This window comes from Adiantum capillus-veneris, chromosome 13 (genome assembly GCF_014529385.1).
Source record: "Adiantum capillus-veneris isolate H3 chromosome 13, ASM1452938v2, whole genome shotgun sequence".
Lineage (NCBI taxonomy): Eukaryota > Viridiplantae > Streptophyta > Polypodiopsida > Polypodiales > Pteridaceae > Adiantum > Adiantum capillus-veneris.
In genome coordinates, this window is record NC_140943.1 from 158,121,141 (window position 1) to 158,265,319 (window position 144,179).

Here is a 144,179-nt window from a genome sequence, read left to right on the forward strand (position 1 = left end):
ACTACCTCGTTGAATTCTTCAGCGATGGATATATCATGGCTGCCCATGCACACCGCGTTACTATCATGCCGCGGGATTTTGATACTCTTCGGAGGCTGCGTTTTCGCTACGTTGGGCTGCTTCAGCTAGTGCCTATCCAGGATAGTAGAACCATGGATATTCTCAACATCCACCCTCTCCATCCTCATGCACGACAGGCAGAGCCGTCTAGGGCTGAAACAAACAGCCCTGATACGATCACGGATCGAGAGAAACGACACAGATGGGTAGGCTGAGATAGCCGTAGAGGGGCATGAGCAAGCCAGAGTGGACCCCCAGGCAGTCATGAAAGAAACAGAGACAGTTATGGAGGAGCCAGCTAGACACCAAAATGAGCAAGTCATGAGGGATCCGCAGCCAGTAAGCGCTGATGAGGGGCAAGAGCAGGCCAGGGTGGACCCTGAGGCATTTATGGAGGAACCAATATTGAGGGAAAATGATCCGGAGCCTGTGTCTGTTAGGGAGGACCTTACGGTTGTTAGGGAGGAGCTTGGGGTAGCTAGGGATCAAGCTCAAGAAAGGCAAGGGCAAGGCTCTGCATCACAAGGGTCATCCAACGAGGAGCCTTTATCAGATGAGTCAATTATTTTAGAGCAAATCAACGAAGAGAACAAAGAGGAGTTGCAAGTTCTGCTCAGCGCAACGCCTCTGCATGCATAGATACTGCTGCCTAGAAGGTCAGAGGAGGCCTGCATTTTCAACCTCGATCAACAAGACTTACTGTGCATGCGCAGTTTCACCAACTCCAACGCAACGAATGAGGTCATCAACATTGCTTTGTGGTAATTCTCATGCTCTTTAAAAGTCACGGTTGGTTCATTAAATGGGTCTCTACCGAGACATGGGTCAATACCAAGCAACACAGTGGCTTATGGAATTGGATAGTGGTACTACTCGCTCGATATTGACCCATGTCTTCGCGGCAGTCGTCAAGTTTTTCTTTATAAGTCACGCTTGATTCATTAAATGGTTCACTACCATTAAGACATGGATCAATACCAACCGAGTCATTGGCTTATGTAATTCGATAGCTACCCCACTCGCTCGATATTGACTCATGGGTTTGTGACAGTGACAGCCTGCTAAAATACCTTAAGTCTAATCTCTGCCATTGATTCATGTTAAGCACGCTGTCTCACTTCTGCCCCCTGAGGTTCAAAACAAAGTATACGTAATAGATCCGCTGATATCGCCTATGCTGCAGAACAACTCAGTTTCCTTTTTGAGTCTAATGAACTGGTTTAGCAGAGTCAACTTTGATCTAGCGCGCTTTCTGGTCACTGCATACAATCAATCGTGAGTTTTTTCTTGCCATGTAAAAACCATGTTGCATTTAGAATCTTTCTCCTCATTTTTGATGGTGTCTTTGTAGTGATCATTGGAGTCTGATGTTATTTGACATGGAAACTAAGATTGTTTACTACGTAAACTCCGGACAAAGCAGAGCGTTTCACGGTCGTGTAAAAACGTAAAGCCCATCTGGGTACATTTGGAAGTAGTGTCTCTTTGTAATGTGTTGCTGACTCAAGTGGTTATATATGTAGTGCCACGAAAAAACTTGTATGCTGTGTAGAGCATGTTTTGTTAGAGCATAATCTAGGAAATACCATCCGGCACGAACGGGTAACCGTGCCCACGCAGATTGATGACTATAGCTGTGGCTGGTGAACTTGTTTGAATGCCCTGTTGCTCCTCGGTCAAATTTTGGATGTACCGAACGTAAGTAATCGTGTTGTTTCATTGTTTGCTGCAACGTTTGTATGAAGCAACATCTTTACTTACTTTCCTATTATCACGCCTCTACAGGAACTTATAACTACACCCCCAACGATGTGCGACATTTTTCTGTAATGGCCATCCAGCATATTATAATCTCTTTAAACAGACGCACAAGAGAGGAAGGGACGAGAGCTGAGGAGTTTGAACAGGCTCGCATTAACAAAATGACGCAACGCTACAATCAAACTCAAGAAGACGTTCGAAATATGCAAGAAGCAATAAATCAATGTTATGCGGACGCCACTGAAGTAGAGGAATGGGCTACACGTCGACGGCAAGAGCAAGAACAAAGGGAAGCTTCACAGGTGCAAGATGCATGGGAAGCCATGGAAGAGGCCCATGATTTCGAGCGACGCGAAAGGATGCCCGCGACCAGCGTCCCCAGAGGCAGAAGTAGCAGCAACCGGAGCAGAGGACAGGGGAAAACCGGAGCAGAGGACAAGGGACCAGTGGCAGCAACCGGGGGAGAGGACATGGGACCAATGGCACAAACCGGGGGAGAGGACAATAGCAGGGAAAGGGAGCAATTACTTGTATAAATCTTGACAGAAACAACACAATATGTACAGTTTTGAGACAATGGAAATGTACATTTTTGAAACATTGTTTGACCACCACAAAATGTCTCTGCATTAGTCATTTTGAAGAGTATATCATGGTTTGCATGGCATCAAAGCTCTTTGCGTGCACAAGGTATGCGCACAAGAGAGGAAGGGACGAGAGCTGAGGAGTTCGAACAGGCTCGCATTAACAAAATGACGCAGCGCTACAATCAAACTCAAGAAGACGTTCGAAATATGCAAGAAACAATAAATCAATGTTATGCGGGCGCTGTTGAAGTAGAGGAATGGGCTACACGTCGACGGCAAGAGCAAGAACAAAGGGAAGCTTCACAGGTGCAAGATGCATGGGAAGCCATGGAAGAGGCCCATGATTTCGAGCGATGCGAAAGGATGCTCGCGACCAGCGTCCCCAGAGGCAGAAGTAGCAGCAACCGGAGCAGAGGACAGGGGACAACCGGAGCAGAGGACAAGGGACTAGTGGCAGCAACCGGGGGAGAGGACAGGGGACCAGTGGCACAAACCGGGGGAGAGGACAATAGCAGGGAAAGGGAGCAATTACTTGTATAAATCTTGACAGAAACAACACAATATGTACAGTTTTGAGACAATGGAAATGTACATTTTTGAAACATTGTTTGACCACCACAAAATGTCTCTGTATTAGTCATTTTGAAGAGTATATCATGGTTTGCATGGCATCAAAGCTCTTTGCGTGCACAAGGTATGCGCACAAGAGAGGAAGGGACGAGAGCTGAGGAGTTCGAACAGGCTCGCATTAACAAAATGACGCAGCGCTACAATCAAACTCAAGAAGACGTTCGAAATATGCAAGAAGCAATAAATCAATGTTATGCGGGCGCTATTGAAGTAGAGGAATGGGCTACACGTCGACGGCAAGAGCAAGAACAAAGGGAAGCTTCACAGGTGCAAGATGCATGGGAAGCCATGGAAGAGGCCCATGATTTCGAGCGACGCGAAAGGATGCCCGCGACCAGCGTTCCCAGTGGCAGAAGTAGCAACAACCGGAGCAGAGGACAGGGGACAACCGGAGCAGAGGACAAGGGACTAGTGGCAGCAACCGGGGGAGAGGACAGGGGACCAGTGGCACAAACCGGGGGAGAGGACACTAGCAGGGAAAGGGAGCAATTTACTTGTATAAATCTTGACAGAAACAACACAATATGTACAGTTTTGAGACAATGGAAATGTACATTTTTGAAACATTGTTTGACCACCACAAAATGTCTCTGCATTAGTCATTTTGAAGAGTATATCATGGTTTGCATGGCATCAAAGCTCTTTGCGTGCACAAGGTATGTGACATAGCTTCCGGTGGAAGCAATTAAGTGAAGTGTATTTGTGAGTGACTCCTTACACAATGTTGTTTTCTCCTTGCGTCTTGGAATCTGAAAAGAAGAAAAAGTTAGATTCTCTCTTAATGTATTAAAGACAATCAAAATTCATCTATTTAGTAAGCACCTTTCTATTGTTGAGACTCAATGCATACAATTTCGGCAAAAGTGAAAGTTTTTCTCACCTTTCTATTGTTGAGACTGAATGCATACAATTCTGGCAAAAGTGAAAGTTTTTCACATGTAAGATCTACCCTGAGTTGTGCAAGAGTTGTGCTTGACATTGTCTCCATCACAGTAAGTAGGCTGTCTTGAAAGTAAAGCTCCATTGATAAAGGTTTGTTCTCGATGCTATTCTTTGTATCTTGGTCGAGTGGAATAAGCTGCTCACTAAGAAGATGATATCTAATATAGTAAAACGACACTAAGAAATTTTGAGAGCTTATAATGAACTTGCAAATTATGGACTTCTTTTGCAAAATACATATTTTCCTCTGTGATTGTTTCCTATCCCAATTATCATCTAAAAAGTCCAAACATCTCTCAGACTTGTAAATGAACATTGTTGTGGTAGTTCTTATTTGCTCATCGAAGAAAAAATCTACAAACATTTCAAGAGGCATACATAGTGCGAGCCGAACTATTTTTGTGGCAATTGAATACTTGAGGGACTTTTGTATATCCTGAAACAGCTTATTCCTAAATCTTTCACTAGTTTGCGAAGCTGGCAAGGACCAATCCTTGCTGTCAAAGGATGGAAGTGACAAAGGAGATACACGACCCCAACCAATGGAAGTTCTCGGTTCCACATATGACATATCATAAAAGAAAATTCCATTATCTGCAAGTTCCTTGTGTTGTCTTCCTTAGTACATTTGCTCACCAATAAATGCATGGAAAGCATCAAAAATCCCAACTATGCTCTCAAGTGGTTTCCAATCTGTCCTATTCGATGGATAAATATCTGAAACATACCAAAGATGATATCCACCACTTAACCTTCGAATATAATCATGCACTAAGCGAGATGCTCAAAATAACTTACAGTTGGGTCGATGCCTTGGAAAACTTGGAGGAGATGTTTGCAACCTTAAATCTGCATGCTGGAAAGCATGTTGTATGAGGACCTCTTTCACCCGCTTGCTTTGTGCACACACTTTAAACTCTTTAACTGTCCCTTGAAAGCCTCCACGAAATCATTGCGTTGCCTCCTCTTCCTCCTCCTAGTTTGCAATAGAACCCAACTTTCGATAGTTATTCGAGATGGTATCTATGCTTGATCATCTGTAGTATAACTGTTTAAAATGCTAAAGAGTCAATGGTAGTGCTAGGTCTTCGAGAAGTAGTCATGGTGTGCATAAGAATACACAAAAAGGTTAGCGCAAATATGAAAAAGGAAAGAAGTTTTGAGAGGGAAGTAGAGCTACTCAAAGTCATATTTGGGTGGGAACAAAGATACTAGATAGAGTCTTCAATGAAAGTTTTGAAATTCCTCGATACAGAGTTAGTACGACTTACGGCATTTATGCCTTGAAAGCGTGAAATTGTGCAATTTGATGAACAAAAATAATATTTCCTCTCTTTTTTTTAAAAGAGCTCGACTCCAAAATGTCGATTTTCAACATAACGTTAGCCTCTTCCTCATTGGTCGAGCGCCACTCTCTCTCTAGAACTGAAAGGCCCAAAAGTGAGTCCAACTTTCTCCTAACAATCTTACCAATCTCTAATAGATGTCGAGATGCACTAAGTTCAAATCACATTCATTTTTCATTCAATTAGCCATCACATCCAAATCTCACCAATCTCTAACAGATGTATAGATGCACTAAGTTTCAATCATTCAGCAGATTAAATGTTGCAGACATTTCATCTTTCTCTACATGTCTCTAACAATACACACATGAAAGAGTACATGTTTTCAATTCAATCAAGAAAATTTTCAATTGAGTGTACACATTTCATTAAGTCATTCCGCAAAATACTGTCAACCTATGAGGTACTCTAAAATCTCAAAGATAAGTTCAACATGATTTACGTAAATTTCCCACAGAGTCCAAACTTTCGTCTTTTAGGGTTTTGGGTCCATGACCGGTGCTTCAAAAGTTCTTTCAATTGGTTGGCTCGATTTCTCTTGTCCACTCGATCATTTCTCTTCTAGTTGGGGAAGCCACATCATCACTTTGTGACAGTCAGCTCATCGCTCCATGGTGCATGTGCTTCTAAATAGAGAATTTCCCATTAATAAAGATATCCCTTTAGAGGGAAGCTGCTAGCCTATCTTATGGTCTCCATGTTGGTTGTCTTGCTCTTTATTGTAAAGCTCTAGTATTTGATAGTACATGTAAAATTAATAAATGATATAATTATCACTGAACAGGGAGGTATACCTAGACAATTTTGAGAAAATCGTGGAAAAGCGGTACCTAATGAGGTGCTCGTGTTTTTTTGAAATGAAAGACTTCCAAGAGGGAAACGCAAACAGAGAGTTGTGAGGCTTGGCGACACGCGTTGAGGACCCTTGTTGGCACGTCGTTGCTCTCTCTCTCTCTCCGCATGTACTATCTCAGTCGATTCTAGAGCAACGGTGGGCAGTGGAGGCTGGACAATTGTGCTGAGAAGCCTAGGCAAGCTTGCTCTCTCTCTCTCTCCTTCTCCTTGTTGTATCGCACGAGCGAGGTTTGCAGGCCTCCAGCTCTCTCTCTCTCTCTCTCTCTCTCTCTCTCTCTCTCGGGTTTGCAGAGCAGCCAGGGGTTGGGGATGGCTGCTCTTCAAGTGATGCCTTCTGGGCAAAGCTGCTAAGGGAAGAAGTTGTTGGAATTTGGGGCAGGTGGCGGGTCGAGAGGACTCAAACCGACCATCGACACAGGCTTCTAGATTGTTCTAACCGACCCCTTTCGCTCTCTTATGCCTTTGGACGCACTTCGGGTGCTTGGATGTAAGGAGCGCAGGGTTGTTGGACACGTAGTGCAAAGCTTGGCTCTCTCTCAGTGAGTATGTTGGAGGAGAGTAGGTGAGCAAAACGTTATTTTTGAGCTGCATTAAGGGGAATCTAGAGCGGTAAAGGGGGAGAGGGGGGGGGGGGGGGGGGGAATGAACACTCTTTTTACGTGTGCCTGTCTATTTGTGAGGCGGTGCTTTCAGTGGTGCATGGGCGGAGAGCAAGCCGAGAGGGAGTTGCAACTTGCCATGTGTGTGGGGGAACTTGCAGGAGAGGCAGAGAGGAACGCCAATGAGGCCTGCTGCGAGATGTGTGTGTGTGAGAGAGAGAGAGAGAGAGAGAGAGAGAGAGAGAGAGAGAGAGAGAACGCTTGCTATCAGGGCGATTGAGGGAGAGAGAGAGAATCTCTATATTGATTGGTGTGCTTGAGAGAATGAGAGATAGGAGGAAGGGTTGAAGGGAAGAGAACATGGCGCGCGGACAAGATGAAGTGTGCTTGAGAGAATGAGAGATAGGAGGAAGGGTTGAAGGGAAGAGAACATGGCGCACGGACAAGATGAAGAGAGAGGGAGACAAAGCTCCCTTTGTGTGAGTTCGAAGGCGCACGAGAGAGGTCGTTTGTGTGAGGACGAAAGACACAGGTGGTAATAGGTATGTGTGAAGGCGGAAGCACAGAGAGAGAGAGAGAGAGAGAGAGAGAGAGAGAGCACAGTCTAATGACCCAAAGTCTAATGCTGGGGAGTGGGGACGGTAAATGGGAGACGGGAGGGCGTAATCTCTAAGTGTATTAAGTCTAGTCTCAATCAAGTGGTCGTGCATTGAAGAAGGAGATGCAGGATGGCAACCCGCAGGGTAGGACGATGGAACTCCACTACGCCTGGAAGGTGCAGGGCACAGGACTCACGAGGGTTAAAGTGCAGGGGCATATTGCAGAGGCGCGGTCCGCGGATGGCTGTGGACACCAAACAAACCAACTTTGCTTCAAGTTCAAAGGGAATCGAGTCATACTTATTAACACATTTCCTTTAAAATAGACCGAGTGTAGTATGTTCACCCCTACGATTTTTGAAAATCATTGGAAAGGCGAGAATCTGGGTAGATGCTGGGGGCAGAGTTCAAGAAAAGAAAGTTGGTTGCATGGGAGCAGAACAACTGTAGTTGGCGCTCTCTCTCTCTCTCCATAGCAGATTTGGATGCCCCTTTGTGTGCATGTAGATTTGCCGCTGGTTATTTGTCTCTCACGGTATGTGGGATACACAAGCCGAAGGGAGGCAATGTTGCTTCTGTGGCTGCCTCAGCCTGCGCAAAGGTGGCTTCTGTAGATGCCTCAGCCTACGAGAGCAGTGTACAGCCGAAAAGGGGGGTATTGGGGAGGATCTCGCAATTATTGGGTTTTTTTAAAGTATGTACCTGTATGCATTGCGTCATCAGCTTCAAGCAACAGGAGAAGTATAGGTTCGGATCAAAGTGAACTGGACCAACTACATTGTCACTTGTCTGATACTGCACTGTCACCTCCTACTGTGCCCACTGTCAGCAGGTGTTGATTCTGCTTACCGAGTTGACCAAAGCTCAGCGACTCCATCAAATTCTGCATGCAGACTTGTCAAGCTTTGAACTCGTTCTTGTTGCTGAGATGGTTGATTTTGATTGGATAGCCACTGTCAGTTTCCAGCTACTGAGGTGTCCTTGATCCAATGGCTCTACACCTTCATTCTGCTCAGTAAAGGCTACTAAATGGAAGGCTGAGATTTGCAGCCCCCTGACCAGCAACCTTGACGGTGTAGGGAATGGCCCTGCAGTGGCCATTACTTGAAATAATGGGCAACTCCATGGTGACCGGCGGGCGGAGGCCGGGAGCCATGGTGGGAGCGTTTTTTTTTTTTCCGAGAAAAAGATCCTTCTATTAGTTAATGAAAGCTACCCGTAGGGCTACAACAAACATGATGGGGAGACTCCCCCAATGAAAGAACAACATATATACAATGAGGCTAAATCAAGGGATAGATGGAGGGAAGAGCCACACAGGTGGTCGGTAGTGCCATCTGAGCACACCCTGGACAATGGTGTAGAAAGGCCCAGGGCGCCATAGTCGAAGGAAAGCCTCGCGGCGCTCTCGCATGTCCTCTGAGAGTGTGGATCGGCTCTAGCCAAAAGCCACGAACAGTCTCTACTGGCGGCACAGAGCGGGCCTCAAAAATGCGGAAACAGCGGGTCCGCCAGATGAACGAAAGTGTCAGGCCACTGATGAGCTCCCAACACTCCTCTCTCTCATTGCACCATTCCTGTGGAGTAAGCTCTGTAGCAGGCTGGAGTGTAGGACGCCCCCCTTTATCACTATCATCCTGCTGGTGGAAGATAGCTCAAATTGAAGTGCCGGGCTCGTGAGAGTGGACCAAGCCGCTGCCCCCCAAGTGTACTGTCTAGCCATGGAGAGAGTAGGCATCAGTCGAAGAACTCGTAGCCACACCTGTTGGGCTGAGGGTCAGTCCCAAAGACAATGACGCTGACTCTCCACCAACTGGTCACAGGCTGCACATGCGATCGAGAGACCACTATGCACAAGCCAGCTCCCTACTGCTGTAGCTCTGTGTGCAACCAGCCACTGAAACAAAGTGACACGCCTCGATTGTCTGGAGTCTCACAGCCTCTGCCAAAAGGCTGCCAAGAACTCGACTACGAGGCCCTCTTGCCAATGATATGCTGCAGCGGGGCAGGCCTCTCTCTGTGCTGCAAGTATATGACGTCCAAGTCGAACAGTGTACTGAAAGAAGGGGACTCCTGGGTGGTCTGCAGAAGAGAAGGGGTCCCTCCATAGCCACTCACCAAGATCCCACTGTACTCGTGCCAATGGACAACACTCCCAAGCCCATAGCCTCCAGTGTCCAGTCTCCAGAGCTGCTGGGTCAGGGTCTATGACGCAAGTCCTCCCACAGATGTCCACAACTCGGATCCTCTGAAACAACACTCTGCTACCTGCGGGGCCTCTACTGCAACTCGCTGTAATCGTCCCCCACCCTGAAGCTCGAAGAACAGGGTTGGGATAGTCTCTGAGCAGGCCTTGATTGAAATGAGAACCTCCAGTCGTGTGAAGGCTCCCATCCACCGGGGTGCTACTGGCTCGAGAGGCGTGAGCCACTCAGCTGGAACTGACTCTTGAGATGTCCTGACACATGCTCTGCATCCCTCTCATACCTTGCAGCTGGAAACCCTGCACCTCCTCTGACAAACCTGTGAACTCTAGCCAGTCACCTAGAGAGCGCGCTGGAACTGCTGCCATGGGACCCCAGGAAACATGAGGCCGACTACCAACCAAGTGGCCTCTCTGAGTGCTAAACATGGGGTTCCAGATGAGGGGCAGACGAGGGGCTGCCGTAGGCGCTCCTCCGTGCACATTGGCTGTCGCTGCTCCAGGCCACGCCATAAGAGCTCCCAAGAACGAAGCAAACTCACAGCGAAGCGGTCCTCCAGTCTCCTGCTCAAACCAACTCGGCGCATCTCTGTAAAGATCCATATGGTCGAAGGTTGCCAAGGGGCTCCTGACTGAGGCACCCTGGCACGAAGCCTCTGCAACAAGAACTCCTTCCAGGGCTCCTCACTTGGAAGAAGTCCTCTGACTATGAACTTCCCAAGAAGGGCTCTGCTCTGCTGTGCTGGATCAATGATCCCAAGCCCTCCCTGAGAACAAGGAAGCGTGATGACCGACCAAGCCACCTTGGCTCGGGCCATCTGAGTGTCACGTCCTGACCAAAGGAAGTTCCTAATTAGCCTCTCTACCTGGCTGATACAAGAACTCGAGAAGATCTAGTAGGAAGTGATGTACCACATAGTCGCCAACCAGGTGCAGTTGCCAACAGCACCTGGTTGGCAACTACTACTCTACCAGCAAGCGAAAGTCGTGATGAGCTCCAATGTAACAGCTTTCTCTTGATGGACAGGAGAAGAGGAGCAATCTGCTGCTCAGGAGACAAGTCCAAACCAACCTGACAACCCAAGTATCGAACTGCAGTCCCGGGGGGAATCCACTTGAAACCCTCTCGTGGTATCCAATCTGGCACAAGAGTACTACCAACCGAGAAAGCCATTGTCTTTCTCCAGTTGATCAGTGCGCCCGATGCACAATAGAAGGTCTCCAAAGCCTACTCACAGCTGTGAAGATTGGCCTCCTGGCCATCTAAGTACAAGGCTGAGTCATCGGCAAACTCAACGTCCAGTAGCTCATCTCCCCGAATAGGGAGTGCTAAGCCCCGAAGACCAACCTGCTGTGACACCAAAAATCTGTTCATCGCCTCCGCATAGAACAGAAAGAGAAAGGGGGCAAGAGGACAACCCTATCTAACCGAGCGGGTGAGCATGAAGCGCTCACCTCTCCCTCCTGTCAAAAGCACCTGACTGTGAGCCTGTCTGTACAAAGCTGACACCCCTTTGATCCAAGCATCTGAGAAGCCCATCTTGCGGAGAGTGCCCTCTAGAAAGTCCCACTCAACTCGATCGTATGCCTTCTCAAAATCGAGAAGAAGAATCACAAGATCCTCACCACGGAGCCGTGCCAGGGCAGAAGCCTCCCAGTAAAGATGTTGTCAAGGATACTACGTTCCTTGACAAAACCTGTCTGAGTCCCATGTACAAGGCTCTCTAAAAGTGGCTGAATCCTCAAACTCAGAGCCTTGGCAAGAATTTTGTAGGCTGAGTTAAGGATGGTGATGGGGCGCCACTGTCGAATCTCATCCAAGGAGCCACCCTCCTTGGGAATGAGGTAGATCAGGCCCTCACTCATGCTGTCAGGCATCACTCCTGTGTGCAAAATGTACTGAAAAGCACTACAAAGATCTGGGCCAAGCAGGTCCCAGTACTCCAAGAAAAAGGTGGGAGTCAACCCATCCTCACCTGGACAGCTACCACGAGGGAGGGCCCTAAGAGCCGTGTGCAGCTCCTCAAGCTGAAGTGGCATCTCTAGCCTCTGGCGCATCTCCTCTGTCACAAGACATGGCATCTGTGCCCAAACCTGCTCCCTGCATGCATCATGCCGCTCTGACTGAGGCTCAGCCGACAGTAACTCACAGTAAAAGTCAGTAACAATTGCACGCATATCGTCGGGCTCATAAGCAACTGACCCATCGGGCCTCCTCAAGTGAATGACATTGGCATGCGAGTGCCGAGGTCCTACTGTCTCAAAAAAAGCACCAGTCACTCTGTTACCCACCTGAGTCCACTGAGATGCCTGTCGGTGAAAGGCAAACTCATGACGCCTCTCCTCTGTGCTAGCAAGCTCCCGTCGAGCCTACTGTAACTGCTACTCCAACCATGGACTGTTTGGATGTTGCTCCTGCATCCTCTGTAGTGAAGCAATGCCTCGTTTGAGACGCTACTCCGCCTCTCTCGCTGTAGCCCGGCAAGCCAAAGACTCTTGAAGAAAAAAGTGGCTAAGCTGAGCTAGGCCTGAGGTCACTCTGTCTGCAGGTGAAACCTGGCTGTCCATGCCCTCTGTCCAGAGAGCCTCTACCCTCTCTCTGAGTGCTGAGTCCAACGAGACCCTCTCTGGGATGCGAAGCATTGTGCTCCCAATCCTCTGCCCGTCTGCCACCGTGAGGATCACTGGTGCATGGTCCGAGAAGGAAGTCCCTGCCAGGATACCCACTGAACCCCCCAAGTCACTGAAGTGGTCACTGGTGTAGAAGCGATCTATCCGCGATAGATTCACTCCTCCCACTCTGCGGTCCGATCTAGAGAAGACAAGACTGTCTGAGGGCCTCACAAAACCAGAGTACTGCCATGTATCCGAGACCCTCAAAGTCATACACAACCTCTCCTGAGCAGCCAACTCGACTCCATGCACAGTAGCATGGCTGCCACCAATCCTGTCACAAGGGTCCTCCAACATGTTGAAGTCCCCTCCTATGCACCAATGATCGGCTTGCGGCAAAGACTCAACAATCTGTGACCAAAACTCTGCACGAGCACTCGCCACATTGGGCACATAGATGTTCAGGAAGCCCACAAGGCCACCCTGAACCTGCATAGTAATCCACTGAGCCCTGCCTGACATAATAATCCCTCTGCCCACAATGGCCTGCTGCAATGAGTCCGCAATAGTCATACATACCCCACCTTGGATGCCTCCAGGTCAAAAAACAGCTGACCAAAAGGTATCATATCGTCCACGCAAAATTTGACCACATCGTCGAATGCGGCTCTCACTCAGATGGTGCTCCTGAAGCATAAGGAGATCAATCTCTCCTCCCACAAGGCAACGCTGAAGCTCCTGACGCAATTGGCCCCGCTGTCGCTGAAACTGGGGCCCACCTAGTCCCTGCACGTTCCATGAGACGATCCTCATGGGGAGCGAAAGAGAACAGATGCTGCCGCGACAGCAAGACGGGCTATCTTCGAGGCAGGCTTGGATGGGGAGTAATCCGCATCCGAGCGTCCTCTAGATAGGCGTGACTGTAGTGAGTGCCTAGCCCATGCCCAAGTGGAGGGAGCCGTGCGTAAAGCAACCTCGTCTGTCCAGGAGTCCTCATGAATGTATACATAGCAAGGCAAACACTGCGTATCAACAAAGAAGTACACCACAATGTGCCTACATCTTGCTGAGTCTGGGGGTGTCACCGCAAACTTGGCCAATGGCCACATAGTCTGCAGCATATCTGTAACTCCAAGTTCTCCCATGTGGTGAGAGAACTCTAAGACCTGTGTATGGAACCATCCCACCGCTGAGTCGAGGGACCACTCTCTCTCGGCCCTATCACAGAGGGGGAAGGAGAAACCAACTGCTGAGTCCAAGGCCTTTGTCCCCCTAGCGGCGAGGAACAAAACATGGACCCTGAAGCAGGCTGCCTCATGGTTTGCTGTGGAATCGCCGAGAAAACGAGTGAACCCGTAGTCGAAGAAGTCTCAGCGGCGTTGGATGTCAATGCTCGTCAGTCCACGAGGGATAACTGCAAGGGAGGATGTCTGAATCTGCAAGGGGGCCGCAAGAAAGGCTGACCCTCTCGCTAGGCGACTCGCGGCAAAGGCGCTGCCAAGAGACCTCCTAGCCGCCGGAGAAGGACCGGTCTCCTAAGCCAACTGTGAAACTGGAGTAGGAGGGGGGGGAGAAGGAGCTGGGGAGAGAGGAGGAGAAGAGGGGCGAGATGGGGCGACAGAGGTAGAGGGGTGAGGTGGAGAGGTGACGAGAGCAGAAGGCGGGGAGGATAAGGAAGAGGAGGGGAACTCTGGGGGGGGGGGGGGGGGGAGCGGCTGTCGAGGGAGAAGTGGAGGTGGGGGCTGGTGCAGAAATCTCCTCCTGCTCAAGAGGACCAAAACGGTTCCGCGTGGGATGAAACCGGTCTGTTCAATCCAAAAAGGGCGGTAGACTTTACTTTAAACCTTGATTTAGCTTTCACCCATTATTAGTCGTCTATTTTACCTGTACTTTCAAGACACAACAAAGGGGAGAGGGATACAGGCTGCTAGATTGCACCTGTATGAGTAGACGGACACCAGATTGGCCCCTAACTTAGGCGCCCCTTTCGGTATTTCTTTATTGTTCAAAAGAGGGAATAAACGTTGTGGTTCCTACAAGCTGCCCCGCACAAACTCGGCTGAATTTCCACTGTTCCAGCCCGATTTCGGCAGCATAACTGTACTAGAACCCTTCACGGTCAGTATTCCCACGCATTGACTGACTTTCCCGACGCATACGGGCACTTTGCAAAACCTGGCGAGAATCTGCAGCACGCTGAATTCTCTGTTTTCAGCCCTGAAAATGCTCCAGATCGCCTGTACAGCGGTCCCCTTGCGTCCCCGAACCTCCTAGGGGTATTAGGGTCCGTTTAGGGCCAAAACCCTAAACCTGCAAAAATACACAGCAGGCTGTAATTCACTGTTTCGGGCTCCGTTCCGCGTGCCGGTCGCATCCCTAGCAAGTCCTCGAGCTCCCGCACCTGTAGGGCTACTTGCCCTTTGAATCGGACGAGATTTCTGGCGTGAAACCTCTCCGAATTCACCTGTACCTGCGGGGGGATTAGCCGCTAGCTAATCCAGTACCTGTGCAAGAGGCTCTTGCCTCGGCAATCGCGCATGAACCCACACAACTGTACATTGGTCAAATGAAGAGCCCACTAGAGGGGCATATCATACTGCCAAAGGGGAGAGAGAGGGCAGTGCGTAGCGTGCAGGGCATCACTCCTGGCACCGCACTGTGCATAAGAGGGAAAGCAAGCACTCCATAGCTCTTAACCTGTGACAGAGACTTGCAAAATGAGCCTCCCAACTATAAATCACGTTTTTGCCTTCTCTATAAGTAGCAAACTGGCCTCAAAGTGCCAAGTGTCACTCATTTGTGCATTTTCCCGCTTTAGACCCTCGGGTCTAAAAATATCTCACCTGCAGCCTCTGTTGACTTGGCCACAGAGTAACAAAATGATCCCCATGTCAAACTGCACGTAATGACGCGAAGACATTTTCAGGTCCCAAAATAGCAGTTCCCTAAATTTTAGGAGATGCTGCCATTATATCTTTCTAGGTCATCCGACCCTCTTTGTACACTGTGGCCACATCCAGAACTGAAATGTAGCCTCTGTAGCAAAGGATTCCACTTTGGCTAGTCAATGACCCCACTTGGCTAACCATAGTCCTTGTCCAACCTTAGTGCTCTCTTGCCCTCACGCCTGGACTCCCTCTGGACAGTTCCACACTAGCTATGCAATGCAGGGCAGTTAGATTTCCCGAGGGGTGTTTCCAAAAAGTGAAAGTAAATAGATAATAAGAAAGAAATCAACAAAAAGGATAGATAGTAGTCACACGCTGGTGACATACCCCCCTCTTGAAATCTCAAACGTCCTCGTTTGCATCTATGTCGTCCATGCTTACTGTCAACACTGATGTATTCAACACATGTCGACACATATACGACACATACATGCTCATTGTCAACCCTGGTGTATTCAACACCTCGTCGACTCATGTATTGCCTGCGTGTGAACCCTGTCCCAATGACATAGTGGTAGCTTCGCACTCTGCCATTGCTTTGAGTCACTAACTTTCCAATGACAAAATGGTAGCTGCACATTTTGCCACTGTCTTATAGTACACGTTGGATCCCGTAACACTTTCGAGCATACCCAAACCGACAGTTTAAGAATGCAGTTACACATGTACTCCTTAATAGAAGCAATCACTGTATCCTTGACAGACTGACAAGAAATACTCACTTCTATAGCACTAACCAAACTTTTGGACATTCCATAAGAGCAATTGCCAAACTGACAATCTGTACAGCTCTAACATTCATGTAACAGGTATTTCATTTGAGCTCACTTTAAATACCATGTACATCATTTGTTTCAGAAGCCATTGTCACACTGACAATCCATGTACCTTTGAAACTCAAGGGGTCAAGGTAGGTTGCAAATCGAAGGCTTCCAGGTAGAGTGATAACACAGTTGGTGACTCTGCAAGTTCACCTTCTTCCATCCACTTAGCATCCATTGGTGGATAGTTTCTGAACTTTACCAAGTAACGCCTAGCAACCTTGCCTTTCACTTTCCTTTCTTTGTGTGCCAAAATCTGTTCAGGGACCAAGATCTCGTCAAGTTCCTCGACTTCCGGCTGATCTTCAGCTGGAATAGCTTCTGGCACATCACCCACATAGGGTCTGAGAAGACTCACATGAAACGCATTGTGAATCTTCCAACTGTCAGGCAATTTCAGCCTATATGCAACATCACTGATTATGTCGCACACTTGAAAAGGCCCATAGTAACGCATGCTGAGCTTTGGAAACAGTCTTTCCTTGCGCTTCATCTTCTTTAACCTTGCCTTTTCAAACCGTAGAAGCACCCAATCACCAAGTGAATATACCACTTCACGACGGTGACGATCAGCTGCTTTCTTTTGCTTTGCCTGAGTCCTTTCTAAGGCCACTTTGACCTTCTTGTACATTTCATCCATGTCCTGAACATACTTATCTGCTTCAAATATCTTGTCCTTTGTATGCAGTATGGGAGGAACTTTCTTGCCACCTTCAACTATCTCAAAGGGTGCCTTGCCAGTTGATGAATGCACTGTATTATTGTATGCATACTCCACCAATGGCAAATACTGCTCCCACTTTCCTTTATGCTCTGACACATAGCACTTGAGCAGATCTAGGACAGTAGAATTTGCCTCTTCCGACTGCCCATCTGTTTGAGGATGAAATGACGAAGAGAATTTGAGCGTGGTGCCCATATTCTCAAACAAACCTCTCCAGAACAAACTTGTCATGCGTGGATCACGGTCGCTAACAATCGACTGTGGCATGCCATGATACTTGAAAATATTGCTCATAAACAAGCGTGCCATCTGATCTGGCTTTATCTTCTTCCTGACAGGAATAAAATGAGCCTGTTTGCTGAATCTGCAAATAATGGTCCAAATACCATCATTTCCTGTCTGCGTTCTCGGAAGATCAAAGATAAAATCCATAGCAATACTTTCCCATGGTTTATCTGGAATAGGTAGTGGTTGCAATAACCCTGGTGCCTTTTGCCTGTCAAACTTGACCTTTTGGCATATTAGGCATTCTCGCACAAAGGCATCCACATCCCTTCTCAATGTAGGCCAATAGAAGAATGTCTCAACCGCTTTCACTGTAGCATCGATACCACGATGCCCTGCATACGGTGGGACATGACTCTCTTCCATAACTTTGTGTCGCAATGGCTTTGTGACACACAATCTGCCATGCATCATCATGAACCCGTCTTTAAGAAGATAGTGTTCATGACGTTGTCCATCCATTAGTTGCTCGAAGACCCTTGCAAAATCTTCATCATTTGCATACTGTTCTCTCATATCATCAAGTTCATGATGATAAGGAATTGACACAGCTGAAATTTGTGGCTTCCTAGACAAGGCATCAGCCACAACGTTCTTCTTGCCTTCCACATGCACAATCTGAAAATGGAACATGGACAAGATATTTGCCCATCGCATATGCTTCTCAGATAACTTTGTCTGTGTCAAGAAGTATCGCAAGGTCTGATGGTCCGTTTGGACAACGAAATCTGCACCTAGCAAGTAGTGTTTCCAACTTAAGAGCGCATGAATCACAGCCAGTAATTCTTTCTCATAGACCTGCATGGTCATCTCTGGCCCTTGCAAAATTCTGCTCTCATAGGCTACTACCCTGCCATCTTGCATTAGCACAGCACCAATGCTACTACCGCAGGCATCACATTGGACCACAAATGACTTCCTAAGATCTGGCAACACAATGACTGGATCCGAAGTCATCTTTTCCTTTAAGAGATTAAAAGCTGAAATCTCTTTCTGTGTCCATCTAAAGGTGACTGCCTTCTTTTGAAGAGCATGTAAAGGTGAAGCAATCTCAGCGAAATTTCGGATAAACCTTCTGTAATAGGAGCATAGTCCGAAAAAGCTTCGGACATCATGCACCGTCTTCAAATTTGGCCATGACTTGATCGCTTCAACTTTTGCAGGATCCATTCTGACACCATCCTTTGAGACAATGTGTCCCAGAAAGTGAATCTCTTCCAGAAAAAACTCACTTTTCTTTGCATTGATGAGCAACCTATGACTGCGTAGCTCTTTGAACACAATGGCCAAGTGATGCCTATGCTCCTCTTCATTCTTTGAGTAGACTATCATGTCATCAAAGAATGTACCAACAAACTGCTGGTGTGGACGGAAAATTCTGTCCATCATCCTATTGAACGTAGCAGGAGCATTTGTGAGACCAAAGGGCATCACTAAAAATTCGTAAAGGCCAAACGTTGTTCTAAAAGCAGTCTTGTGCACATCCTCTGATCTAATGCGGATCTGATGATACCCACTCTTTAGATCTATCCTGCTAAACATAGCTGCTCCTTCTAATTTGTCCATAATATCATCAATTCTAGGTATAGGGAACCTATTCTTGATGGTATTCTTGTTCAGTGCACGGTAGTCGATGCACATACGCCATGAGCCATCCTTTTTCTGCACCAACAACACTGGAGAACAGAATGGAGATGAACTGGGCTGAATCAGCCCCTTTTCCAACAGCTCCTGTACTTGGGCCATTATCTCTTTCTGCTGAGCCGCACTAACCCTGTACGGAGGCTTATTTGGTGGGCTACAGCCTGGCACCAAATCTATCGCATGGTCCTCGGGTCTCTTTGGCGGTAATTGAGACGGTAATGAATCGGAAAAACAGTCACTATACTGTTGTAAAAACATTGACCTTTCTTTATCTAGCACAGATAAATTTGATTCATCACAATCTGACACTTCACGTGCAAAAACCAAGTACGCAGAAAGATGCTTTTTCATTACAGAAGTAATAGCAGAAGCTGATACAGTAGGAATAGACTCCCCTTTAAGCTTTACATCCAGAATGTGAGTCTTTCCCCTGCTCTGTACAGTGATCTTTTTGTTGTAGGCATCCATGATTCCCTGTACACGAAATAACCAAGGAATACCTAACAACACATCACATCCATCCAGTGGCATGATGTAAAATTCTTCAGCATCTACATAGGACTGGATATGTAGACGCAACTTTCCAATGATGGGTGTCACAGCCTCTGTATGGCCAGGACATGCCAAACCTGCCTCTGCTGTATACCCCATCTCTTCAGGTCTGATTCCCAACTTTGAAGCCAATTCTGGGGAAATAAAGTTGGCTTTGGCACCTGGATCAAAGAAGATAAGCACTGTTTGATCCCTAACCTTTCCCCATGCTCTGCAAAGCTCACTTGCATCTGAATTTGGCTTGTCGCCCACCATATCTGGCACTAGACCAGCCATGGGCTTCTTTCCTTTCTTGTCTTCCTTGTCTTCAGAATCAGCTGGCCTTTTCTTTGTAGGACAGTTGTAAGCAATGTGGCCAGGCTGCTCACATATAAAGCATTTGTTCTCTGTCCTCAGGACCTTCTTTTGCTCTTCTGACTTGCGAGGAAAACGTCTTTTCCATTTCTTTGCTGGTCCTTTTTCTGATTCAGCCGTAGCTTTGTCTTTCCCTGCGTTGGCCGACTCCTGAGTCCCTTTAGGAGCCTCATTGGGAACGTGCTTCTTGGCTGAATTTTTCTTGCCTGATCCTGCCTTGACGCCAGTGTTAAATTCACAATCTTCTCCCTTGAGCAAACCATTGCCAGTGTTTGCTACCTCGATGAGCTGCGTCAAAGTAGTGACTTTTGTCTTCGTGCAGTATTTTCTCAATCCTTTGGGTAGGCCACAACAGTATTTTTCAATCTGTTCTGTCAATGGCACAAACCTATAGGAAGTTACTGGAAGTAGAGCTTTCCAAAACTTCCGATTGTAATCATCCAGATTTCTGCAAGTGGCAGCATTAAGCTGGTGCCATTCTGTCATGACATCTGCTTCGAAATCATCAGATAACCATGCTGCTGCAAAAATCTGCTTGAAGTAAATCCATGTGGACGGAGCTTGCCCTTGAAGCAATAAAGTTGTCCACCATTGTCCCGCATTCCCTGTCAAGAAAGTGGCTGCCTTGCGGACCTTTGAAGCCTCTGTAAAGTTTCCCCCTGCATAGGCCTTGTCAAACTGCTGGAGGAATGAAAGAGCCTTCTTCCTGTCATCAAACCCTGTAAAGGTCGTGAATGACACTCCTTTGCCACCTTCTTTGTACGGAGTTGGCCTCTCCAGCGGCGTTAAATTGTCATATGGAAGTGACTGAAACATGGGAACACTATTAAGGTTCATCTGTGTTCCTTGGCCGCTATTAACTTGACCTGGAAATGCCATATTTGGCTGCTGATTTGTAATTCCAGCCATACCAAAATTTGCTTGTGGCATCCCAAATTGTCCCTGAGTGCTTTGAAACCCTGGTTGCATACCCATGACACTGTACATGGGGTTAGGCATCATCGTTTGAGCACCCGCAAACACTGTTCCTGGCGTATAAAACTGATTTCCAGATGCATGACCAGCCATGCTTTGGAATACGGATCCACCTCCAAAATAGCCAGGGTGTACTGAAGGTGGTGGGAAGACCTGTTGCATAGCCTGTAAGTTGCTTCCCTGCCCATTAGAACCAGCTATAGGCTGCTGAAAGGTGGCGGGCTGAATTGGTACAGCTTGAAAAACTGGCATCTCAGCCACCTGTTCTTGCACCTTAGGCATACGTTGTGGAGACTGCATGTTCTCCGTCAAGTGTACAGGTGTTTCCATTGACTGTGCGGTATGAATCACCTGTGCTCGAGCCTTAACAGGCTTTTGAATATGATCCAGTGACCCAACTTGCTGAGACGGAACAGGAGGTTGCAGAAAGGCTAAAAACCTCGGGTTTTGCATTACTTGTGTGAACATAGCCACAGCAGTAGCCAACTGGGTCCTGAATATATCGTCATCTGTCTGTGGTGGTCTTGAGGACTCACCCACTTCATGTGTCTGTTGACCCTGTGAAGAGGAAACCTCTTCAGTCACATCATCTGGTCTGTCAGCCATAATTACAATTCCCTGTGTCTGGTCTATGATCCCCTGTGTCTTCAAGCCCAAAACTGACCAAGGCTCACTTCTATGGGAAAAAGTGATTTAATCCCGTCGATGGAACCATGAAACCGGCCTGTTCAATCCAAAAAGGGCGGTAGACTTTACTTTAAACCTTGATTTAGCTTTCACCCATTATTAGTCGTCTATTTTACCTGTACTTTCAAGACACAACAAAGGGGAGAGGGATACAGGCTGCTAGATTGCACCTGTATGAGTAGACGGACACCAGATTGGCCCCTAACTTAGGCGCCCCTTTCGGTATTTCTTTATTGTTCAAAAGAGGGAATAAACGTTGTGGTTCCTACAAGCTGCCCCGCACAAACTCGGCTGAATTTCCACTGTTCCAGCCCGATTTCGGCAGCATAACTGTACTAGAACCCTTCACGGTCAGTATTCCCACGCATTGACTGACTTTCCCGACGCATACGGGCACTTTGCAAAACCTGGCGAGAATCTGCAGCACGCTGAATTCTCTGTTTTCAGCCCTGAAAATGCTCCAGATCGCCTGTACAGCGGTCCCCTTGCGTCCCCGAACCTCCTAGGGGTATTAGGGTCCGTTTAGGGCCAAAACCCTAAACCTGCAAAAATACACAGCAGGCTGTAATTCACTGTTTCGGGCTCCGTTCCGCGTGCCGGTCGCATCCCTAGCAAGTCCTCGAGCTCCCGCACCTGTAGGGCTACTTGCCCTTTGAATCGGACGAGATTTCTGGCGTGAAACCTCTCCGAATTCACCTGTACCTGCGGGGGGATTAGCCGCTAGCTAATCCAGTACCTGTGCAAGAGGCTCTTGCCTCGGCAATCGCGCATGAACCCACACAACTGTACATTGGTCAAATGAAGAGCCCACTAGAGGGGCATATCATACTGCCAAAGGGGAGAGAGAGGGCAGTGCGTAGCGTGCAGGGCATCACTCCTGGCACCGCACTGTGCATAAGAGGGAAAGCAAGCACTCCATAGCTCTTAACCTGTGACAGAGACTTGCAAAATGAGCCTCCCAACTATAAATCACGTTTTTGCCTTCTCTATAAGTAGCAAACTGGCCTCAAAGTGCCAAGTGTCACTCATTTGTGCATTTTCCCGCTTTAGACCCTCGGGTCTAAAAATATCTCACCTGCAGCCTCTGTTGACTTGGCCACAGAGTAACAAAATGATCCCCATGTCAAACTGCACGTAATGACGCGAAGACATTTTCAGGTCCCAAAATAGCAGTTCCCTAAATTTTAGGAGATGCTGCCATTATATCTTTCTAGGTCATCCGACCCTCTTTGTACACTGTGGCCACATCCAGAACTGAAATGTAGCCTCTGTAGCAAAGGATTCCACTTTGGCTAGTCAATGACCCCACTTGGCTAACCATAGTCCTTGTCCAACCTTAGTGCTCTCTTGCCCTCAGGCCTGGACTCCCTCTGGACAGTTCCACACTAGCTATGCAATGCAGGGCATTTAGATTTCCCGAGGGGTGTTTCCAAAAAGTGAAAGTAAATAGATAATAAGAAAGAAATCAACAAAAAGGATAGATAGTAGTCACACGCTGGTGACATGGGAACCCACTGCTGCTGAGTAGGCACTTGAGGGCCACTCTGAGTGCCAGGTTGACGCTGTGGCCCCTGGCGTCGTCGGCCACGGACCTGCTGTCACCCCTCCTCCGCTGGAGCCCCAGGCTCAGAGGGTGGCTATGCATCTGTGCGCTGTGCCGCTGGCTGTGGCTGTGGGCCAGCCCTGGCAGGCTGGGGCTGAGGCTGTGGTGCAAGTCGCCGCCTCCTCCATGGACAGGCCTTCGCTAGATGGCCCATCTGTCGGCAAATGAAGCATTGGTTCGGGAGGCCCGAGTACTCCACACTCTGTCGAAACCAACCCCCACTCACCCGAGGTAAAAGGATAACCTTCGGGAGCGTGTGGGTATCTCTGACCAAAACTCGAACTGAGGAAATGCCAGCTGCCTTGGCAGCTACTGATGCTGCCGTACGAGGTGCCTCCAAGACAGTCTTAATGGCGGAACTGATCCTGGAAAGAAGTGGTAAGTACTCCCTCCGTAAACCCGGAAAGTAGACTGAGATGGGGATGTCTGCCTCCTCTACTAGAACTCCGAAGCTGGGTCAAAACCATGTCGCCACTGTCGAAAGTGGGCACGTGATGCTCGGATGGCCAGTGGACTCATAGCTATGACCTTGGACGCCATCTCGGAGGACTCAAACTAACCCCGTCCGAGAATCAAGACATCCAAGATCTTGTCCACCTCTGCGAGAAGGTGGGCCTGGAGAAGGTCTCGCAGCTCTCCTCTGCTAGGTCGGGTGCCGAGAATCTTGCAGATGACCGCCTGCAATCACTCTACCTCTGCGGCAAGGCTCGCTTGCTCTGTAGGCGAGAGAGCAAGTCGAATGGTGGACTCAGCGGGGTCGGGCGAGGGGGCTTCTGGCGAGTCCCTCTGTGGCGAAGCTGGAGTCTCCATCTGTGTCTACTGCTGTGGCATAAGAAGGGGACGACGGGAGGGTGCTGCAATTGGGTGCGCCAAACACTGCTCCAAAGAAGTGCCGAAAGTGCCGAACTACAGGGAGTTGCCGAGGAGGAGGAACCAAACGGGCGGGCGAGCGGGCCGAGGCGGGGTTTGGGGGGGGGGGGCTGGGGCAAGCGGGCAGGCAGCGAATGGGCGCAAGGGATAGGGCGGCAGGCAGCGGCAGCTGGGGCTGAGGGTGGGCGGACGGGCAGGGACAGGGGCAGCGCGAGGGGGGGCTGAGGGCAGGCGAGGGGGTGGGAGGCAGCCAGCGGAGGATAAGGCAGCGCTTGGGGGGGGGGGAGGAGGGCACCAAGCAACGCTGGGGGGGAGGGGGGTTGCGATGGCGCAGCGAGGATAACACAGCAGCAGCGAGTGCGAGCAAATTTTCGTTACATCATGGTGGGAGCGCTTTATTTCAAGAATGGCCACTCCAAGGCCATTCCCACCAGGGGAGGGGGGCAAATTATTAATTCTTCATGCTGAGTTAGCGGACGCACACTGGCGGAGCTGATAGAAAGAAATTATTTTCTCTTGCTACTGATTAGTCAGCCCTGGAGGAGCTCTGCTGTCGCCATCGTTCATTACAGCTGCTGATCCGTCGCAAGCTGAGTAAGTGCACGTCTGCAGAGTTTTTGTGCCGTCGCCATCGCTCATTACGATTGCTGATGTGTCGCAAGCTGAGCAACTGTAAGTCTGCAGAGTTTCCATGCGCTCACTTGGCTGCAATCTGAGCTACTACAGTGGAGATTACTCCCAATAAAGTTCAGTAGATGAAGGGCCACGATTGGCCGCTCCCCTCCCCTGGACTTTGACGGAAGTCGAAGCTTACTCTCCCGGTTCGAACAACTATTTTTTGACATAAGGACAAGTTTTTCTTGCTACTCGAGAAATTGTTCTTTGCTGAGGTTTCTTTTCAATACCCAAGAATCTGGTTCCCGATGGATTCTTGCTCATTCAGCTCATTGATAAATAATGAAAAACAAAAGTAAATATCTGCTGTAATTTTTCACATGAGCCTTGGTTGGTTGAATTTTACTCTAAATTCCCTTCTCAAAACTGTTCTGATTGGGAACATGTGATCACCCCTTGTATTGGGGTGTTGTTGGAGAGTCTCCTTGCTTGCATTTGACCTCGTATACACCTTCTAGTGGATGGCATAATCTCTCACAATAGTTAGCTAAATCCGAATGGCTGAATTTCAGCTTTGTGTTGTAATGAATTCCTTAGTTCTTGCATAGGTATTCATTGGAGAGAACTCATCTGAGTGCGACAGAACATGCATGAGACCAGTTTCCCAATCCTTAAGAGAAAGACGTGTAGGATTGGTTTTTGATTTTATGGACAAGACAAAGAGGATGAGAGTACTGAGCTTTGTAGAACATGGAGCAAACTATGAGATCAGGAGGCTTTGATTTTCTTCAACAACGAAGCCAAGGGGAGTTTCATTGGAGATGGCGGTTCGACTGGGAGTGAAGGCTGAAGGGATGGGACCACAAATGGACGCAGTTTTAGCAAAACCAAGGCATAAGATTCCAGTGACACCCTTGATAGGCAATCTTGCATTGTTAAGATTATGGTGGACAAGAGGACTTCAGATTATGCCACTTGCAATGTGTGATATTTTCTTGGGGATGCCTTGGCACCACAAGAACAGTGTGATAGTGGATTCTCGGACTAGAAAGCTTGAGTTGAAGAATATGGCGGATCTAGTTTTGAATGTTAAACTGAAGGAGAGTGTGTACCTCTTGTATCTGCTTCAACCATTTCAACCATTTCTAAATCAATGAAAGCAAGTCTTTTTGCTTTATTCAATCTATGTGAGAGAGGAGTGAAGCTAAGAGTTTATCTAATTTCTCTACAACCTGAAGATCACACTATTGGGAGTTCACCTCCAAACAAACCCCCGTACAAAGTTAGCAATGCACAGGAAGAAGAAATCAACAGCTAAGTCAATGAGTTATTGAAAAACGGCTTGATTCAACTGAGTTCTTCACTTTTTTGTTCACCAGTGCTCCTTGTGCAGAAGAAAGACGGATCATGGAGGATGTGCTAGACTCTAGGGCTCTTGATAAAATCACCATCAAGAACAAGTTTCCAATACCCAAGATAGATCATATACTTGTAACCTCCTTGATAGACTTGACAAGTTACAGGGTTCTACTTGTTTCAGTAATATCGATTTGAAGAGTGAATACCATCGGATCAGTGAATCAGTAAGATTGATTTGAAGAGCGGATACCATCAAATTAGGATCCCTCTTGGAAATGTGTACAAGATTGCATTCATGTCGTCCTTCGGATTGTCTGAGCTTTTGGGGATGCTATTTGGCTTCCTAATTCTCCAATGCTCAAGAGAGTGATGGACTGGATTTTTCAGGAACAAGTTTTTAGAGCACTAAGGGAACATAGATTAGTGATCAATGGCAAGAAGAGTAAGTTCTTTATGTGAGAGACACACTTCGGGCATATTGTATCGCCCGAGAGGGATGGATCTGGCTAAGGTTAAGGCTATTCCCAATTAAAAGACAAGAAATAACCTTTCAAGGAACAGATGACAATGCAACAAAATGTGCATATTTTACAAATTACAAAAGATGGCTTGAATTAAATTGGATAATGTACAAGGACTGCTGAGGCAAAGGAAAAAATTTGCTCAGGAAAAATTTAAGATAAATTTATATACAAATTCTCAACATTGCATTCTCCGGAGTAAACCTTGATGCTTTTTGGCGAACCACACAATCCTTCTGTGATGATAATACGGTCATTTGAGGCCATGTGTGCCACAATCTTGTAGATCATCTCAACCTGCAAAAGCAAAGCACAAATAAGACCTTGTTTGTTCACATTGGGAACAGCAGAGAGACAACCATCATCTACCTGATTAGTTGCATGGCACCGTTCTGCCATCTCATCCAATGTCAAGGCCTCCACTGGATCCTGGCAGCTGAAGAAAGAATGGCATCTAATTATATTTCCACAAAAACAAAGCCCTTATGCTCTTCAACTGCCAGATAATAAAATCCATACCTAGCTTTGTTTAAAACTGCAAGTACTCTTTTCTGGAGAGCTAAAACTTCAGCTGCCGCCTTTTTACCAGCCTCCACTCCTAAAGTACGATACATGATGACAACTTTTACTTGTAAGGCCAAGTAAAGCACAACTTCTATCTGTAAATCTACACTTAAAAACCAACCTGGTTGATGGTATGGATTGATGTTTATGAGGCTTGCATATAAGCCTACAGCCCGCTCATAAAGTGCAATCATGGCACCCACCGATCGCGGTGTTACCTCCTCGATTGTTACTGTTATAGACTCCCGCTTATTAGCATATAGGGCAGATCTGGTTCCCTGCAAAAAAATGCCCTGATATCAGCTCCAGCCTCCCTCACAACATCCAAAATCCTTTAAGGAGTTTTCACCATTTCCAGCCAGTGGCCAACTTGAGGGCGCACTGCAAATATCAACAATTGTGCATGCACATCACCAAATCTTCTTTCACTTCCACTATGAGTTACTATTTCAGTAACACCTTGACAGTAACCGAGCATAGAGGCAGGTCAATTATAGGGTAATGTACTCCTGAAGATGGGGCAAGTTCAACAACCACAACAGGAACTATAGGAAGACTGCAAGCAGGTGGCCCCACAATCCACCACTGAGATTCAAAGCATTTACCACTTGACCACTTGGCAATGAGAAACTCTAGTTGTCAATATCATGTAAACATCATCTCAATGCAGTTTATAATCACTACCTGATAATCAGTACCTGAAGCATTCCAAAAAGATAATCTCCACATGTAACCCCAGGCTCTAGTTCCCAGTCATGACCAAGTGGTCTGTCGCGAAGCACCTCAATAAAGGTTGTGAAGAAGTTATGCACACCCTCTCTCAGTTGCTGAATGTAGCTGCCAAAAGAACAAAAAATTGCTAAGGCTTAAAGACCTTCAAGAAAGCATTTTACTACAACAATATTTGTAGTGGAGGACAAATGGAAAGAGAGATACGCATGCTGATCTGTGCTACCCTTGTTCCCATAAACTGCCAGTCCCTGATTTACCTGCAGAATTGCAAGGGCACTACTGACCCATTTTCCTTAGAAAGGAGATGGGAGTCCAAAATTATGAACAAAAACTTTCCTTTACTCACCAGATTACCATCAAGGTCGTACTCTTTTCCCAAAGATTCCATAACTAACTGCTGCAAGTACCGACTAAACAAAAGCAAGCTGTCCTTGTATGGTAGAACAACCATGTCCTAAACAACAGCGAAGTTGAACAATTCAAAACACTTTTAAGAACCAAAAATCATCTTTCACAAAGCCACCGCAGCCACCATCATACATCGCAAGTAATTATCGGTCTCCCGTTCGTTCAGAAATGTTTTTTGCCAACACTCAAAACTGATGTTGCTGCTAACCTTATGATCCATATCAAGTAAAAAAAGAAATCCAGAGATACTTAGCAAACAAAAAATCTACCTTAGATCCTCTCCCATCAGATGCCCAGTACCAGCACAGTGCCAGCAATGCTGCTGGATTCTGTCTAACCTGCACATAAGTGAGTCCAGAGAGCACTTGAAAGCTCAGATTCCTCATGGGACAAGCACGGAAAAACCAAAACAAGAGTAACCCAACCACTTACTGACGGATTTCGTGTAGCTTCATCCATGATCGCAGCACCTGCTAGCATTTCTTTTATATTGATTCCCTGTAAAAATCCGCACGAGCATACCTCAAACATGTCAAATCTTCTCATCCTCAACGCATGCTTTCAGATCTCTGAACAAAGCACTGCAATATGAAACCTGAAGAGCTGCAGGAAGTAGCCCAACGGCAGACATCTCAGATGTGCGTCCGCCAACCCAATCAAACATGGGAAACCTTGCTAGCCATCCTTCAATCCTTGCTGTATTGTCTAGCAGCGAGTTTTCTTGGGTGATTGCTACACCCTAAAACAGCAGAACAGACACTTAGCATCTGCAACACTTGAAAGGTATACAGAAGCAAGAAACACCGGAATATTGAGTTAAATTTCTTTATGAAATACAGACCTGCTTGGCAAAATCAAGTCCTTTTTCTCTGAAAGCTCTTTGGACCTCCAACAAACCATTTCGAGTCTCTGGAGTCCCACCACTCTGCAGATTTGACGAGTATGTAAGCATCCAAACCCAGGAAGTTGGCTGCTGAAACTTAGCAAGAGTAGAAGGCACCAACCTTTGAGATGACTACAACAAGAGTGGATGACATCTCTGGTCCGAGTTGAGCAATCTGATGATCAATGCCCGCTGGATCAGTGTTGTCAATGAACCTTATCTGTTCAGTGCAGGTAAGAGGTCAATGTGGCATTTCAAACAATTTGCAATTGTTGACGACAGAAGAGCCACAAACTTGAGATAAGTAAAAACATGAAATCACCAAGAGACCGCTTCGATCCCACTGCTGCTGCAGGTGCCATCGCCCCACCCCTCCCGCCTTCCTCATCACCCGCTCCCTACTCCCCCTCCCTCTATACGCTCGCCAGCAGCCATCCATCCCCCACTCCTCCCGCCCACTTACATGCAGCCCCACTTCACGCTTGCCCTCCCATTTGCTGACCCCGCAGCCCCCTCCTCCCGTTGGCTCTCGAGCAGTCCCCCACCCCCTCGCTCGCTCACCCGCAGACCATGAATGGGGCGCCTGTCGACAATTCTGCCGATGATGGAGGTAGTTTGATGTAGGGTGCAGCGGAAGTGAATGTTGACTTTGCTCAAGATGAGTGCTCCGAACTGTGCTCAAGGTTCCTTTTACTTAGGGAAGGGAGAGACTTCCGTTCTTTAATGAGAGAGTGCAAGTGATCACAAACAAAGTGGATAAACACTGTGAGTGAAGGTGCTGAGACTGAGGCTATGATGCAATGGGAAACTTGGTGTGATGGCGAAGACTTCTATCTGCAAGATGTTGCTCTGAAGTGCTGGCGAAACTAACTTTTTGCTGTCCTAAAAACGCTGTTTTGCTACTGTTCAAACACTGACTTGCTGCTTATAAAAACGCTGCCTTGCTGATGGTGAAACGTTGTAAAAGAAAACGCTGGTTTACCTGCTGAAAAACGCTGGTTAACCTGCTGAAAAAACACTGTTTATCATGCAGAAAAACGCTGGTTTGCTGGTCTTTGGAAACTCCGATCTGCTGGTCCTTGAACGGCTAACTTGTTGGCCCAAAACACTGGGAAACCAGGCTGAAATCGCTGATGAGGTTGGGACCGGTTCTTGCTTGAGAAGGGGAGGGAGATGCCTGCTGCAAGTGGCTTGCCTGTGCACTGCCCTCTTCTTCTGCCAGAAATGCTAGCGCTAGGATTTACTTACCTATTACCTTAGCAAAATTGACCTACCTAGTTCCCAACAAATGTCACTTAAAAATAATAAGTGAAAAATGTCAAAAATAGGGAAAATAGGTTCTGTGCATTGGAAAATGCTCCTGATGGTTTCTGATGATAATGCTGGTGATCATGCTATGTGCAACCAGAGGATATGCATTTAACCTAAGTGTCTGGACATGCACGGTCTACGAACAGACTCACAAAAGTGCCAAAACACTTCCTAAGCTAGATTGACTAGACTGAACTGAACCCTTGTCATGCTGTAGCTTGTCCACGGATACATAGGGTTGGATGTGTCACGTGACATCCCCTCCTTTTTAAAGTGAGGTACTAGTACCGAGCTGCATGGCTTCCTTGTAGTTTGCCAACAACTCTGGGTAATCTGTGAAAAACTCTTCATCTAGCCACACTGCTTCGTGGGTTCCGTGATCTTTGAACTTCAAAAAGTATTGTCTCACTTGCTTCTACCAACCATGGCGAAACCGATGCAACAACACTTGCTCCGGCTCCATGACTTCAGCTTCATCGATGATCTCCATTTCTTCTTCTTCTGAAATGTCCTTTGGTGGCGTTCCCTGAAACACTTTCAACCAAGAAACATGTAAAACGTTGTGCATTGACCATGAGTTAGGCAATTGCAATTTCATTGAAACCTCATTTATCTTTTGAATGACAGGAAATGGACCATACATTCGAAAAGACAACTTTGGACACTTCTTTCCAACTTGCTTAAGACGTTGCTTCACGATTCTTAAATACACCCACTCCCCTACCTTGATCGAAACATCCTGACGATGCTTATTAGCCTGCTGTGATAAGATTCTTGAGCCTTGCTTAGCCGAAGCTTCACACTCTCAGATATCTCATCCAATGACTGACTATCAGCATTGGCATCAGGCATTTGACTGACCGAGCGAGTCAAAAGTGACTGGAACGGACGGCCAAAAGCTGCCTTATATGGAGTTCGACCAATGGCAGAGGAAAAAGAGTCATTCAAAATAGCCTGGACCAATGGAAGATAGAGCTCCCACTGAGACTGCTGATCATGCACATATGACTTTAAAACATCAAAAGCCAACTGATTGTAAATCTCTGTCTCACCATTTGACTGTGGATGAAAAGCCAATGAAAAATTCAACTTAGTGCCAAAATTTTCAAAGAGTGCGCGCCAAAAATTGGACGTCAACTTAACATCCCTATCTGAAACAATCGATTTTGGCAAACCACAGAGGGGGTACCAATGCTTGATGAACAATCGTGCTACATCTTGTGCAGTGACTATGGCCTTACAAGGAATTAACATGCAAAACTTGTTGAAACGATCAACAATTGTCAAACATTGAGTGTTCCTTGAATGCAAACTAGGTGGAAGGTTAGTCACAAAATCCATGGAAATATCTTGAGAAGGTTCATCGGAAATAGGCAGCAGAAGTAAGAGGCTTTGTTGCTTACCCCAAGGAGCTTTTACCTTTTGACATATAGTGCATTGTGTGACATAACGAAACACATCCTTCGCATTTTAGGCCAATAAAAGAATCTTTCTATTTTTTCCAAAGTGGTGTTCATACCCCTATGCCCACCCGTGAGAGAATCATGTGCATCATGCAATATGGTTGGCCTGAGAGAGGGCAACACACATAAACGTTGACGAAAATACAATAAACCATCACGAATGAGATAGTTGCTTGGCCCTTGGGAAGCAAGAGCCTGCAACCATTCCTTACCAAACTCGGAATCCGCATATTGGTTCTTCATGCTGTCGAAAGGCACACCCTGAATAGAAACTGTGGATCTTTACTCAAGAGCCAAAATCTGTTCCTTGTGACTCAACACATCTGCAACAGGGTTAGCTTTTCCAGGCACATACTCAATCAAACCTGTGACCACCGTGCTTGGCGATCACTCCAATGTGCACTAGGCATAGACTAAAGCCACTTGAGGGTTTGATGATCTGTGCGAACTGTAAACTCTCTACCATACAAAAAATGCTTCCAATGCTTAAGAGAGTGAATGACCGGCAAAAGTTCTTTATCATAAACTGAATAGTTCTTTTCTGCACTATTGAGCTTGCGGCTAAGGAAAGCTACAGGACGACCATGATGCTGAAGCACAACGCCCATGGCGACATTGCTCGCATCCGTTTATACCTCAAAGGGGTCATCCCAAGAGGCAAGGATAAGACACGATGCTTCTGTCATCACCGGAACCTTGAGAGCTGCGAAAGCCTCAATGGCTGCTTCGGGCAAGTCTACGCGTTGACGGCGAGTCTTTATCCCTTTCAAAACATCAATCATAGGTGCGGCAATGCATGCAAAATTCTCTGTGCGAATTATATGCTCAATAAAAGAACGCACATCATATGCAGTTTTGGGCAAATCCCAATTACGTACCTGTTCCACCTTCGCGGAGTCTATCTTGACGCCTTCTGCAGAAATAATATAATCCAGATAAGTTACTTCCGTGAGAAAAAACTTAGATTTCTTAGCTGCAATGTACAACTGACACTCATCCAAACGGGTTAGTATCCTCTCGACATCCTTTTCATGTTGTTCACACGATGCAGAAAAAATGAGAATATCATCCAAAAAGATGAACACACATACACCGACCATATCGCTGAAACGGCCTACCATGAGACGATTAAATGTATCCAAAAGGCATAATAACATACTCCCATTTCCCTCGCTCGATGCGAAAAGCGGTCTTGAAGATGTCGCCTTTGAATACCCGTATCTGATGGTATCCACTTTGAGATCGACCTTGCTGAAAACCGTAGACCCATTGAGCCTATCAAGGATATACTCAATGCGAGGCATTGGAAACTTGTTCTTGACGGTCATCTAGTTCAAAGCCCTGTAATCAACACACAAACAAGACGAATCATCTTTCTTGGGAACAAACAAAATAGGAGCAGCAAAAGGACTTACACTAGGACGTATGAATCCTCTGGCCACCAACTCCGTGAGTTGTCGCTCTAATTCTTCCTTTTGTGTCTTGTTTAAACGGTAGGGAGCCTTACAGACAGGCTGTGCCCCCTCCACAAGCTCAATGCGATGGTCCTCCGGCCGCTCGGGTGGGAGGCGAGGTGGAAGATCATCCTGCAAAAGAGATGCTTAAACTTGGTAAACAAATCTGAATACTTGTCTGGAGTCTGAATGCTCTGGGAAACTGGAGCAGCATAGATGAATGCCACTTGTGCTCCTCGTCGTAACTCACGCTTTACCTACACACGAGAAATGAGAGGCAAAGAATGCAGACCCTCCTCAACACGAATGATAATGGGGGAGTCAGTCTTGGCATTTAATGTAAGAGTGTTGGCCTCCCAATCAATGAGAGGGTTATGCTCACGAAACAATCTAATGCCCAAAAGCATATCACATCCTGAAAGAGGAGACACGAGAAATTTGCTATGGAAAGCATCTTGTTGAATTGTAAACAGACACTCTTTCGTGATGAGAGAGTCCATACCGGGAGCGAAGCCAGAGACCTCGAGAGGAGATTTCTGACTAACCTCTAGGCGGGCTCTCTCAACAAGAGACACTAATCACATCATGCATACTGCCTAGGTCAAATAATATGATAAAACGCTGACCCTGTACATGACCATAACACTTCGTGAGAGACTTATCAATGTGTGTGTCAGAGACATGAGAAGATTCAGCTTGGTTCATTAAAGTGCTTGTGGTTGCTGTGGGTGCCTTTGGTTCTTTAGGTGGGACTGTCTTAGGATAAGCCTTCTTAATGTGACCCTTGACGTGACATTGATAACATCGACCTTCCTTAGCATAAATCACTTGTGCTTCAGCCGTGATGTATCCTCCTATAATTCCTTGTGTAGCTTTTTCATCTGGGGTTAGCTTAGGTTTTGCAAGTGCTTTAGCTTTACCCTTAAATTCTTATTGTGCTTCATCTCTTGTGCGAGAGCAATCGCTACCGCCTTGTTGAGATCGATTGGATAAGTACCTCCACATCAAACTTGATATACTCGTCCAATCCATAAAGGAATGCCTCCTTGCGCTTCGCATCCGATTTGCGTAATTGAGTGCCGAGCTGCAAAACACGATTAGAGAAAGACATAACTGGTATATCATTTTGCTTGAGAGCGCGCCAATCGTCCTTCAATCGTGCGAGGTACTAGGGTGGCATAAACTGCGCCTTGAGCTTGTCTTGGAAGTCGGCCCAATTGAAGGAAAGGGGCGCATCTTCGTCGGCTTCCTCTAGGTGCGCGGCCAACTGTGCCTCTTGCCATGCGTGGTACCAATTTATGGATCACCGGCAAGGTACATGGTTGCCGTCAAAACCTTGCTATTGCCTGTCTTCTTAGTTGTCGCAAAATAAGCATTAAATTGATGCAACCAAGAATGAATAACAGTAGCATCCATCTTACCACCATACGTACTGAAAGTCAACTTCTCTGTGACTGGGTTGTTGGAGTCCAAATCTCGACTAGCACCACTTGATGAACTACCAACATCTTTGGCTTGCTCGGACTTCGAGGTGAGAACTTGTCGGACCAATTCTTGCATGCATAGTTCTCTCTGTGCCTCACGATCGGCCTCCAAGGCCGCTCGTCTTTCTTCGGCCGCCTCCTTTCTTTGTGCTTTTCTTTCTTTTCGTTCCTCGGCCGCTCGTCGCGCTTCGCGGTCCAAGGTCTCCTGTCTGGTTTGGCCTTCACGCTCCATGGCAATGCGATTCGCTTCTAGTTGTGCCATCGCAACGCGATTTGCTTCTTGTTGTGCCATTGCAATGCGATTCGCTTCTTGTTGTTGTGCCATCATGTCCATCATCGACTTTGACCAAAACCTCCATAGGATTTGGTACAACCCGTAGCATAGATGGGGAAGGAGGAGGGTCAGAAAAACCTCCTTGGTGGTGAGATTCTTCTTAGCTACTGTCATGCCCATCACCTCCATGCGAAGTATCCATTCCGCTTCGGGTGATGACCATACACTGTGATCCTTGGTTCTTAAATTCACGAGGAACTTGGGTTCTTGTGGGTCTTGGGTTCTTGAGGGTCTTGAGGTTCTTGGGGGTCTTTAGGTTCTTGGGTTCTTGAGGTGCTTGAGTTCTTGAGGTTCTTCTTTCGCTTGCAATCTGTGTTAGAGAAGGATCTTCTCTTCACCCGAGTTTTGCTCTTTTCCGCGGGCGCACCCCTTGGCGGACTTGCGCTCACACCAAGGTTGCTTTTTCCCACTTGACGTTGATTGGTCGGCCGCTAAGTGCACGGTCCGCTCTCAATGAGTGAAAAAAGGTACAAGGGGAGGTTGGACAAGCCCTTCTTTCTTGGGTTTCCTGTCACTCTTCAAAAACATGATTAGGAATCGACACACCCAAGAGGACTTGGGTTACGTGCGACCGCAACAAGCAAAAACAAATTCTTGTGGTTCTTTCCTTGAGTGATATAAAACACTACCAAAGCTCTGATACCAATATAGGGTGCAGCGGGAGTGAAATGTTGACTTTGCTCAAGATGAGTGCTCCGAACTGTGCTCAAGGTTCCTTTTACTTAGGAAAGGGAGAGCCTTCCGTTCTTTAATGAGAGAGTGCAAGTGATCACAAACAAAGTGGATAAACACTGTGAGTGAAGGTGCTGAGATTGAGAGATATAGAGAGAAGAATACGACACCAGAAAGTTGTCAAACCCTCCTCCAAGGGCCCCTCTCTCGATGGCGAGAGAGGTCTACGCTATTGATTGCACAAATCTCGTACAAGATGCTAATACAAATTGTGAGGCTATGATGCAACGGGAAACTCGGTGTGATGGCGATGACTTTTATCTGCTAGATGTTGCTCTAAAGTGCTGGCGAAACTAACTTCTTGCTGTCCCAAAAACGCTGTTTTGCTACTGTTCAAACGCTGACTTGCTTCCTATAAAAACGCTGCCTTGCTGATGATGAAACGCTGGCTTCAAGTTGTAAAAGAAAACGCTGATTTACCTGCTGAAAAACGCTGGTTAACCTGCTGAAAAAACGCTGTTTATCATGCAGAAAAACGCTGGTTTGATGGTCTCTGGAAACTCCAATCTGCCGGTCCTTGAAATGCTGACTTGTTGGCCCAAAACGCTGGGAAACCAGGGCTGAAATCGCTGATGAGGTTGGGAGCGGTTCTTGCTTGAGAAGGGGAGGGAGATGCCTGCTGCAAGTGGCTTGCCTGTGCATTGTCCTATTCTTCTGCCAGAAATGCTAGCGCTAGGATTTGCTTATCTATTACCTTAGCAAAATTGCCCTACCTAGTTCCCAACAAAAGTCACTTAAAAATAATAAGTGAAAAATGTCAAAAATAGGGAAAATAGGTTCTGTGCATTGGAAAATGCTCCTATGGATTCTGATGGTAATGTTGGTGATCATGCTGTGTGCAACCAGAGGATATGCATCTAATCTAAGTGTCTGGACATGCATGGCCTGCGAACAGACTCACAAAGTGCCAGAACACTTCCTAAGCTAGATTGACTGGACTGAACCGAACACTTGTCATGCTGTAGCTTGTCCACGGACACACAGGGTTGGATGTGTCACGTGACATTTTAAGCCGATCGACCTCCACCTCAAGGATCGCTTTCTCTTCGATACAAAAAGCTGAAGGGAGGCCTCCGTGGGGCGGGCGAGTGGATTGTAGCAGAGTCCCTCTGTGGTGGAACTGAGGTCTCCATCATTTTTGTTACTACAGAGGAGTGCTCGGTCAAAAGAGGGCAAGGTGATGGTGTGGGAGGTGGGGTGAGTGCGGCGGGGTCTAACGGGTGGGGACGCACGGTTGCTAGGAGGGGCAGCCCATGGTGGGATGGAAGATTAGGTGCAAGCCTACCTCCTAGCTGAGGTTGGCAAGCTTATTATCGATGTGCAGATTCTCCGCCAAGGCTATTACCACATAGAATTTGAGCGGCCAGATATGGTGGCCAAGGTACTTTAGATGAGTCTCGTGGCTCTAAGAGCTTGGAGGGATTACTTCAGAGATGGCAACATGGTTTTGACCCTACGGTCGATCGGACTTCCGAGGAAGCCGTCACAACTAGATTATCTAGGATGACCTAGGTTGGACCTGAAGAGAGGAGCAAGAGTTGATTGAGACTGGCACCGAGGCAAAGGACCCAAATTTTACATGGCAGGCCCGTAATTCGCAGCAGAATTCGCGCAGCATTTTGAGGCAGAAATGCGGGTTGACGTGGCAGCCATACGGACTTGATGACGTGGCACTTGCGTCTTAAACAAAAAAAACAGTTGACATATGTAGCTTTTGGGTTGTTGAAAGCCCATGGGCTTTTAATCTTGCCATGGATTTTAATCTTGTAAAAGCAAGCCAAGGGCGTTCAAATATTAGCCTAGAGGGAGTTATTATCATTCAGGACTTGGCGAGTGGCTCTCCCCAGAAATTGTATTTGTGAAGCGCAGTAATAAAGAGATTTTGTAAGGGGTGCCTTGTTGAGGGGCCAGTATCTTGGAGTGGAACTCTGCCAGTCCATTCCTCAAATGTGAAGTTTTATTTCCGTTCAAGTGTGTGAAGTATTGCAGATTCTAATCTCGTTGGTATTTCAATCGGCACGTGGTGCCCTTCCGGTTATAATGGTATCAAGGAGTCAATCGTTTGCTTTACCGACAAGCAAACCAATCCTACATCAACATACAACCGGAAGCTATGGATTCGGATAAGTATTTGCATTTTCTCATCAACGAATTGCACAATTTACTTTCGAGGCATCCTTGACTCAATTTGTCGGTCTTACAAAATCTAGCAAGTGCCTGATGCTGTTTGCAAAAGAAAGTGATTATCTTTGTGGCATCTGACACAATTAGGGTGCACCCATGGCAACTTCCCTATCCTCTCCATGAGGAGATCAAGGCAATGGGTTGCACTTGGGGTCCAAACAATACACAAAAACTTTGTTGACACCATGTCCCCGGTTGCCTTGCAGTTTGACCCATAGTCTATCACAACCTACACCAAGTTTTCTACACCAACCTCAATGATAGCCTGCGGATATGCCTATATATACGGTCTCCTGCCTTCAATGCATCGACGACGCACAGAAAGTATTTCCCAAGGCACGACAACACAAGTATCTTGATGATGTGTCATCTACAAATGTCACTCCAGCAATCTGAAATGATGGTGCACCCCAACTGCTTCCATCGAGATTTTACTAACACCAATGCCCTATCAATCAAGGCTTTCTGCTCATTAAGCATCATCGTATGGATCTTCTTGTACTCTAGACGAGTCCATGACTCTGTGGGACCGCAATAGCTCTAAACATTCATTTGCACTAAAGACATTGAAGGATATATTGCACTCAATAAGACTGTGAGCTATGTCCATCTCAACCACCTTTTGTGGCTCCTTCCTCTAGACTTGGCATGCACACGTAAGAGCAAGAAAGCATTTGCTCTCAAAGGCTTCACACAAAATCAACCTTGCAGCCAATGCAGATTGCGGAAATTTGTATAGCCTGCCCTGTGGCATGTCAACATGATCTAAGGAACATTGAACACCATGTTTCAATTATTCAATCTAGCCAACTCATCTCGTCAAGAACTCTTGATGTGTCACAAACTCGTGATGTGGCATGGCCTGGGCATGGGGCAGCAGAGCACCCACACACACACACCCCAGCTGGCAGGTCCGTGAAAGGCGGCACTGACACGTGGTAGAATTCCAAGATTTACGCGCAACTGCTGACATGGCTCACTGTACGGAAACCCGTGATTTGCGGAAATCAGTGGATGTGGCTGGCTGTACTGAATTCCGCGTTTTGTGCGAGGAAAAAGCCAGCCAGCCACATCCACTGATTTCCGCAAATCACGGGTTTCCGTACAGTGAGCCATGTCAGCAGTGAGGAAGAAGCTTTTGGGAAAAGTTGCTTTATTTAAGTTGATTTTTATGAAGCTTTTGGGGTTGTGCTTTTAGCATCCCTTGTAACCTTTATAAAGATCCCAAGGGGGGGGCTCCCTCTGCAGAGTATCTGGACGCAGAGTTTGAGAGAGAGCACCTGCGGGAGTTGTACTTTGCTCGAAGATTAATATAAAAAGAAATACCGAAAGGGGCGCCAGTCTTTGGGGCCAATACCTCTTGGCACGAAACTTCGCCGGGCCGTGTCGAATCAATTGTGACTTGAAGTGAATTTGTGTTGTGTCGCGGTAGATTCTTGACTTGGAGTGTCCAAGTTTGTTACAGTGGTATCAAAGCACAGAAAGATTCTTCTTCTACGGAGGATCCGATCCTTTTTACAACGCACACAGCTTTTGGGAAAGAATCTTCGTGCCCCAGCCCCGAACTTATTAGCAACTCCTTCCCTTCATACATCGCGCATCGAGCGTGCTCCCGTCTTCATCGCTCTGTCTTACAAGGCATAAAGCCATTAAAAATTCCAGATTACACATGGGTTCTAGTGAAGAATCTGACAGAGATGACACCCCTCAGTTGGAAGGCAAAGAAAAGGAACTGAAGAAAAAAATGATTATTTGGGCAAAAAAAAAATTCGGACAAGTTTGCCAGAAAAAGAGTACAAACCTCAACTGCAGATTGGCATATGTGTGAACATAAAGTACTCCAAGAACCTGAGATTGCTAATCCACCTAAATTACCCGATTGATACGATTTACTTGAGATGGCGTGTGGTCATTGCTTTTACTCTTAGGAAGGGAGACAGACGAGTGCAGAAAAGCAGAACCTGTACTCGCAGAAAGACATGGACAAGCAAAGCTTCAGAAAGGGCAAGAAAAAGGCAAAAAAGCCTAGATTTCGCCCAGTTTCTGACAGTTCTACCGAGGACTCATCCTCAGATACTTCGGACTCCGACGATCACATGTTTTATGCAAGGAAGAAACATTTTTTTTAAAGACAACCAATATGACTTCCTCGAAGATAAAAGCAAGAAGGTCAAAGAATTTAAAGAAGGTGGATAGTCGATTTGAATCCTTTTCAGGGTTCCGTGATGCTCAAACATGGTGGTTCACTCTACTACTGAGAAAGGAAACTCTAGTTAAATGGTTGAAAGGCTTTTATTTCTTCCTGACTGACTCGGGAGTATGAACGAGATATACGAACTACTTGGAATTATCTTCGGATGACCAAGGGAGATTCTTTGGACGCTTATTGCGAGAGATTTTGAAACTCTTTTCTACCAGCCTCTTCATTTATGAAGGTCTTGTTTAAGGAACAGATTGAGCGGTTTTGCTGCGGACTTCCTACAGAGATCCGAGACTGTTGCTTAGAACAGAAGTTGAATTCTTTTAAAGAATTGATGGGTCATGTGAAACAAGGTTTTTGCGATACATTTGACTTACCCCACTGATGAGATCTTGACTCAAATAACCCAACAAACCTCTCACAACGAAAGTAGAAAGAGAAAGAGTTCCCGGAACAATGAATAGAATGATACATGTCCCCAACAGACTCTTAGAGAAAGGGTTCTCTATCTCAAAGAGGGGAAGTGTTTTGGATGCGGGGAACATGGGCACATCTCCGCAAAGTGCCCCAAAAAGGCACAGCAAGAACGGCAGGCCAAAGAGTTCTAGAGCAGCAGAGGAATGTGGCAAAAAAGGCAGATCAAACAGAACTGGTACCACATTGTGTGGGGCACGAACCGAGTCAGACGAACGAAAGTACAAACTTTACCGCACTAGGGCAAAGTGAAAGAACAGGAAGCCCTCATTTTTTTTCTTTGATGGAGGAGCCAAGGCCAACTTCTTTTAACTTGAATTAGTGGCTTGATTTGGGATTACGCCCGACAGGCTGAGGCCACAGGCGGAGGTAGTTCTAGCGGCACCCGGACGGGATGATGCCATTACACCAATCATTGGCAAACTTCGTTTGCAATGTGAGGGGTGTTTAGGGCACAAGGACTTCTACGTAATGCCCTTGGGAGGTTGTGACGTCCTCCTCGAAATCCCTTGGTACCATACGAACAATGCCGTGGTTGACTCTCGGGCTAAGAAAGCGACTTTGACAAATGAAGGACACAGAGATTGTACTAGATGAAATTCAGCTTCTTTCCTCGATTTTCTGGAGAGAACTGAATGATGCTTTTCTGAGGGCCTGTCAGGCGAGATACCATCAGCTCGTCTTGAGGATCATACCATTGATCTGATACCTGGAAGCACACCACCGAACCAGCCACCTTACCGTGTGAGCCGAGCCCAGAAGGAAGAAACTATGCAACAAGTGAAAGACCTCTTGGAAAAGGGTCTTGTCCAGCCTAGTACTTTACCGTATTGCTCATCAGTGTTGTTGATTTTGAAGAAAGACGGATCTTGGAGAATGTGCATCGATTATAGAGCTCTCAACAAAATCACCATCAAGAACAGATTTCTGATTCCTAGGATCGATGATATTCTTGACGGACTACAGGGATCCTGATGTTTTAGCACGATCGATTTGAAGAGCAGATATCATCAGATCCGAATCGCGCCGGGAGATGTCTACAAGACAGCTTTTCGGCCGACTTTTGGGTTATTTGAGTTTTTGGTGATGCCTTTTGCCTAACAAATGCTCCTGCGACATTTAACCGGATGATGAACAGGAATTTTGAGAGTACAAACTATTTGTTGACACTTTCTTTCACGACATCATTGTTTTCTCCAAGGATGAGGTAGAACATAGAGAACATCTGCTACAGGTCTTTCAGGCATTATGAGATCACAAGTTGGTGATTAATGCGAAGAAAAGTGAATTTTTCCTACCAGAGATACACTTTTTGGGACACATTGTCTCAGCAGCAGCAGGAGTGCAGATGGACCCGGCCAAGATAGAGACTGTCACCAGCGTGTGACTACTATCTATCCTTTTTGTTGATTTCTTTCTTATTATTTATTCATTTTCACTTTTTGGAAACACCCCTTTGGAAATCTAACTGCCCTGCATTGCATAGCTAGTGTGAAACTGTTCAGAGGGAGTCCAGGCCTGAGGGCAAGAGAGCACTAAGGTTGGACGAGGACTATGGTTAGCCAAAGTGGGGTCATTGACTAGCCAAAGTGGAATCCTTTGCTACAGAGGCTACATTTCAGTTCTTGGTGTGGCTGCAGTGTACAAAGAGGGTCAGATGACCTAGAAAGATACAATGGCAGCATCTCCTAAAATTTAGGGAACTGCTATTTTGGACTTGAAAATGTGTTCGCGTCATTACCTCCGGAATGACAAGGGGAACATTTTATTACTTTGCCGTGAAGTCAACTGGGCAACCGGTCGGGATATTTTTAGGCGGCAATCCCGAAACGGGAAATGGCCTGTAAATGTGCCAAGTGGCACGTTTCTGTGCACTTTCCTCATGCATGAAGAAGTGGCGCTGAATTTAGAGAAGAGAGGGCTCATTTTCAGTTTTCTGTCACATGTTGAGAGCTATGGAGTGCTTCCTTTCCCTCTTATGTACAGTGCGGTGCTAGGAGTGATGCCCTCCACGCTACGCACTGCTCTCTCTCTCCCCTATGGCAGTATGTTATGCCCCTCTAGTGGGCTTTTCAATTGACCAATGTACAATTGTGTGGGTTCATGCGCGATTGTCGAGGCAAGAGCCTCTTGCACAGGTACTGGATTAGCTAGCAGCTAATCCCCCGCAGGTACAGGTGATTCGGAGAGGTTTCACGTGCAAAATCTCGTCCGATTCAAAGGGCAAGTAGCCCTACAGGTACGGGAGCTCGAGGACTTGCTACGGATGCGACCGGCACGCAAAACGGAGTCCGAAACAGTGAATTATAGCCTGCTGTGTATTTTTGCATGTTTAGGGTTTTGGCCCTAAACGGACCCTAATACCCCCAGGAGGTTTGGGGACACGAGGGGACCGCTGTACAGGTGATCTGGCGCATTTTCGGGGCAGAAAACAGAGAATTCAGCGTGCTGCAGATTCTAGCCAGGTTTTGCAAAGTGTCCAAATGCGTCGGGAAAGTCATCCAATGCGTGGGGATACCGACTGTGAAGGGTCCTAGTACAGTTATGCTGGCGAAATTGGGCCAGAACAGTTGAAATTCAGCCAAGATTGTGCGGGGCAGCTTGTAGGGAAGCACAGCTTTTATTCCCTCTTTTAAAGAATAAAGAAATACCGAAAGGGGCGCCTATTTAGGGGCCAATCTGGTGTCGGTCTTCTCATACAGGTGCAGTCTAGCAACCTAAATCCCTTTCCCCTTTGTTGTGTCTTGAAAGTACACGTAAAGTGGGCGACAAATTAAATGGGTGAAAGCAAGTAAGGTTTAAGTCTAAGCTCTACCGCCCTTTTTGGATTAAACAGGCTGGTTTCATGGTTCCATCGCCGGGACTAAATCACTTTTTCCCATAGAAGTGAGCCTTGGTCAGTTTGGGCTTGAAGACACAGGGGATCATAGACCAGACACAGGACATTGCAATTATGGCTGACAGACCAGATGATGTGACTGAAGAGGTTTCCTCTTCGCAGGGTCAACAAACACATGAAGTGGGTGAGTCTTCAAGACCACCACAGACGGATGATGATATATTCAGGACCCAGTTGGCTACTGCCGTGGCTATGTTCACACAAGTAATGCAGAACCCGAGGTTTTTAGCCTTTCTGCAACCTCCTCTTCCGTCTCAGCAAGTTGGGTCACTTATCATATTCAGAAGCCTGTTAAGGCTCGAGCACACAGTATTTTTCAATCTGTTCTGTCAATGGCACAAACCTATAGGAAGTTACTGGAAGTAGAGCTTTCCAAAACTTCCGATTGTAGTCATCCAGATTCTTGCAAGTGGCAGCATTAAGCTGGTGCCATTCTGTCATGACATCTGCTTCAAAGTCATCAGATAACCATGCTACTGCAAAAATGTGCTTGAAGTAAATCCATGTGGACGGAGCTTGCCCTTGAAGCAATAAAGTTGTCCACCATTGTTCCGTATTCCCTGTCAAGAAAGTGGCTGCCTTGCGGACCTTTGAAGCCTCTATAAAGTTTCCCCCTGCATAGGCCTTGTCAAACTGCTGGAGGAATGAGAGAGCCTTCTTCCTGTCATCAAACCCTGTAAAGGTCGTGAATGTCACACCTTTGCCACCTTCTTTGTACGGAGTTGGTCTCTCCAGCGACGTTAAGTTGTCATATGGAAGTGACTGAAACATAGGAACACTGTTAGGGTTCATCTGTGTTCCTTGACCGCTATTAAGTTGACTTGGAAATGTCATATTTGGCTGTTGATTTGTAATTCCAACCATACCAAAATTTTCCTGTGGCATCCTAAATTGGCCCTGAGTACTTTGAAACCCTGGTTGCATACCCATGATACTATACATGGGGTTAGGCATCATCGTTTGAGCACCCTCGAACACTGTTTCTGGCGTGTAAAACTGATTTCCAGGTGCATGACCAGCCATGCTCTGGAATACCCATCCACCTCCAAAATAGCCAGGGTGTACTGAAGGTGGTGGGAAGACTTGTTGCATCGCCTGTAGGTTGCTTTCCTGCCCATTAGAACCAGCTATAGGTTGCTGAAAAGTGGCTGGCTGAACTCGTACAGCTTGAAAGACAGGCATCTCAGCCACCTGTTCTTGCACCTTAGGCACAGGTTGTGGAGACTGCATGGTCTCCGTCAAGTGTACAGGTGTTTCCATTGATTCTGCAATATTCCTTGGTTGTTTCGTGTACAGGGAATCATGGATGCCCACAACAAAAAGATCACTGTACAGAGCAAGGGAAAGACTCACATTCTGGATGTAAAGCTTAAAGGGGAGTCTATTCCCACTGTATCAGCTTCTGCTATTACTTCTGTAATGAAAAAGCATCTTTCTGCGTACTTGGTTTTTGCACGAGAAGTGCCAGATTGTGATGAATCAAATTTATCTGTGTTAGATAAAGAAAGGTCAATGTTTTTACAACAGTATAGTGACTGTTTTTCCGATTCATTACCGTCTCAATTACCGCCACAGAGACCCGAGGACCATGCGATAGATTTGGTGCCAGGCAGTAGCCCACCAAATAAGCCTCCGTACAGGGTTAGTGCGGCTCAGCAGAAACAGATAATGAGCCAAGTACAGGAGCTGTTAGAAAAGGGGCTGATTCAGCCCAGTTCATCTCCATTTTGTTCTTCAGTGTTGTTGGTGCAGAAAAAGGATGGCTCATGGCGTATGTGCATCGACTACCATGCACTGAACAAGAATACCAACAAGAATAGGTTCCCTATACCTAGAATTGATGATATTCTGGACAAATTAGAAGGAGCAGCTATGTTTAGCAGGATAGATCTAAAGAGTGGGTACCATCAGATCCGCATTAGATCAGAGAATGTGCAAAGACTGCTTTTAGAACGACGTTTGGCCTTTACGAATTTTTAGTGATGCCTTTTGGTCTCACAAATGCTCCTGCTACGTTCAATAGGATGATGGATAGAATTTTTAGTCCACACCAGCAATTTGTTGGTACATTCTTTGATGACATGATAGTCTACTCAAAGAATGAAGAGGAGCATAGGCATCACTTGGCCATTGTGTTCAAAGAGCTACGCAGCCATAGGTTGCTCATCAATGCAAAGAAAAGTGAATTTTTTCTGGAAGAGATTCACTTTCTGGGGCACATTGTCTCAAAGGATGGTGTCAGAATGGATCCTGCTAAAGTTGAAGCGATCAAGTCACGGCCAGATTTGAAGACGGTGCACGATGTCCGAAGCTTCTTGGGACTATGCTCCCATTACAGAAGGTTTATCCAAAGTTTCGTTGAGATTGCTTCACCGTTACATGCTCTTCAGAAGAAGGCAGTTACCTTCAGATGGACACAAAAAGAGATTTCAGCTTTTAATCTCTTAAAGGAAAAGATGACTTCAGATCCAATCATTGTGTTGCCAGATCTTAGGAAGTCATTTGTGGTCCAGTGTGATGCCTGTGGTAGTAGCATTGGTGTAGTGCTAATGCAAGATGGCAGGGTAGTAGCCTATAAGAGTAGAATCTTGCAAGGGCCAGAAAAGACTATGCAAGTCTATGAAAAAGAACTGCAGGCCGTGATTCATGCGCTCTTAAGTTGGAAACACTACCTGCTAGGTGCAGATTTCGTTGTCCAAATGGATCATCAGACCTTGCGATACTTCTTGACACAGGCAAAGTTATCTGAGAAGCATATGAGATGGGCAAATATCTTGTCCATGTTCCATTTTCAGATTGTGCATGTGGAAGGCAAGAAGAACGTTGTGGCTAATGCCTTGTCAAGGAAGCCACAAATTTCAGCTGTGTTAATTCCTTATCATGATGCTCCATGATGATGCATGGCAGATTGTGTGTCACAAAGCCATGCGACGCAAAGTTATGGAAGAGAGTCATGTCTCACCGTATGCAGGGCATCGTGGTATCGATGCTACAGTTAAAGCGGTTGAGACATTCTTCTGCTGGCCTACATTGAGAAGAGATGTGGATGCCTTTGTGCGAGAATGCCTAATATGCCAGAAGGTCAAGTTTGACAGGCAAAAGGCACCAGGGTTATTGCAACCACTACCTATTCCAGATAAACCAAGGGAAAGTATTGCTATGGATTTTATCTTTGATCTTCCGAGAACGCAGACAGGAAACGATGGTATTTGGACCATCATTTGCAGATTCAGCAAGCAGGCTCCTTTTATTCCTGTCAGGAAGAAGATAAAGCCAGATCAGATGGCATGCTTGTTTATGAGCAATATTTTCAAGTATTGCTATGGATTTTATCTTTGATCTTCCGAGAACGCAGACAGGAAACGATGGTATTTGGACCATCATTTGCAGATTCAGCAAGCAGGCTCCTTTTATTCCTGTCAGGAAGAAGATAAAGCCAGATCACATGGCACGCTTGTTTATGAGCAATATTTTCAAGTATCATGGCATGCCACAGTCGATTGTTAGCGATCGTGATCCACGCATGACAAGTTTGTTCTGGAGAGGCTTGTTTGAGAATATGGGCACAACTCTCAAATTCTCTTCGTCATTTCATCCTCAAACAAATGGGCAATCAAAAGAGGCAAATTCTACTGTCCTAGATCTGTTGAAGTGCTATGTGTCAGAGCATAAAGGAAAGTGGGAGCAGTATTTGCTATTGGTGGAGTATGCATACAATAATATAGTGCATTCATCAACTGGCAAGGCACCTTTTGAGATAGTTGAAGGTGGCAAGAAAGTTCCTCCCATACTGCATACAAAGGACAAGATATTTGAAGTAGATAAGTATGTTCAGGACATGGATGAAATGTACAAGAAGGTCAAAATGGCCTTAGAAAAGACTCAAGCAAAGCAAAAGAAAGCAGTTGATCGTCACCGTCGTGAAGTCGTATTTTCACTTGGTGATTGGGTGCTTCTGCGCTTTGAAAAGGCAAGGTTAAAGAAGATGAAGGGCAAGGAAAGACTATTTCCAAAGCTCAGCATGCGTTACTATGGGCCTTTTCAAGTATGCGACATAATCAGTGATGTTGCATATAGGCTGAAATTGCCTGAGAGTTGGAAGATTCACGATGCGTTTCATGTGAGTCTTCTCAGACCCTATGTGGGTGATGTGCCAGAAGATATGCTAGCTGAAGATCAGCCAGAGGTCGAGGAACTTGACGAGATCTTGTTCTCGGAACAAATTTTGGCACCTAAAGAAAGAAAAGTGAAAGGCAAGGTTGCTAGGCGTTACTTGGTGAAGTTCAGAAACTATCCACCAATGGATGCTAAGTGGATGGAAGAAGGTTAACTTTGCAGAGTCACCAACTGTGTTATCACTTTACCTTAAAGCCTTTGATTTGCAACCTACCTTGACCCCTTGAGTTTCAGAGCTACATGGATTGTCAGTGTGACAATGGCTTCTGGAAGAAATGATGTACATGTTATTTAAAGTGATCTCAAATGAAGTACATGTTACATGAATGTTAGAGTTGTACAGATTGTCAGTTTGGCAATTGCTCTTATGGAATGTCCAAAAGTTTGGTTAGTGCTATAGAAGTGAGTATTTCTTGTTAGTTGTCAAGGATACAGTAATTGCTTCTATTAAAGAGTACACGTGTAATTGCATTTTTAAACTGTCGGTTTGGGTATGCTCGAAACTGTTATTGGATCCAACGTGTACTAAAAGACAGTGGCAAAATGCGTAGCTACCATTTTGTCATTGGAAAGTTAATGACTCAAACCAATGGCAGAGTGCGAAGCTACACTATGTCATTGGGACAGGGTTCACACGTAGGCAATACATGTGTCAACGAGGTGTTGAATACACCAGGGTTGACAATGAGCATGTATGTGTCGTACATGTGTCGACACGTGTGCGCACACCCGAGTGTTGACTGTGAGCATGTACGACATAGATGCAAACGAGGACGTTTGAGATTTCAAGAGGGGTATGTCACCAGCGTGTGACTACTATCTATCCTTTTTGTTGATTTCTTTCTTATTATTTATTCATTTTCACTTTTTGGAAACACCCCTTTGAAAATCTAACTGCCCTGCATTGCATAGCTAGTGTGAAACTGTTCAGAGGGAGTCCAGGCCTGAGGGCAAGAGAGCACTAAGGTTGGACGAGGACTATGGTTAGCCAAAGTGGGGTCATTGACTAGCCAAAGTGGAATCCTTTGCTACAGAGGCTACATTTCAGTTCTTGGTGTGGCTCCAGTGTACAAAGAGGGTTAGATGACCTAGAAAGATACAATGGCAGCATCTCCTAAAATTTAGGGAACTGCTATTTTGGACCTGAAAATGTGTTCGCGTCATTACCTCCGGAATGACAAGGGGAACATTTTATTACTCTGTCGTGAAGTCAACTGGGCAACCAGTCAGGAGATTTTTAGGCGGCAACCCCGAAACGGGAAATGGCCTGTAAATGTGCCAAGTGGCACATTTCTGTGCACTTTCCTCATGCATGAAGAAGTGGCGCTGAATTTAGCGAAGAGAGGGCTCATTTTCAGTTTTCTGTCACACGTTGAGAGCTATGGAGTGCTTCCTTTCCCTCTTATGTACAGTACGGTGCCAGGAGTGATGCCTTGCACGCTACGCACTGCTCTCTCTCTCCCCTATGGCGGTATGTTATGCCCCTCTAGTGGGCTTTTCAATTGATCAATGTACAGTTGTGTGGGTTCATGCGCGATTGCCAAGGCAAGAGCCTCTTGCACAGGTACTGGATTAGGTAGCGGCTAATCCCCCACAGGTACAGGTGATTCAAAGAGGTTTCATGTGCAAAATCTCGTCCGATTCAAAGAGCAAGTAGCCCTACAGGTGCGGGAGCTCGAGGACTTGCTACGGATGCGACCGGCACGCAAAACGGAGCCCGAAACAGTGAATTACAGCCTGCTGTGTATTTTTGCAGGTTTAGGGTTTGGCCCTAAACGGACCCTAATATCCCCAGGAGGTTCGGAGACGCGAGGGGACTGTTGTACAGGTGATCTGGCGCATTTTCGGGGTAGAAAACAGAGAATTTAGCGTGTTGCAGATTCTCGCCAGGTTTTGCAAAGTGTCCGAATGCGTCGGGAAAGTCATCCAATGCATGGGGATACTGACTGTGAAGGGTCCTAGTACAGTTATGCTGCCGAAATCGGACCAAAACAATTGAAATTCAGCCAAGATTGTGCGGGGCAGCTTGTAGGGAACCACAACTTTTATTCCCCCTTTTAAAGAATAAAGAAATACCGAAAGGGGTGCCTATTTACGGGCCAATCTGGTGTCGGTCTTCTCATACAGGTGCAGTCTAGCAACCTGTATCCCTTTCCCCTTTTGTTGTGTCTTGAAAGTACGGGTAAAGTGGGCGACAAATTAAATGGGTGAAAGAAAATAAGGTTTAAGTCTAAAGTCTACTGCCCTTTTTGGATTAAATAGGCCGGTTTCATAGACTATCCGTGATTGGCCCGATTTAAAGAATGTCCATGAGGTTAGAAGCTTCTTGGGCTTGTGTTCGTACTACAAGCGGTTCATTAGAAAGTTTGCAGAGGTTGCTTCCTCTTTGCATATGTTGACGCAGAAAGGAGTGGGGGTCGACAGAGGTGACTGCCTTTCAGACATCGAAAGAGAAATTGACTACAAGACCAGTTTTGACTTTGCCGGACTTACAGAAGTCATTTGAAGTATATTGTGATGCTTGTGGTCGTAGTCTGGGTGCGGTCTTAATGCAAGAAGGCCATGTCATTGCCTACAAAAGCCGATTGTTTTCAAGACCGGAATTGACAACATAGATTTATGAGAAAGAGATTTTGGCGGTTATCCATGCTCTTACTCAGTGGTGACATTACCTACTCGGAGCGGATTTTACTGTCTTCACAAACCATCAGAATTTACGCTACTTCTTGTCACAGAAGCAGCTAGCAGAAAAGCAGATGCGGTGGGCAAACATCTTGTCACAATTTCACTTCGAGATTGTCCATGTGCAAGGACAGAAGAATTTGGTGGCAGATGCTTTGTCCCGAAAGCCGTTGGTTCTAGCTATTTCCGCGATTCATCATAGGAGCTTCGAGGATATGCTCGATTAGTATGCCACAGATACAGATTTTGTAGATATTTTCACTCGGATACGGAATGGGGAGATAGTAGCGGGATATTCCATTCGGGATGGCTACTTGATGAAGAAAACCATGTTGTGCGTTACACAGCCGTTGAGGGAAAAGGTTATGACTGAATGCCACTTTCCGCCTTTTACGGGTCACCGCGGCATTGCTACGACCTTGAAAGGTGTAGAGAGATACTTCTTTTGGCCGAGACTCAAGAAGGGCGTGGACGATTTTGTTACACAAGGATTGTTACAGCCTTTATTTACCCATACCCACTCGCCCCTGGAAAAGTATTTCAATGGATTTCATTTTTGATCTCCCGAAAACATTTTTTATTTCCTGAAAACACAACGTGGGCATGATTGTTTATTGCCAGATATTTAGATTACATGGCATGCCTGAGACAATTGTCTCCGACAGAGACCCCAGATTCACGAGTTTGTTTTGGAAAGCTATTTGGGAGAACATTGGCACGCGGTTGCAGTTCTCCTCATCGTTCCATCTGCAGACAGACGGGCAATCAGAGATTGCTAATTCAGTAGTACTAGACTTGTTGAATTCTTCTTATTTAAATCTGAAGACTTCATGGGAACAACGTTTTTACCTTTGGTGGAATATGCCTATAGAAACACGATTAACTCTTTGATGGGAAAGATGCCATTTGAGATTATTGAATTTGCTACGAAGGTTTCACCCTTCCTTAGCACGAAAGATAAGAATTTTCTTTGAAGCCGACCAGTTCACAGGGGACTTGGACTTGGTACGGAAGGCTTTGCAGAAGTCTCAAGAAAGACAGAAAAAGGCAGCAGATCGATATTGTCGCGATTTGAAATTGAAGGAGAACGATTGGGTGCTCTTACATTTTGAGAAGGCACGACTGAGAAAGAAAAAGGGAAAGGAGCGGCTTTCTGAGTTCTCGAAAGCTTAGCATGAGATACTATGGACCTTTCCAGATTTCCAAAAAGATAAATGATGTCTCATTTAAACTCAAGCTACCTGAAACTTAGAGACTTCACAATGTTTTCATGTGAGTCTCTTGAAGCCTTTTGAAGGCGATGTGCCCGATGATGGGGAGCCAGATGAGCAACCCGAAGTGGAAGAAAACGAGCAGATACTTGTTCTAGAACAGATATTGGCACAAAAAAACAGAAGGTAAAGCGATAAACGGTTCTTGGTTAAATTCAAGACCTACTCTGCATTGGATGCGAAGTGAATGGAGGAGGACCTAGCAGATACTCCTCAGATTGTGAATCTTTACCTTGAAGCATTTGGATTAGCATAGTCTATTCTAAATGGAACCCCAAACTCAGCTTGGGCGGAATCTGGTGCAGTGGGTATGCACAAGGGGAGAGTTGCTCCGCTCCTTTGTCAACAGATTGCCTCGATTTTTGATACTAAAGTCACTGATGTCTCTTTTGAGTTTCAGGGATACTGTGAGCTGACAATATTCTGTTGTATGACTTTATGAACTGGAATTCCCGAACATGATATTGACTTGTTCTTGACTTGTTTAAGTGTAGGAATTGATAGACGAAATGACTGCAACATTTCGGTCTGAACGATCTCGATAGACATGGTTGCAATAAGGATTAGTCAATCGGACATCTATGAGGTCCCGAGTGGATCTAGATGCGATTGCTAAGAGATCCGAATGAATTTTTGAATGTGATTTGTCATGTGATGTCAAGTGATGTCCTGTGAAGTGACAGTCGATTGGTACATGTGCTAGATGTGTGTTTCTAATGTGTCGGTACTAATAGTCAGTGTCTGCTAAGACAGTTTATGGCCTCTGTCTGTTTTGCGGGCGTAATCGAGGGCGATTACAATGCTTTCAAGAGGGGGGTATGTCACAAACTGGTGACGTGGCATGGCCTGGGCATGGGGCAACAGAGCACCCACACACACACACACACCCTACTGGCAGGCCCGTGAAAGGCGGCACTGACACGTGGCAGAATTCCGGGATTTACGTGCAGCTGCTGACGTGGCTCACTGTACAGAAACCCGTGACTTGCGAAAATCAGTGACATGGATGGCTGTACAGAATTCCGCGTTTTGCGCTGGGAAAAAGCAACAGCTGAACTCTACACACTTGCTTGGTGAAGCTTTTGGGAAAAGTTGCGTTACTTAAGTTGATTTTTATGAAGCTTTTGGGGCTCTACTTTTACCATCCCTTGTAACCTTTATAAAGATCCCAAGGGGGGGGGGCTCCCTCTACAAAGTATCTGGACGTAGAGTCTGAGAGAGAGCACTCGCGAGAGTTGTACTTTGCTCGAAGATTAATATAAAAAGAAATACCGAAAGGGGCGCCAGTCTTTGGGGCCAATACCCCTTGGCACAGAACTCCGCCGAGGGCCGTGTCGAATCAATTGTGAACTGTTTTGAAGTGAATTTGTGTTGTGTCGCGGTAGATTCTTGACTTCGAGTGACCAAGTTTGTTACATGATGCACCTAGATCCCTGTGGAGACATCTCATCCTTCCAGAACTCTTGATGGACTCACAACAATATCCAGTCATCTCATCCAAATAGATATCTTGATGCACTAGAATCACGTTCACTTAGCCATCACATCCAGATTCGTTGATGTCTAACAGATGTCTAGATGGACTAAGTTCAAATCATTCATCAGATAAAATGTTGGATAAATTTCATCTTTTCTATACATACTCTTAACAATACACACATGAAAGAGCATGTTCAATTCTAGGACATTTCCAATTCAATGTACATATTTTCATTGTCATTCCGCAAAAATATTGTCAGCCTGTCAGTATCCCTAAAATCTCAAGAAGAAATTAGTGACTTTATTCAATCTAGGAAATTTGTGACAAAGGAGTGGAATGGCTTCCCTCTTGTGCAATCCGCACCGCACCAGATTCAACATGATGATTCTGTAACAAGGTCAAGGGTTCCTTTTTCTTCTTGAGGTACCACATTATCCAAAATAGACTTACCAATCAACATACCCAAAATATAATGATAAGGAATCGGGTTTCAAAGCTGATATAAATGATGTTAATAAAAGTTGCGCACATGTGCAATGGAACTAGTGGCCTTCTAGGAATAATACCAAATAGTGCAAAACCAAAGCACATGCACATGCCCCAACACAAAAGGACATGAGTTCAATTTCCAGAAAGCCTCTCACATGACCACACTTGGTTCTGACATATAGATTAGAGCTCCTTGAAACAAGTTTCCTTGTTCGTGTAAAACTAATTGATTGAAAACACCATCCCTGAGAAGCAAATGAAGCACCTAACAATTGGTTAAGTGAAAAAGCTTTTATGAACACCCCAAGTCTAGAATCTGTCGTGACACGAGAGAGAATCACTTAAAATACTTCACAACTTTAAAATCACAATTCAATATGGTCAACACGGCCGGTGTAGTTGTCACAAATTGGTGACGTGTCATGCTTGGGCAGCAGAGGATACATCCACACACACACTTGGCGTTGATTGCGGCAACAGGAAAAGCAGCGTTCAGTTTTTGGGCATTGCTTTTTCCTACGCAAGAAGAGAGAGAGAGAGCCTTTTGTTTTATTTTCTAAGCAAGAGTTTGAGAGAGAGAGAGAGAGAGGGAAGCCTCTTTTGCTTTATTTTCAAAGCTTTTAACTTGAATCTTTTGGGATAGCTTTTAAAGCTTTTGGGGCTTTGCTTTTGGCATCCCTTGTACTCTTGAAATAAGCAGGCAGGGCCTCATAACTCAGAGCATCTGGATGCAGAGTCTGAGTGTGAGCGCCTGCCCACACTCTTGTACTTTGAACACAAATTAATGCATAAAGAAATACCGAAAGGGGCGCCAGTCTTTGGGGCCAATATCTTTAGGCACGGAACTCCACCGGGCCAGTATCGAATCAATTGTGAACTGTGAACTATTTTGAAGTTGTTATTTGTGCTGTCGCGGTAGATTCTCGACTTGGAGTGTCCAAGTCTGTTACAGTGGTATCAGAGCACGACCGATTTCTCTTTTACGGGAAATCTGATCCCTATTTTTTTTTCCACGGCACCTATGGCTTCAGGCAAAGATTAGTCGACTCCCTCTGCATCTGGAGATACGGGAAGGGATCACAACGAAGATCAGGCAAGGAGTATGGCCCGCCTAGGCCTACTCAAGCGGAGCGTATGGAGCGTCAACGATTGATCGGCGACGCAACAAAGATGATGCTCAATTTTGCGAAGGATCCAAAATTTGCAAAATATATATGAGCGAGACTTCTTTTGAGGAGGTGCATACGCGGTGGCAAAAGACCACAAAACCACCCCGAAAACCCGCTCTCAAGAAACCTCCTACTCCCAAGAAGTATACAGAGAAGGAATTAGTAGAGGTGGTTGATGCACGAATTGCTCAACTTTTTGACGTACAGAGCAAAGCTAAAAAGCACGACAAAAAGCAGAAGAAAGGCACTGACTTCCCGGGTTATTTGGGTCGTCAGTCTACTTTTGAAAAGGCAAGAAAGCAGAAGAAGCGTGCTCGATTTGAAGGAATACCCAGTTCTTCTTCTTCTTCTTCGAGTTTTTCTAGCTCCTCTGACTCAAGCAAAGACGACAAAAAAGGCAAAAAGCAAAGTAAAAGCAAGGCTTCGGAAAGGGCAAGAAAAAGGCAAAGAAGCCTAAATCTCGCCCCGTGAGTGACAATTCTACAGAGGACTCGTCTATAGACAGTTCGGACTCTGATGACAACAACTTTTATGCAAAGAAGAAGAATTTTTACAAAGCCAACCAGTATGACTTTCTCGAAGACAAAAGCAAGAAAGTCCAAGAGTTGAAGGAAGGTGGACAATCAATTAAATTTGACACGTTTTCTGGTTATAGAGATGCTTCGAAGGCTTTGTCTTTTGTACAGCAGTTTGACATCGCTTTCACGGGAGTGCGTTACTCAGAGCACTCTAAGATTCAAAGAGCTGCCTCTTACTTTAAGGGGAATGCTCAAACTTGGTGGTCCACGCTTCTATTAAACAAGATTGCGCCAGTTAAATGGCTGAAATTCAAGAGGCTTTTTATTTCTTCTTGGCTGACTCGAGTATGAACGCGATATACGAACTGCTTGGAACCATCTTCGGATGACCAAGAAGGATAATGTGGACACTTATTGCGGGAGATTCTAGAGCTCTTTTCTACCCGCCTCTTCATTTAAGAAGATCTCGTTCAAGGAACAGATTGAGTGTTGGAATTAGGGTTGCAGAGAAACGCACACAGCTTGGAGAAGACGAAGGAAGCTCAAGGCACACAATAGAGAGTGTGTTACTTAGTATGCAATGGAAAGATAGATAGACATAGAGTGATGGGCGTATATACAATGCTCGGGAGAAAAAACCTCCTAAAGAGGGAAAAAATGCCCCGGCGGTCCTAGTGTGTTCACACACATCACTACCACATGTATATGGCAATAAATCCCCCTTGGAGTGATGCGGTGAATGAGAGCTGGCACATGAGTAAAGGGAAGTGCCATGCCCTGAAGACATGATCAGTCCACAAAGGGGAGTAAGCCCAAAGCTTTGCGGAAAGCTTCAAGCTTCTCACGAGACAATGCCTTTGTGAAAAGATCTGCAAGGTTGTCCTGTGTTGGCACATAAGCCAAGCTAATCTCTCCTGCTGAGAGCCTCTCCCTGACATAGTGGTAATGCACCTCAATGTGCTTTGTGCGAGCATGAAAAACTGGGTTCCTCGCAACTGCCAATGCGCTCTGATTGTCAGTGTAGATAGTGTTGGCAGTGTCCTGTCCAACACCCAGATCAGCCATAAGGCGTCTGAGCCATACACACTCAACCATAGCTGTGAAGACTGCCCTGTACTCGGCCTCACAACTCGACGTGGCCACAGTAGGTTGCTTCTTGCTCAACCATGATATACATGAACTGCCAAGCATGAAACAAAAACCACTTGTGGACACTCGCTTGTCAAAACAACCAGCCCAATCTGAGTTTGAAAAAGCATGTAAGTCTGGCGGCAATGATCCCCCCTTGGGATAAAACAAACCAAGATGTAAAGTGCCACTAAGGTAGCGGAAAATCCTCTTGACAGCCTGCCAATGCTTAGACCCTGGGCTATGCATAAATCTGCTGACCTGTGAGACTGCAAACTGAATATCTGGCCTCGTGTTGCATACATAAATGAGGCAGCCAACAGCAGTTTGGTAAAGAGTGAAATCAGCAGGATCGCTAGCATCATGTAGACTCAACTTCAAACCTGTTTCCATAGGAGTGGCAATAGGTTTGCAATCCTCAAGTCCAAACTTACATAGCAATGTCTCTATGTAACTTTTTTGACACAAGGCAATACCACCATCACAGTGCTTAAACTGTATATCCAAGTAATGATGCAACAGCCCCAAATCTTTCATCTTGAAAGTAGCATTCAAATCAGCCTTAAATTCAGCAATATGTCTCTCATTTGGTCCAATGATCAGCAAATCATCGACATAAAGAACCACAATGAGAAGTACGTCACCCTCACGCTTTACATACAATGTGCTTTCTGTTGGATTGTTACAAAAGCTTCGTCTAACCAAATGAGTGTCAGCTTTCTCATACCAAGCACGAGGAGATTGCTTCAACCTATACAAAGCCTTCTTACATCTGCACACTTTGTCCTCTTGTCCTTTTATGACAAAACCGCGAGGCTGCGTTACATAAACTTCCTCAAATATGTCACCATTCAAGAAAGCAGTAACAATGTCTGATTGATGTACATCCCAACCAAAATGAGTTGCCAATTCACATAGAAAACGCACAGTAGTCATACGACAAGTGGGAGCAAAAGTCTCTTCATAATCTATGCCTTTTTGCTGTGCATAACCCTTTGCAACAAGTCAAGCCTTCTGGCGATCGATCTCACCATCCGGCTTGCATTTCAACTTGTAAACCCACTTCGTACCAATGGCCTTTTTGCCATGAGGCAAATCACATAAAGTCCATGTGTCATTTTCTATAAGTGCATCATATTCTGATTGCATGGCAGCCATCCAATTTTCTGAATTCTGTGCTTTATCAAAAGACAGAGGCTCCTCAACATCATGTAAGCTAGACATAGCCAAAGCATAACAATCTGATGCATAAGATGCATGGCGAGAGCCTGAACGAGTACGACTAAACAAAGGTGCATCCAATTTACTGTCACGCAAAGTGTGCACCAGCCATTTTGGCATACCACTAGCCTGCTCATTTTCAGCCCTTTCCTCATCAAGTACATCATGTACATCTACATCAATAATAATAGGCTGATCTGTAACATTTTCAGAAACCCCCATAGGCTGTACATTTGCCTCATTGGAAATTACATTTGTATTTCCACCACTGAAAAGAGGCAACAAAGTGTCATAAATGTCCTGTGAGCTTACATTACCGTCTCTAGTACATGACAGCAAGGGCTGAACAGAATCTTCCACAAACACTACATCCCCTGAAACCAGAATACGCTTTGTTTGCAGATAATATAACTTGTAACCTTTGCTTTCATCACTATAACCAACAAAAATACATTTGATAGCCTTATCATCCAATTTTCTGCGCTGTGTTTGTGGCACCAAAGCATATGCCAAACAACCAACAACACGCATGTGCTCAATAGAAGGCTTTCTATCATGCCATGCTTCATATGGAGTAATAGACTGCAAAGCTTTCGTAGGACACCTGTTAAGTACATAAGTGGCACACATGATGGCCTCAAGCCAAAAAGAATGCGGCAAAGCTTGACTTTTGACCATACATCATGTCATTTCTGTCAGTGACCTGTTTTTCCTCTCAGCAACACCATTTAGCTGAGATGTATAAGGCACTGTACATTGGTGTTTTATCCCACGACTAGCCAGAAATGATTAAATTCATGAGACATATACTCCCCCTCTCGATCGGAACGGAGGGTGCCCATAGTACATTTCGAGACATTTTCAGCCATAGCCAGAAATTGTTTGAACCACATAAAAACTTCGGACTTCGCTTTAAGCGGAAATACCCATGCATGCCTGGAGTAATCATCAATGAAAGTCACGAAGTAAAGGTAATTGCCCAAGGACGGAGTTTGCATGGGCCCACAAACATCACTATGCACAAGCTGCAACCTGCATGTGGCCCGAACTGAACCATCCTTTGGAAACTTAGAACGTTGCATCTTACCCAAAATATAGCCTTCACAAACATGTTTGACAGGTGCTTCAAGAGGCGGCAAAGAAGCAACCATATCAGATTTTTGCAAACGCAGCAAAATGGAAAAATTCAGATGACCAAAACGTGCATGCCAAAGTTTTGCATCTGAAATAGCCCTTGAATCTACAACAGCATTTGCAAAATTTTGTCCACACTTGTCGTACAAAGTGATCTTATACAGCCCACGGTACAAAAGGCCAGATGCAACAATTTCATCACCAAAACTGAGATCATGAATTGTACATCTGTCATCCACAAATTTTACTACAAGTCCAAGTCTAGCAAGTGTGGATACAGACAAGAGATTCTTCTTGATCCCAGGTACATAAAGTGCATCAATAAGTGTGAAGGAACTGCCATTTGTAGCAATAAGCACAATCTTTCCAACTCCCTGAACCGGATAAGAGGCATTGTTGGCACAAGTGATTGAATTCCCATGAGGGACGGACTCGAGAGAGGTAAACAATTCACAATGTGAGGTAATGTGCTTTGTAGCACCACTGTCGAAATACCACATGTGAATCTACAGCAACTGACAAGCATGCATCATGGACAGCAGGATTGTAAGTGCACTCTGCGCTAAAAGCCCATTCTGCATCAACATCAGCAACACAGTCTCCTTTCACAGAAGACTCAACAATGGCTGCATTTGTAGTGGAACCAACATTTGCAGTGGAACCACCCTCTTTCTTCTTAGCCTCTTTGGCCTTCAACTTAGGACACAACTTGATCAAGTGATCATTAGCTTTACAATAATGGCAACGCATCTTCTTTTTGCCCTATCACCAAAATTTCCAGACGAATTGCTGCCAGTAGAAGCATTAGGAATAGAAGTTTTGCCACTCGCAGCAGAACCATAAGAAGTGGCCGCATTACTGTTACCACCCTTTCTTTGAGAAGCAATAAAAGCCTGTTCAACTGCATGCTGCCTAGTTCTGTTTTTTCTGGAAAGTGACTCTTGCAACAGCAATGTGCATAATGCATCAAACTTGACAACTTCAGGATTTCCTTGGGTCATCAGTCTCCAAGTACTAGTAAAAGTCTGGTAGGATTCTGGTAAGGCATCAAGAACAATCTGCACAAGGGAACTGTCTGAAATGACTTCACCTGCAGAAATAAGTTGCTCATTGATATCCTTGACACCAGCAAGGAAAGTGTCCATATCATCTTCCTCATGCATAATCTTCGACTCCAGTTCTTTACGCAGCAAAGCAATTTTAACCTCATTGCGGCTTGCATAAAGACTTGCTAGAATATCCCAAGCCTGTTTTGCAGATTTTGCTGAGCGAATGTGAGGAACAATGGTGCGCTTCACAGACAACGCAATCAATGCATGAGCTTTCGCATCCTTTGCATCCCAACGAGCTTCTTCTGCCGTAGGCAAAACAACTCTAATAGCAGCAATCCGTGCAACAAGACCTGCAACATCCTTAACATCGCCTACATTCTCAAAACCAGGATGTACATCAATGCCCTGCACAATGTTCTAGACGCCCTTTGACACAAGAACATGTTGCATCATATAAGCCCACATAGGGTAGTTGTCAGCCATGGTAAATGTTGCACTTGATGTGAAAATTGCCCGATAATAAGAGAAACGGAGCGGGAACAACACGTGCTATATAGCACAAACCGTAGAAGACTATGAGGCACCTGTTATGCAGAAAATGGCACTAACAGAAATTCTGCACAAAATGACGAAATAGCCTGTGCAGTACTGCTTGTAGTGGAAACGGAGGCCGAAATGAGCCCGAATCAAAAATCTGAGCAAACTGAGCTCTATGCGCAACCCCGAAATTTTTGTCAACCTGCGAACGCTTGCCAAAGCTCACTGAAATCAGAGAAAGTGAGCAGGCATGTACTGGAGCAGCTGGCGACTAAGCCCGGGAGGACGCAACCTGCTCTGATACCAATTGTTGGAATTAGGGTTGTAGAGAAACACACACAGCTTGGAGAAGACGAAGGAAGCTCAAGGCACACAATAGAGAGTGTGTTACTTAGTATGCAATGGAAAGATAGATAGCCCTAGAGTGATGGGCGTATATACAATGCTCGGGGGAAAAAATGCAGAGGCGGTCCTAGTGTGTTCACACACATCACTACCACATGTATATGGTAACATTGAGCGGTTTACCTTGGGTCTTCCTAGAGAGATCCAAGATCACTGCTTGAACAAAAGTCAGCTTTCATTCAAGAGTTCATGAGTCATGCGAAACGGGGTTTTGCCATTCACTCAGGCAGTTTGACCTACCCCACTGATGAGATCTTGACACAAAGAGCCGAACAGACTTCGACAAATGAAAGTAGAAAGAGGAAGAGCAACCCAAACAAGAAAGATGCATGACCCAAGCTTACTCCTCAGGAGCGGGCTCGCTACATCAAGGGAAGTGCTTTGGATGCGAGAAAACTGGACATATCTCTGCAAAGTGCCTGAGAGTTCGAGAGCAGCTGAGGAACGTGGAAGAAAAGGCAAGATAAAAACAGGACTAGTTCTAGATTGCGTGGGTACCGATCCCAACACGTTGGACGAGAGTACAGAACTTTGCCGAGCTTGGGGCAAAGTGAAAGACCAAGAAGCCCTGATCTTCTTCGATGGAGGAGCCAAGGCCAACTTCATTTCACCGGAATTGGCGGCGCGGCTCGAGATCACTCCCAATCAGATGGGACCACTTGTGGAGGCGTTCTAGCGGCACCCACCGGCAGGGACGTAGCCATTACACCTGTCATTGGCAAACTTCGGTTGCATTGTCAGGGGTATTTGGGGCATGAGGACTTCTACATAATGCCTTTGGAAAGTTGTGATGTCCTCTTGGGAATTCCCCGGTACCACAAGAACAACGCCGTGGTCGACTATCGGACGAGCAAAGCGACATTGACCATAGAGAAGGGCAAAACCATTGTACTTGATATTAAACTTAAGGGCGAGTCTGTCCCTATTGTATCGGCTTCGGCCATTTTAAAGTTAATGAAATCCAGTCTATTTGTTTACTCGATCTTTTTGAAAGAGTTGAGTGATGAGGATAGGACAAATATGTCTCAACTTGATAAAGAATGCCAAGATTTTCTCCACTCTCATGCCGATTGCTTCTCAGAGGGCCTGCCAGGCGAGTTACCACCCGCTCATCCTGAAGATCATTGATCTGATACCTGGAAGCACACCACCGAACCGGACACCTTATCGTGTGAGCCGAGCCCAGAATGAAGAGATTATGAACCAAGTGAAAGACCTCTTGGAAAAGGGTCTTGTCCAACCTAGTACTTCATCGTATTGCTCTCCAGTGTTGTTAGTTTTGAAGAAAGACGGATCTTGGAGAATGTGCATCGATTATAGAGCTCTCAACAAAATCATCATCAAGAAAAAATTTCCGATTCCTAGGATAGATGATATACTCGAGAGATTGCAGGGATTCTCGTGCTTTAGGAGAATTGATTTGAAGAGTGGATATCATCAGATCCGAATCGCACCGGGAGACGTCAACAAGACAGCCTTTCGGACGACTTTTGAGTTATTTGAGTTTTTGATGATGCCCTTTGGCTTAACCAATGCTCCTGCGACATTTAACCAGATGATGGACAAGATTTTTAGAGATACAGGCTATTTATTGGCACTTTCTTTGACGATATCATTGTTTTCTCCAAGGATGAGGCAGAACATAGAGAACATCTGCTTAAGTCTTTCAGGCATTACGAGATCACAAGTTAGTGACTAATGCGAAAAAAAATGAATTTTTCCTACCAGAGATACACTTTTTGGGACACATTGTGTCAGCAGTAGGAGTGCAGATGGATCCGGCCAGAGACTATCCGTGATTGGCCCGGTTTAAAGAATGTCCATGAAGTTAGAAGCTTCTTGGGATTGTGTTCGTACTACAGGAGGTTCATTCGAAAGTTTGCAGAGGTTTCTTCCCCTTTGCATGTTTTGACACAGAAAGGAGTCCCTTTCTCGTGGGGACCCACAGAGGTGACTGCCTTTCAGACATTGAAAGAGAAATTGACTACGGGACCAGTTTTGACTTTGTCGGACTTGCAGAAGTCATTTGAAGTATATTGTGATGCTTGTGGTCGTAGTCTAGGTGCGGTCTTCATGCAAGAAGGCCATGTCATTGCTTACGAGAGCCGACTATTCTCACGGCCGGAATTGATATCACAGGTTTATGAGAAAGAGCTTTTAAAGGTTATCCATGCTCTTACTCAGTGGCAGCACTACCTACTCGGAGCGGATTTATTGTCTTTACAAACCATCCGAGTTTACGCTACTTCTTGTCACAAAAGTAGATATCGGAAAAGCAGATGCGGTGGGCGAACATCTTGTCACAGTTTCACTTCCAAATTGTCCATGTTCAGGGCCAGAAGAATTTGGTGGCAGATGCTTTGTCTCGGAAGCCGTTGGTTCTGGCTATTTCTGCGATACATATCGACCAGTATGCCAAAGATCCGGATTTTGCAGATGTTTTCACACGGATACGGGATGGGGAGACGGTAGTGGGATATTCCATTCGGGATGGCTACTTGATGAGGAAAACCATCTTGTGCGTTACACAGCCGTTGAGGGAAAAGGTTATAATTGAATGCCACTGTCCGCCTTTTACGAGTCACTGCGGCATTGCTACCACCATGAAAGGGGTAGAGAGATACTTCTTTTGGCTGAGACTCAAGAAGGATGTGGACGAGTTTGTACGCAGTTGCTTGGTATGCCAGAAGGTCAAATTTGACAAGCATAAAGCACACGGATTGTTACAGCCTTTGTCCATACCCACTTGCCCCTGGGAAAGTATTGCAATGGATTTCATTTTTGATCTCCTGAGAACACAGAGTGGTCACGATGGTATTTGGACTGTTATTGACAGATTTAGCAAGCAGGCTCGTTTCATTCCAGTGAAGAAAACAGCCAAGCCGAATCACTTACGAGACTGTTTGTGGCCCAGATTTTCAGATTACATGGCATGCCCGAGACGATTGTCTCCAACAGGGACCCCAGATTCACGAGTTTGTTTTGGAAGGCAATTTGGGAGAACATTGGCACGCGGTTGCAGTTCTCGTCGTCTTTCCACACGCAGACTGACAGGCAATCTGAGATTGCCAATTCAGTGGTTTTAGATTTATTTAAGTCTTATATCTCGGATCAGAAGACTCAATGAGAAAAGTATCTACCTTTGGTGGAATTTGCCTACAACAACACGATACACTCTTCAACGGGGAAGGCGCCATTTGAGATTATTGAAGGTGTTGTGAAGGTTCCACCCTTCCTAAGCACAAAAGATAAGATTTTTGAAGCGGATGAATACACGCGCGACTTAGATACGGCTTTTGCCAAGGTCCGGAGGCTTTGTAGAAATCTCTGGAAAGACATAAAAAGGCAGCAGATCGCCATCGTCACGATTTGAAATTGAAGGAGGATGATTAGGTGCTCTTACGTTTTGAGAAGGCACGCCTGAGAAAGAAAAAGGGAAAGGAGAGGCTTTTTCCAAAGCTTAGTATGCGATACTACGGACCTTTCCAGATCTCTGAAAAGATCAATGATGTCTCCTTCCGACTGAAACTGCCCGACACTTGGAGGATTCACAATGCATTTCATGTGAGTCTCTTGAAACCTTTCAAAGGTGATGTGCCCGAAGATGGGGAGCCCGATGAGCAACCCGAAGCGGAGGAAAACGAGGAGATCCTTGTTCCTAAACAGATTTTGGCACATAAGGACAGAAAGACTAAGGGTAAAGTACAAAGGCCGTTCTTGGTTAAATTCAAGAACTACCCTGCATTGGATGCGAAGTGGATGGAGGAGGAAGACCTAGCAGATAATCCTCAGATTGTGAAACTTTACCTTGAAGCTTTTGGTTTAGCATGGTCTACTCCAAATGGAACCCCAAATTCAGCTTGGCCGGAGATCTGGTGCAGTGGGTTGCACAAGAGGGGAGTTACTCCGCTCCTTTGTCAACAGATGCCTCGAATTTTGAATACTAGAGTCATTGATGTCTCTTTGAGCCTGAGAGCTGACAGTGCAGAAATTGATAGACGAAACGACTATAGCATTTTGATCTGAATGATCTCGAATAGACATGGTTGCAATAGGGGTTAGTTAATCGGGCATCTATGAGGTTCCTGAGTGGATCCAAGATGTGATTGCTAACTGCATTGCCGATAAATCATGGTCTAAGATCCGAATAAATGTTAAATGTCATGTGATGTCCTGTGATGTCTAGTGATGTCGTGTGATGTGACTGCCGATTGGTACATGTGCTAGATGTGTGTTCCTAGTGCGTCGGTACTAACAGTCAGTGTCTGCTAAGGCAGTTTATGGCTTTTGTCTGTTTTGCAGGCGTAATCGAGGGCGATTACAATGCTTTCAAGAGGGGGGTATGTCACAAATTGGTGACGTGTCATGCTTGGGCAGCAGAGGACACATCCACATACACACACTGGTAGACAAATGCTGACGTGGCTGCGTGATTTTCAACGGGACTGACACGTTGCACTGCCGTACATAATCCCATGATTTCTGGCATTGATTGCGGCAGCAGGAAAAGCAGCATTCAGTTTTTGGGCATTGCTTTTTCCTACGCAAGAAGAGAGAGAGCCTTTTGCTTTATTTTCTACGCAAGAGGTTCAGAGAGAGAGGGAAGCCTCTTTTGCTTTATTTTCAAAGCTTTTAACTTGAAGCTTTTGGGGCTCTGCTTTTGGCATCCCTTGTACTCTTCAAATAAGCAGGCAGGGCCTCCTAACTCAGAGCATTTGGACGCAGAGTCTGAGTGTGAGCGCCTGCCCGCACTCGTGTACATTGAACACAAATGAATACATAAAGAAATACCAAAAGGGGTGCCAGTCTTTGGGGCCAATATCTCTAGGCACGGAACTCCGCCGCGGGCCAGTGTCGAATCAATTGTGACCTGTGAACTGTTTTGAAGTGGTTATTTGTATTGTCGCGGTAGATTCTCGACTTGGAGTGTCCAATTCTGTTACAGTAGTTCCGTGCCCAAAGAGATTGGCCCCAAAGACTGGCGCCCCTTCCAGTATTTCGTTTATATTAATCTTTGAGCAAAGTACATCTTCTGCAGGGTCTTTGCTCTCAGACTTTGCGTCCAGATGCTCTGAGAAGTGAGGCCCTTAGGGTTCTTTTATTCTTACAAAGGGTTGCCAAAAGCAGAGCCCAAAAGCAATTAAACTCAAAAGCAAATTGTCCCAAAAGTAACTAATCCTCAAAAACAAGCAAAAAGAAGCTAGCGCAAACTACGGAAATCCGTACAGTCCTGCCACATCATCACTGCCAGCGTGAAAAGCGAAAATCCGTACAATCTGCCACGTCAGCATCCGTATAGAACTACCACGTCATCTGTCAGCGTGAATCACGGGGTCCGTACTGCTGTCCGCGTATGTGTCCGGGCAGAACTGCCACTCATCAATTTGTGGCACACCCCCCTCTTGAAAGAATTGTAATCGCCCTCGATTACCTCAACAAGACAGACAGAGACCATAAACCAATTCAGTAGACATCGAGTCTAAGTACCGACGCACTAGACACGACACCTCTAGTACTTATACAAAGACGACAGTCACATCATTGCACATGACATCACAGGACATCACATGACAATCAATCATAGCAACATTCATTCCAAATCTCAGACCATGACTGCCAGCAACGTATTTAGTAACCACATCTAGATCCATTCCGGACCTCACTAATGTCAGATTAACTAATCCCATATTGCGATCATGTCTATAGAGATTTTCAACTCAAGCACTATCGTGTGCAAGTAGTCATTCGCCTCAAGCACTTTCGTGTGCGAGAATTCTTTTCCGGGGATCCCAATCCATCACTAAGTTTATATTGGACAGAGTGGTCCAGTCATTCATTCCATTGAATCGGTCGTGATTCATAATTCGTTATCAGGTTCATTCGGGAGCTATCACTGCTCCAAAATCATGGTCTCATTCTTAATTCTACTCTTAATCTGTCTAAAATTAACAGATTCTTTTGTAAAACATTAGTTTTATTCAAAATTTAAAATCGCCTTTCAAAAAGTCTTATTTCATAAATTCATAAAGCAAAATAATGCTAGTTCATCCATCATTTTCTATCTAAAATCTGTTCTGGAACGAGCCTCGTTCTGCTGTCCTTTCAATCTGCTAGACATCCTGATTCGTGTGCCTTTTGGAGGCACCATGTAGCAATATGTCCTTGTTCTCCACATTCAAAACACTTTCTTGCTTTGAAATATTCATCTCTCTGGCTTTTGTAAGTGAAGGTCATCTATCTCTTCGTCGATTGTTTTTGCTATGACTTGTTGATGGGTAAGTCAAGTTACCCGAATGTATAGCAAATCCCGACTTTGCATGTCCCATCAATTGTTGTATAGACTCGGACTTCCTTTCAAGACAGTAGTCTCGAATTTCTTTGGAAAGTCCACAACAAAACCGCTCATTCTGCTCCTTAAAATTGATCTTCTTAAAGGATGAAACGGGTAGAAAAGTTTCCCAAAATCTTTCACAGTAAGAATCCAAAGATTTTGTCTTGATCATCCGAATATGGTTCCAGTCAGTAATCACGTCTCGTTCGTATTCTTGTGCGAGGCATGAAGAAATAAAGAGTTTCTTAAATTTCAACCACTTTGTCAGCGCTTGTTTCCTTAACAACAGAGTGGACCACCATGTCTGTGCATGGCCTTTCAGAAAGGTTGCGGCCTGTCTGATCTTGGAGTGCTTTGTATAGCGGCCTCCAGAAAATGCTATGTCAAACTGTTGGACAAAGGCTAAAGCCTTGGGAGCATCTCGAAACCCTGAAAAGTGCTCAAACTTTACTGCCTGTCCTCCCTCTTTGAATTCTTTGGGCTTTTTGCCCTTATCGTCGAGGAAATCATATTGATTGGCTTTGTAAAATTGCTTTCTTTTTGCATAAAACGTATGATCTTTCCGTCATTTCTTGCCCTTTCTATCCTCATCACTCGAGTCAGAAGAAGATGAGTTGTCCGATCTGTCAGAAGATGAGGACGAACTGGGCAATCCTTCGAAGCGTACACGCTTCTTCTGCTTTCTGGCATTTTCAAAAGTGGATTTTTGACCCAAGTAACCAGGGAAATTAGTTCTTCAGTTGCTTTTCCGATGGCTTCTTCGTGTCCAGAAGCTGATTGATTTGGGCCTGGATCGCATCATGGAGTTCTTCTTCAGTAAACATTGTAGGAGGCTTTCTTGATTGCCGGTTTGATTGGTGGCTCGGTGGTTTTCTGCCAATGAGTATGCACTTCAGCCATCGACTGTTGGGTCAAAAATTTTGCAAATTGGGGATCCTTAGCAAACTGAATCATCTGCTTTGTGCACTCGTCAACCTGCTGCCAACGTTGCATCTCCAAGGGTTCATACTGTGTGGGCCGAGGTGGCTCGTACTCATTTTCTGCTAAGTCGCTTAAATTTTCCGTATTGCCTCCTCCCGCCTTAGCGGTGGCAGAAGAGGTCGACTGATTCTTTTCGGAATCCATATATAATGTGGGATTCTTTATGGATTTATGCCCTGTAAGACCAAGCAATGAAGACAGAAGCGTGAAGACAGGAGCCGCAACTGATGCGCGATGTATGAAGGGTGGGAGTGACCAATAAGTCCGGGGTCACACCTTGGAGATTCTTCAAATTCTTCAATAACAGCTTCCAAAAGTGCCCAAGTGCCTTGTCCGCTCTATGATAGGACCTGTATACTTTGAGAAAATCACATGCCTGATACTCTGATACCACTGTAACAAACTTGGACACCCCAAGTCTAGAACCTGTCGTGACACGAGAATCACTTAAAATACTTCACAACTTTAAAATCACAGTTCAATTGATTCGACACGGCTCGGCGGAGTTCTGTGCCAAGAGGTATTGGCCCCAAAGACTGGCGCCCCTTTTGGTATTTCATTTATATTAATCTTTGAGCAAAGTAAAACTCCCGCAAGGTCCTCGCTCTCAGACTCTGCGTCCATATACTCTAAGAAGTGAAGCCCTTAGGGTTCTTTTATTCTTACAAAGGGTTGCCAAAATAAGAGCCCAAAAGCAGTTAAACTCAAAAGCAAATTGTCCCAAAAGTAACTAATCCTCAAAAACTAGCAAAAAGCAGCCAAGCATATTACTGAAAGCCGTACAGTCCTGCCATGTCAGCACTGCCAGCGTGAAAAGCTGAAATCCGTACAATCTGCCACATCAGCATCCATACAAAACTGCCACGTCATCTGTCAACGTGAATCACGAGTCCATACTGCTGTCCGCGTATGTGTCCGGGCAGAACTGCCACGTCATCAATTTGTGACAGATTCATTGGTAACTTTTTGCACAGACACTGCTAATAGTCCAAAAGCTTCAAGGTACAGCTCAAAACTGAAGAGAATTTGCAAAGTTCTCCTCCCCCATCCACTTTGCATCGAGAGCCAAAAAGTGCCCTTGACCAAATTATTCGGTAGACCTAGAGGCTAGCTTACCTTCTGTTTTTTCTTGTGCCCTGTGACGTGTTGATAATCCCGTTGGCCTCCGTTGTCCACTAGCACCTCAATCTAAATCGTCAAAATTCTCTGATGAACCATCAGTTGATTCCCATACTTCTTCGGAATCTTTTGATGAACTATCATCATGTTCCCTTGGTTCGTTCTTTTCCTTGGAAGACTCTTGTCCCATTAAGGTGGACATTGACTTGTCTGTAGGATAGGTCAATGAGCCGGCATGCATACCAAAACCGTGCTTGACATGTCCCATAAGTCTTTGAATGGAGTCAAACTTTGTTTGCAAACAATACCGTTGAATCTCTTTTGGCGATCCACAGCGAACCACTCAGTCTGGTCTTTCAAAGTGATCCTCCGAAATGAGAACACTAGCAAACTCTCGTGAATTTTATCCACTTCTGAGGTGCTTCTCGGTGCAACAACAAAGTAGACCACCGCATCTATGCATTTCCTTTCAAGTCAGATACCGCCCTTCGTACCTTGGAGTGTTCCGAGAAACGATCTCTTGAGAAGGTGACCTCAAACCGCTCTATGAATTCAAGGGTTTCAATGGGTGTCCTGATAGCCTGAAAACATGTCAAACTTGACTGTTTGACCCCATCCTTGAACTCCTTGGTCTTCTTGTTCTTTTTCTCACTGTCTGAACTGTTAGCAGAGGATGAGGTCTCCTTCTCTGAGCTGCTAAATGGCTCCTTGTGCCTTTGACTTTTAGAAATCTACTTTTCTTGTTTTTTCTACACTTCTTGCGCTTTCTTTCATCCTCACTAGAACTAGAGGACGACGAACTATCAAAACTCTTTGACGACGAAGAAAAATGTAGGTCATCCTTGAAACGAACACGCTTCTTGGATCTACTCACCACCTCGAAAATCGATTTTCGGTCCAAATAAATGGGGAAATCTTTTGATTTCCTCTTCTTCGGAGAGCGCTTTAAGCCTTTCATCAATTGTTTTGTCTTCTTTTCAAGAGTTTTATCAAACTCTTTCTACGAGTACAGTTTTTGCTCCTTTGCACTCTGACAAGAAGATGGACGGCCTCTCGCCATCTGGAGTGAACCTTGCCAAGCGGGTAATTCTTCAGGTGATTCACATATTTCAGGTCCTTGGAGTACTTGATTAATATTTTCATGCACGTGTCAACCTGAAATTGATGTTTGTACTCCGTTTTGCTGGTTTCTTCTAATCCCACACTAAGACTCACCTTTTCTTCATCTCCCCGCAACTAATCATTGGAGCGGTGTAATCTCTGTCAGATTATCCACCAGGACCCATGTGCTACAGAAAGGATCAGATCCTACGTAGAAGAAGAGTCGTTCGGAGCTTTGATACCACTGTTAAAGGCTTGGACAGTCCAAGCGAGAAATCAATAGCAACACAAACTAAATCTGCAAATAACTGAACTAAACTTCAATAGAGAGAGAAGAGGAGAGTGATCATGGAATGGCGGAGTTCCGTCCCCAAATGCACTGGCCCCAAAGACTCGAGCCCCTTTCGGTATTCTTCACAAAGGTACAATAACCTGAGGGTCCAACTCTCTCTGAGACTCTACGTCCACATTCCCCCTCTGAGTGACCCTCAGAACAATTATAACCAATACAAGGGATGCCCAAAAGCAGAGCCCCAAAAGCATTTGATCCAAAAAGCACTGCACCCCAAAGCATCTGCTCTCAAAAGCTTCACGCAAAATCAGCCCTGCAGCTGGCGCAAATCGCGGAAATCCGTACAACCTGCCATGTAGCATGTCAGTGCCATTTACGGAAATCTGCCCTAGCCCTTGTGCTCTGTCTTTTTGGGGTTTTAGGCCGCTCGGTAGGTGATCCATAAGTAGGTTGTAACAAGAGGGCATCACGTGCCAACAGAAATGAACAGACTAAACAGACTTTAGACGCTTCAAAACAACTGAACTGAAAGAGAAGCACTGCACATGAGACACGGAGTGGCTGAGTTCCACCCCAAGAGAGCACTTGCCCCAAACGATGGCACCCCTTTTAGGTATTTCTTTATATTGCTTCGATACGGTACAACACTTGTGGCTCTGCTCTGCAATTGCACGAGGTACTGCCAGAGAGAGAGCCCACAATTCATATTTAAAGGCCCTTGGCCTACTAAAAGTAGTTTACATGAAAAGCTTCAAGTCCCAAAATCATCTTGTCCAAAAGCTAGCGCTAAAAAGTTGCCTGCGTAAATTACAAAAATTCATACAACTGCTGTCACAAGACGGACACCACGTGCCAATAGAAAAGAATAGACTGAACAGACTTTTAGCACTTCAATAACAACTGAACTGAAAGAGAGAGAGAGAGACGACACGCGACACGGAGTGGCGGAATTCCACCCCAGAGAGTATTGGCCCCAAACCTTGGCACCCCTTTCGGTATTTCTTTATATTGCATCAACATAGTACAAGCCGGTACTCCAGACTCTGCACCTTCTCCAAGAAGCATGCCAGAGAATGAGCCCTAACCTCATATTTAAAGGCCATTGACCTAAAAAGCAGTTTACAGTAAAAAGCCTTCAAACTTAAAAGCATCTGGTCCAAAAGCAAAGCCAAAAAGCTGCCAACGTAAATCACGAAAATCCGTAAAGCCTGCCACGTCATCAACCAACGCAAAACGTGGAAATCCGTTTAGCCTGCCACGTCATCATGCCAGTGCAATTTTCGGAAATCTACCACGTCATCAATTTTTGTGTGTGTGCAGGTCATGCTTTATTTTAATCCTTTGTCACTTGGGGCCCCATCGGACGGGGTCACCATAAGTTGGGAGGACTTCTTCTGTTACATGTTCTTCTTAGGGCTTAGGCCCCTCGGTCAACATCTGTAAGTTGGCTCCATTCTTTAGGCTTTGACACGTCAGCAGTTTGTTACATCTCCCCTTCTTGAAAGAGAGTAATAGTCCGGGATTACAGCATATCTGCAAAGCAACTCAAGTTAGCTCAAAAATTTCCGAGGGACAATCAATTTACTTTTTTTATTAAGAAGTTAGCTTCTCCTTTCTGCTCTTTTGATCAAGGAGTTAGCTTCTCCTTTCTTCCAAATCGGAACTCTTGATATTCCGGCGTAGTAAAATTAGCCATCACACCCAGACCGTACTGATCTTCCACGGGTGTCTTGATGCACTAAAATTACATACCCAGGCAATCTCATCCAATTAGGAATATTCAATAGTTGGCACATCACAATGCAACACAAATGCTCACATGTGCATGTTACAAGACATAGAAACATAAAGTCACCGATGAACACTCCTCCCCCATAACCTAACAAGGTCCGGGCCGGGAGATATTCAACGACTCCCTCATCACTCCTCCCCCATAACCTAAAAGGTCCAGGCTGGGAGATATAGAGGCCTTTTACAACCAAACGCCCCTCAGACCGCAGCTTGCGTCGTTTGGAGGTGCTGAGAGTAACCACTGCTTAGACTTCTTAATACTCCTCCCGCATAACCATCCAGGTCCGGGCCGGGATGTTGGGGTATAAAGCCCAATGTGGTCGCCCAGGTAAGTGGGCGGGCCGCCAGGTATGTACACATATTCTTTTGTAAAAACCTAATAAGAACTCACTATGCTCTACACATTACAGGAGAGCGAGTTCACCATATCGTCTTGTCTTCTTCTCGCACTCTCTCGCGTCGCACTTCCGCTCTTACTCCTTCAATTGGTATCAGAGCTCAGATTGAGGCTTGGGGCAGCACTGCAGGAGGCTAGAGTCACCAACTCAGATTGGAGTGAAATTCGACAGGCGAAGACACGGCCCCAAATCTCGTGGGCAAGCCCGGAGGGCTTGGTGTTGTCAGAATTTCATTCTGAGGTCATCTCAGCCACCGTTTGGCTTCAACAAAGGTCTGCGCAGGCCATTTTCAACTACGTGGTCTCGACGGGTGCAGATCCGACTCTGCAAATTTGGGGTTTTCGGCCTACGACTGCAGGTGTTGAGGATATCGACACTCCCAGAGTGTTGATTTGTGGTTGTCTACACATCGAAGGACGGCTCACAGTTCTTGGAGACGTGTCACATACGACACGGACGCATCTACACACAGATTGTAGGCGACATCCACTAGTTTATCAGGTAGCTTGTGTTTGCTGCTTGATATTCCAGATTTCATCCTGACATTGCAGGTACTTCCACATGGGATGTATTGTCAGAGATGATGTATGTCTGGTGAGGGTTTGCTGGCTGTGAGTCACGCAGCAAACAACCGCCGCAGCGGTTACAGCATACAGTGGGAAATTTGTGGATGTATGACTTTGTGGGAAGTCTATGTACTGTCAGATTTACTGCAGCCTTTGTTGAGGGTCAAGTGAGGTTTTATTGAGCTGGGGGATTCTCGAATGTTGAGATCCTTTCGGTGATACAGGTCTTGGAGCGATCCCTCGAGCACCCTTAGATAGGCAGCTAGGATGTATTGACTGTGAGTTAGACAGTTGGGATTGCATCTTTGCTTTACTGCCGTTGAGGCATTGTCACAGTCTATGCTTACAGGACAGTGACAGGACAGTGAGAGACAGTACAGGTGCAGGACATGTTTACCCGCAGCTTACAGTGTCAAAGAGACAGTGTTTATTGAGCTGTTTTTTGGTCTGTTTTTTAGTACACAAGAGCCATTTTACAAAGGAGACTCTGCCGAAATTTATGCAGAATCTGAAGCTTTCTTGGTTCATTTGACAGGTTGATATTGGTTCAGAGGTCAGTTTATAGGGGAGACTCTGCCGAATTTTTCCTAGAAAAGTAAACTACTGTGAAGCGTAGCTATGGCTGGATCACAGGACACTGCTCTTTACAATATCAAGAAGCTCGATGGAACCAATTTCCCATTGTGGAAGAAGCAGATTTGGCACGTGTTGGTACAAAAGAAGCAGATAAAACCTATAAAGCTCAAGGGGATAAAACCAGAAGATATGGACGAAGATGAATGGAGCGAAATGGATGAATTGGCACTTTCTACCATTATGCTGACTTTGGCAGAAAGCGTTTACTTCAATGTAGCAGACGAGATGTCGGCTTATCAAGCATGGTTAAAGCTGAGTGATCTTTATGAGAAGCAGAGTGTAGCTTCACAGGTATACTGGCTTAAGAAGCTTGTTGACTTGAAGATGAAAGAAGGGACACCTATGTCCAATCATTTGAATGAATTCAACACAATATATAGTCAGTTGTCAGCTCAAGGTGTCAAGTTTGATGAACCTGTTAGAGCTATGTTCCTGTTGATCACATTGCCGGAAAGTTGGGACACTTTTCGCACAGCTTTGAGTAATTCTGCACCTCCAGATGGTTTGAACATAGCAGGTGTAGAAGGAAGTCTGCTTACTGAAGAAACCAATAGAAAGACAATGGACAAAGGCAAAGAAACAACCTTAGTTGTTAGGAGAAGGACCAAAGAAAAGTACAAAGGTGGAAAGAGGAATTAGTCTCGTAGCAAGTCCCGCAGTGCTAAAGGCAAGAGTGACATAGAATGCTACCATTGTGGCAAGAAGGGTCACATGAAAAGAGACTGCAGAGAATGCAAAGCAGAAAAAGGCAAAGAGAAAGCTGAAGACCATGGTGAGAAGAACAAGTCCTCAGTGAAGATTCAAGAAATAAATGTGACAAACACTGTTGCAGAGGATGACAGTCTAGTGTCAGGAGACATCTACTTCTTGAAGAATACAATGGACTCAGCTCTTCTTACAACATCTGATGGAAATGCACTGAGTGACTGGATTATAGACTCAGGGGCATCACTTCATGTGTCTCCAAACAAGGAGTGGTTTACCTCTTATGTGACCACTAAAGATCATGTTCGGCTAGGCAATGGGCAGACATGTGAGATCTTAGGTGTTGGAGATGTTCAATTGAAGTTTCAGAATGGCTCTTCTTTCACGCTGAAGAATGTGAGACATGTTCCTGCAATTACAAAGAGCTTGATCAGCACAGGTTTATTTGATGATGCTGGCTACGTCACCATTTTTGGACAGAACATGTGGAAGATATCCAAGGGTTCTATGACAGTAGCACATGGAGTAAAGTCTGGAGGACTTTACATGATTTATGTATCAAATGTCTCTAAAAATGTAATCAATATAACTGAGCAGCCGAACGTTTCTTTGTGGCATAGCCGGTTAGGACATATGTCCAAGAAGAGAATGGAAATCTTGTCTCGTTCTGGTTATTTGCCTGGCTTTTCATTTAATGATTTTGAATTCTGTGAACATTGTCTGTATGGTAAGCAAACACAGCAGCCACATAAGCATAGAAGCAGTAGAAGAGATACACAGTTGGCACTTGTTCATAGTGATTTTGTGTGGACCTATGCCTAACCTATCTCTAGGGGGAGCTTCTTACTTTATGACATTTATAGATGATTACTCGAGGAAAGTATGGGCTTACTTTCTCAAGCACAAGGATGAAGCGTTTAGTGTTTTCAAAACGTTTGTGACACTTGTGGAGAATCAGAGTGGCAAGAAGCTTAAATGCTTACGCACTGACAATGGTGGAGAGTATGTTTCAAAGGCCTTTCAGGACTTTTGTGAGTCAAAAGGTATAAAACGTGAACTTACTGCTCCTTACAATCCTCCTCAAAATGGTGTTGCTGAGAGGATGAATAGGACCATACAAGAGAAGGTCAGAAGTATGTTGTCTAATGCACAGCTGCCAAATGGGTTTTGGGCTGAAGCTGTATCAATAGCTGTTCATCTTGTAAATAGATCTCCTAGCAAGGTTTTGCAGAAGGATTCAGTGCCAGAGATGGTATGGTCGGGCAAAATGCCCTCATACAAGCATCTCAGAGTCTTTGGCTGTGAGGCATATACTCACGTTCCAAAGGAATTTAGGAACAAACTTGAGCCAAAGAGTAGAAAGTGCATCTTTCTAGGCTATGGTAATTCTGGTGAGATGGGGTACAGACTTTGGGATCCTGAATCCAGAAAGGTTGTCCGCAGCAATGATGTTCACTTTAATGAATCCAAATATCATTCTAAACCAGAGAGGGTTGAGGAGATTAGAAGAGTTGTCTTCCAAGAAGATGGACTTGCACGTGCAAGACAAAATGTCAGGGCTCAAGAGGAGCAAGGACAGGATAGAGTGGAACCACAGGTTGTGGCTGAGCCTGAGCCACCTATTGTGCCTAGATCTGGACGTGTCACGCGACCTCCTGATAGGTTTGTTCCATCTATGAACTATGTCATGTTGACTGATTGCAATGAGCCTTCATGTTACAAGGAAGCAATGCAAATGAAGGACTCCGGGAATTGGCAATTGGCCATGCAGTCAGAGATGACAGCTCTGCATAAAAACAAGACATGGAAGCTAGTTAAATTACCACAGGGCAAAAAGGCTCTACCTTGTAAATGGGTTTACAAATATAAGATCACCGCTCATGATAGTCAGCCAAAGTACAAAGCAAGGCTTGTTGCCAAGGGCTTTAAGCAAGAACAAGGCATTGACTTTGATGAAGTCTTCTCTCCGGTGGTCAAGATGACTACATTGAGATGCTTTCTTGCATTGGTTGCCATATTAGATTTGGTGTTGCACCAAATGGATGTCAAGACAGCCTTCTTGCATGGTGATTTAGATGTGGAAATTTACATGCAGCAGCCAGAAGGGTTTGTTGAGAAAGGCAAGGAAGATTGGGTATGCCAGTTGTTAAAGAGTCTTTATGGCTTAAAACAATCACCGAGGGCATGGTACCATAAATTCCACAAGTTTATGCTTTCTCAAGGCTACAAACGTAGTGAGTTCGATCACTGTCTATATACGAAGAAGGCTAAGGATGGCAGTTGGCTGATCCTTATTTTGTATGTGGATGACATGTTGATTGCTGGCAAGCACTTGGAAGAAATTTCAGCTTTGAAGTCAAAGATGGCAAAATCGTTTGACATGAAAGACATGGGTGAGGCAAGTCATATACTTGGTATGCGCATTGAGAGAGACAGATCAAAGAAGTTGATTTGGTTATCTCAAACAGAGTATATTGACAAGGTTTTGCAACGTTTCAATATGGAGAAGGGAAAGGCATTGAGTGTTCCATTGCCACCATATGTGAAACTTAGCAAACAAGATTGTCCTGTGTCTGAGGAAGAACAGGCTGAAATGGATAAGATTCCATATGCGTCTGCAGTGGGTAGTTTGATGTATGCAATGATTGCTACTCGCCCAGACATTGCATTTGCAGTGGGAGTAGTAAGTCGATACATGTCAAACCCAGGCAAGAAACATTGGGAGGCAGTGAAAGGAATATTGAGATACCTGAAAGCTACAAAGAGTATGCGTATATGCTATGGGAGTCAGGAGCTAAGTGTAAAGGGTTTTACAGACTCAGATTATGCAGGTGACTTAGACAACCGAAGGTCTACGTCAGGGTATGTCTTTACATTGGCTGGTGGAGCAGTATCATGGCGTTCTAGATTACAAGATTGTGTTACTCAGTCTACTACAGAGGCTGAATATGTTGCAGCATCAGAGGCATGCAAAGAATCAATTTGGCTTAATCGACTAGTAACAGATTTGGAAATCAAAGAAGAGATGCCTGTGTTATATTGTGATAGTCAAAGTGCTATACAATTGGCTCGCAATCCAGTTTATCACTCAAAGACAAAGCATGTGGATGTGAAGTATCATTTCATCAGGGAAATGCTCGAGGATAAGCAACTTCAGCTTGTCAAAGTTCACACCACAGAAAATCCTGCTGAGCTACTTACAAAAGGACTTCGCTCAGAGAGCTTTGCCCATTTTCGCAAGCAGTTAGGTGTAGGGTAGTACATCACTTCTCTACATCTCTTGTATATTAGCTTGTATAGTAGCTTCTCTCACACTTAAAGTACCACATTGGACTTTAAGTGGGAGGTTGTTGGGGTATAAAGCCCAATGTGGTCGCCCAGGTAAGTGGGCGGGCCGCCACGAATGTACACATATTCTTTTGTAAAAACCTAATAAGAACTCACTATGCTCTACACATTACAGGAGAGCGAGTTCACCATATCGTCGTGCTCTTCTTCTCGCACTCTCTCTCGCATCGCACTTCCGCTCTTACTCCTTCACGGGAGTCACAACAACAATACTCCCCCCGTAAATAACCACAAGGATCTAGGCCATGAGTTAAAAAACAACACTTTTCAATCATTTAATACTCCCCCCGCAAATACCCACAAGGGTCCGGGCCATGAGTATGAACAAGCATTCTCAAACATCATTTCTCACTACTCCACCCAGGAGTAAAATCACCAATCATTGAAACCAGTATTAAAACCGGAGTCAAACAATTCAAACCAGCACCAAGACAGGTTCAAAACAGATACCATCCATTTCAAACAAATTCCAAACAAGATCACCAAACAAGTTCTCAAACAGATTTCAAACTTAAAAAGCAATCTCGACATCAGTCGAGCTCGAAAAGTCGACTATCTTTCCATCTTGAAACCTGCAAAATTAGGGTTAGGTTCATCCCATAGGGTCATAGCCGAGCACAGCATGGTCCATCAGCTCTTGGACAAATAGTGTTCTTTGGCGGCGATGGTAGTCCCAAGATAGCAATCGCACTGGACCTCCAAGGTCATCTGCTCATGAAGAGACATCGACGGAGAGATGTCCAAAAATTTCACGTTATAATCTGCTAGGATTTCCATGGCAAGCATTTCAAGATACTCCACTCTGCCAGAAGTTGCACTCCGAAGGAAGATGTCAGAAACCATATAACTTCGGGCAATTTTTTTTTTCTTGAAAGCTTGCCAAGTACTTGGAGTATGCTGCTTGGTAGCTATTAACATCTGCATGGTACTGTCTCTGAGAAAAACAGCAGCTTGAAACAAATCTTGGATCCTTCTCTTGCAAGTGATCTTAATGGCTTATGCCTTGTAAGACATGAGCAGTGAAGACGGGAGTGCGCCCGATGCGCGATGAAGTAAGGGTCGGAGTGGCTAATAAGTCCGGGTTGGAGGGCGAAGATACCTCGATAAAATTCCAATAGCTCTATCTGCTCTTTGGTATGACCGGTATGCTTTCAGAAAAGCACACGCCTGATGCTCTGATACCACTGTCACAAGACGGACACCACGTGCCAATACAAAAGAATAGACTGAACAGACTTTTAGCACTTCAATAACAACTGAACTGAAAGAGAGGGACGACACGCGACACGGAGTGGCGGAATTCCACCCCAGAGAGTATTGGCCCCAAACCTTGGTGCCCCTTTCGGTATTTCTTTATATTGCATCAACACGGTACAAGCCGGTACTCCAGACTCTGCACCTTCTGCAGGAAGCATGCCAAAGAATGAGCCCTAACCTCATATTTAAAGGCCATTGGCCTAAAAAGCAATTTATAGTAAAAAGCCTTCAAACTTAAAAGCATCTAGTCCAAAAGCAAAGCCAAAAAGCTGCCAGCGTAAATCACGAAAATCCGTACAGCCTGCCACGTCATCAGCCAACGCAAAACGCGGAAATCCATATAGCCTGCCACGTCATCATGCCAATGCAATTTTTGAAAATCTGCCATGCCATCAATTTTTGCGTGTGTGCGGGTCCTACTTTATTTTAATCCTTTATGTCACTTGGGGCCCCATCGGACGGGGTCCCCATAAGTTGGGAGGACTTCTTCTGTTACTTGTTCTTCTTAGGGTTTAGGCCCCTTGGCCAACATCTGTAAGTTGGCTCCATTCATTAGGCTTTGACACGTCAGCAGTTTGTTACAACTGCCACATCAGCAGCCAGCGCAAAATCCGGGCGTCTGTACACAACCACATCAGCATGTCAAAGCGATTTGCAGAAGCTCTGTACGACAGCCACGCCATCAACAGCTACGCAATTTCTTGGGGGTGTGTGACTTCTTTACTTTTAGGCCCCATCAGACGGGGCCCCATAAGTTGGTTGGGATTAGGATTTTACTCCCAACCCTTCGTTAATAATTGGGCCACTCGGCAAGGATTTGCAAGTTGGTGAGAACTTCGTCTTCTTCTGCTACTGCTAGAATTTAGACCCCTTGGCCAGGACATCCTACTACATGTGCTCCCATTTTTTATGATCACAATGGAACCCAAACTCACAATCTCCTGCTTTCCTCACCTTGCTTTCATTTCTTGAAGCAAAGCTCTGTTTGGGAAACACATTAATGCAGTCTTAGCCAAGATTTATGTAATAAAAAATCATGGGTTTGAGTGTGACATCTAGATATGTGTGTTATGTTCCTGCGTCTACAACGTTAGCCGCAAATGACCACCATGTAGAAAGGAGACCTGCGCCCATCAACCTGAACACAACAAACTAGTAAGAAGAATGACGTAAAAGGTAAAGTCTTTCACTTCCAAAAAAACAAAAAGAAATAAAATCCTTCATGATTGATTTTGAAGGAGAATATAACAAACATGGGTAACTGCTTGGTCTCTCTATGCCGTTTCAGCCTTCAGCGGTGACATTTGTTGATAAAATTATGTAATAACTTTCCTTCTTCGGAATCACGTGCCCTTTTGTATGAGCCAAAATCTCTGAACCTTTACAAGCCTCAAAAGCCTTCTCTTTAACACGACCAAAAAAATGCAGCACAACATGTCCAATGATACCCTTCTAGTTTTTGAAGTGAACTTTTAAAAGTAAAACCACACCCACACATCTTCAAAGTAAAACACAGCCAATAAAACCATATGCAGTCAAACCAATACTATAGCACTTTACTTAGAACAACATCTGTATTCCTCAAAAAATGAAGAACACTGAAGCAGAGAAGGTACAATTCAAACACCTTGAGCAAGGGATTGTCTGGAGCCAACGCCTCTGCTACAAATTGAGGTCCTAAAGCAGACCCTCCAATTCCCACAGACAGCACTTGTGTAAAACGCTCAGCTGGGCAAGGAGGTGGTTTTATCTATAATGGGCACATAGTATGCATAGAGTAAGCTTGATACTCACAATTCTCTCTTTCAGGTGTATGCACACTTGCATCAAATAAAAAAAACGCTCCTAAAAAGGGATGCTTTCATCAAGCATGTTGAAACAATGTAGATGCATTGGATGGTTGTGACATGAGTGACAAGGATTTCAGACTTGGACGTTCCATTTAGCATATAAGCTGTTGTTTTGAGCAAGTTATCAAACAAATGTGGAAAAGAATAAATAGGCTGGAAAATTTGAGCGTACTAAAAATTATAGTAAACACCAATAGGTGAAACACTTCACCTGAAGACAAATGTGGTGTACCAAACTTGTCTATGACAGAGTAGATGTATGGCATGATTAACGATTCTACCAATTTTTTTGGCAGTAAATAGATAAGATCATATGTAAAAAAAAGTCCCCGCAGCACAATGAGAGACTAAATTGTTGATCTGAGTTGTGAAACTCTTTCAAAAATGTGCCTGCTATGCTGGCAGCACAATGAGGAGACGAAATTGTTGGTTTGAGTTGTGAAACTCTTTCAGAAATGTGCCTGCTATGCTTGTTAAAAAAGTCGGAGCGTCCTACCTTACCACTTACTACATCATCTGCGAAGCGGCTGACCCTGGCAAGAGCCTCTTCAATTTGCTTCCGAAGGAACACATTTGGGGCAAGCTCAGGCTTACGAAGCCAATAGTGACCCACCATTCTGCTTTCGTCCGGGTTTGCTATAGCTCCACCTTCGAGCTTCTCCATAGCCGCAAACGCATACTTGAATTTCACTTCCATCTCTTCAACAAATTCCTCAGAAAACCCAATGCGGCTTACGTCAACAGAAAGACCCAAATCCTTGTGCTGATAGAGCCAATCTAGGTAGCGCTTCCATAGCTGCAGAGGGTCTGTCTCAAGCGACACTTTTTCTTTCAGCGAAGCTACATCAAGAAGTGTTTCTGAGGTTCTTGCAGCAATAGCGAAAGTGGGGCTCGCAATGAGCGGAGGTGCGCTGCTGGTGACGGGCTTTCTGTACACGGGAAATGAGGTAGAGGAGGGATGGGACCGAGACGAAGACGACGAGAAACGAGAGAGAGAGGAAGTTGATGACGAAGATGGAGGAGGAACCAGGCTCGCCATCGTTGTAACAAGTAGAGACTCAAACAGCAAGACGAAAGGCGTGAGCGAAGGGGATGATGCAGCTTGGCCAGCTGCTGGTTTCGTTCATGATCGGGCGAAGAAGACCACCCAAAATACCACCCTTTAACGAGGCCACAAAGTACCCGCCATCTGAAAAAACAAAAGGGCCTTGCTTTTTTGCTTTTGGTATCAATCATGAGAAATGGGATAATGCCCTTCACGACCACACTGTACCTTTAGGACCCTATCACACTCTTAAAAGTTAAAATTAAATTGATATAGGTCTCATGGCTTCTAGACTTGTACTCAGAGGTTTGTTGAGGCCTTGATAGAATCGGGCAATTTACGCATTTAGCTTCATGGCACTAAAACTGTCTCAAGGGCTTCTAGACTTGTACTCAGAGGTTTGTTGAGGCCTTGATAGAATCAGGCAATTTACGCATTTAGCTTCATGGCACTAAAACTGTCTCAAGGTCAATTCCACACGATACTTATCGGTGGTGTGGACGAGGAAGGTCTCACCTTGGATTTGCACCATCTACACCCCTGAGCAAATCCAAAGCTTATAGGTGCTAAGGAGGAAAAGAAGAAGAAAGATGTGTGCTCTTAGCATCTTGCAGTAAAGCTTTCTTCGGCACAAGGCTACTTGAGTCCTTCAGAGTACAATTAGGGATAAGCAAAGGCACTCTCTATTATCTCTAGCTTTTCTTCAATCTATATGAATCCCATATTTAAAAATAATGTGACCTAATTATTGTTTCTTTTGCAAAAAGGTCTCACATATTTTGTCATTGACAAAGAGCTCATTATCTCTCATTTGATGAGAAAATGTCTCAAGATATACCCATTCCCCTAGTATGTGTGCATCGATAGCAAAAAAAGGGGCCCCCTCTCTCTTCTCTTAATTACAGTAGAGGATTCGAGCCATATTGTCTCGACATCCACAGTGCAAATGAGGATGGATTCAATGATCACACACATCCCACATAGTTCTAGCTAGTAGCACTTCTAGTTTCATTTTATATTTTTGTACCCAGACATGGTATTAGATTCACCAATTTGTAATGGTTTGGTCTCATAGGACATTTTGGCCTCTTGAAGATGCTAATATATCATTTCATTTTATTTCTATCCATTTCTATTCATGGAGGCTACGTCTCTCTCTCTCTCTCTCTCTCTCTCTCTCTCTCTCTCTCTCTCTCTCTCTCTCTCTCTCTCTCTCTCTCTCTCTCTCTCTCTCTCTCTCTCTGTGTGTGTGTGTGTGTGCGCGCGCGCGCGCATGTGCGCAAGCTGGAATCACCCTCAACCACTATAGCGATTTGACATTGGGAGGGGAGCAGAGGGCGAGGTAGGAAATAGACTTCACGTGTTTGAGCCCAGTTGAATGTCCTAGTCAACTCCTAAAGGGAGGGAAGGGGCTCAGATGCAGAGATCACAGGAAGTCGCGGATTCGAAAGCTGATGGGGGGGTTGTGTTACCATATACATGTGGTAGTGATGTGTGTGAACACATTAGGACCGTCCCCGGGACCGTCGGGGCAGTTTTTTCCCTCTTTAGGAGGGTTTTTCCCCTGTGCATTGTATATACGCCCATCACTCTAGGGCTATCTATCGTTCCATTGCACACTAAGTAACACTCTCTCTATTGTGTGCCTTGAGCTTCCTTCGTCTTCTCCAAGTTGTGTGCGTTTCTCTGCAACCCTAGTTTCCAACAATTGGTATCAGAGAAGGTTACGTCCTCCCGGGCTTAGTCGCCAGCTGCTCAAGCACACGCCTGCTCACTTTCTCCGATTATAGTGAGGTTTGGCGAGCGTTTGCAGGTCAACAACTATTTCGGGTAAGCTCGTTGAGCTGAGACTGCTCAGATTTTTTATTCGGGCTCATTCCGACCTCCGTTTCCACTATAGGCTGCACAGGCTATTTCATCATTTTGTGTAGAATTTTTGTCAGTGCTGTTTTCTGCATAACAGGTGCCTTACAGTCTTTTACGGTTTGTGCTATATAGCACGTGTTGTTCCCGCTCCGTTTCTCCTATTTTCATGTAGTTTTCACATCAGGTGCAACATTTACCATGGCTGGGAGACAACAACATAGATGTGTTCAAGATGTTTGCTGCTGAGAACATGTTGGATGGGGACAATTGTCCTATGTGGGCTTACATGATGCAACATGTTCTTGTGTCAAAGGGCATCTGGAATATTGTGCAAGGAATTGATGTACGTCCTGGTTCTGAGGATGCAGACGATGTTGAGGATGTTGCAAGTCTTGTTGCAAGGATTGCTGCTATTAAAGTTGTTTTGCCTATGGCAGAACAAGCTCGTTGGGATGTAAAGGATGCGTAGGCTCATGCATTGATTGCGTTGTCTGTGAAGCGCACCATTGTTCCTCACATTCATTTAGATGCAAAATAGGCTTGGGATATTTTGGCTGGTCTTTATGCAAGTTGCAATGAGGCTAAAATTCCTTTGCTACGTAAAGAGCTGGAGTCGAAGAGTAGCATGAGGAAGATGATATGGACACTTTCCTTGCTAGTGTCAAGGATATCAATGAGCAACTTATTTCTGCAGGTGAAGTCATTTCAGAAAGTTCCCTTGTGCAGACTGTTCTTGATGCCTTACCAAATTCTTACGAAACTTTTGCTAGTACTTGGAGACTTATGACCCAAGGAAATCCAGAAGTTGTCAAGTTTGATGCATTATGCACATTGTTGTTGCAAGAGTCACTTTCCAAAAAAAACAAGACTAAACAGCGTACAATTGAACAGGCTTTTATTGCTTCTCAAAGAAAGGGTGGTAACAGCAATGCAGCCACTTCTTATAGTTCTTCTGCGAGTGGCAAAACTTCTGTTCCCAATGCTTCTGCTCGCAACAATTAGTCTGGCAATTCTAGTGATAAGGGCAAAAAGAAGATGCGTTGCCATTATTGTAAAGCTAATGATCATATGATCAAGCAGTGTCCTAAGTTAAAGGCCAAAGAGGCTAAGAAGAAAGAGGGTGGTTCCACTACAAATGCAGCCATTGTTGAGTCTTCTGTAAAAGGAGATTGTAATGTTGATGTTGATGCAGAATGGGCTTTTAGTGCAGAGTGCACTTACAATCCTGCTATCCATGATGCATGCATGTCAATTGCTGCAGATTCACATGTGTGGTATTTCGACAGTGGTGCTACAAAGCACATTACCTCACATCGTGAATTCTTCACCTCTCTCGAGTCTGTCCCTCATGGGAATTCAATCACTTGTGCCAAAAATGCCTCTCATCCGGTTCAGGGAGTTGGAAATATTGTGCTTACTGCTGCTAATGGCAATTCTTTCACACTTGTTGATGCACTTTATGTACCTGGGATCAAGAAGAATCTTTTGTCTATATCTGCACTTGCTAGACTTGGACTTGTAGTCAAATTTGTGGATGACAGATGTACAGTTCATGATCTTAGTTTTGGTGATGAAATTGTTGCATCTGGGCTTTTGTGCTGTGGGCTGTATAAGCTCAGTTTGTATGACAAGTGTGGACAAAATTTTGCAAATGCTATTGCAGATTCAAGGGCTACTTCAGATGCAAAACTTTGGCATGCACAAGTTTGGTCATTTGAATTTTGCCAGTTTGCTGCGTTTGCAGAAATCTGATATGGTTGCTTCTTTGTTGCCTCTTGAAGCACCTGTCAAACATGTTTGTGAAGGATGTATTTTGGGTAAGATGCAGCGTTCTAAGTTTCCAAAGGATGGTTCAGTTCGGGCCACATGCAGGTTACAGCTTGTGCATAGTGATGTTTGTGGGCCCATGTAAACTCCGTCCTTGGGAAATTACCTTTACTTCGTGACTTTCATTGATGATTACTCTAGGCATGCATGGGTATTTCCGCTTAAAGCGAAGTCAGAAGTTTTTATGTGCTTCAAACAATTTCTGGCTATGGCTGAAAATGTCTCGAAATGTACTTCCGATCGAGGGGGCGAGTATCTGTCTCATGAATTCAATGCATTTTTGGCTAGTTGTGGGATAAAACACCAATGTACAGTGCCTTATACACCTCAGCAAAATGGTGTTGCTAAGAGGAAAAACAAGTCACTTACAGAAAGGGCACAATGTATGGTCAAAAGTCAAGCTTTGCCACATTCTTTTTGGCTTGAGACCATCATGTGTGCCACTTGTGTAATAAACAGGTGTCCTATGAAAGCTTTGCAGTCTATTACTCCATATGAAGCATGGCATGATAGAAAGCCTTCTATTGAGCACATGCGTGTTTTTGGTTGTTTGGCATATGCTTTGGTGCCACAAACACAACGCAAAAAATTGGATGATAAGGCTGTCAAATGTATTTTTGTTGTTTATAGTGCTGAAAGCAAAGGTTATAGGTTGTATCATCCGCAAACAAAACGTACTCTGGTTTCACGGGATGTAGTGTTTGTGGAAGATTCTGTTCAGCCCTTCCTGTCATGTACTAGAGACGGTAATGTAAGCTCACAGGACATTTATGACACTTTGTTGCCTCTTTTCAGTGGTGGAAATACGAATGTAAGTTCCAATGAGGCAAATGTACAGCCTATGGGGTTTCTGAAAATGTTACAGATCAACCTATTACTGGTGCAGATGTACATGATGTACTTGATGAGGAAAGGGCTGAAAATGAGCAAGCTAGAGGTATGCCAAAACGGTTGGTTCACACTTTGCGTGACAGTAAATCGGATACACCTTTGTCTAGTCATACTCGTTCAGGCTCTCACCATGCATCTTATGCATCAGATTGTTATGCTTTGGCTATGTCTAGCTTACATGATGTTGACGAGCCTCTATCTTTTGATGAAGCACAGAATTCAGAAAATTGGATGGTTGCCATGCAATCAGAATATGATGCACTTATAGAAAATGACACATGGACTTCATGTGATTTGCCTCCTGGCAAAAAGTCCATTGGTACGAAGTGGGTTTATAAGTTGAAACGCAAGCCGGATGGTGAGATCGATCACCATAAGGCTCGACTTGTTGCAAAGGGTTATGAACATCAAAAAGGCATAGATTATGAAGAGACTTTTGCTCCCACTTGTCGTATGACTATTGTGCGTTTTCTATGTGCATCCGGGCAGCTCATTTTGGTTGGGATGTACATAAATCAGATATTGTTACTGCTTTCTTGAATGGTGACATATTTGAGGAAGTTTATATAATGCAGCCTCGCGGTTTTGTGAAGAAAGGACAAGAGGACAAAGTGTGCAAATGTAACAAGGCTTTGTATGGGTTGAAGCAATCTCATCGTGCTTGGTATGAGAAAGCTGACACTCATTTGGTCAAACAAGGCTTTCATAACAGTCCAACAGAAAGCACATTGTATGTGAAGCATGAGGGTGATGTACTTCTCATTGTGGTTCTTTATGTAGATGATTTGTTGATCACTGGACCAAATGAGAGACATATTGCTGAATTTAAGGCTGATTTGAATGCTACTTTCAAGATGAAAGATTTGGGGTTGTTGCATCATTATTTGGGCATACAGTTTAAGTAGCGTGATGGTGGTATTGCCTTGTGTCAGAAAAGTTACATATTCCGTAAAGCTTTGGGCTTACTCCCCTTTGTGGACTGATCATGTCCTCAAGGCATGGCACTTACCTTTACTCATGTGCCAGCTCTCGTTCACCGCATCACTCCAAGGGGGATTTGTTACCATATACATGTGGTAGTGATGTGTGTGAACACACTAGGACCGCCGGGGCATTTTTTCCCTCTTTAGGAGGTTTTTTTCCCCCGTGCATTGTATATACGCCCATCACTCTAGGGCTATCTATCTTTCCATTGCACACTAAGTAACACTCTCTCTATTGTGTGCCTTGAGCTTCCTTTATCTTCTCCAAGCTGTGTGTGTTTCTCTGCAACCCTAATTTCCAACAGGTTGGGGGGGGTGGATAATGGAGGAATCTACCTAAGTAATGGATTTTAGTTTAAAAGGAGCCAGTATGAGCCAGAAATCCATTGGCCTTTAACCAAATCTTAACAGCTTGTGAAAATTTAAAGGCTCTTTTAATACTTTAGGATTAGTCTTACCATTCCCGCTTGCTCTGTAGCCCATTTTAGGGCAAATACAAACATTTTCTCTCTAGGCTAGAGAGAGAAAATTATTCGTCTAGCATTAGATTGTCATTTTGATCACCCTTAAATATCTTTAGGTGGGTAGAATGACTTCTTTTCATTTTCAAAGTAATTAAGACTTACCAAAAGTTAAATTTGGTGGCATTATCTCGAATTTTCACCATAGTCATCCTTGATTATTATGAGTGTATAAAGGAAGAAAGGAGTCAAATTGCATTGGATCCACTTATCGCACTTAACACCATTACGAAGTAGTTGCCTAATCTGCTTGGTGCTTGAGAGGACACAGCTACCGCAAGCGTGTTATTTAAATCAAATACCCATTCACCATTCCATAATAGTATGCAACACTATTTGGTACTTGAGAAGTAAAGACTTGCCGCAAGTGTGAAAACAATGTATGCATTATGCATACTAATATCATTGTACAACATAAATACAAGAAACAAAGAAATGATGTCATTCAACATGTTTATACATCGATATCTTGTGCATTGCCCAGCATGTGTGTATGATTATAGTCTTCAACTAGGGAGTCAGAGTCTTCAAGTTAAGGTTCCATCATCCATTTTACATCGTTAAAAGAATAATTCTTAAAGTTAAATTATTGCTTACACAAAAAATTACTATTGTGAAAGAGGTTATCTCCATGCTGCAAAATAACTTCTGGTTGAAGTATTTTATTTACCTTGTCAAATTCAAGAAGATCTTTGTGAATTTCTCGAAATGAGGGTCCCTTTATATGTTGGGGTAAAGCCCCATGTGGCCGATTAGGCTAGGTGCCTGCCCACTATACTTATTCATTATGTACATAATAGAATAAGGGGGCTCACATGTAGAGAGTGAGTTTTAGCCCCTGCAAACACAATGTCTCCTCTTCTCCTCTCTTCTCCATTGTTGCACACACTCACACACGCTCCCGATCGCACAGTTCAACTGGTATCAGAGCTTAGGGATTGGGAGCACCATTGGAGCTCAACAAGGAAGCAGGCAGAGAAGCAACAAAAACTACAACACATTTTTGCAGATCTATTTTGACCTAACAAAATGTTTTCATTCAACCCGATTCCATCTAATTCTGACCGGTTTTTCGTCCTCTTCAACTTTGCGAAAGAAAGTTTTCTCAAAATCTTTATCAATTTTGAGATACGTCACTCAGACTGTCTGCACGTCTAGGGTACACAGCTACAGATTTTCGGACCATTTTCGTGTAGTCTATAACTTTGCCAAAGGAAGTTTCTGCAAATTCTGAATAGTTTGGGAGATATGGGTTGACCGGCTGCAGGGTGTTTGAAAAGTTGAAGATTATATATGCATATTGTGGTGATTTGCTACATTCGGAGAGCTCGGACTGAGCTTTGTCATTCTCTTTTTTTGTGCATTGATGTTTTGCTCTCAGTGAAGAGAGTGTGGGTTGAGATGTTTTCAACAAATTTATGTGCATACGTTGAGAACACTTTGTGGACGGTATGCATTCTTGTGGACTCTCAAGATTCAAGAGTGGATTCATCACAGGTTATGTTCATTGACTTGTGCGATTAAGCAGATTTCACGAGTGTGGTGCATAGATTTGCAGAGAGATTTGCAAGCATTTGTAGCATGATTGTGAGCTGAATTTTCAGATGATTTGGATGCTCCTTGATACACATTTGGTACATGCTTGATGCTCGTTTATATTGCCAAGTGGATGCACATGATGTGCGCCTTTTGGTGGATGGTATTCTTTGCCTTGCAATGGCATATGTGGGCTGATTTTTAGTTGTTTTGAGAATCAATTTGTACCATATTTTGGTTGGTTTGCATCCAAGTTTATGCTAGTATAGGCCTTGCTTATAGAGTGCGGTTGATGCACTTTGTGTTTCGGATTACAAGATTGTTTTCCAAGTTTAGGGAGTTGAGACTTGGGGGGCAGCTCATGTATGCTTGAGTGCGGATTTTGTGCATGATTTGCTCATGGTTTTGAGCATGTTTATGGCATGTATGGTTATTATGGTTAGATAGCCAAATACTGCCGAAACTTTGCCGGATTTTTCTTGATTGCGAGTTTATTTGTTTATGCACATGGTTTGCAATCGTGTTTTGATTGCATGTGACACTCAGTGGTTGCTTTGCCATAGTGTTTTGGCATCGCATTGTGAGAGTGTTTGCTCACCGGATTATGTCATTTGACATACATGCGGTAATTTCTTCAGGAGGGAGATTGTTGATGCTAGTTTCATCGATAATCACATAGTGCTCTTGGATTAGAGTGGGTTTTTTGGCATCATTTGAGCGGTTTTTCTCATTTTGTTTTCGTTACATTGATCATCATATTTGTTGACACTTCTCTTAGACAGCTTATGCGAGCTTATGTTATATTTTGACAGTACTTGGTGTATGAGGTAGCCAGGCTTTGGCTATTTTTAGTTGATCGATTTGTGTTTGGTCTTGTCACAGGTTATCGCCATGGATTTTTCATGTACATAATTGTCAGGGTTTGTGCTTTTCCATACAAAGTTTGATGGTTCAAACTTTGAGCATTGGAAAGCAAGTATGCATGATGCATTGACTCAGTTGGGCCAAGTGTTGCCACTACAGGGCATGGATGCTAGGCCAAAATCTATGATTGACGATGAGTGGGAGGACTTGGATGAGCTTGCACGTTCGACAATCAGGTTACACCTTGATGAGTCTGTCTATCGCATTGGTTTCAATGCATGCACAACTAGAGAGTTATGGCAAAGATTGTGCAATGCTTTTGGCACAAATGAGTCTAGAGAGATGCCTACAGTCAAAGGACGATCTCGCAGACATAGAGATGTTGTGTGTTGGCATTGTGGTCATAGAGGACATGTACGTAGGCGTTGTTGAGACAACACAATAGACATCACAAGAGGGATGCTATCACTTTGGATGATCTGGGAGCAAATGTAGCGTATGTGGCTACGCATGACGGAGATGTTGACTTTGCTTCCATGTTTACTCTTGACTTTCTTATGTCGGTTTTTGAAGACACATTACCTTCGCATTGGATACTAGATGTGAGTGCTAGATTTCATGTCACGTCGAGTCGTGAGTGGTTTATCACAGATGCTAGTGGTATGCTTGGAAATGTGTGTCTAGTTGATGGTTCAGTGCATGACATAGTTGGTGCAGGAGATGTCAGACTATTGTTGTCTAGTGGTGCATCATACGTGTTGCGAGATGTACGCCATGTGCTAGGTTCGATGCTGAGCTTGATCTCTGTGAGTCAGTCTTACGAGACAGTGGATGCCAAGTAGTGTTGGACGAGCACAGTTTCAGATTGCATCGTGGACAGCTAGTCATGGCGAGAGCTGCTAGTGTTGGCATGATTCATGTGATGCAAGTACATCACATACAAGACGACACAGTCTTTGTGAGTACGCAGCCATGCAGAGAGATGAGGCATGTCTCCTTTGCGGATAGGTTGTATGATGCTCCGGTTTGTGAGCATGTTGAGCCAGTTGTGCAGCAAGGCATGTCATTCGTGGATACGATGATGGATATGGATGGCTTGAGTGTTGAGGATTCAGTCGTTCATGGATATGCTTAGGCAAGAGTCTGATGCACGTGAGTTATAGCTAAGCATTGCTCTTGCCACACAGGGTTTAGGACAGAAAGATGCTCTTGGTGCACATGTGACATGTGATGGACACGAGAATGGATTCCAGGGAGATCGGAGTTCGGGTGTTAGGGTGATTTCCATGAGTGGAGTTCTAAGCCAGATTTGACTAAGATGGTCAAATTGGCAGATATTGCTAGGATTGCATCAGCATTCGGGAATCTCATGTATGAAATACTCATCTTGAGACCCGAGATTGCATTTGCGGTAGGTGCACATTTGCAGTGGGAGCAGTCAGTCACGTAGTGACTGACATTGGCCTTGAGCATAGGGGCACTTTGCAGCGTATGGTGAGATACCTGCAGGATGTGTGCGGATTTAGTGAGGAGTATGGTGTCGATCGCTCTATACTTTCTCTAGGATTAGAGTTGGATGCACACAGATTCAGTGAGCCAATGGGCATTGGCTGAGGTCATACTTGTGATGGCCTTGTATAGGTTTTGTATGGTTCTCTTTTCTCTCTCACGGCCACATTGGCCTTTACGTGGGAGGTTGTTGGGGTAAAGCCCCAAGTGGTCGGTTAGGCCAGGTGCACCCCCACTATACTTATTTGTTATGTACATAATAGAATAAGGGGGCTCACATGTAGAGAGTGAGTTTTAGCCCCTGAAAACACAAGGTCTCCTCCTCTCCTCTCTTCTCCATTGTTGCACACACTCATATACACTCTCGCCACGCACTTCATTATATGGCTTTAATAAGCTAACATGAAAAGCGTTATGTATTGTCCAATGGGATGGAAGCTTAAGCTTATAGGCCATATCATTAGTCTTTTTTTGAATCTGGAATGGTCCATAATAATGATGAGTTAGTTTTGTGTAGAATTTAGAATTTGGAATGGTCCATGATAACGATCTTTTTTTTAAAATTTGGAATGGTCCATAATAACAATGATTAGTTTGTGTAGAATTTTTAATGTCCTGTTTTCTCACCTTACCAATTCTTACTTATTGTGTATTGCAATTGGGCCCTTGGAAGTTGAGCAAAACCCAATTATTTCTTTGCATGTAGAAGGTCCATTGTATCACACATTAAAACATGTAACACAAGCAAGGATGCTTGGGATATTTAGCGTAGTTCCTTTGGATACAAGAATGAAGCTTGTATCTCATTCTTGAAGAAACATCTTGTTAGAAATGCAAGAGAATAATGACTTGATTGTGCATGTCGCAAAGGTGCAAGACCTTAATGTAGAGCTCTTGAACATCAATGAGCTCATTTTGGTGAATGAGTTGATTCAACACACTTTTGCTTCATTGTCTCCTTCATATTCAACTTTTTGTACTTCTCTAAAATTTTCTATGCAAAATATTAGAAATCCACTAAGCTTTTAGGAGTTGGTTTCTCTTTTGCTTAAAGAAGAGTAGCGCAGAAATAACATACAAGACACTTAACCTTCTCATGAGAATGCATTGGTTTTGTGTACAAAAGGCAAGAATGTAAGACACACTAGTCATGATGCAAGTTGGAAAGTGCTTCATCATCCAAAAAGCCTTCTTATGGTGGAAAGAAGAACAAAGGAAATGTAAGGCACACTAGTCATGATGCAAGCAAGTTGGAAAGTGCTTCATCGTCCAAAAAGCCTTCTTATGGTGGAAAGAAGAAGAAAGGAAATGCTATTATTTTCATAAAAGTGGACATTACATCAATGAATGTCCAAAGAAAACTGCTAAAGAGAAGAGAAGTAGGAGGTTAAAAATTTAAAGAAGTAAGAGGTTAAAGGTTTTTGGTAATCATGTATCCTCTTTGATTCTTCTACACATGTATCAAATGATGCAAGCGTGCACATTAAATCACTAAATGTCCAAAGTGGACTGCTAAAGAGAAGAGAAATGGAGGATTAAATGTCATCAAAACTTAATTTTGATGAATTTTAGGCTTTACCATGGCCTTTCTCTCTCTCTAGAAGTGACTATACAAGAGAGAGAAAGCACAAAAAGCACATGTTGAAGGACAATGAGGCATGCAAGAAGTGTACTTATGGTTAAGAAAGTTCCAAAGTATGATTCCACTTTATAAGTGCATGGACAATACTCCTAAGATCTCATAAAAATTCTACAAAACTCAAAACATCATAATACGCCATACGGTGGATGGAAACGGGAGGGAAAGTGGGTCAAAGGGCATGTGGATAGGCATGAGGACCTAGAATATTCATTCACCTCTTCAAAAATCCCAAAAGAGGCCAAATCCCCACGTTCATACTCTCATACTTTGGACTCTCCCATTTTGTCCTAAAAATTCAAAGTTACTATTTCTGAAAAGAGAAAAAAGTAGTCTTCACTAAATCAGATATAACACGCACATACAAGGTCGGATTGAGGTTACAAAGGTCATCTGACGGGATTTTCAGAGATGGTCTATAAATTTTAGGAACTCCACCAATATTCTAGATAATACCATACTAAGGAACTTCGTTTGATTAAGCTCATAATCAAAATCCATATGGATTCCACTCCTTATCTTTGCAATATACTTTTATTGAATATATGATTGATGCTTTGAAGGAGAGGAGAATGATATATGATGATCAAGAAAGGTGCTAAGTTATTTGGGTCATGGAGATCTTAGCCTCCGTTGTCCTATGTATACTCAAGCTTATCTTTGGTGCAAAGAGCTCCAATAGCATAGTAATGAAAAGCGTTTTAATGGGGGGTTGACCTTATAAAATTTAACCCTCAATCTTGTGTCATTTCATGTTAATAATCTTCTCTTTAATTATGGTTATAAGCATGCTAGTTTGAATGTGTATGTGGAAATGGTACTCGTTTATGCAACCAAAAATGTAATGTATGATAAGGTGAGTGTATACTCAAAGCAAGCTAAATCTAATTAAGGTTTCATTGGTGTTAGAGCACAAGGATGGCCTCTTCTCCTATGGAGAGGCCCCCAACCTAAGAGACTCCACCATCACAATACAAGATTAAAAGATGTCAAAAGTTTCTCTCTTTCTCAATCAAGGGGTGATTTAATTTAGAAACAAAAAAAAGAGGTCTTAATTTTTTATATTATTATCAAATTTTTTTGTTATTTTCCATTCAGCATTTTATTCTTTGGTGTTTATAATTAGATAAAGAGAGCTCTTACTTTTAGATTTGTCTAGTAATCTAAGTAGCATAAGTAGCTCAAATAACACTATGGGTTTCTGTCAAGGAGAGTTGTTACATAGATTCAAATTATGCATGTTATCGTAAATCTCTTCCCAAAAAGAGCACTTGTTTAAGAAATTAAAGACGAGAGTAGCAACATAAACACCAAGAGAGTGCAATGCAAATTATCTATAATCACGAGATGGAATCCAAAGAAGAGAAGTCTAAGCGCCAACTTGAGCATTTCATCAAGAAATTGCTCACAAAGAGTTGGAAGTTCTCTATGCATGAAGATTAAAATCAAGGAGACGATTTAGTCAATCATGCATGCTCTTCTTTTTTAAAAAAGGAAAATTTTTGGGAAATATTTACTTTCAATAAATAAGATGTGCTCAAGTTTTTTTATGATGTATTTTGCTTTTCATGCTGCTTACATTTTGGGCAAGCAAAGCTATATAAATTATGCTTTCTCATAAAGCACAAGGAGCCAAATTATTTCAAAAGCATATCTCATTGGCTACCTAACATGGTAGATGAGATGCTACTACTATAGTTGACACACAAGGTTTTGTGTCACATGAATGATGAGTAAGAAGATTGTGCTTAAAGCTCATGTCTCTCTACCTGAAGGAAACTATGGCATTTAAATTCCATATAATGTTATGATGACAAGGTTTCAATATATGACACTTGAGAACAAGACATATTCTTGAACAAACATGTTTTTGAGAGTGAATATTAGTTGATTGAGCTAGTTTTCTTTTATGGTTCATGAAAGAAGTTATTGCATTTAACAGACCAAGCATATCTCTACTATAAACTATTGTTTCAACTGTATAATGAGTATCAAAATTTTTTCCCATGTTAAGAATACATTGTACAAGGTTTTTTTCAAACAAGTGTCGATATGATCTTTGTTTCATGTAGCAAAGATAAAAAACACCACCTCAATATGGCAACAAAAGAGTAAGTAACACGCTTACGCATTGGAAACTTTTCAAAATTTAAGATGATGATTGGCTATTACTTTTGACAAATGAGTATGTATATTCTTCAAGATGTTAATTGGAGATAAATGTTAACATACAAACATTGTAGTAAAAGAGCCATCTTTCAACTAAAGCATAATAACTCTGTTATGTTCAAGATCGCGACTCTTTGCAAAAAGAGTATAAGTGTGATCTTCTAGATATTCTTAGAAAGATAAAAGCACACCATACTACATGGTATCAAGAACAAAATCTTTGGCTAATGCATCAAAGACCTTTAAAGATTCATTCAATCAATGGTTGTTATGCCATGTCTAATAAAGCTTGTAAATATTTGAGAAATATTTAAACACAAGCAGGTACATCACCAACCCCATGAAAACAAAGAAAGCTAAAGTTTATTAATGCTACAAGAAGAATTCTTTGAATCTCCTTTGCTTCATGAGTATGTAAATCTAGAGCACCATGGTTTCATCACATGGTTGCTCAACTTAAATTTCATGATAGAGCCATATGTCTTCATCATAGAGGTAGAGCTATGATTCTTAGTGTGAGGCGGTGTGCCTCTTGTTAGTGTGCGAGCAAGGAAGGGGGAGAAGTAGGAGAGCACAAACTTGGGTGGATCATAGCAAGGATGATAATACCATATGCTCCTTATTCTTTTGTGTATGTAAAGAATAAGTTAGTGATGGGTTAGTAACATAGCGGGCGGCCTATAGGTTGGCATGAACCCCAACAATGTCTCACTTGAAGGCCAATGTGGCCCAAGTGGCCTATGTATCTACAGCTTGTACAACCATGAATAATTACAGTGGCTTCACCCTACACCCATCATCTCAAAGCAATGTATAAACCACTTTGAGGCAAGGCTCTTCGTGTGAGCATTTGCGGGGTTGTCATCCATATGAACCTAAACTATCTCGATGCACTTGCTAGCCAATATGTCCCATATCACATGATACCTAATCTCTATGTGTTTCAACTTGTAGTGAAACACGAGATTCTTTGCTAACACAATAGAACCCTGACTATCACAGTGAAACACTGGAGTCTGATAAATGCCAAGGTCTCCCACTAGACGAGTTAACCATACGGCTTCCTTGCTACACTAGAAATTGCAACATACTCTACCTCTATTGGGAAAGATGAAGTGGAGTACCCTTAAGGTACCCCAAAATATGCTTCACTACTTCTTGCCAGGATTTTCCCTAAATTTGCTAAAAACTCCCACTACAAATGCAATGTTTGGTATGGTGGCTACCATGGCGTACATAAGACTGTCTACTGCTAAAGGCACTTGCTATTTTTTCTTTCTTAGCATCAAATTTGGGACCATCATTCTTGCTAATTTTTGTATATGTCTGCCTTGGGATAATCTAAGTTACATTGTACGTTATACGGTGTACGTGTAATATGCTTTAAACGAACATATTATACAACACCATCAATTAAATGGTATAATACGATGCCACGTCAGAAAAACCATTGTATCATTTGATTTCTTAGTAGTTCAAACCAAATATACTTTGATTGAACTATATTTTGATCGAAATAAATTGTTCTATATTTACATGAATCGGGAGCCCTCTTCCATTGTAGGCTTCTTTATTGAGCTAGTTGCCTTGACTTTAGCCTAAAGGTGAACTCTAAAAATCAAAACCAAAGAATAAAATCTATATTAATTGAGTTTTCATCTAGAGGTAAGGTTATTTTAGTTAAAAGATACGTAATTGGATTTAAATTTTGATATTTATATAACTTAGAATATATATTTTGTGTAAAATAAATTAGTTAGAGTAGATTTAGGGCGTGCTTACCATGTGTTGAAAAATTCACACTTGGAAATAATTTAATTTTATTTAATTTTGTAGTTACTTCTTTGTGTAGAGCCATGCTCACACTTAAAAGTAACTTAAGTAAACTTAGCTAGTGATTGCTTGCCAAGTGTAGAGCAATGCTCACACTGAAGGTAAGTTTTGCAAGCAGTATAGTCACCGCTTACCTTGTGTAGAGTTTGACTCACATTTGGAAGTGATTTAGGTAGGGTAATAAAAAATTACCTCAATGCACAAAGATTGACTCATATTTGAAGGTAATTTAGGGTAGGTTTAGAAAATTGCATGTTATGTGTAGAGTTTACTTAGACTTGAAGGGTATTTAAATATAAATTAAATGATTCTTCATCATGTGTAGAGTGAAATCTCACACTAAAAAAGAATTTTTAGGATGTAAATAACAATACATTATGAAATGTTTAGGTTTGTGACATTGTAGATGTTTGTTGATTTTTAAATAACAAAGCAATGGTGGTGATTTGATTTTTAAATAGAGTAGCAATGATTTGTATAGATTGAAATTAATTTGAGGTATAATGTTGATAATAGTTTTGTTATGCTTACAGAACTCTTTGCAATATGGTGAAATGATATGAGTGAAGCAACGTAGATGAATTGATAGCAGGAAAGACTTCATCGAGGTTGAGGTGTAAGTCTTGTGGCCACAAATTTAGTGGGAATGCACACAGAATAAAAGAACATGTGTTTAAAATACATGGGAATTTTCTAGCTTGCAACCCCCCCCCCCCCCAAAAGGTATCACTGAAAATTTTTCTGAATGGGCACTCAAAGCAAAGAGAATACTTGTAGAAGGGAAAAAATAGTTGGTCCAAAAATACTTAATTCATTTAGCAAGAGGGATCTAGAAATTACTTTTAAAGATGAAGTGATCTAGCCCCCCGTCTATGCAAAAGGGGGTGAACAATGCTCCCATGCTACTACATGCAATCAAGTATCTAGTGCTTCCAACCCCACACCTACCATTTCCCATTTAAAAGGATGTGGTATAGTACCAGTTGGTGGTCAACAGGCGTATAGTACTGGTACTTTACATCAAGCATTTGACAAGCAATGGTTGCTTGAGCTACATCTCAAGTGGACTCAATCCTTTGTTGCTTGCAAAATCTCTATAATGTAATCCGTGACCCTATCTTCAAAGATGATTTGATGAGCACAACAAAAAAAGGATTTGTGGCAACTGATTACAACAAGATGCGTATAGAATACTTAGATAAAGTCAAAGCTTTAGTAGAGAGTATTTTGAAGCACATAGTCCTTGAGTACGTGCCACAGTACATATGTACAATTTCTCTTGGCGGATGGACAAATTCTCCAAAAAAAAAAAACCCTTGATAAATGTGATGTTAATTTGTCTTAAGGGATCCATTTTCATTGAATATTGATACATCTTTGAAAGAAAAAACAAGAATTTTTTAAGGAGGTATTTATGAGCGTACAATTATGAAAGTTGGTGGGCCCAAAAATGCTACTGCCATTGTCACAGACAATGCATCTAACTATAAAGGTGCAGGGCGTGCAATTGAAAGAAAGTATCCTGAGCTTACCCTGGGTTCCATGTGTTGTCCACACTTTGAATTTGCTTCTCAAAGACTTTGGAAAAGTGTCGTCAGTGAGACAGACTTTAATAGATGTTAATCATGTCGTCAGTGAGACAGACTTTAATAGATGCTAATCATGTCCTCAAGTTCATTAGAGAGAATTCCTTTACTATGATCCTTTTAGAACTAAATCACCTGGCAAGAATTTGCAGATCTTTTGTGAAACAGGATTTGCAACAACCTATTATGTTCTTGATACATTGCAACTAGTAAAGTTGTCCCTTTGTGAAACAATTTTAGACAAAAGATAGGATATTTGGATTGACAAGTATCCCCGCTATAAGTCCACATCCACTAAGTTCTTTCAACTTGTGAACTCTCCTGTGTTCAGTAGAAATATGGAAAAAAATGTCAATGTTAAGAGCCCTTCGTACATCTTCTGCGCTTGGCTGACAAAGATGCATTCATATTTGGGCGGGTTTATTGGTACATGCATGAAGCTGTTCACAAGTTGAATGAGTCATCTTCCTTTGCGATAAGAGAGAAAAACATGATGGTCTCTTTTGCTAAGAAATGGTGGGATCAATTACACACCCTGTTACATGGAGTAGGCTTTGTGCTGGATCCAAAGTTTCAATCTCCTAATAATGAGGTCATCAATTATTTTAAGAAAGTATGTGCTCAGCTATTGGTGGGTGATGTAGATGGCAAGTTTGCTTATACACAGAAGACATCTTACACTAATAGAGAAGGAATGTTCGAAGATCCATGGCACATAGATGTAATCAAGACGATGAGGGCACCTATTTGGTGGAAAAAATATGGCAGGGAGAAAGTGGAGCTACAACACGTGGCTATCAGAGTCTTGTTAGTGGCTGCCTCTAGTGGAAGTTGTGGGTAGAATTGGTCATCTTTTGCCTTTGTACACACCAAGAAAAGAAATTAATTAACTCCTATACGGGCTACAGATCTAGTATACATCTATTGCAATATGCGACTAATGCACAAGCCGGCAAGGATAGCTACATGAGCTACAGAGCAAAGCTTTAGATATTTTTAGACCCACGAAGTAATTGCAGATGAATCCCACTCTGATGATGAATTTGAGTGGGATCTTGAAGATGTGGATCCAAATTGTTCAGATGCGGAGGAAGTAGATGACTTGATGCCTATGATTGACACTTCAGATGATGTATAAGCCGCATTATTGCTCAAATGAAGCCATTGAGAGTTAGACATCTCTCTCTCTCTCTCTCTCTCTCTCTCTCTCTCTCTCTCTCTCTCTCTGAGAGAAAAAAATGGCAATTACAAAAAGGATGTAATTTCATTAATTTGGTCATTTCTAAAAGTGTGGGCTTTTACAAAAAGAGAAATTACAAAAAGGATGGAATGTGCATAGAGAGGATCTAGCTTAGATCTTGGGTGTAATCTCTTATGATCTCCGACAAGTGAAACTCATCTATTTCCATGGATTCGCTTGTCCCTGCTTGAGAAATATCTTTTTCTAAGGGTCCAAACTTTGCTTCATATCTTGCTAGTTTTTGCTTCAATCCAATATTCTTGACTGTTAATTCTTCTCATTGAGCGCCCATTGATTGTGAAGTATCTCCATGGTTGGCGAGTTCAATGCCTTTGCTAGCTAGTTGCTCAAGAATTGCTATCTTTCAGGGAGGTAAGTGAAGAAATTCTTGCATGGAGGCTCTTGTTTATTTGCCTCTTGAGTGTGAACTCATTCTACCGGTCGTCCCTTGCCAACTCCTCCCATGCTACGTTGATCGTTCCAGTCTACTTTGTGTCCCAAAACATAATACCAATAGCATTGTTGCACAAAGTAGATGGCTATCTGGTTGTTGTTTGGATTTTGTCTATGCACCTATAAGAATCTGGTGTGCATGTGCTGCAGCCAAAATTATGTGTTGCATGTTTGAAATCTTTGAAGGAGGAGACCCCTTCGCGTTTCTAGAGGACCTAAAAAGTGTGTGCCATGCAAAATGATTCGGGCACAATTTCTTGTATTCCTTGTAGCTCAACGGCTCTCCATGGTTGTCTGATTCGTCATGTTGGGGCCTTGCCAAACCACTTAGATCGCCTTTAGCTACACAAATATCCTCTTCATGGTAGATTTGTTGTGCTAATTCATGGTTCAAGTAGGGATATTCATTGGCATTTTGCTCATGATGCGATGGTACATCATCTTGCTCAAAAGGTGTATCATCAGCTTGGGGGGGTGTGTCAGCGTGGTGAGGTACATCATATAACAAGAAGCACACATTAGCGACATGAAATGTGCATGACCCTGAAACATTGAAATAATTTATGGCATGATTTTTGAAAAAGGCTTCAAGACTTTAAGACTTAAATTGAGCAATCCTTGCACACTTAAAACAATGGAAAAAAACATGTGATTCCACGATCATTTAATCAACAATTGGCCATCAAACTTTGAAATTGCTTTAGCAACGTTTTTGGAAATGAATATGAAATAAGTTATGGCATGATTTTTGAACAAGATTCAAAGACTTTAAGACTTAAATTGAGCAAGCATTGCACAATGCACACTTTAAACAATGGTAAAAAACATGTGATTCCACAATCATTTAATCATCAATTGGCCAATAGACCAGAGTATAGCCAGCAATGTGGGCTTCATTCATACAAAGTGATAAATCCCATGCCGTTGGCCTATTTAAGGGATTCCTCTCTTTCCCTTGGGTGATATGTTGCAATAGATTGCACAAAGTAGCTTGTTTTTCACGTTTAGGAGGATGTGGAATACACAAATCAAGCGTCTAAGAATCAAACATAAGTTATATACATTAGAAGCTTTAGTGAAAGGAGGGAGGTTTGTGCTAATATTTTCAGGAGCTACCCATGGATAATCTCTTTCTTTATGTGCGATTGCTTTTGAGCTTAGCTGTAATATGCGAGGAATTGTCTCTTTAGTGTTGGCGACAATGCTTGATCCCCAATCAGCAATGCCGACATATACACCTTTGGTGTCGAAGTGTATCATTATGTTACGGGCATGCTGATTATTGTGTAGAAAGTCATGGTTGTGCAAAATTTTTAGCATTTGCAAGTGTGATTGGTAAGATGTTCTCAATAAACAAGTTGCCAGAGGTTTATTGGAACTCTCTTAATTGGTTTTCTCCCATCATGGTGGCATGGTTCTATCCAATGCTCTAGGTGACCCTGTTCCACAGTCTCAAGATAAGCATTGGCTTAATGCTATGGTGCACAAGAGCTTTTGCAAGGATCATACCACGGTACTGACTATTCATGGCAGTGCCCTCTTCTAGTGCCATCTGTATGGGAGATTTGTCATGCAAACATGAGCTTATAAATCTTAGTCGCATACACTTCATCCTTGAATTTTGAATGCGCTACCTTCACTTTCTTGGATGATGGCTTTGCCACCTTGATATACTTCCCATTTACCTTGCTTGCATGCTTCATGCATCTTCTTTAGCTCACTTGCTTTACTCTTGAGTTGATTTGTGGTCAGTTCCTCAGCAATCCATAAGCTTTTACCCTTGAGATGTCGGGATTGGAGTAGCAGCTCCATCCACTCGTCTTTGTCCTTGAAAGTGAGGATGCATTGCTCAGGTGGCACATGCTTATGTGTGTCATTGATCCAAGAGACCGTTCCAGGTTGATGTGGATAAGTTGAAGAACGTCATTGAGCTTGTCAATTGCTTCTTCGAGGGTGTCCTCGCTAGTGCACCATGGCGGGTGGAGTCCGCCAATCTTGAACTTCAAGCTAAGAGATTCTTGTAGTCAGCTTTCTTGTAAGACCGCCTGTATCTTGGTGTCAATCTTCTCGTGTGTTGTCTCATGGTTTTTCTTCTGAGCTGCCATAACAATTTCGATGAGGGAAGCTGCAACTTTGTGGGATTTTGCAAGTAGATCTTGGGTCTCTACTTCTTGCGCGTCTTCAAGCTTGCGTAGATGTTGTTTGAGTTGCTTATTCTCTTTAATGAGATCTTGGATCTGAGCTTCAAGGGCTGTGATTCTTGATTCTTGGTGGGTGACGGGATCTTTCCTTGGTGCTGCTACCACTGCAAGAAAACTCTTGTGGGAAACGGGAGTGCCAAAGGAAGCCATCGATGCCAAAACCCTCTCAAAAGCTATTCTTGTTGAGGTACTTGAGATGAATGCCTATGTAGCTCAACTCTATGGTGAGATCAAGGGCTCTGTGGTGAAATCAAGGGATTATTGTCAGGCTTCATAAAAGCCCTAATGTAAATCTTGTTGCAATATCCTCCTTCAAACATATATTTGCATCTTCTACTTACTGCAAGCAAGCAAGCACTAAACGAGCTAGGATGTTCTGCTTGTTGTTGGTTACTGCTCACTGCAAGAGTAGGCATGAAACAAGTTGGGATCTTCATGTGCCACGGGCAGAGCTTGAGAGAGAGAGAGAGAGAGAGAGAGAGAGAGAGACAGAGAGAGAGAGAGAGAGAGAGAGAGAGAGAGAGAGAGAGAGAGAGAGAGAGAGAGAGAAACTGTTTGCCCTCGTCTGTATTCAGCAGCAACACGCAAGACATGGGCCTTCTCTATAGCACATGTGTAAGGCTCAACTTGGGGGACCTCTTTGTGTATCGAGCTAGGGAAGAGGAGAAAATCTTGGCCTCGATGACCCCCCATAGGGCTGCCTCGCCTAGGGGGACACACGCTTGATGCAGAGAGGGAGGTCTTAGGGTTTGGGGGGAGAGAGAGAGAGAGAGAGAGAGAGAGAGAGAGAGAGATCTATTATCATCCTTGGAGGTCAAATATGACCGATGGGACCAAATGAACATGTCACATGTAACATTTAATGGCCTAATAACTTGTGTGTAGCGGAAATGAGCATGAACATAGTGGGCATTTCATTAGAATAGATTCCTAATGAGAATTACAAGAGTGCTTGGGTGGAGAGAGCAACAAAAAGCATAACACCTAGTTAGATAGCATCGACAATACTTTCAAAAGAGAGAGAAATTAAGGTAATGACAACAGTTGAGGACCGGATTTGCATGGAGCCGGTCCCCCCTCCAAAAGGCTTTGTATTATGGTTTCTCCCATCAAGAGAGACATTGTACAATACAATTCTTCGTGTTCCTTCAAGACTAGCTAGTGCAATGAAGATGAAAGCTTCATGCACTAAGCAAAACACTTAGCAAACACAACTTGAATTATCACCGTTCTCAGACCCAAGACCTCACACACCTTCGAAGATGGTGAGAGCTAGCAGGGTATGAGGGTAGATTGAGAGGAAGAAGGAGTATCTTACGAGAAAGATGTACATCTCCTCACATAATCACTCATATTAGCATAGCTTAGCTTAGTAATTAGCTTGGTAGAGGAGATGAGCATGTATTGAAGCTTGGCTCTTGGTTGGATTTGCATCCACATGCCAAGAGTGTGTTGATGTAGGCTTCTATCTCACAAGCTTGGAGTAGGTGATGAGCTCTCCATTAAAGCTTGGGAAGAGATAGTCTTCTCTTTCTTCACACATGAGATTGTGTGAGTGTGTGTGTGATAATGCTTTGCAAAAATCAGCCCCCTCTCTCTCTTGGGCGAGCCCTCTTGCTATTTGCTCTTGCTCCAGCCTCATTGGCCCTCCCCAAGTCAGCCAATGACCATTAAGCAGCATAAGTGATAGCCTTTTGACATGTGTCCCCCTTTCCCCTTTTGTGAGAGCTTTAGGTAATTTAATAATTAAACTAAACTCTCATTGGACCCCTTTGCCTCCTGGCCAATAGGAATCAGGCAAGCCATTGGGCTCCTGAATGCTCATTGGACCCCTTGGGAGACTACCCAATAGTCTTCTAGGAGACTTAATTCTCATTGGTTCTATGCCCCGTGTAAGGTGGAGCATGAGATTCATACATTACTTTCTCACGTAGTGAGTTAGTAACGCATAGTCTATTGCCATAGAGAAGATAACCATCTTGTAAGGTAAATGGTTCTTCTTTCTTCCCTAATGCAAGGGCTGAAATCACATCTCTAAAATCGCGATCAATAGCGTACTCATCTATCATTGAAGATAGATCATTGTGAGTTGCTATGGAAACCGCATTCACTCTCGGCCGTCTTGAGAGTGCATCAGCTACTTGATTATGATTGCCAGCAATGTGAGCAATATGAAAATGAAATTGCAAAAGGAAATTTGCCCACCTCATTTGTTTGTCGGAGAGCTTGGTCTGCGTCATGAAGTACTTAAGACTTTGGTGATCCGTTCGCAGAATGAAAGGAGTCCCCAATAAATAGTGCTTCCAAGAATCTAAGGCATGGAGAACTGCAAGGAGTTCTTTTTCATATATGCCTAGAGCTTGCTCAACAGGGTCGAGCCTTCGACTCTCATAGCCTATGGCATGCCCTTCTTGGAGTAAAACAGCTCCAAGGCAATCACCACAAGCATCACATTGGACCTCAAATGGTTTTGAGAGATTCGGTAGTGTAAGCACAGGTTGAGAGATAAGCTTTTCTTTAAGCTTCTCGAAAGCATTGTTCTCCTTAGCAGACCATGTATACCTAACGCTTTTCTTTGTTAGGTCATGTAATGGTCCCGCAATTTGTGAGAACTTTTCTATGAAGCGTCTATAGTATGCACAGATACCTATAAAGCTTCTTAGTTCATGAAGATTCCTTGGTTTAGGCCATCCTTTTATTACCTCTAACTTAGATGGATCCATTTGGATGCCATCTTGAGAGATAATATGACCTAAATACTGAATCTCTTGCAAGAAAAATTCACTTTTCTTTCGATTAACATAAAGTTTATTCTCTCTTAAAACTTGAAATATTACCTGGAGATGCTGCTTGTGTTCCTCCAATGAATTAGAGTAGATGATAATATCATAAAAGAACACTCCAGTGAAGGTTCGATGAAGCCTGAACAACTTCTCCATCAAGCGGTTGAATGTGGCTGGTGCATTGGTCAAGCCAAAAGGCATGACAATGTATTCGTAAAGACCAAATGTGGTGCGAAATGCGGTCTTTACAATGTCTTGATCAACTATCCTTATTTGATGATAGCCACTTTTTAGGTCAATCCTACTGAAGTAGGTTGATCCTTGTAGCTTATCAAATAGGTCTTCTACCCGTGGAACGGGAAACCTATTCTTGATAGTGATCCTATTTAGTGCTCTATAGTCGACACACATACAATATGTGCCGTCTTTCTTTTGCACTAATAGCACAGGTGAGCAAAATGGAGATGAGCTTGGCCTAACCATACCCTTCTCAACTAACTCATGCACTTGCCGCATAATGTCCTCTTGTTGAGCTTGAGAAACTCTATAAGGAGGTTTGTTAGGCGGTGAACTTCCTGGAAGAAGTTCGATTGCATGGTCATCATTACCTCGTTTAGGAGGTAGCTCACAAGGGATGTTGTCAATAAAAACATCTTGAAACCCCTTGAGAAAATTGGATAACTCTAATTCCTTTTGGTTGCTTTTATTTTCTTTTGCTAAAGCATTAGGTTCATTTTGAGAGTCTTTAACAAAAATCATGTACATGGAAATAGAGCTCTTTATTGACTTGTTGAAAGCTGGTGTATGTACAATGGGGATAGTGTTACCCATTTCCTTAGCATCTATATACATGTCTTTTTCCCTGAACTTAAAGGAGATTCTCCTTTCAGGAAATTTAACATCGGCAGCCAGGCGGTCAAACCATGGTGCCCCTAGGATTACATCCTCATGCTTGAGAGGAGAGATAAAGAAGTCCTCTTTGTCCACATAGCCTTGGACATGAAGCCTCAATTTCCCGATTAAGGGAGTGACTGAAGCTTCTTGCCCCTTGAAGGCACTGTCTACGGGTAGGACATCTCCCATCTTGTAGGATTGTATGCCTAGCTTGGTGTCCAACTCTATAGATATAAAATTGTGAGTAGAACCAGGGTTAAAGAGAATAAAAGCATCATGTTCTCTTACCTTTCCCCAAGCATGGCATAGAGGAGATCCTTTGTGGTGAGTTTGGTGAGTCTCCTCCTCTTGGATTTCAACCAAGGAAGCTCTAGGAGGATCTTGGCGGTTGTACTTTTGGAGACAAGCGCGGTACGCATGCCCTTGTTCACCGCACTTGAAACACCGGTTATCCTTACGATAACGCTCAAGCTCTTCAGGAGAGAGTTTATTCTTACCTTTGTAAACTCCCTTCTCTTTAGCTTTGTTGGAGTTGCCCTTAGGAGACTTTTGGACATTGTCCTTCCCCTTAGGCTCATTGGAACCCTTGTTTTCTAGGGGCTTATTATTTCTTTTAGCCCCCGTTTGGAAATTGATTCGAGAGGCCACCATAGTATGGTGTATTACCGCCGATATGGTACGTGGCCTTTGGGAGTTGACATACTCCGCCATTTCTTCGGTTAAGCCCGCACAAAATTGTTGCTTTTGCTCTCCAAAATCCAACTTTTTGAAGACAATGGCTTTGAGTTGTAGGTCCCAAAACTTGTCTACATATTTGTGGATGGATTCATTGGGAGAGAGCTTTAAGCTTCGCCATTCTGTGAGTACTTTGTCTTTGGCATCGGTGGCCAAAAACTGCTTCATAATGGAAGCTCTTAAAGCTTTCCATGTTCGTGGAGCTTCATCGTTGGCTCGTAGGCTAGACCACCATTGTCTGGCAGACTTTTGAAAGTGCATAGCTACATGGCGTAGCTTAGAGGACTCCGTGAAGCCCTCATCTCCAAACGCCGCATTGAATTGCTGGATAAAGGCCAAGACTTTGTCCGTAGCACCAAAGGTGCCATCATAAGTAAGGAAAGAGATGCTCTTCCCTCCCTCTTTGAATTTCTTCAGCTTGGACGATCTCTTCCATGCGGCATAGGATTTCCTATGGCCTCTTCTTTTTGATGGTTCAAAGGTTGCACCATCACTTTCTTCAAAAGGTAAAGAATTTGAAGAAGGTGGAGAAGAGGGTGACCTCTTTCTTGCCTTTTTCTTGTCTTGATCTTTGTCGTCTTCACCATCACTTTCATAAGAGGAAGAGGATGAAGAAGATGGAGAAGAGGGTGTCCTCTTTCTCTCCTTTTTCTTCTCTTGCTTTTTATCATCTCTCTTTGAATTGTGGTGAGGAGAAGAATACGATGGTCTTCTCTGCTTTGGTGGTGATGGAGAGCGTTTAGCCCGCCGTCTTCGTGGAGCCATCTCCGTCAAGGTGGCGGGAGACTCGCTTCTTTCTCGTTCCTTCGGTGGAGGCTCTTGAGTTCTCCTTTGGGAAGGAGATGCATCATCAAGAAGTAAATTCTTGAGCCCTTCATATGGATTCTCTTCTTCTTCCCGAATCGGAGAGAGACCTCTTTTGGTAGTCTCACAAGGAGGCTTCCTAGGTGTTCTCTCGTCATGGTGATGAGCTTGGAGAATCCCGTGAGCACGGAGCAACCGTTGCACTTCACTTTGGAGAGATGGATTGCCCATGTCTTGTTGAAGCCTAGAAACAAGATAGTTAACAATCATTGAAGCATCATTAGTAGCTTGCTCATGAGTAAAATCAAAGTTATCAACATTAATTTCACTCTCTTTACTATTGTCAGCCATTCTAACAACTTTTAGGTGTAAACTTTTTAGGTGTACTTTGGCACTTCAAGCCCTAGTTGCTACTCCTCTTTACCCCTTTAGAAAAAGCACTCAAGCTACTGTACCCGCGGCTCGAATACCATTAATTGCAAGGAATAGAAGAGAGGGTCTTTCGACACCAAAACAGCACCGGCTCCTGTCAAGCTTCTAATAGCTCAATAGTGGTTAAGCCATAGGCAAGCCCCATAGGACTCCACTATTAAGACCATAGCTCTCGACGGTGATGCCCCGTTAACTGCACGAAGGTAGGCGCACTGCAAGGCTGAAAAATCCCTATTCTACTCACTCACAGGCAATTAATAATACCAACCATTCATAGCTAGCTTGAGGACCTCCTTTCTTGAGCAAGAAAAGAGAAACCTTGTGCTCTGATACCAATGTAACATTTAATGTCCTAATAACTTGTGTGTAGCGGAAATGAGCATGAACATAGTGGGCATTTCATTAGAATAGATTCCTAATGAGAATTACAAGAGTGCTTGAGTGGAGAGAGCAACAAAAAGCATAACACCTAGTTAGATAGCATCGACAATACTTTCAAAAGAGAGAGAAATTAAGCTAATGACAACAGTTGAGGACCGGATTTGCATGGAGCTGGTCCCCCCTCCAAAAGGCTTTGTATTATGGTTTCTCCCATCAAGAGAGACATTGTACAATACAATTCTTCGTGTTCCTTCAAGACTAGCTAGTTCAATGAAGATGAAAGCTTCATGCACTAAGCAAAACACTTAGCAAACACAACTTGAATTATCCCCGTTCTCAGACCCAAGACCTCACAAACCTTCGAAGATGGTGAGAGCTAGCAGGGTATGAGAGTAGATTGAGAGGAAGAAGGAGTATCTTACGAGAAAGATGTACATCTCCTCACATAATCACTCATATTAGCATAGCTTAGCTTAGTAATTAGCTTGGTAGAGGAGATGAGCATGCATTGAAGCTTGGCTCTTGGTTGGATTTGCATCCACATGCCAAGAGTGTATTGATGTAGGCTTCTATCTCACAAGCTTGGAGTAGGTGATGAGCTCTCCATTAAAGCTTGGGAAGAGATGGTCTTCTCTTTCTTCACACATGAGATTGTGTGAGTGTGTGTGTGATAATGCTTTGCAAAAATCAGCCCCCTCTCTCTCTTGGGCGAGCCCTCTTGCTATTTGCTCTTGCTCCAGCCTCATTGGCCCTCCCCAAGTCAGCCAATGACCATTAAGCAGCATAAGTGATAGCCTTTTGACATGTGTCCCCCTTTCCCCTTTTGTGAGAGCTTTAGGTAATTTAATAATTAAACTAAACTCTCATTGGACCCCTTTGCCTCCTGGCCAATAGGAATCAGGCAAGCCATTGGGCTCCTGAATGCTCATTGGACCCCTTGGGAGACTGCCCAATAGTCTTCTAGGAGACTTAATTCTCATTGGTTCTTTTATTAAGCGTTTTCAAATTAATTAAACTAGATTTACTCTAGCCTTTTTCTCATTGGTCCACCTCCAAGGCCATCCAATAGGAATTGGGCACACCTTGTGGGCATCTGGGCTAGGGAGCTGACATGTGTCCCTAATTCCCTTTGTGTAAAGGGAGCCTGTGTGTGTGTGTGTGTGTGTGTGACTTTCTCTCTCATCCCCTACTCCCAAGGCTCGCCCCCTCCTATGTAGGGATTTGAAAAGACTTTTTGGTCACACACAAAGCATCCAATTTCCCCTAGGGTTGACCTTTGGACACAACCTTTGAATTTTGGAACCTTAGCATTTTGGAAGTCTTAATGGGCTGAACCTTAGGGTCTTTTGAACCCATTGTTGCACATGGCTCTTTTGCAGATGGCCCCCCCTTTGGATCCCTACTGTGGCCAGTCTATTAGCTTAACCAATATTCTAGCTTTTTGTCCCCTAGCACTTCCCCACATTAAATGATCAGTTTAAAATGAGAAAATCATTTAGGAGAATTAGATATTGATTATTATGACATCACATGGTGTGAGTGGAGGTCATAAGTGAATCTCAATGCTCAAAAATGACTGAAATGAGCATCGCAATAGAGAGTCCACATCGTGGTTGGGAGAGGAAGGTATGTAGGGAGAGCTCATTGCTAAATATATGGGAAAAGAGGACCTAATGTGGTCAAAAGCTGAGCACTCAAGTAGTGTGTGGTACTCACTCTCTCGCACTTGACGAGGGCATAAGGTGCAAAGTCGATGAGACTCCTCGCCAGTGCCCCAACGTCCTGTCTCGCAACATAGAGAATGGGAGCTAAGAAGAATGGAGGCAATGGTGAAGATCACACTCAACGGGATGGGCTCAAGGATGTAGAGATGGGTTGGTTACCTCGTTCGGAGAAGAAGAGAGATTTGTAGTTTTGGGCAACGTGTGTGGTGTAATGGTTGAAGCGAGAACCTCTAGATTTCTCCCAATCCATGATACATTGGCGTTGTAAGAATGCCTCATTAACTTGGGAGTTGATCGATGCATCCTTGACCAAGTGACATGCATCCCATCTTCCAAACCATTTCTTGATGTCAAGCATCCACCCCGAACTTAGTAGCCACCTTCAGAAAAAAGATTGCGTGCATGGTTTCTAAATAGGTTCCGCAGCAAGAAGCTGAGAGAGCAAGAGGTACCTGCACCAACAAAGAAATTCAATGACTTGGTGCAGAGAGCTCTGAAGCTTGAACAACAAGCTAAGAAGGAGAGAAGCCACAAGAAGTTGAGGTCTAGCAGTAGCAGTTCTTCTACTGAGAATTCCAATTCTAGTGAGACCTTCAACAACTCAGACAAAAAGAGCAAGGACAAGGCTAAGAAAGGGTCTTGGTCCAGGAAACTCGATGAAATGGCCAGGTAGATTGCTGAAATCAACCATACCAAACAACCAGTTAGAAGAATGGAAACCTGGTGTTCCAGATGCAAATCTAAAGATCATGTTTCCAATGAATGCCCATAGTGTACCTACTGTAAAGCATATGGCCATTTATGGAACAACTGTGGCATTTGAATTCATCATTTCAAGAAGGGAAAGGATCTGTCTCTAATGGCATTTACCGATGTTGAACCAGCTAAGGTAGAGACGACCAATGAACCTCAAGAGGAAAAATCAGACACCAATGGCACTGGTACTAGGCGTGGCAGATACCAAGGGAGTACTTACCAAGGCCGAGATCATGGTAATTTTCAAAACCGAAGTCTTAACTGCTATACTTGCGGAAAATATAGGCACTTTGCGGCTCAATGTCCAGAAGCACCCAATACTGTGAATGGGTGCTTCTGGAAACTGAAAGCCCCAGAACCAGTTCCAGTATGGGCAGCCACTCGCAATAAAGCGGTAGTCACTGAAGAAATCCCAGATGAGCCTGTGAAACTAGTCAATCCTGAAACTAGACCCAGAACCAGTTCCAGTACTGGCAATCACGCGCAGTACTGAGGTGAAAGCCCCAGAACCAGTTCCAGTACGGGCGGTCACTCGCAATACTGAGGTGAAAGCCCCATAACCAGTTCCAGTACGGGTAGTCACTCGCAATAAAGGGGTAGTCATTGAAGAAATCCCAGATGAGCCTGTGAAACTAGTCAGTCCTGAAACTAGCAAATAAACTTAGCAGAGAGAAGTCTGGAAGGTTAAGGGCAAGGAGAAGGTAGGCAATGAATGTCAAGAGCAGTGGGGACTGGTAGCTAAGATCACAGAAGATCTAGCTAAGAAGCTACCCGAGCAGCCTGAGAGTTCTAATGCTCGATTTATTTAGAAGATACTAGGCAAGTCTTTCGAGAAAAGGTAGCTAGATCAGTCAGGAGATTTGGAATCTCTGAGACTATGCTTGCTGCAGTGCAAGGATTGGTGGAAGATCTAGGGAATGTCAAATCAGATTTGAGTGCAATGGGAAACACTAAATTGGAGAAAGCAGACACTGAGACAAGGGATTGACAATGTGAAGATAGTCCTGATTCCTTGAGTTTTCATAATAATTTTGACCACGAGAGAGAAGGAATTCATGTCAAAATCTGTGAAAGAATTCAGAAACTGAGAGTTGACTTAGAAGATATCAGGAAGATTTTGCCTGAAGCAGCAAAATTCATCAGACAGTGAAGAAAGGTTGAAGCCGATGCTAGAGCAGTTGATTTGGCAGCTGTTAGAGATAATGAAGTGCCGGTAATCCAGGTGCACTACAAGGTCATGAAACAATGGGAGCCGCTATCCAGTGTTATACTGGATGGAGGAGCAGGTGTGAATATCATGGGGGCACATCTTCAGCAAAGGCTGGGCATCAAGATTTGAAACCAACACCCTTTAAGATTTGAATGGTCGATCATAGAGTTGTTCAGGCAATTCGTATGATCAAGAATATGTAGATAAGGGTGGGGAAGAAAAATTCAAAACCAGCTTTCTGGTATCGGATGTTCAAGGAGCATATGGTATGCTACTAGGATGCCCATGGCTGCGGATGGTGCAGGCTGCTCATGATTATGCCAATTAGACCCTGACAATACAGGGCACTAGTAGGAAAATTCAAATCCAAAAAAATAACACTAGAAGTTGGAAGAAATCACTGCAACCAAAAGAGCTTTGCAGAAGTGTGGAGTTAAGAAGATTGAAAGGATGCTGAATATTTTTCCATTGACTGAAATAGACTTAAATGCATCATTATTTGACAAGGATCAAGCTGAAAAACACAGGAAGCAATTTCTAGATCAGTTATTGAACTGAATCCTAGAGAAAGACCAGTTCAATTGACTGGGCGGCCAGAAAAACCAGCTGACTCCAAAGAAGAATGCTCATATTCTAGTACACCAACACACACTAAAGAGGTGCACTTTGAAGAAGTTATTGGAGTTCATAATGAAAGTCCAAAACTAACAGAATAGTCCTGGGATTATGCTGAGGAGTCAACCAAAAGGAAGGGAGGTGGTCCAAATTGGTTGCTTCTAGATGATCAAGAAATTAAAGAATGGAATCTGGTTCTGAAGAAAGTCCTCGATTGATCAAAGTAAATAAGCATCTAAACCCAGAAATGAAAGAAAAAGCCCAGCTTATGTTCCAAAAATACAAAGACGTATTCACATGTGAACATACTGATTTAAAAGGTGTAGATCCAGAGGTTTGTCAATACAAAATACCTCTAAAGCCAGATGCCATACCAGTGCATCTATAACGGTACACAATGAATCCAAACTATGCTAAGAAGGTCAAAGAGGAAATTGACAACCTTCTGAAGGCTGGATTCATTAAATAAGTCACCATTAGTGATTGGCTATTCCCTATTGTGGTAGTACCAAAGAAGAATGGAAAACTCAGAGTTTGTGTGGATTATCAAAAGTTGAATGCTCAAACCATCAAAGATCCTTTTCCATTATCTTTTACGGATATGCTTCTTGATGAGATTGCAGACCATGATATGTATAGTTTTATGGATGGCTACAATGGGTATAATCAGCTGAAGATTTCTCCTGAAGATCGAAGTAAAACTACTTTTATTACTGAATGGGGCGCATTCATGTATTTAGTCATGCCATTTGGTCTTTGCAATGCTCCAACAACATTCCAACGTTGCATGATGGAGATATTCAGTGAATTATTGCACCGATTTTTAGCTATATTTATGGATGACTTCACTGTATTCTCAACCGAGGAGGAGCATCTACTGTTTTTGGAAATGGTTTTCCAGTGGTGTAAGGAGAAGAGGATCTGTTTGAATCCATTCAAATCTGTTTTCTTGGTGTCGAAGGGACAATTACTGGGACATATAGTGTTCAAAGAATGCCATAGAGATGGCCAATGATAAAATCCAATGTGTCCAGCATGCCAAGGCACCTTGCACAACATCTGAATTAAGTTCATTCTTGGGATATATAAATTTTTATAGAAGATTTGTTCATATGTTTGCTTCCAAGGCATTACCTTTATATGAGTTTACCAAGAAAACCAATAAGTTCATCTGGACTTTTGAATGTGCTGATTTTCTGTCCAAAAGTACTGAAGGCTACTTAGAAATATCCTTAAGGGATGAGCTAGTAGATGTAGAGTTGTTTTAGGTGATAGCTGAGGAAAATACAGATCCAAAAATGGTATGATGTATATCAGTTCCTTTCAAAAGGAGGATTCCCATAAAATTGGACTCAGAATCAGAAGAAAGCTTTGATTATTAAGAGTCAGAAGTTCACCATCATAGGAGGATTGCTCTATAGACTGGGTGTAGATGGTGTTCTTTGAAGGTGTGTGCCAATGGAAGGAAGGATGCAAGTCATCTCTAAAGCACACGATGGGGATTTTGGAGGACACTTCTCCACTGATATTACTTATAAGAAGTTTTTGCAAGCTAGATTATGGTGGAAAACTCTGATAGCGAATGTCCAAAGTTTTTGCGAAACTTGTGATATATGTCAGAGAATGGGCAGACCAACAACGGCTGATATGACTCCACTTACTCCAATTCAACCACTGGGAGTATTCATGAAATAGGGTCTGGACTTCGTGGGACCATTCAAGAAGGTTACTCCAAGGAAGAACCGGTATATCTTGATGGCTACCTGTTATGTCACTAAATGGGTAGAGGCCAAGGCTCTTCCAGATAATATTACAAATTCTACTGTTGTTTTCCTATTTGAAAACATTATCTACCGCTATGGATGCCCCATTGAGATTGTGTTTGATCAAGGGACACATTTTATTAATGATACCATGGAAATTATGATGGAGATGCTCTTAGTTAAGCACAGGAAATCAACTCTGTATTATCCAAGGTGCAATGGTCAAGCAGAGAGAAGTAACAAAACCATCAAGAATATTCTCACTAAGGTTGTTCAGAAGGAACCACACCAATGGTATCTTAAGCTCCAGACTGCTCTATGGGCCTACAGAACAACTTATAAAGTCACCATTGGAATGACACCTTTTAGAATGGTGTATGGTACTGCAGCTGTAGTGCCTATTGAATTTGTGATTCCCAGTTTCAGAATGGCATTGGAATATGGATTAGATTTTAATCACAATCTTAAACATAGACTGGAAGAATTAGTGTAGTTGGATGAGTTGCAACAACGAGCTATGCTGGAACAGGAGATTGTTCAGCAAACGAAGAAAGCATTGGCATGATAGAAGAATTAAGGTTAGGGAGTTCCATAAGGGAGACTTAGTTTTGCTTTATCGATCCAAACTGAGCCCTAAGAAACCAAATTTAAAGATAGCTTGGGCTGGTCCCTATGAAGTCGATTGGGTATTTTCCAATGGCATAGTAAGGTTGAAGGACTTATTTCAATTACTGCTATCAGGTGTTTATAATGGGGCCAAGATCAAGCTATATTATTCTTATGAAAAAGAGACCTCCAGAGGAGAAGATACTGGTATTCTGGGTACTGATGACCACGGACTTTTAGACCCAGCCATTATAAATCTCTTCCATGTACAACCAGTACCAAAACCAGACAGTGCCAGAAAAGTCTTAGAGTGACAAAACAGTGCCAGTGAACAGAGTTAGTAGAGTTTCAGAGTCAGTACCAATTCTTATGGGGAAAAGGGCCAATGGGAATGCATACAATTGTTAAAGGGATTATGGGACAAATTGGTCAATGCATGCGTGCCACGTCGTTGACGGTGCACAAAACTCTAGGAACAGTAAGTAGTGGAACTTTTATGGCGTGTACGCGTATAACAGTAAGGCGTGTGGGCATTCTTCCTCACAAGTCTCCTGCATGACGCCTACCCGTTGTTACACACTCGCTGTCGCCAAGCTCTGAAGACTCTTCACTACAACCAAAAACCTCCTCGTCAAAAGACTTTGTTGGTCCCTCTCTGTCCCTACCTGACACACCTTGCTGCGGTTTTATATACAAGTAAGTCTTCTTTCTCTACATACTTGTCATCCTCGCAATGTATGGGTAGAAGGAAAATGTCGGAGAAGATGCAGGATACAATGGCTGAGAATGTAGCAATTATCAACTCTCTTCACGCCTCTCTATCACTTATCCCATATAGTAAAATACACAGATATGTGTTTACTAAGCATGCAGAATCGTAGCAGCAACAATGGATTTGCATGTGGTTGTACAGGCTACAAGGTTGGATTTTGACACAACCATTATCAAACAGGTTCTTGATTCTTTTAATGCTAAGGAAAGCAGTGCCATTGTTAATGGAGTAAAAATCATAGCGACACCTGAAGACATTGCCTACGCTTTCAAAAGGCCCAATGAGACAAAGCCAACCACATCTCTGCAGAGCAGAAAAGTCTGGCTGTGAAGGAGGATGAAGCAGCCAAATAGAAAAGGAAGGTTAGGGCACAAGGGGTTCCAGTAGTAGGACTTAACGTCCCCTCAACCTATAGGTTTGTTGCTGAGGCTGTCAGCTTGAAGAACAATCCCACATATGTGTCAGAGAAGGTGTTTGCCATGCTGCTCGTAAAACGGCTAAATGCTAAATCTAAAATCAATTTGTGCCAGATATTGTCTCACAATGTGTTATAGCAGACTTCCAAGCTGAAATCTTAGAGTGTATTCAAAGCTTGGTATGTCTAGCAATTTCTATACTGGGAAAGTGCTCAAAAGCCTCTTTCCAAGTAAAGATGGCTTGAAGTCCAAAGCCCATTCCAGCCACTAACAATGTAGAGCTATCTTCAGACGAAGAGGCTCCAGGCAATCAATTAGCCATAATTGGACAGAAGAGGAAGGCCACACAGGTGGAGGCCAATCGTTCAAAGAAACCAAGGATTATGTTGACAAAGAGTACTACTCTACTGAAGCAACTGGAGAGTCAAGTCAAGCCCTTGCCCACTGAAAAATCCTCAGCAGGCCAGACTTTAGCAATACCTAAAGAGCAGAATCCAACAAAAATCATTACTGGAAAAGGCCAGCAAGAAACGCCAAGCATTGAATAGGTGGCAGTCAATACTGATAAAAGAAAGGGCCCTAGCCCGACCACCAAAGTCCTTTTCAACAAAATGGCTTTATCTGTAGCCAAGAAGGATCAATTGCAGCAATCACAACTTAACAAAGGCTGATTGATTCTTCAAAAACCAGATTTGGCATCATTGACATACATAGCTCCCGTCATGGTTGAGCCAGTTCAATCTGACTCAGCTACAATAGCTGATAGATGCTTGGCGCTTATCCAAGCATCATGGAACACCATTTTCAACTCCTTAGGAAAGATGATGGATGTGCCAGCTTCTAATGAATAAGTGGCTAAGCTAAAAGAAGAAATAAAAAGCAGCCAGCAGCAGATTCAAAAACTTTAGAAGGATGGGGCAACACAATCTCTCAGGCATGGTATTGTTGAAAATTAGTCAACCAGAACAATTAAGGAGCTGCAAAAAAAGTTGTTCAAGCTAGAAACAAAAAATTGACAATTAAATGAAGACAAGGTAGCAGCCTTAAGAGATGCTGACCGGTTTCAGACTCTACTATGAATGAAGCGTGTAGACTTCAACGAACTGCTGACAACCCACACTGCATTAAAGGCTTCCATTACAGAGAGATACATTTATAATAACCTTGCTAATATTTTGAATCCACAAGGCAATGTAACTCTGAATATGGACAATTTGAAGGCACTCATGGAGATTATGCAGAGTGATATGCAAGAAAATCTCTCTGAATACAACACAGCCTTAAAAAACTAGGCCATCATAGATTATATCAATAAGCAAAATAATCCTGACGAGGAGTTTGAGAGGGAAGAAGAGCAAGATGAGGAAGGGGAGGACAACCCGGCAGATAAACCTGATGATGATGATAATTTTCCTCCTTTCCCACCCTCAGGCACTGAACTCAACAAAGACCAGCCAAACCAGCACAAAGACCAGCCAGACCAGCAATCGAACGACCAACAGTCTGATGATAAGGAGCAAGAAAGTGGACAGCATAATAAGTGCCACTAGAGATTCTCCAGTACACCAGTCACGGCACATTCCAAACAGCAAAGGAAAAGCCAAAGCTGTGACTGCATCCTTTAATGTTGATGAGAAACACTCCTTACAGCTCATCACACTAAACAAGAGACTAAGACATCAGCAAGGTCCTACTACTAGAAAGTATTTGGAGGATGACACTCTTATCTTTGATCTAGAACGTTTCCAAAGGTTGTATGTAGGATCCAGGGAAATGATTCAGAACTGAAAGTCAGCTGCATTTCATGATCAAGAGTTGTGTCGATCACCTGCGCATCCCAGCAGAATCCAACTACTAGAAAGGGTACATGAGTAGACACTAACTTTTGATGATATGATAGTCAATTCACATTGGCAGCGACATTCCATTTCTAGCTCTTGAATTGGATCTACTGCTAGGAAACAAACCTACATACAGATGTATGAAGGAGGTCAGGACTCAACTAAAAGACGTCTTGCTTCATATGCAAATTGCCAGAGGTGTTTTGGATCAGAGGGTGCAGGCCATCATTGAAGATTAGTCTTCCAACAGTAAAGGACCCCGAACCCAAATGATAGTAGGATAACATGTGACTGCTCTTCGAAAACTCTTTCAGCTGGTCCGAGTTACTAGGAAGATGATGCAACAAGAGAACCAAGCTGTTCTCAATTTTTTGGAGTTCGTGCCTGATTCTCTAGTACTCTTGTATGCATTACCTACCAAAGAGGCTGAACTGCCTATATTTTTCCTAGCCTTGTATCCTTATCATCCAGAACTAGTGGATCGACTCAATTACACCAGCATCACTAATGAGCTCCAGGATTGGTATGAGCGAGCCACTATGGAATGGAAAGCCTGGAAATCACGGATCAATGACGCCCTCAAAAATGGATACTGTCATGAATCTGCAGGGAGAAATGCAAAAGGTCAAAATCTGTATGGGATAGTGGAAGATCCAGCTTCGTGGATTAACGAAGATCACAAATCAGTTACTTCAACTGACTATGAAGTCTTCCAAGATTCCTGAAAAGGATATCATTGCCAAACCAGGACTGGGACCACAATACAGAGAGATGGCTGAGATTCTCTTTGAAGCTAGAATTAAGACAAATCAGCCTCTTTTGCAGGGATGGACCCACACAGCTTCGCACTGTCGTAAATTAGCCTGACAAAGGGCAAACACAATTTATATGATCGCGACACCAAAACCTACAACGCCCTCACGCCTTATGAATTTGAAATGTCCATTGAAAGGTGGAATGAGCTTGAGCAGGAGGCCATTTACAAACTTATCTAGAAGGACAATGCTGACATTGGGACTTCTAAGGCACCAGCACAGAAGAAGGGTAAGAGGAAGCGGGTTCAATGGAAGGATACTGGGTAGTTCCATCTCAGAATCAAACGATGGATTTTTCCAACCATCCAGTAGGCACTAGAATCTCCTTGGCTGGACACCCTTGGAATTACAACTATATAGGTGTCAAGGACTCAATGAGCATGAAGTATGGTATAAATCTAGTAATACCAAATGAGTACTATCATGAGGAAGAACCAACTCAGAAACCAAAAGGGTTTAGGGATCAGGGTTTTGGTGGAATTTTTCCAGTTAGAGGAAATTTTGGATTATACCAAAATTCAAGAAAGGAGGCAAGGACAGTCCCAGCAGGCAGAAACCGCCCCTTAGAAGACGGACCAGCAACGAGAAGTGAACAACTACACTGACAGTAATTACCACAAGATTTTCCTGCAGTAACTCCTGAGAGCTATAAATAGGACCCGCTACACTATAACCGGGGTTCTTGGCTTTTTGGCTTTTGGCTTTCTAAACACTTTTGGTTTACAAGCTTTAAGCTTCTAGATTCACCCTGTAATCATTTACTCCTGTAATCATCTGAGCTTAATCCATTGTACATTGTATTGGTCACCCTTGAGCTAATGATCTGAATCTACAAATACCATTTCTAGTTTTCTAGTTGTGTCTTTCATTTCAGTATACCATTCCAGTTCAGTTCTCTATTTCAGTCCAGTACTCTATTTCAGTTCTCACTAACTGAGCTGATGATATGATCAGTAGCTCTGAATTCTAACACTGGAATAAGCTATCTGTAGAGACCAACTCCCATTCCAATAGGGTGTAGACTTCAAGCAAAGCACCATGAATTCTCTCAATAAGAACTCAATCGTTTTGTTTAGTAAGTGATTCCCTTGATCACTCACTATTTTAATCAGAAGCCTGTATCTAGTGAATATGTTCTCATATAAGGACTACACATCCTTCATGCATTATTTCATTGCGTTGCTTTGGCCTCTACCCCTTGTTTAGATAATTTGTTTGCCACTATAATGTATTGAACATACATTTTATATGCAAGTGGTGAGATAGGTCCAAAGAAGTCTAGCCCCCACTTGGCAAAAGTCCTGGCTCCCATAATCGGCTATAATGGAATTTCATCATGTCTCATAGGTGCTTTGGTGCACTGGAAATTATCACATCATTTCACATATTGTTATGCATCCATATGTAGGGTTGGCCACCACATTCCTACAAGAAGTATTGCTTTTGCAATTTTGTCTATACAAAAGTGATCGCCTGTGCTTGCTCAAGAATTGCTCAAGAATTGGTAGGTACTCATTTTTCGTGGCTTAAATTTGCAAATGGTTATTATTTCCTCTCTGGTAAAGGTGATCTTCAATTATTACGTAGTCTTCAACTTCCTTCTACATTGATTTCCATCTGAATCTACTCATGTTCTTTGGCAAGACTCTTTTTCTAGGTAATCCACAATGTATTTGCTCCATTTGGGTGCAGTTGTTGTTTTGAATAGTGTCACACATTCTACCGAGGCTTGCATGAATTGCACAAGCATCACATGAACTAACATGGCCACAAAAACTCTGCTGCATGTGTGGCCAATGCACTCCAAGTCTCATCAATCGCTGAAATGTTTTCGTTTTGCATTGTGAGTTCCCATTATTTGTACACGAGTTTGTCTCAAGTCTACAGTTTTCTCCGTTGACTCTACACATAGCCTAAGTATTCCATCTGTTAGCAGTAAGCTAACACGGATACCACAAATACCATTTTTTGGAGCTCTCAGTGTAAAACACTTATTATTTTTGATAAATTGGGAATATTGTAACTCCTATTTTTTTGATAAACCTTGTAATTGATGAGCCGGGGCTACAAGCTTCCAGATTGTATCAACCTGTCATTATCTATCTTTAGTTAGAGCTCCCATATTATCAGTTTTGACCACCAAAAACCTTGGCTAAGGTATAAAAGCCAATTTTTGTAAGTTATTTGTAAGTTTTTGGATAATGAAGTACACAGTGTGAGCTAACGGCGCTCACTTCTCTCCTTCTCGTGCTTCCTACTCCCTCCTTGGTTGTCACATTGCAATCGTATTTATTGCATTGCAACCATAGGTAAGAGATTTACGCATTGACGTAAACACATCACAGTATTTCATAGCTTTAGCAGTCGCCAACCTGCGGTCTAATTTCATCAAAAGTAGGAATTTACACTCCAAAATAAAAAACTAAGCATAGGCGGGGTATTGGGGCATCATTGCTAAGCATTTAGGTGCATTCTGGGTCGAATACGACTAGGTCAAAAATCCACTCTTGTTAATAATCGTGATTTTGGCACTTGACCTAAAGTGGGGTTTGAGACCATAAGCATGTGTGCTTAGGTCTTATAAACTTGTCCTAGAAGTTTCATTATGTTTGGATGTTATTTGATGCTATAACTGATGTGATTTGTTTTTCGATGAGTGATTGGCTTTTGGTGATTTCAGTCACTTGAGTGTAGCTTGAGTTAGATGTGAGTTGTTAGTTGTTTTCTGAGAGATTGACAACCTCTTGTAGCCTCTGTGCACTAGTCGAGTCAGTTTCGTTCTATTGATAGACAATTTAATCGTGGTTCTCGCTAAAACTGCAATAAGATAGGATAGTGAGGTTAGACACGCGTCCTACATTTGGTGCCGCTGTCGAGGATCGAAGAGACCTAAACTAGGAAAAAACACGAGCATCTTGTGAAGTTATCCTTTAACTTCCTCTAGGATCTCCTAAAGTAAAAACTTTCTTTTAGAAACCGCATAGCTTAAAATTGTCGTCTTTTGTTGTGTAAAGGTAGCTTTTGGAAGTAATCGTACTTGTCAAGTGCCTTTAGGATTGTAGGATTGTAGAATTAGATTAGGATTTTGAGAATGATTGATAGAAGAAACAAGTATTAAGATCAATGCTCAGGAAACCATAAAAAAACAATAAAACGAGTGTTGTGGACACTTTCCACAACCCCATTGCATGAGAACCTAGGAGTAGGGTAAGTAGGATCCGAGGTGGATTTCAGAACATTGCTCTCTCCAAAAGAATCATTGTGAGTTGTAACTGAAGTGTAGAATTTCAGGTCTATGACTAAAAATAGCACGAAAAGACTCCAAACCACTCAATCCGACTGGAGAGTATGCTTAAAAGTTGTATGCAGCAGTGGGTAAGTTCAAGGACACTTTGAGGTAAAAATTTCAAGAGTTTGCAAAAACTTAGATTATTTTCTTTTTCTTGACATTTTAGGCCAAATTAAGTTATGACTTGATTCATAGGCTTAAAACGACTCATGAAAAGACTGTTCATGAAAAAAGTGCAAAAAAATGTTCATTTTGGGCATAAAGTAAATAATCATAATTATTCACTTTCAACTCAAAATTGACCAAGGTTGATACCAGTGACTCATTGCATGTGTACAAACAACTTTTGTAAAGGCACATTGGATTTGGATCACCAAAATGGCAAAAAACTGGGAAAAAACTAAAGTTTGTACCGAGTTTTTGAAATTTGAGTGTAAATTGGAAAAAAATAGTCCAAACTCTATGAAATTTGATTCATAGGCTTATATTGATGTGATCAACATAATTACATGTTAATTTGACCAAAAAGATGCAAAAAGTTGTCAGTGGTGGTAAATAATCGTGATTATTTATATCTGTCTCATTTTTTAGCTTTTTTTACTAAGTTAGCATACCACTGGGTTTTACCATGTTGTAATAAGCCCACAAACCAAATTTGGTAAGATTTGGATCATTGGATTGGAAATTGTGAAACAAATTTGCAAAGTCAGTCTGCGGACAGAAAACTCATGACCATTTGACCAAAAATAGTCCAAACTTGTTGAAACTTGGCTAGGGACCTTAAGTTGAAGTGCTTAACAGATCTGTGTCAAGATTGGGACAAAAACTTGTAAAAAATTAGCAAGAGTAAATAATCACGATTATTTACGTCTGCTTCAAAAATTGACAATTCTGCATATTTGAACATACCACAAGATCAAGCATATCAAGTAGACCACAAAAATCAATTTTGGTAAAATTTGGATCACAAAAGTGAGACTTAAGCCAGATTCTTGAAATCAAAGTGTCTACGGACACGAAACAGTTGATAAACTTGAATAGATTTTGTCCAAACTTGTTGAAACTTGTCCAAGGACCTAAATAGGTTGTACACTTGGCAAATCAAGCCAAAAAGTGTAAAAAACTAACAAAAGCAAATAATCGCGATTATTTACTACTGCTACATAGAGCCACCCCTTTTAAGTTTTGAGCTTGTACAGTGTTAGACCAACATAATACAAGGCCATTGGGAAAGTTTGGGTTCAATCGGATCCAAATTGATACATGTTCACTCAGTTTTCGAGTTGCAAATTAGTCCTTTGATTTTTGCCAAAGTCGAGTTGGGAATTTGCAATTAGCTCAATTTGCAATGATACACATAGACCAATCATAATAGCTAGCAAAAACTATACTGTCTTTATAGAAGAATAACTAACTTGATCAAATTTGTACAGGAATCAGATTGCAGACAAGGAATCGATAGCTCAAACAGAAACTGCAATCTAGTCAAGTGGAAGAAATTGACAACAAGTCAATCCAAAGATAAGTACTCTATCCAGGGCTTCATAAGTCTTTATGAACCTTAGATTTGGTCGTGTACTAGGAAATCAGGGCATACCTGGAGAAACCTCTAGTAGAGTATCCACTGAAGAAAGCGTGAATCAAGGCAATTCCTTGCACACTATCCCTGAAGAAGTCTCAGACATTTTTTCTGATTCGACATCCAAAATGTCTTCCTATTAGACTCAGTGAAAAACCGGAATGACAATGCGCTATAAGCATATACTCTCTTTCTATAAGGCTAATCGCCATGGAGCTTAGGTTTACCTGGATCCTAACGAAGAGTATGCCATTCGCATTGATGACCATGGTATTGAGTTCGAAGACGAGATCAGGGAAAACAAACAAGGAAAAATTACATGGATCGAAACGAAACTCAGTATTTACAAGTCGAAGACCCTGACGTGATAGACAAATGGGATTTAGAAGTAAATACCATAATTCCAGATATGGCTGCAAAAGAAGGACCACCAAATTTAGAATTCGAGGGATACAATCAAGTTAAGTTGAAGCCCTTGAAACGGCTTAGTACTGATAATCCTAGGATCGGAGTCTATTGTTGGGAGGATAAAAATGTCAAAGATCTCCTGTGGACTTCACATGCCAAATCGGGACAACTGACAGCCATGAAGATCATCTATATCTTCAAGATCATAGATAAGGGATTAGCACATCTACCAACCTACTTGTTTAGGGATTGTTATAACAACAACTTTGTTATGATGACTCCTGAGGAGGTAGAACAAACCAAATACCAAGGGTATTCCATAAGGGATTGGATATTGGGACAAGGACAAGAAAAAATTCCAAGAGATGAACGCCATGAGAGATCATCTGAGAGTAATGTTAAGAAACCAGAAACCACCTCATCACACAGAAAACCAGATGAAACTAAGGTCAGTCTAGGGCTACATGAGTCACTATTTCCAACAGGCTGGTTTGAAGGACTTGAACAAGACCAAATGCCAGGAGACTGGGAGCTGAACCAAATAGACGCGTCAGACCAGCTAATTTTCAAAAATGGGTTAGAAAACACAGTGGATCAGGGGATCCATATGACCACTTAGCAAGCTTTAAACAAGTGCTAAGAGCAGAACAAATATTTGATTTCCATACTCAATTCGAGGGGTTTGGAATGACATTAGAAGGAAAAGCATTGACATGGTTCCAAAACATTCCACCAAGGTCAATCATGGACTTGAACACATTAGCTCAAGGATTTGTAGCTGCTTGTTCCAAAACCGGGATCAAACACAATACTGTAGCTCAAATCTACAGCTTTAAACAGAAATATGGTGAGTCTGTTAGGAATTGTGCAACTTGAATGAAACAATACATTGCTAGATGCCCAGGGTTAGAGATACCTGCAAAAGAACGACTAGTATCATTGTTTCTAGAGGGACTGCTAAACAAAGAACTTCATGCTATACTGTATAGCAAGAAGCATATAACCCTAGAAGAGTGTGTATTAGATGCTATTGACTTAGGAGACAATTGTGATATTTTCAATGAAGAAGATGTCCCTAAGGATAACCAAAGTGAGAAAACAACATCCACTAAACCAGCTTAAGTGGGAACAGCTGTTGCACCACCACTTTCAGCCATAGAAGACATGCTCAAAAGGATGAACCACATGATGAATAACATGCAAAAAGGGGACCAGGACAAGGGATACCTCAATAGGGACAACCAATTAGATTGCAAAAATGGTGTGTAATCGACGGTAAATGGACCAACCATGAGACCAATGAGTGTTACTACCGACCAAAGTATGATGGGAATGTTCAGTACGTGTCCATGAGGCCACAAGGAAAACCCATGTACAGATACCAGCCTAACATGGCACTAGCTCAAAGACCACATATGGGTATGGAAAGACCTCAACCCATGTTGGATCAATAACCTCCGTATCGAGGACATAATGTAGTGCCTGTAAAGTACATGCATTTAGAAGGAGTCATAGATGAACAAGCACTAGTGCCTGTTACACCCTATGCTTAGCCTAGTCCATCTACAGTAATGGTAGAAGGAGATTGGTATAATTCACATCCACCGCCAATGGAAGAACCTATGACTTATGCTCCACCAGAGCTTGCACCAATGTATTATGTAGCTAATCAAAGTGTTAGACCTCCTATGGGAAGACCCATGATTAAGCCAAGAATGGAAAACTGTCATAACTGTGGTGTAGATGATCATTAGAAAAATGAATGTCCAGAGCCTGACAAAAACCTCAAGCCGATGGAAGCTTATTGCATACAATGCTGCAAAAAGGAAAATATTGTCCTAAAAATCCTTTAAACAAAGGGAAAACAATAGTAAATGTAATGCAAGTGATACCTAGTAGCTCATCTGAGAGTGATCCGATTATTCCAATCAAGGTAATCACTAGAGCCCAGGCTAAGAAAAAGAAGCATAACTCCTCTGATGATTCGGAGAATATAAAAGTTGCCTCTCAAAAGACCAAAAGAAGCAGAAGCAAAAGATATGAGATAAGAAAACAGAAACAACAAGCTGAAATCGAGGAGAAAGCAAAATAGCTACTCCAGGAAAAGGTGAAAGAACGTGGAAGTGAACTCAAAGAAACAACCATAAAATCTGGAGGATCAATTTTGGTTAATAAAATTTTTGAGCCTATTAATCCAGCCTTGGAAGCCTACCAAGCAGGACTTAAAGCAGGCCAAAACATGGAAAACAAATGGAAAAACTATCCTTCTCCAGACATGGAAGCAGCTAAGCTTGAAGCTTATCAAAATTTGGTAAGAATCATGCACAAGATGCTGGAAAAACAAAAACCCCAGCTCGAAAGTATGGCAAAACCTGAGGAGCTTGTGGTGAAAGACAATCAAGAAAAACACGAAGTGGTGGTAGAGCTCCACTTGAAACCAAAAGATCCAAAACTTATAGTGCCGGACAATGAAGATGCCTTAGATGGAATTCCATTTGTAGAAGAAGATTGGCCAGGACTCTTATGGAAAAAAGTTCGAGAGATCAATGATGGGAGCCTAACTCTAAAGTCAGCTCCTATAGATGAAGTTTGGTTAGACAACCTACCTCCTAATATGGATATGGATGTACAATCCTTGTACGGGGATTGCGGATCTGAAGCTTCAGGAATGTCTAAACCATTGACCTTGAAAACATTACCCTCTTACTTGGCAGATAACAAAGATGATCCATAGTGTGTAAGACCACTCAAAGTAAAAAGAGTGGAACAGACCTTGGAAGTAGACAATATTCATTCAATCATGTCTACACCCATCAAATGTACTCTTAGTTTGGACTGTTAAAAATCAGACCATATTTATGGAATGACCTACAGAAAACCCTAGAGAAGGTGGGGATAACGGGGCTCATTGTAAAAAATTTGGAAAGATTGAAACACGAAATGGATAAGAAAGAGATTCAATCTGCTCCAATGAACAAAGTTGGAGAATATTATGAAGGGGAGGAAGGGAACACCACCCTTCCAGTGAAATATAATGACATTGAAAACATGGCTTCCTTCTTGGTTAAACAAAGACACTCCTATTTGGATGTGCGGAGCTTCAAAAAATGGGAGCTTAAAAAGAGAGGAATGTACCATAGAAAGGGATTGCATAGACGAAGCCTATGTACTTGAACCCTTTCAAGAGCATTTGTTTGAGCCATTTGAGTGGACTCAAATCTTAGCGACAATGGATGTACGTGTGAATACGTCTATGCCTACTCAATTTTGCAATGAGGATGGCTACAACATAATTCCCATCCAAATGATTTCAATCCTCCACATTGAAGATGAAATTGAGGAACCCAAGAACTTGATAAAAGCTCAACATGTCTTTCAAACCTCTACTATGATGCAACAGATGAGTTAGAAGAACACTCAGCTACCTCAGAGGATCCGGGGTCAAAAAAAGAACATGTGAGAGCTAAGCTTCTCCTAAAAGGAGGGGAGGAAAAGTTTTTTGACTTTCCTAACCAGAAATCGAGAAGACAAAAATGGTATAGAAGAAAAAGTGACACCAAAAACTGGAAAGCAAGACCTATGCCATCAGTCTCCAGTAGAACACAGTTCCTGATGCAGATAGATACACATGATTGTGTTAAGGACAAAATCACTGGTAGATATCCTTCAAACGAAAATCCAAAAATGTCAAGAAAATTGAGAAAAACAAGAAAGGATACTCAAGCAAAGCCAAACAAACAGGACAAGGAGCCAACCATGACACGAATTGAGTGAAAAAAGAAATATCAAGAGTTGAAAAAAACTCTAAAGGAGATATATACAACCAAAATAAAAACCACAAAAGAGGTTGGAAAAGATGTAATGAGTGTTCCATCCCATTACAAATAATATACTCTCCAAGACAAAAAAAATCATAGTAGAACAACCTGTTAAGAACTACAAACATAAGGCGAGTCCTACGAAGGGCCTGAAAACGCAAAAAAGATAGATTTGGCTGAACTAGGAGAAGATCCTAGGCCTGTCTACATTGCAAATGACCTAACAGAAGATAAAGAAGATCTTTTACTAAGCTTATTGAAAGAATATCGAGATATTTTTACTTGGTCTTACAAGGATCTCAAGGGTGTTGATCCAGAAATTTGTCAACATACCATACCCATGAGAGATGATGCGAAACCAAGTAGACAAAGGACATACATATATAATGAAACATTTGCCAAGAAAATTAAAGAAGAGATTGAAAAACTAAAGGAAGCCGAATGCATTTATGAAATTGAACACACAAATTGGGTGTCTCCAATTGTGGTAGTACCCGAGAAAAATGGAAAATTACGAGTGTGTGTCAACCTCAAAAAAGTGAATGCAGCTAACATTAGAGAGAACTTTCCTCTTCCAATCACTGAGCATGTGCTAGAACGAGTTGAAGGTAAAGAAGCTTTCAGCTTCTTAGATGGCTTTTCGGGATACAATCAACTATGGGTTGACCCAAAAGATCAGCATAAAACTGCTTTTGCAACGGAATGGGGTATTTTTGCCTATCGGGTTATGCCTTTTGGGTTAACTAACGCTCCTGCTACATTTCAAAGATTGATGAGTCATGCTTTTAAAGAATATCTTAGGAAAATCTTAGAAGTATACTTGGATGATCTATGTGTACATTCATCAATCCGAGCTGATCATTTTGAACACCTCAAAAAAGTATTCAAAAAATGTAGACTTTATAGGATTTGCTTAAATCCTAAAAACTGCACATTCTGTTAAGTATGGAGCTTGATTTACCCCTTGTATTTTTCTGTGGTAAAAGCGCACATTTGTAAGGCCCCCATTATGAGGAGAAGCCATCATGCGTGAAGGAAAATCACTCACCGGAAACCAAAATTTTCACGGCCAAGAATCAGGGGCAACTTTAGGGGCCTCAGGGGCGGAAGCCCCCGAGACTTTTTTTTTCCTTCACCGGAATATTATGGCCGGCGGACGGCGGTCGAAAAGTGGTCGAAAAATGACCGATCGGTTGGCCGGTGGCTGGTAGTCAATGGCCGGTGGCCGGTGGTCAGAAGTCAATGACTGGTGGCCAGTGGCCGAATTCAAAAGCGGACTTGTCTTCTCAAGGGCGACCACACATGGGCGGATTGAAGGGTCCGATTTGGACTTATCTACACAAGGGCATCTACACATGGCTGCCTCTCATGAGAGAGGGCAGCCCTTTTGGCCTATAAAAGGAGGCCATTTCTACACACATTTCATAGTGTGAAGTTGATGCAACAAAGTGAGTGTGAGGTGGTGAGAGTGAAGCAAGGCGGGAGCTCCATTAAGGGTATAATCCCTTTGTAAACTACTTCTTGTTTTGAAGTACTAAAGCCATTGAGTGACTGCTTTCTCGTGGACGTAGCCCACATTGGGTGAACCACGTATATCGTGTGTACTCTCTCTCTACTCTATAATCTCGTGTATGTAAATTTGTCTCTCTCCATTAAGTAATCTACTCAATTATCTATTTAGCTATGTCTTATTTCCTAACAACTGGTATCAGAGCAAGGTTTTCTTGTAGCTAAATTATCTCAAGGAAAGGATTCCTTGAATTGAGTGGGCGTTATGGCGGAGAAAGGCTAGCTCAAGATTGAGAAGTTCAACAGCAAAAACTACCAACATTGGAAGATGCAAATTGAAGACTATCTCTACCAGAAGGACCTCTATTTGCCACTAGGCGGTCTTGCAAAGAAGCCCGCAACGATGGCAGATGAAGCATGGATTGTCCTTGATCGAAAGGCACTGGGAACAATCTGATTAAGCTTGGCATCAACGGTGCCCTTCAATGTTTCGGAGATGAAGACCACGGAAGACTTGATGAAGTCACTTGACGACTTCTACGAGAAACCATCGGCATCCAATAAGGTATTTCTTATGAAGCGCTTGTTCAATCTAAAGATGGCAAAGAATGGTTCTGTTGCAGAACACCTAAATGACTTTAACACAAACATAAGTCAACTTAGATCGGTGAAAATCAATTTCGATGATGAAGTGTGAGCTCTCCTTATACTATCATCTCTACGGGATAGTTGGGACAGTCTTGTGATGGCTGTAAGTAACTCTATCTCTGGCACAAATACTCTTAAGTTTGATGATGTTGTGGGTGTTCTCCTAAGCGAGGAAATATGAAGGAGACGCACAGGAGAATCATCAAGTGCTGCACTGTCAGTAGAAACAAGAGGAAGGTCTAAGGAGAGGTTCAAAAACCAAAAGGGTCGTGATCGCTCAAGGCGGAGCAAGTCACGCACAAAGTCAGTTCTTGAATGTTGGAATTGCAGCAAGAAGGGCCACATCAAGAAGGATTGTTGGTCCAAGAATGTGCGCTCCTTGCCGCACTGTCGAAGCAAGGGACTTGCCTAACACTGTGTGTGAGCCACAGACGGCTCCAAGAACACAACTAGCTTAACTAGTAAGCTCAAAAGAGGGCAATGGTGTGTCACTCACCGTTCTATGCTCCTGCCGTTGAGGATTCCTCGTCGCGAAGAAGAAGGAGACGCCACTACGCCGCGCTCAACCACTTCACCGCCGTCGTGCCGCCGCAATGCTCGATCACACACACACACACACACTCTCTCTCTCTCAAGTACACACACACACACTAGTACACAAGGAGATGGAGCAAGAGCACTCTTCTTGCATTGCACAAATGAGAGAATAAGTGAATTTTAGGTTTAGTTGGCTTTTATATGAGCTCACCCCATTCACACTTGGGCGCCCATGCTTAGCCAACTAATCCCTTGAATGTCCCAGTTAGAGTGCGCCTCTCATCGGCGATCACTCTTACCCTTTTCCTATTGGACCGACAAGCCCGGTACCTGACTCTACCAAATAAATAATACAATGTCCACCGTACGTCCGTCTCGTAGGTGATAGGGTGTCCATGAGCCATGAGGGTTAACATGCCCCCCTTCCTGATGTAGATTTCGTCCTTGGGAGCTATTGAGTTGAAGCTCGTTGGTCGAGGTGGAAGAGCATTTGAGATGAATGTCCTTAGCCTTCTTCAGTCACTGCAAAATCAAACAACATTGCACAGTAATTGCATTCTCATAAGCGATTAAAAAGCATGTTCAATTTTAGGCAGACAATTGATTGGTAACAGAATTTTAAACAATTTGTCAGCAATAAGCATTAAGTTGCAATGTAATCAAATGCATAAACAGATGTAAAGGTAAAAAATTAAACAAGTCTGGGGTCGCTAATTTAACGGTCGAAAGGCACTAGAGATCGACTATTAATACCACGGGTAAGCTTCGTAATTTTCTCTGGTTAATTAAGTTGTTTAATCGCGAGAGCCAAGTATTTCATGTTCGAGGACTGACTAGAGGCTATACCTAGAGGACCTTGTAGTTAAGCTACGATAAAAGGAATTTCTCATGAAATCATCGCCTGACTGATTACCTTTGCTTTGACCCCCCAAAGTCTTTTCACAGTGATTCAATTTTGATGTGTGTGCTTATTTTGTATGCCTTGGGTTTTTTGATTTTCAAGGAAAAGCGCCCACACTAGGAACCTCTAGGGCTCTAGTACCATAGGCGATACATGTGAGTGGAGTACCAATTTAATCAGGGATTTCTCTTCCAGCTTAAAATTCTACATTGTGGCACTTTGATATTTTTTTGTGTTGTTTGTTTTCATCATTTTAATTTTGTAGCTTTGGGGGGTCATATAACTCTGATACACCTCCCCAGGCTCATCACACTAGTAAACTCCCTTTATAATACTTAAGCTAAAGGTCAATAGGGTCAAGCCCACTAGAAAGCCCGGGTACATTTCACACAATGCTGCCTAAATCGGATTAAGAACCTAAGTAACCATTGCTTATTAGGAAGGCATTCCCCATGGTATTAAGAGAAGATTTCTAACACCTAGCTTGGTCAAACTAGCTTAGTCGGACTGCTTGATTTTTAAACCTAGACAAGTGATTATGACAAAAAATTACATTGAATTAAATGTTTGATACTAAGCAAATGTGGTGAATATTAGGTTACCCATCACAATTAAAGCAGACAAACATGGATGCAAAATAGATAGGGGCAATGCTAATGGACAAAAAACACCTGTTTGTGTTGATGGTCGCGCTTGATCTGAAGTGTGAATGAGAGAAAGGTTCCATGAAGGTCCAAATCCTATCAATAGCAACACGCTCATGTACACACTAGGAAACAAAAGGAATACCTCCAGGAGGCACATTAGTGGGAAAAGGTACCAACACTTATTGAACACAACAAAAAACATAAGGAACCCTAACCTTATTATTTGCACTCCCCCTAGAGAGTCAAGGGAATAGGATATTGTAGAGGTTGGGGGGAAACCCTAAGGCTAAACCCCTATCCTCGTCGTCGAGATAAACAAAGTCATCATCCATGAGACCATATGTGCCATCCGTGTAGTCCTGAGAGTGAAACTGATGATTCCTCAAAGGCTTCAGGACAATACACATCAGAAACGGAATCTCAGGGAGGTGTGCCTCTTTCTTATCATCGGATGTTACATGCGCTACACCTAACATGTTTACTGGTGCAATGTGTGGTATCTCTTCCCCATCTGGTGTTACCCAGGTTGTTCCTCTAGCTCCCCATGTATCTATAGTTGCCGCTAGGTGTACCCAATCGACATTGTCCGACTCAGCCATTCCGGGTAGGATATCCATATAAGGAGAGTTCTCCCCAATATCCGTGTCTTCGTTACACGTGTAACAATACTGTAATGGAGCTGAGTGAATTGTTGTGTCTGATCGATTATCAATGATGAATTTATTTCCTAGAGGATGCGTTCGACCACTTAAAAGATCAACTCGAATGACAGAGTCTTGGAACTGTAAGTAGACGTGGTTTTTGGACCAGTCATGCACCAATTTTGCTTCCCTCATGAATGGACGCCCTAAGATCATCTCAAATGACATAGGATGCTTGGAAAAATCCATAACAATGAAAGTCTGCCTTACCTTGTGTCCCAAGACCTTGATCCTGAGATCCTTTAGTATTCCAATAGGCGTAACAATAGATCCATTAGCCATTTTTACCACTACGCTTGTGGCTTCAAGGTGAGGTCTCCCCATAAACTCCCAACAACTCTTTGTCACCATGCTGACTCCCGCACCACCATCAAGGACCCCCTTTACAGTTAATCCTTTAGTAGTGATTGGTAGAGTAGCATTAGATTCATCACCTTCAAAGTATTGCCCCAACTTGTTAACAGGTATTTCTATAACAAGGTTCTCATCTAGGTTGGGTTGTGGATCTATGTGTTCCTCCTCTATTGGCATCTCCGCAGCTCCATTCATCTGTGAAAATTGTGGTAGCCCAAACTTTAGTTCTCCATTGAGGAAGGCTCGAAGAGCTGAGACTAGCTCAGGGTCTTTATATAGTTTGGACATGATGGTGGTTCTAACTTCTGAAGACATGAAATCCATCAATTTCGCAATGTTTAACGGCACCTTTTGGACTTCATTCCCTTGACGTGGGGAAGATGGGATCTCCATTTCTTCGATAGGATCAGGTAGTCACTCTGTAAACATTCTTTCCATCAAGAAGTGAGTACGCCCACTTTCCCATGACTTTAAGTCACTTTCTTCTTGGATGACACTAGGTATGTCCAAGGGTCTATGGACTTGGTGAGGTTGTTGTTGCGTAGGGAACACGGTGTCTGTAATTTGGATCTTCCTAGGTGCTGGTTCTAGATCCCTTTGGGTATCTTCTACCAAACTCCTTAATTGCTTGACTCGCTCAATCTCCTCTGTAGGGTTTGGGTAAGTTCCTATCTTCTTTTTGGATCCTGGCCATTGTGGCTCATGAAGATCTTCCTTGTTGGTTTCTATGTTAGTGGTCGTTTTGGTCTCCATGGTTTCACCTGAATCAGAATCTTCTTCAGCGTCGTTCATATATACGGGGTCATCACCAGTCCCTATGTTGGTCTTTGAGCTGGGGTCTGACTTCGCTGCTTTTTGCGATCTCTTTCTTCGTGTTTTCTTCTTTTTCTGAGATTGGGCAATTGATGCCATGTCTCTTTCCTCGAGAATATAATTTTGTTTTTGGAGCATCGATCGTGTGAGTGCGTTTACTGGTACTATGTTTATAGTTGGTGGTGTCCCATCAACAATCTCTATTAAGTTCAATGGTGTGATTTTCGGTGCATTTGGATTGTTAGGACACTGTGCGATCAAATGATCTATGCCACAACGATTACAAGTGAGTATTGGCATTGCCAATGCACTCCCTTGACTTGTTTGCATTAGTGCAGCATTCTTTTGCATTCTAATGGGGCACTCAACTACTCGATGTGGTCCGCCACATTCGTAGCACTGAAGAGGTGGTCTCCTGGCAAAACTATTAATGTTTTGGCCTCTTGCTGCTAGTGCAGTAGCTTGATATACCGGTTTGATTTGTCCCCAATGGTCTTTCATATAGTACATGGGACACTCCTCAAGCATGTCGACTCCATAGGTGATACTAGAGTCTATGTCCTCTTCGCAATCTACATAAGTACTAGATGACTCGCAACCTATTTGGTTCATAGGTGTAACTCTTGGATGAGGGGGTTGCGGTCCTAGCACTGGAGGTGGCAACGGTGTGGTTTGGACCACATTTTGGGTTCTAGGGACCATGTGCTGTAATGGCAACTATTGCTCCATGGGTGGGGTAGGCATCAATGCAGAAACTCGAGGTGAGTCTGCCCAAGCTATAGGCGGTCTATTTTCCATGATGCGTTTAAGCATTAGGCAATCCTTCGCTTGATGGTCATACCTACCACATGCGTTACGAGTCCCGTTAAACTTTACTCTGAAAGTAGGGCATTCACTCGTAGTATGTGGGCCCAAGCAAATTGAGCACCATTGTTGCTCCCTTCTTGGATACATATGAGTGTTTTGTGGAGCACGATTACCCCTAAGGCTCTCTTGGATGGCCTTGGTGAGATCTGCCAAAGTCATCTCAGATATCGTTTTCTCTTTCACGATTGGCTTTATCTTCATTGGCTCATGCCCTTAAGCTTGCGAGCTACTAGACTTCGGCTCGGCAGACACTCTTTCTCATGCAATCATTAAATTATCCTCCAATTGGATTGCATTCATGGTGACTGCTTCCCAAGTAGTGATACCTCTAATGACTAGGCCATTATAGATACTTTCATGTCGTAGTCCCCTAATGAATCTATCGAGCAATTGGTTGTTGTCGAATCGCTCGTTTGGATTGCATCGAGAATTCAAATTCTTTAGGCGACTAATGAAGTCTCTCACGGATTCACCTTCTTCTCGTTGGGCTTTCTGGAGCTGAGAGGCTACACCCCAAAGTACTTCCTCTCGTATGTGCTCTTTCAAGAACAATCTCCTAAGAGTAGAGTAGATCGTTTTCTCTTCTACTCTTAAGGTTCTATACCAATCTCTAGCCTTTCCGCTTAGGGTCAAACTCAAAGCCTTACACTTATGTAGCTCATTGTGCTCTTCCAAGGAATCGCACACATGTTCAAAGACTTCCATATGCTTTCTAGCATCTCCATCTCCACTGAATTTTTGTGTGAGCTTAGCTACTTGAACTGCCTTGCTCCTAGGCTCTCTATCAGGTGCACTACGCATGTTTTCCGCAATAGAGCGACCGATAGTTTGAGAAAATGATGCCAAATCTCCTATTTGAGCAGGTATAATGGGTGTATGTGATCCTGGAACCACATGTGAGATGGGAGTTGGCCTTGGCCTTGCCATACGCGCGGCTCTTGGGTCCCATATTTCGTATGGTGGTGTACCAAACGGTGGTCCAAAGTTTACAGGCATGGCCCTAGGCATAGGGGGTGCCTGATATGGCATGTTATTATTAAATGGCATGGCTCCACTTGTATAAGAGCTTGGATAATTCCATTGTGGATTGTAAGCTCTTGGAATAATCGGAGGTGTAGGAGCTACATGAGGCTGAGGTACGACAGGTGCACATGATTGATACATATATGTAGGTATAGTTGGGGGCACTGTGCTACTAGGCATCGGCGCAGTATTAACAAATGAACTCCATGGTGTACTTCTTGTCATGCTCACCACTGGGATATGCATGGTAGCCATAGTGTCATTAAGAGAAAGATGAGCTAGATCTGGGAAGGTAAAGCTGCCACTTGTTGGCTCAGATTGTACTGAGGCTCCCGGCGAAACAACATATGGAGGATCAATGGGGCTCACTGAGGGAGTCTCCATTTGTAATAGGGTTGGTTGGTTGGCCTTTCCCGTATCCAAGAATCTCATTAGGCCTGTTGAAGGCATGTTGATCCCTGTGTTCTGTCTCTCTAACTCGACAATCCTATGGAGGACATCACAGACTTTCTGTTGTTGCTCATCTATGCTAGTAGCACCCAATGTGGATTGTAGAACATCTAACCAACCCACATGATAGGTGTGTCTTGTGTACCGATCACTTAAAGCTTCTGCTTGTAGGTCATACTCCCAATTTTCGTTTAGGAATATCCCATCTAGGCCTGGCGTGCTGGAGGTTTCCCTCGAAGTGGAAGCATTATTGCTCCCCATCGCTTGCCCCTCCGTGACTGCTACCTTGGGAGCACTCGGTTGCTCGGCTGGCATGATTGTTATCATAGGAGCCTTTGCTTTCAGGGCTTGACTTTGTTCTAGCCTTCGTAGGTTCTCAATTTCCCTCTCCCTTGTTGCTTGCATATAGCGTTCGATCTCTTGTACTTCGGAAAGACTCCTACCATCGGGTAGTAAAACCTCAGAGGGAGATAGTCCTAAAGGATCAGGAGGTGCGGTGGATGGAACATTCACACGCACGCTTTCAAGAAGCATAGGGTCTATTTTAGGCATGAATGAAGAATTTACTTCCCCACTTCCTTCATTTATTTCATTAACCGCATGTTCGGAGCGAGTAGCTCTACTAAGGGTCTCTTTTAAGCGGCTAAACACGTTGGACTCGGGCCGTGGGCCCATGGCCTGCATGTCTTGACTTGAACTATCAGGGTTTGGTGTAGGATACCCCTCCATGACTTCGTAGTTAGAGGAAGAATCACTAGACGCGATATGAGGATCTTGGGTCGCGCTACCTTGAGTCCCGGCCGAAGGTCCAGAACCTAGGGTGGAGGAATAATGGGTGCCCGCGTAAATGGAGGTACTACCAATATGCTCGTGCTCTAACACTTGTCCAAAGCGTAGGTTCATATGACTTTGATCCCCTAGAAGTGTCAGTGAGTGCCCGTGAAGACTGCTCACCTAGTATTTTGGGTGTTTTGCAACCCAAGTCTTTTCTTCTTTTTTTTTTGATTTTTTGGTCCTTTTTTTCTGACCCAGCTATAGAATAGAACGTATGATAGCTCAAAACGAGCATCTCGGTCAGAGGGACGTGCTATGCTTTACAGCCCTCCGTTTGGTCACTTTATGCCCTCGAAATCCCTAAAACCGTCAATTTCTAGTAGGGAACTAGGCTCAAATTAGAAAGTCTAAGGGTGCAAGTGGGAAGAGAAGGGAGGAGAGTGGAGGACTTGCCCCACATGCTCTCATTCCCTCTTGAGGGGGTAGGGTATATATATAAAAGTGAGTCTAGTATATATTATAAGACTGAGGACTGAGGCCTGGGCCTGGGCTTGGGCTTGGGGAAACGATCCTGATCAAAATTTTACTGTAGCCCCCCAGTCACTCACACTTAAATATTTTCGGATTTTTTACCCAAAAAAAAAAATAATTTTTAATTTTTTTTTAAAAAAAAGGCGACGACCGCGCGCGGTTTAGGTGACCCTTTCTTGGCCACACACATTGTCAACACCTACCTAACCTCTCTGTCAACAACTCACAGCTCACTACCTTATCTACTTACTAACAGTGCTGCTAACCACTAGCTAATCTACTAACTAATCTGTTAACCACTTTGCTAACTACTTACTGACAGTGAGCTAACTGTCCACCTACTTCCTCTCTCACTACCTTACTGTGCAAAGACTGTGTGCAGGCAAACCTTAAGAGAAAACTGTGTACAAACTGTGTGCAAACAAAAATTGCTAACTGTCTATCTACTTACTCATTCACTGTGAACAAGCTAATGACTACTAATTGTGCAAAGACTGTGTGCAAACAGAAAACACAAGATTATGCAGAAATCACACAACTTGCAGACAATACAAAAATTAACCACTTGCAGAAAAATAACTCATTCCTCTTCCTCTTCTTTCCTACTACAAACAACTCATAGAAGAAGCACAAAGTGCCTCTTGGGCTTAGTGCAGGGCGATTCCCCGGCAACGGTGCCAAACATGTGCGCTCCTTGCCGCACTGTCGAAGCAAGGGACTGGCCTAACACTGTGTGCGAGCCACAGACGGCTCCAAGCACACAACTAGCTTAACTAGTAAGCTCAAAAGAGGGCAATGGTGTGTCACTCGCCGCTCTATGCTCCTGCCGTGGAGGATTCCTCGCCGCGAAGAAGAAGGAGACGCCGCTACGCCGCGCTCAACCGCTTCACCGCCGTCGTGCCGCCACAATGCTCGATCACACACACACACTCTCTCTCTCAAGTACATACACACACACTAGTACACAAGGAGATGGAGAAGGAGATGGAGCAAGAGCACTCTTCTTGCATTGCACAAATGAGAGAATAAGTGAATTTTAGGTTTAGTTGGCTTTTATATGAGCTCACCCCATTCACACTTGGGCGCCCATGCTTAGCCAACTAATCCATTGAATGTCCCAGTTAGAGTGCGCCTCTCATCGGCGATCACTCTTACCCTTTTCCTATTGGACCGACAAGCCCAGTACCTGACTCTACCAAATAAATAATACAATGTCCACCGTAGGTTACAACGTCCGTCTCGTAGGTGATAGGGTGTCCGTGAGCCGTGAGGGTTAACAAAGAAGAAGAAGAAGGAGACAGAGTTTCAAGAAAACAAGCCAACATCGGAGGCCAATGTAGCAGGTAAAGTAGAGCAAGATGCTCTAATTCTCTCATTAGACAATGTGTCTAATTCATGGATAGTAGATTCCGGGGCTTCATTCCATGCGACACCACACAAGCAACATTTCCAAGACTACACCAAAGGTAATTTTGGGTATGTATACTTGGGAGATGATGAAGCTTGTGAGATTGTCGACAAAGGTATAGTTTCTGTCAAAACTGCTAACGAAAATGAATGGAAGCTTAAAGATGTTAGGCATGTTCTTTCTCTTCGGAAAAATTTGATCTCTATAGGACAATTGGATGATGAAGGTCACAACATTGCATTCGGAAACAAACGGTGGAATATTTCAAAGGGATCTTTGGTGGTTTCCAAGGGAGAAAAGGTCGGTATACTTTACTTGTGTACTATCATCACGCAACCTTCAGCTTGTGCAACAACTACATAAGTTGGCAGTGCGGTGTGGCACTACCGGCTTGGGCATATGAGTGCCAAAGGAATGCAAATCCTTCAAATGAAGAAGCTTCTACCAGGTTTGAAAGAAGTGGACTTAGAGTTCTGTGAAGATTGTGTTTATGGTAAACAAAAGAGGGTAAAATTTCAAAAATCAGGAAATGAAAGAATAAATAAAAAACTTGAGTTGGTTCATTCTGATGTTTGGGGTCCTGCAAGTACACCATCACTTGGTGGCTCATTGTACTATGTAACATTCATAGACGATGCGACTAGAAAAACATGGGTTTATTTCATGAAGAATAAGTCCGATGTGTTTTCCGTATTTCAAAGGTGGAAAGCCTTTGTGGAGAATGAAACAGGTACCAAGGTTAAATGCCTCAGATCCGACAATGGAGGCGAATATTACAGCCAAGCTTTTGTGCTAGCAATGGCATTCGGAGGCAAAGGACAACCCCAAGGACACCTCAACAAAATGGGATTTTGGAAAGGATGAACATGACAATCACGGAGCGAGCACGAAGCATGTAGCTACATGCAGGCCTACCGCTTGAGCTTCGGAAGCTGTAAGTACGTCTGTGTACTTAATCAATCAGTCACCCTCAACGGCATTGGATGGGGGAGTTCCAGAAGAGGCATGGACACGTAAACCGGTGAATTATGCATTTCTCAAAGTGTTTGGGTGTGAGGCTTTCATGCACATAGATAGAAGCTTAAGATCAAAGCTAGATGCAAAGTCCAAAAAATGTTTCTTCATTGGCTATGGAGAAGGTGACTTTGGGTATCGCCTATGGAATCCTGAAGATGGTAAAATCTTAATGAGTAGGGATGTAATTTTTAATGAACAAAATATGTACAAAGATTACTCGGAAAGAAAACAAACAAAAGAAACAGGTGATGAGTACATGGAGCTTGAGGATGGTGAAGACTCAAGGACTGCAAACGGTGACAATGTGCAACAACGTCAACCAAATGAGGAGCCTCAACCTATTCCCCGAAGATCTACAAGAGCAAGTAGACCTCTAGAAAGGTTTGTTCTTTCCTTCAACCATCTCTCGACCTCAAATTCTGGAGAGTCGGAATCATACGAAGAAGCTATGCAACATGAATCCAAAGAAGAATGGACCAAGAGCATGCAAGTGGAGATGGACTCACTACACCACAACCAAACATGGGAATTGGTTGAGTTGCCTAAAGGTAAGCGGGCACTTCAAAACAATTGGGTGTACAAGGTGAAGGAAGAAGAAGGTGGGAAGAAAAGGTACAAGTCTAGGCTTGTGTAAAAGGTTTTTCTCAAAAGAAAGGTATTGACTTCAATGAAATATTTTCTCCTGTTGTAAAAATGAACTCAATTAGGCTTGTCTTAAGCCTTGTGGCTGCTCATGATCTAAATCTCGAGCAAATGGATGTAAATACGGCATTCCCTCACGGTGACTTAGAGGAGGAAATCTACATGCTTCAACCAAAGGGGTATGAAGTAAAAGGTAAGGAGAAAATGGTTTGCAGATTAAAGAAGAGCTTGTATGGTTTAAAGCAAGCATCAAGAAAATGGTACTTGAAGTTTGATCGATGGATGTTGGATCATGGATTCACAAGATGCAACTCGGATCACTGCGTCTACACGAAGAATTTGGGAGATGGGAAATTCATCATCCTAATGTTGTATGTTGATGACATGTTGATTGCAAGTGCTAACATGCAGGACATCAAAGACCTAAAAGAGGAGCTGTCTAAATCTTTTTCAATGAAAGATTTAGGTGCTGCAAAGAGGATACTTGGTATGAAAATATCAAGGGATAGGACAAAGAAGACAATAAAGCTATCTCAAGAAGATTACATCAAGAAGGTACTAGAAAGGTTTGCAATGCAAAATGCAAAACCAGTTTCTACACCTTTGGCTGGTCACTTTAAACTAACGAAGGATATGTGTCCAAAGACACAAGAGGAGATAGCCTATATGTCTAAAGTTCCATATGTTGCAGCAGTAGGTTCTCTAATGTATGCTATGGTCTGGACAAGGCCAGACATTGCACATGCAGTGGGAGTTGTGAGTAGGTTCATGGACAACCCAGGTAAAGAGCATTGGCAAGTTGTGAAGTGGATACTTAGGTATCTAAAAGGGACAACAACAAATTCTTTGTATTTTGGAGGAACTGATATTTTTCTAGAAGGGTATGCTGATGCAGATATGGCAGGTGACAAAGATACTCGAAGGAGCACTACTGGCTATGTGTTCATAGATGGAGGCACAGCAGTAAGCTGGGCTTCAAAGCTGTAGAAAGTGGTTTCACTTTCTACCACGGAAGCAGAGTATATAGCAATGACGAAGGCAAGCAAATAAATTCTATGGCTTCACAGATTCTTAGAAGAGCTTGGATTCAAAAAAGACAATTGTGTCTTGTACAGTGATAGCTAAAGTGCTATCCATCTTGCGAAGAACTCAGCCTTTCATTCAAGGACAAAGCATAGTGAGGTGAGATATCACTTCATACGCACTCTTTTGGAAGAGGGACAACTAAAGCTAGCAAAGGTGCATACAAGTGAAAATCCTGCAGACATGTTTACAAAGGTGGTCAACAAGGAGAAGTTGAGCTTTTGCTCATCTTCAATCGGCATTCAAGGATAAGAAGCCAGGATGGAAAGCAGTCACAGGTTTGGTTTGGAGATCAATCTCCAAGTGGGAGATTGTTAAGTATGGAGCCTGATTTACCCCTTGTAATTTTCTGTGGTAAAAGCGCACACTTGTAAGGCCCCCTTTATGAGGAGAAGCCATCGTGCATGAAGTAAAATCACTCACCGAAAACCAAAATTTTCACGGCCAAGAATCAGGGGCAAGTTTAGGGGCCTCAGGGGCGGAAGCCCCCGAGACTTTTTTTTTCCTTCGCCAGAATATTATGGCCGGCGGTCGAAAAGTGGTCGGAAAATGACCGATCAGTTGGTTGGTTGGCCGGTGGCCGGTGGTCAGAAGTCAATGGCCGGTGGCCGGTGAGTTTATGGTCGTCCATAACAAATCAGCTCCCTATCATCCACAAGCAAACGAACAAGCTGAGCATACAAATAAGATTCTTAGCTTGGTATTGACTAAGGTGGTTAGTTCAGGAAGGACATACTGGAAAAATCTCCATGCTACTCTGTGGGCCTATCGAGTTTCATTCAAAACAGCTTTAAATGCTACACCCTTTAACCTTATTTATGGTCTTGATGCCATACTGCCAATAGAATTTCTATTGCCGACACTAAGGGTAGCAAAGGATCTCGAGTGGACTGGATATAAATTTTCAAAAAGACTTGAAGATTTAGAGAAGCTAGATGAGCAAAGGCTAATTGCTACAGCTCACATCTATGCACAAAAGCGGAAACAAAAACAGTTTTTTGATTCATCTCATTATTACAAAAATCTTCAAGAAAGGGGACTTAGTTTTAGTCTATTCCCTTAAGCAACACATTTCCAAGTTTAAGAGAAAGTGAAACAGACCGTTTATCATTGAAGATGTATCTCCAGGTGGAGCAGTTAAGTTGTCCACCCTAGATGGTGAACCAATGGCTAATTGGATTAGCAGGTGTCATTTAAAGAAGTACAATTTGCCGCTAACCAATAAATTGCTAGAAAGAATGCATGCAGCCAAGCAAAGGAAGATAAAATGACAGCAGGTTATTGATGAAGCCCAAGAAGAAGCTCGGCTTTGGGTGCTCAAAGGAAAGATGCTCTCAAGAATTAGCAAACACCTATTTCCATCAACACAGTGGAAATAGATGACCGACAATGGGAATTGCCGAAAGATGCAGTGTCAACAGATGATGAATGGCTAGATGGAATGGACCTTCCCATCAAAGTACAGCTCAACAATCATAGCACAAATGCTTTGGTTGATACAGGTGAAGGAGTACGAGCGGAAGTGCGACGCGAGAGAGAGTGCGAGAAGAAGAGCACG

General features: G+C 43.5%; 2 protein-coding genes across 8 annotated transcripts; both read right to left on the minus strand.

Annotated features, from left to right (window-relative positions):
- Positions 1–3,622: 3,622 nt before the first annotated feature.
- Positions 3,623–82,074, minus strand: LOC147445166 (glucose-6-phosphate isomerase 1, chloroplastic-like). 7 transcript variants are annotated; one of them, XR_015190089.1, is made up of 16 exons: positions 81,409–82,071; positions 80,690–80,812; positions 28,862–28,960; positions 28,699–28,782; positions 28,453–28,596; positions 28,290–28,355; positions 28,127–28,195; positions 27,796–27,903; positions 27,654–27,706; positions 27,416–27,554; positions 26,839–26,995; positions 26,673–26,751; positions 26,523–26,589; positions 26,358–26,450; positions 4,779–4,956; positions 4,187–4,697 (listed from the first exon to the last, which is right to left on the minus strand). XR_015190089.1 is itself a non-coding variant. In XM_086527618.1 (15 exons), exons 1-15 carry the CDS (start codon positions 81,949–81,951, stop codon positions 3,638–3,640), a joined length of 1,962 nt encoding a protein of 653 aa, XP_086383744.1. In that variant the 5' UTR covers positions 81,952–82,074; the 3' UTR covers positions 3,623–3,637. The 7 variants fall into 7 exon arrangements, 6 of the variants coding, with proteins under 6 accessions (XP_086383744.1, XP_086383743.1, XP_086383748.1 ...); XM_086527618.1 differs by lacking the exons at positions 4,187–4,697; positions 4,779–4,956 and adding an exon at positions 3,623–3,787 and having other exon boundaries at positions 81,421–82,074; XM_086527617.1 differs by lacking the exons at positions 4,187–4,697; positions 4,779–4,956 and adding an exon at positions 3,623–3,787 and having other exon boundaries at positions 81,409–82,072.
- LOC147445167 (uncharacterized) lies at positions 5,039–13,709 on the minus strand. Its single transcript, XM_086527623.1, has 2 exons — positions 6,157–13,709; positions 5,039–6,055 (listed from the first exon to the last, which is right to left on the minus strand). The coding sequence occupies exon 1, from the start codon at positions 12,766–12,768 to the stop codon at positions 12,037–12,039; it is 732 nt and encodes a 243-aa protein (XP_086383749.1). The 5' UTR covers positions 12,769–13,709; the 3' UTR covers positions 5,039–6,055; positions 6,157–12,036.
- Positions 82,075–144,179: the final 62,105 nt, after the last annotated feature.

Excerpts from the sequence above, each read along its gene's own strand:
- LOC147445167 (XM_086527623.1), bottom strand. The coding sequence starts at position 12,768 with ATGACTATTGCGGACTCATTGCAGCAGGCCATTGTGGGCAGAGGGATT.
- LOC147445166 (XM_086527617.1), bottom strand. The coding sequence starts at position 81,951 with ATGGCGAGCCTGGTTCCTCCTCCATCTTCGTCATCAACTTCCTCTCTC. Across the intron at positions 27,904-28,126 it reads CTGATGGGAGAGGATCTAAG|GACATGGTTGTTCTACCATA; the intron begins GTAGATTTTTTG and ends GCTGTTGTTTAG. Across the intron at positions 26,451-26,522 it reads GGTGCCATGCAACTAATCAG|GTTGAGATGATCTACAAGAT; the intron begins GTAGATGATGGT and ends TTGCTTTTGCAG.